The sequence below is a fragment of the Pleurodeles waltl genome, chromosome 11, assembly GCF_031143425.1.
Source record: "Pleurodeles waltl isolate 20211129_DDA chromosome 11, aPleWal1.hap1.20221129, whole genome shotgun sequence".
In the NCBI taxonomy this organism is placed as follows: domain Eukaryota; kingdom Metazoa; phylum Chordata; class Amphibia; order Caudata; family Salamandridae; genus Pleurodeles; species Pleurodeles waltl.
This window is the reverse complement of record NC_090450.1, coordinates 342,674,383-342,818,561: the sequence shown is the minus strand read 5'-3', so window position 1 is coordinate 342,818,561 and position 144,179 is coordinate 342,674,383. Positions and strand designations below refer to the sequence as shown.

General features: G+C 43.3%; 2 long non-coding RNA genes across 2 annotated transcripts; both read right to left on the bottom strand.

Moving 5' to 3' along the window:
• Positions 1 to 20,155: 20,155 nt before the first annotated feature.
• LOC138266616 (uncharacterized) lies at positions 20,156 to 41,359 on the bottom strand. The gene is made up of 4 exons (XR_011199578.1): positions 41,305 to 41,359; positions 22,317 to 22,347; positions 20,275 to 20,387; positions 20,156 to 20,193 (listed from the first exon to the last, which is right to left on the bottom strand). It is a non-coding gene; the product is annotated as an uncharacterized lncRNA (long non-coding RNA).
• Positions 41,360 to 71,528: 30,169 nt separating this feature from the next.
• LOC138266615 (uncharacterized) lies at positions 71,529 to 142,163 on the bottom strand. The gene is made up of 3 exons (XR_011199577.1): positions 141,769 to 142,163; positions 76,182 to 76,291; positions 71,529 to 71,606 (listed from the first exon to the last, which is right to left on the bottom strand). It is a non-coding gene; the product is annotated as an uncharacterized lncRNA (long non-coding RNA).
• Between the last annotated feature and the right edge of the window lie 2,016 nt (positions 142,164 to 144,179).

The following is a 144,179-nucleotide window of genomic DNA, read 5'->3' as shown; positions in this document are numbered from 1 at the left end:
GTGGATGGTAACCCACTCACAAATTGGAAGGGGACCCCAAACATTTTTTTCAGGGCAGGTAGTGGTCCAAGGGACCACTGCCTACCCTGAAAAAAAACCGAAACTAAAGGTTTCGTTTTTTTTTTAAGTGCAGCTCGTTTTCCTTTAAGGAAAACGGGCTACACTTAAAAAAAAAAAAAATGCTTTATTTAAAGCAGTCACGAACACGGAGGTCTGCTGACTACAGCAGGCCTCCATGTTTGCGAGTGCCTTGACTCGCTATGGGGCCGCAATTTGCGACCCACCTCATGAATATTCATGAGGTGGGTCATTGCGATCCCAAAGCGAGTCGCAGTCGGTGTCTGAGACACCGTACTGCATAACATTTTGCGAGTTGCAAATAGCGAGTCGCTATTACTCGCTATTTGGAAGTCGCAAAGGCCCATATTTATACTTTTTGACGCTAAACTGCGCTAACGCAGTTTAGCGTCAAAAAGTTTTGCGCCGGCTAACGCCATTCTGAAGCGCCATGCGGGCGCCGTATTTATTGAATGGCGTTAGCCGGCGCAAGCAGACCGGCGCTGCCTGGTGTGTGCGAGAAAAACCACGTACACCAGACAGCGCCGGCGTAGGGGGAAAATGGCGCATGGGCGTCTTAAAATGGGGCAAGTCAGGTTACGTCGAAAAAATCGTCGTAACCCGACTTGCGCCATTTATTTTCGACGCCCATCCCCCATCAACATGACTCCTATCATTGTAAAGATAGGAGTCATGCCCCCTTGCCCAATGGCCATGCCCAGGGGACTTCTGTCCCCTGGGCATGGTCATTGGGCATAGTGGCATGTAGGGGGGCACAAATCAGGCCCCCCTATGCCAAAAAAAATCATTAAAAAAAAATAAAAAAATACTTACCTGAATGTCCCTGGGGTGGGTCCCTCCAGCCTTGGGTGTCCTCCTGGGGTGGGCAAGGGTGGCAGGGGGGGTCCCTGGGGGCAGGGGAGGGCACTCTGGGCTCATTTTGAGCCCACTTGTCCCTTAACGCCATGCCTGACCCAGGCGTTAAAAAGCGGCGCAAAGGCGCCGTTTTTAGCAACGCCCACTCCCGGGCGTCTCTTTTGCCCGGGAGTATAAATACCACGTAAAGTCCTGGGAGTCATTTTTTAGACGGGAACGCCTCCCTTGCATATCATTAACGCAAGGAAGGGGTTCACGCTAAAAAATGACGCACATTCCGGGAACTTTGGCGCTATTCGCCTCTAACGCCATAGTATAAATATGGCGTTAGTTGGCGTTAGTTTTGCGTCGAAATTGCGTCAAAAAAACCGACGCAATTTCGGCGCAAACGGAGTATAAATATGCCCCAAAATGTTTCGTTCCTACATCTGGCCCAATATGTCAGACAATCGAACCTTTAAGGGATCAATTCTGTTCTCTCCACACCAACATACAAATTTAGCCCAACGACTTGCAGAGATCGATTTGGTGGAGCGTCGCCTGGCCGATAAAATAACATCCACCACATCCGGTGGGAGAGAAAAAGTACTCAGATTGCCCCGTTCAATCTCCAGGCATGAAGGTGCAAACTCTGGAGGTGGGGGTGTAGAATCTGCCCCTGCGACTGCGAGAGGAGGTCCACCCTGTAAGGGAGACGGAGCGGAGGGCACTGAGAGAGTTGGAGAAGGTCTGAATACCACACCCTTCTTGGCCAATCTGGAGCTATTAAGATGACCGGGGCTCGGTCTTGGCGGTTCTTCCTCAGAACTCGAGGAATCAGGAGTATGGGAGGAAACGCGTGAAGGAACTGACCCTTCCAGGACATCTGAAACGCGTCCCCCAAAGCTCCTTGCACCGGATACTGGAGGCTGCAAAATAACGGGCACTGCGCATTCCTTTGAGTTGCAAACAGATCTATCTGTGGATATCCCCACATCTGGAAGATGTACAGAACCAGATCTGGATGAAGACGCCACTCGTGGTCAACCGAGCTGCGTCGACTGAGAACGTCCGCACGCACGTTCAGAGCTCCGGCCAAATGATGTGCTACCAAGCAGATCTTGTGGCCCTTAAGCCAGGACCAGAGTCGAAGAGCTTCTCTGCAGAGAAGATACGATCCAACTCCTCCTTGCTTGTTTATGTACCACATTGCGGTAGTGTTGTCCGTCAGGATCTGGACTGACTGACCGCGAATGGAAGGGAGGAAGGCCTTGAGAGCCAGACGTACTGCCAGCAATTCCAACAGACTGATGTGAAATCTCTGTTCCACTGGAGACCAAAGGCCTTTGACCTCCAGGTCCCCCAGATGAGCTCCCCACCTTAGAGTGGAAGCATCCGTTACCACTGTGGCCACTGGTGGCGGTAGCGAGAACGGCCTTCCTTGTGACAGGTTGTCGACCGCTGCCCACCAATGAAGATCCACTGCAGTGTCTCTGGAGATCTTTATCGATTCCTCGAGATCCCCTTTGTGCTGAAACCATTGCCTGCGGACGCACCACTGAAGAGCCCTCATGTGCCAGCGTGCATGAGTGACCAGCAGTATGCAAGAAGCAAACAGACCGAGCAGACGAAGGACCTTGAGGACTGGAACTACTGCTCAATTTCGAAACATTGGAATCAGCGCCTGAATGTCTTGAACCTGCTGGGGCGGAGGAAAGGCCTGATTCAATGTTGTGTCCAATACTGCTCCTATGAACAGGAGGCGTTGAGAGGGCTCCAGGTGAGATTTGGGCACATTGATTGAAAAACCCAGGTCGTACAACAATTGAGTTGTCGACTGGAAATGACGCCGCACGAGCTCCGGAGTCTTGGCTTTGATCAACCAAGCGTCTAGATAGGGAAACACCACTATCCCCCTTCTTCTGAGCTCTGCCGCTACCACCGCCATCACCTTTGTGAAGACTCGAGGTGCTGAAGTAAGACCAAACGGGAGGACCGCAAACTGATAATGCTGCGATCCCACCACAAACCGGAGATACTTCCTATGCGATTTGAGGATCGGAATATGGAAATACGCGTCCTGCAAATCGACAGACACCATCCAATCTCATTCGTTCAATGCCAAAAGAACCTGGGAAAGAGTCAGCATTTTTAACTTTTCCTGCCTGAGGAACTAATTCAAAATCCTCAAGTCCAGAATTGGTCTTAACCGACAATCCTTTTTGGGGATCAGGAAGTATCTTGAATAACAGCCCTGACCCCTCTCCTGCTCGGGAACCAACTCTACTGCGCCTTTTGCCAATATCGATAACACCTCCTGTTGTAGTAACAGAAGATGGTCTTCCGAACAGAAGGATGGGCGGGGAGAGAAGGGAGGAGGGAACTTCCGAAAGGGAAGAGTATTCCACTTCTTCACAATGTCGATGACCCAAGAGTCTGTTATAAGCTCCCACATTGGAAGAAATTGGGCAAGTCTCCCCCCTACCGGAGACAAGTGAACAGGGAGTGGTGGAGGACTAAAGTTGCTTTCCCTGCTGCACCCCTCCCGAGGAAGAGGCAGAGTGATGCTGGGTGGCTCCTCTTGTACGGACTCTGCCCCTGTCCCTGAAGAATCTGTATGGCAGGGAGCTTGCAGTTTGTTGTGGTCCTTGGAATCTGCCACGAAAGGAGGAGCCACGTCCAAAACCCCTAAACCTCCTATAAGACCTAAAGGAGGAGGAGGAGGCCGACTGAAGACCTAACGACCTTGGCGTGGCCCTACTCTCTTTAAATCACTCAAGAGCAGAATCTGCCTTTGTCCCAAAGAGTTTTTCACCATCAAAAGGCAGATCCAGGAGAGTCGCCTGCACATCCGTTGAAAAGCCAGACGAACGCAGCCAAGATTGTCGTCTCGAAACTATGGATGTGCCCATAACTCTTGCCACTGAGTCCGAAGTGTCTAACCCAGACTGGATCACCTGGGTCGCCGCCGCTTGAGCGTCCGTCAGCAATTGTAACACTTCCTGTGACAAGTTCAGATGGCCTTTTGCTTCCTCCATAAGGGCATGAATATAACATCCCAAAATGCAGGTTGCGTTTCAAGGCCATACTACATGAAGAAAAGGCCTTTTTGGCAGAATGGTCCATTTTCTTCCATTCCCTGTCTGCAGGGGTTCCGAGGAATGAGCCAGGAGAGGCCCAGGAAGAACAGGAGGCCTGAACTACTAAGCTCTCTGGTGTCGGGTGCTTGGAGAGGAAGACAGGGTCAGCTGGTGCCGGTCGATAGCGTTGTTATACCGCCCTGTTGACAGCTGCAGAAGACACAGGCTTCTTCCAAATGTCTTTGATGGGGTCCAGAAGAGCCTCATTAAAAGGCAAGAGAGGCTCTGTCGTCACAGAAGTTGGATGTAGCACCTCTGTCAAAAGGTTCCTCTTCACCTCCGCAACCGGAAGAGGAAGATCTAAGAAGTCTGCAGCCTTCCGTATCACTGCATGAAAAGATGCAGCTTCCTCAGTATACTCCCCAGGGGAAGCCAGATCCCATTCAGGGGAAGTATCGATCCCACTCGCAGTATCCAGTCCTTGAAAGTCACCAGAAGGCTCCAAGATTTCACCCTCTTCCAGGTGTTGTCTGCTGTACTCTTCCTCCACCAGAAAGGCGCAAAGCCAGACATCTAGATCGAAGTCTAGATTCGAGACCCGGCATCGATAAGGCGTCGGCTGACGCCGGAGATCTTCACCGGCGCCGAACCTCGGATCCATCCGACGCCGGTCCCTCTGGCTCCACAGGAACCTTGACTGTGGAGTGGATCAGAGGCGAATCCATCGGCGCCGTAGCAGGTGTTGCAGGTCTCCTGGGCGACGTCCAGGGCATCAGCGCCGCTTCGGCTACAGCAGACAAAAATGGCATGAAGGGCGTCGACTTATAAGACACCGGAACACCCAAATTAAAGGCCAAAGGGCCCAACGGACCTGCTTGTCCTCCACCCGGCGCCATGGTGGAAAAAATGTTAAACATGGCATTCAAAAAAGCCGCAGGATCCGTAACTGGCGCCGGGAAAGCCGGATATTGTTGTTGCACTGGCGCAGGCATAGAAGCCGAAGATGGGCCAGGCAACTCCTGGTTAGGAGAACCCTCTGGCCTCTGAAGGGGCTCTACCGTGAAAACCAACCCAGGTGAAGTCGGAGTCGTAGGAGGTGGAGGAGTGACGGTCGGGCTAATCTCCCACGTCGGACGGCGCCGAGCTGACGGAGATGCTGATCTGGAACTGGACCGTCCTTTACTCGATCGGCGCTGGGAGTCGTGACAGCGTCGAGAGTCTCCATGGCGATGATGAGCCCTCGAAGATCTCGAAGAGGACTCTCTCCGATGATGCCTCTCCTTCTTTTTCTTAGAACGGGCCAAGAATAATTTAGCCTCTCTCTCCTTCAGCGCCTTAGTGTTCATGCGCTGGTAGGAGCCGCATGACTCGACCTCATGGTCGGAACTAAGGCACCAGAGGTAATTCTCATCGGGATCAGTAACCGACATTCGACCCCCACACTGGTTACAAGGCTTAAAACTGGATTTACTTGGTTGCAACATTGTAACCGTTGATGCGCCACTGTAGCTCCCTGTGAGCCTCGAAGAAAAAATGTTACTCTGAGGCGCGGAAAAAAGGGAACTGATGTCTGCACGTCGACGAGGGCTTCTTATTGCCTAGATGACGTCATACGCGTCGCGTGGAGTCGGGCAATTGTGACGTCATTGTCGACGTGCAGAGCTACAAATTTTTTTCATCGAGGCTGGCGCGAGGGGGAGAATTCTTTAGGTGAGGAATCCACAGGTAGGTGTATCCATCAGAAACTCGTCACTCAGCAGCAGGCTGGCACAGACCAGTCAGTCCTGCACTGAACAATTGGGTAAAATACAGGGGGCATCTCTAAGATGCCCTCTGTTTGCATTTTTTAAGAAATCCAACACTGGCATCAGTGTGGGTTTATTATTCTGAGAAGTTTGATACCAAACTTCCCAGTATTCAGTGTAGCCATTTTGGAGCAGTGGAGTTCGTTTTTGACAGACTCCCAGACCATATACTCTTATGGCTACCCTGCACTTACAATGTCTAAGGTTTTGCTTAGACACTGTAGGGGCATAGTGCTCATGCACCTATGCCCTCACCTGTGATATAGTGCACCCTGCCTTAGGGCTGTAAGGCCTGCTAGAGGGGTGACTTACCTATGCCACAGGCAGTGTGAGGTTGGCATGGCACCCTGAGGGGAGTGCCATGTCGACTTAGTCATTTTCTCCCCACCAGCACACACAAGCTGGCAAGAAGTGTGTCTGTGCTGAGTGAGGGGTCCCTAGGGTGGCATAAGACATGCTGCAACCCTTAGAGACCTTCCCTGGCCTCAGGGCCCTTGGTACCAGGGGTACCAGTTACAAGGGACTTACCTCGGTGCCAGTGTTGTACCAATTGTGGAGACAATGGTACATTTTAGGTGAAAGAACACTGGTGCTGGGGCCTGGTTAGCAGGGTCCCAGCACACTTCTCAGTCAAGTCAGCATCAGTATCAGGCAAAAAGTGGGGGGTAATTGCAACAGGGAGCCATTTCCTTACACCTACCATTCTTCCCCTAAGCGGGCTACTCAGAAAAAAGTGCAGACAACAACCTAGGACCAAAGGGCCCTGTTGGTGCTGTCGAGCGACGCAGTTCCAAGTCATTGGGGATTAGAATGGGACTGGAACCACCAGTGGGTGCTGCCAGCAGCATCAGCGCCAGGACCAGCACCCGAGAAGGTGGCATTGGCACGACGGGCACCTCTGTGGATCCATGATCGGATCCACAGGAGCCCATTGAACCGGAGGCCAAAGGGGCCAGAGCGGAACTCGGAAGGGCCCTCTCTAGCCCCACGGACCCAAAGACGCGCTGGTGGGCAGCCCACTCCAATAAATGGCACATGACCTCAACAAACTCCCTTACCTGAGCAGGAGCTGCTTCGGCTCCCCGAAATGGAAGCAGGCTTGAAGTCGAACCTGGCAATGGCTCAGCTGAACCCTTACTGGAACGCCGATGTTCTGAGTCATTGCATCAGCCGATGGATGAGAAGTCAAAGCATGTTTTGACTTCTTGTGCTTCTTATACCTCCTCCTGAGTGTCCTGATGACCCTGAATGGGACAAAGAGGACTTAAGGCTCCTAGAGCTGTTCTGCAACCTTCTCCTGAATTGGGACCGTTACTTCCACGGAGTCACGCTAAGTAGCGTTGACTGCCGGGCTGCAAGCAACTTTAGGGACCACTCCCTCAAAGCATACGGTGCCATGGCCCAGCAATCCGAACATGACTTAGAGTTATGGGTGCTCTCCAGGCACCACAAAAAGACCAAATGGGGGTCTGTTACCAACATGGAGCAGTGACAGGGGCCACACAGCTTAAAACCTACCTTCCTTGAACATATCCTTGAAACAGTTTGCAAAATATCAGAAAAATGTAAAAAAAAAACTGTCATAAAGAGACATAGAGACAGCTCTTCTCCGGATGGCACTAATTGGTGCATAAAGAAAAAAAATGACATCTATGCACCTGCTTAGCACCTCTATATGTGACTGTGACGTCACAGTGCCAACAACGCTGTCCCGCACCAAGATGATGACACCCAGGGGTACTGCTCATGCAACAATCTTCCAGATCCAGCCTGAGGCCTGTGAAATTCAAAGGTACGGAATCTGCACCTACATCTCTCTATCAGATGTTACATATCAAAAACAAACTTGTGGATGGCCAGTCAATTGTTCCCATGTGGATGGCCAGTCAATTGTTGAATGAAGAAAAGGGAACCTTTTTCTTTCTTTAGTAAGACTCTCACCCACTCTAGTAGTGGCATGCTTCATCATCGGGTCTCATCCTGACCCCTAAAAGCCAGGATGGGCTCAACCGTATTCCAGGGAGCACTTTTGATATTCTTGTGACCAGGGAGTCTGGAAAAATAATAATACCAATAATAATACCTCAGGCAGACCTAGGTATCCCTTTGTAGTGTGGTCAGTTTTGTGTATCCTTTGCGCATTAGCTTCAGGCTTTAGGCCTTTGTGCACTTTGCCCTGGATGTATTTTATTCCTTTGCTCGCAGCTTAGAGCCTCTGTGCACTTTGCTCTAAATGCTTTTTATTCAGCTTCGTACTGTTATTTTTCAAATAACCAGTTCTAAGGTCTTGTTTTATTTTTTCTATCACACTGTTTAGCCTACTTCAGCACTGGAGTTCTCAATAACACATTCCTGTTCACTCTGTGCTTCAGTCAAGGATACAGTCTGGTACATTGCCGATAGACGTGGTAGGAGTTTAGTCTTTGGCGTTCTTGCGTAGGCACATTTTGTGATCACGCTGACATGTTAGTTATAAAACACTTCCTTGTCCCAATACATGGAGGAGGGAGATTCCGACCAGGGAACCACAACTAGACGCTGACTGCCTCGTTGCAGATGCTGAACCAGATCACAGGCCTTTGCTCAGGTATGAGGGTTGATGTCTTCCCAGGGAATCTGAAAGGCAAGTTAGAAGCTTAACATGCTGTGCTCGAAATAGAACTAGCTGAGAGAGAGTAGAAATTGTTAACACCATGATAGCGTTGTATGGCTCTGGTTATTGCGTCTCACGCCTTAATATCTAAAATGCAGTCATTTTATTAAAACATTATATAAAACTTAAACTGCCTTTGTCATTTGTATATGAGATCATACTGTAAATGAGAGAGCTGGTTTGGATCTGAGTGACTACGACTTCCCTGAGAAGTTCCAAAGATGTCATGCGCTCGGCTGCCCAATCATCTCTTCCCCTTGGGAGAAATGAGGCACTGCTAGTTAGCTGGAGCAAAACCGGGTTTAGGGTGACAGAGGTCCTTCCAAGTGGGTCAGACTCAGTCCCCCACACCGTGAACGATCCTGCTGCCTAGAAATCCAGTAGTCTCATTTAGGATAATGAGAGCCCACGCAACACCTTTATTGGTGGTCTGTGTGGGTATAGATTGAAATGTATCTTAATGGGGGTTTGGGATATAATGGTTTTATAACCCTAACATAACTGTCAACACGCTTCAGTCCCGATTTTATGGCCTCTCTGGTCCAGGGCTTTCGTCTGGATATTTCACTATTAATTGACCTGGTAATGCATACACTCACATTTGTCTTTGTGTATCTAGGGTATTCAATGCTAAATTGCATGCAAGGAGAGCAATTTTACTCGCATTATTGTAGGATCATGGTTCCCGAACGAAGAAAGAAAGCAATGCATGCTTAATATCACTAATCAAAGTACACATTAAATGGTAATGTCAGGTTTTGTCTTTGGCTTACCGTCCAGGCCAGAGAGAGATGACGTGCGGCCTCGGTTCTTGTAGGTCCGGCTCCGGCCGAGGTAAGGGCGACCCCTTCCGGTAGCCACGGTGCTGTTGACAGTTATACGCCACTACAGTCCGTGCCCTCCAGAAGGAGTCCCAGAGGAAAAACCCCATAAGGGAAAAAACCTCCAGACAGGAACTCCCTGAAAGAAAAGGAAGACACAAGAAGAATCAGAATCTTGATGCCAGGAAAAACACAGGAAGAACAGGAAAAAACAGGAGCCAAAACTGGATTCCAAGAAGACCAGCTGGAGCGTGACCACCACAGGAGCAATGTTGTAATGCAAAGAGAGGAGAATTCAATCCCCTTATATACCTAGATACCCTATATAGGAAGTGACAAACAGGAAGATGAAAAACGTCATCTTGGATTGGGAAGGGGTAATAGGACTGGATAGGAAAACACCATAGTAAGAAGGGAAGCAGATGCATGCAGGGAACCAGAAAAGAGAAAGGTATGCTGGGAAAAACAGGAAAAAATGGCTACCCGAAGAAGAGAAGAAGGAGAAAGGCAGGTAGTGGGCACCAGGTGAGTGGAAGGCCGAGGGCGGAGGCCCGCAGGGCTTCAATATTAATATGCGTGCTGCACACAACGCGTAGCAAGAACCGAAGCCCAATTCTGGGCTCCCGTCCCGCCGCAGCAGAGAGGACGGCGCAAGGCCAGAAGAAAGGGGTGCGGTAGGCCCTGTGGCCCGTAAAATGGACCGCGGCCTCCGCCGCGGCCCGACCAGGCGGTGCTGCTGGGGGACCCGCGACGCAACAGGTAACCACTATGCAGAGAGGAATCAGAAGTAGTCCTTGTCTGCTTCCCAGGGTGTGTGTTTGATGGTATTGATGACCATCTTCTCAATAGTGCCACACAACCACCTAACTTAGTATCTGCACTCTTCCGGCTCCTTTTAGTTCTGTGTGCAGGCAAGCTGGCTACAGCAACAGTTTCTGGTGGTTTCGGGAGCTGGCAGTAGTGTATCTGTGATGATGCTGAGCTTTATTGCTACATCACAAGAGTGCAGGTGGACTCATGGGAAATGGAGCTCCACTACAGGGAAAAATGGCGTCATGTGAGGATGTGAATAACACAATGCTGTGCGGCAGCAGTATTGAGAATAGCTTTCCAGATGGAAAAAGTGAAATTTCACTATTAAAAAAAGGAAGACAGAAGATGGTGAGGCTAGTATACCCATGGGGCCAATGATAATACAGGACTGCTGAGTGACAGTCATGTAGAAAGTGACTATGAGTCAGAATGTTGTCCAGGTATTCTCTGGACATCATGCACGTGGCAATTTTTGTAGCCCATTTAGATAGTCTTGTCTTGTTAATGTATACATGAATAAATTAGAACATTTGTGGGTGTTCAAGGTGTAATAGGAATAGTTTGTATTCTTTCCAAAGAGCCAGGTGGGGAAAAAAGTCTGAGAGGGGATAAGTGGTGACAGGTACTCCACTACACTGTTTGCTATCCATACTAATGAAAGGAATTCAATTGGTTCCAAGGGATCTCCTTAATGAGGCCTGTCTTGTGTGTCTTCAATTTGTACACCCAGTGTTGGTGTTCTTCTGGAAGGGACTTTGTGATATCCATGTGTTGTGGCATTTTTTCTTAAGTTGTCCAGCACATCTCAATATCAACTACCACTATATCATCATGGTAAACATAAGCATAAATGTATCATTCTTTACTCCACATCAACGTACCTTGCAGATATGGCAGTATGGAATTAAGGATAGCTTTTCATCTGCCTTCTTCCTGTGATAACCTGCCTTCCTGGGAGCTGTTTTCCTGCAAGGGAACAACGTACTGACTTTCAATTTTGTTTGCTTCTTCCCCTCATAGGGAAGATAATGACCATAAAAGCAGAAATGAGACCCTAAAGGTCTGGAAAGAGGTTTATGGTCTGGGGAGTGAACTATCTGCTTAAAGGGCTTCATACAATTGCGCTTCTGAATCTATACTGATGTGAGATATATACCTTGTTCTCCCTTCAGTTGAGCAGAAAATACTGCCACGTGATTTGTTAACACCCATGATCGACAGCCAAGTAGCTCACCATTTATATACCTTGAAGATTAATATATTGTCAATGTACATGTATGTGGAGTTAGATACAGTAAGTTATTGATACAGCGCTCATTAATATGTTTGTAGCACAGTATATAGTACCCAATATTCTCTTACCATAAAGGTCTTACACCCAAGTCTTATGGGAATATGAGAGACAAACCTCAGGAATGTATGGAATACATTTCTGTTCCATATTTTATTGTGCCCTTCAATCTATCTGAATGATAGCATTTCATGTAAAATGTAAACTTCGCACTTATATAGCGCACTACTCACCCATTAGGGTCTCAAGGTGCTGTATGCATACCACTGTGGAACTCCTCCTGGCTTTTCCCTGTGAGGCACCCACCCCTGGGCAACCCCCAGGGTGAAGCCAGACATCCAAGTTCTGTCAGGCCCATTGTAGAGATTAAGCAAGCTATTGCCCAGAGTTACAGAGTGGGACCCATTAATTAAATTAGGCACCGTGGCAAGAATTATCTGGTCCAAGGGAATTGAGCTCAAGACCCACCGAGGCAGGAATTGAGCCCTGGTCCCGGGCCAGATCTCTGCATCGGGGTCTGCCGCTGTAACCACTGTGCCACACTTGGCCACAAGAAAGGTCAAGAGCAACTATCAAGAGTTTCTTTATCATTCTATATATTCTATCAGATGTATTTGTAAGCATATTCCCTAAACAGCCAGCTGTGGCTTCAAAAGCAAGTATTGTATTATTCTACCTTAAAATTGACAAAAGTGAAGATTATGTTACCTGCCATGGGGATGTTGACCTCCAAAACCTACTTACAATGTTCACAGCCTCGCTTTAGGATAACAAACCTTTGATAGTAACAGAGAAACACAGAGACAGAAATATTATAAATTTAATGTAAAGTTTATTTAAATCAAGGCCAACTTAGTGCACACTTTGAAGAGATACAATACAAATATTTGTCTACATTTAAGACAGTTATTTCATTTTGCTAGCAAGCTTTGCTTAAAACTGTAAAGACAATAAAGCATCAAAATCATGTTTTAATCTAATTGTAAATGCACTTAAGTTGTTCTGTTCCCTTTTGCCAATTACTAGATTTTATTTTATGAAACATTAAATCAAAGTTTTATATATTTTTATGTTGATGTTTTTTACAGTGTCTCCAAATTGCCTTTCACAAATGTTAGGTTGAATTATCGCTAAGCACTTACGTTAGCAAACATGCAAAGAATGTTTTTGTTATTTTCAAAATAGTTTGGTTAACAAACTTTGGGCCTGATTTACAACTGTATATATATGTATATTCACATGTGCAAGATCCATGAACTGAAAGAGTTGGAAACATGCATAATTAAGCATCTGTTTTGAAAAATCATCAAAATGATGCTTAAACACACAAAATGTTGCAGAGGATTAAGAATGCCACAAAACGTTGTGGGTGAGGGGAACTCTCAAATATATTTTGATAACCTTACCCTAGTTCTTCTTGAATGGGACAAACCTGGTATATTGTCTTTAAATTTGCGTTCTAGGATCTCGCACGGGTGAAGAGATATTCTACCGTTTATGACTATAAGAAGGAATCCGGTGAAGATAATTCTATGTTAAGCTGGTATTTTATGGACTTACAAAGATAATGTTTCCAAAATGTATGGCGATTCGGAGGAAATATTTATTTCTTATATAGCGAGATCACCCACCATAATCAGAATTATTGAGAAAGGTTAGGGTACAGCCTACATAATCATTACAGTTGATAGGCTATATGTTATTTTGGGGACTATAAGTCTCAATGACATCAGGTCCATTGTTTCATCTAATTACATGGTGAAACCCTAACATTTTGATCCCCCAGAGCTCTGTCCTCCCATCACCTAACCTAGACATACACAAATTTTTTCTTACTTTCAAAAGGTCTTCCTATTTATTTTAGTTAAATGTCAGTACATTAAACTTGCTTGAAAGTTCAAGTTTAGTGAAATTCGGATAAAGATAAGTAAATTAAGGTACCTATTTATGTTTATTTTAACATTCCTAAATAGAATTGCAAGTATTGACTTGCTTTGAAAACAGCAGAAATATATTTAGAAAAATTTCGTAGAATACTAAAATCACAATTTATTCACTATATTGTTTAGTTATTTGTTATGTTCTCAAGAATCATGAGGAAGCGCTCAGCAAACACCCCCTTCAAATATACATTTTTCATACTATCCCTGAATTTGATGGTGGATAGCATGTAGCGCTGCTTTTCCTGCTTCTTGGGTTTTTATATTCTCAAATGTTTATTCCTATTACTCTATTCTATTAGTGACCTAATGCATACAGAAGGAAATACTATTAAAAACTATTGTAAACTAAACATTAACTAAAAGCATAATACAGAAATGAAAATATATCTATTCGTATATGTTAAAAATCTGATTCCTCTGATCAGTGAGGCATTTAACAAATTCTCCACTGCTGATGACAACCATCTATAGCCTGTTGAAGAAAAAAAACACAAAAGGTACATATAATTAGATCGAGAGATAAAAACCACAAAATGACCTGAAAACACTTAAACACAAAGTAATGTTAAGTGACACACATTATATGAACAATTATAGACTGGTTACACAGTCTGGGTTTTAATGAGTCCACTATATTGATGTACCATGTCTATGACAGCATAGTCCACCCAATAAAATAATAAATGCATTTTCTCCAATGTATGAATTGGAGACAGAGCATAGATGAGAGATATAAAATGCAACTCTGTCTTTCACTGAAGATGAGCCCAGCTTGCCTTTTAGGATTGCAGTAAACATTTTCACTAGGGGCAGGGGACTGACACCAGTTTGCCTCCTCCAAAAAGGTGCTGTTGATCCTGACATCCTTAATGTGGTTTTACCCAAACTTTTTTGTTGTACAGCCTTCTGTTTTTGCTCACTTTTATAGTTGGCGTTAAAATTGTGCATACTTTACCACTGCTAACCTGTGCTATGGTGCTTGTTCTCTCTCCTTTAAATATTATAACATTGGCTTACATCCAATTGACATATTTAATTTACTTGGATGTCCCTAGTAAATTGGTAGTATATTCACCCAGGGCCAGTAAATTAAAAGGTACTAGTGGGTTTGCAGCACTGATTGTACCACCCACTTAAGTAGTTCTTAAAACAGGTCTCAGGCCTGCCATTGTAGCCTGTGCGTGCAATTTAAAACTTCCTTTTCAACTTGGCAAAATATAACTCTTGCCAGGCGCAACCCTCCCCTCTGTTTTATTACATAGAAGACACCGCTATGGTAGATCCTAAATAGCCCAGAGGGCAGGTTGCAATATACTTGAAAGTTTTGACATGTACTTTTAGATTTTACATGTTTTGATAGTCAAATAACGGCTTTGAGGCCTATCTCTCTTTAAGGATAACATTGGATCAACTTGTTACATTTAATAAGAGATAACTAACAATTGGCAGCAGGTAGGAATATCAAACTTGGCTTCTAAAGAATTGTAATTAAAAGTCCACTTTAATAGTAAAGTTTCATTTTTAGCCACAATACTTAAAATGTCACTTTTTCAAAATTTGGCATTTTCTTGGCCTATCCATTTGGTGGCAGAAGCCTGTCCCTGGGTCACAGCTAATGACTAGTTGCAACTGGCATTTGGTCCCTGCGTATTGCTCCCTGAGAGTGAGACGAAGAGAAGATATGTATTGGTAGGATAGGCCACTCTGGGTTGATGAAAGTGAAGAACTGTTACCTATCAGGCTTGCACATTAAAAAGGCTCTGCTGGAGCATTTTCAGAAAGGTTCTAACACTGGTCTTTTGTGAACCAAGGCAAGCTGGGGTCAGGGTAAGGAGGAAGGGAATGCCTTACCCTTGGGGTGGGGGGCGGGAGGGTGGAAACCTCCAAAACCTTCTCCTACTTCAAAGTGGGCACCAGGTAAAAATATTGGACCGTTAGACCCAGCTCTTCAGTACACATCTGGACCTATGGGGGAACTCAGAAGGAGGCCTGTTGTGTTGCTCTGCAAGAAGGACTTCCGATCTACTGCCCTGCTGCCTGCATGAAGGACTTGACCTGCTTCTTGAACCCATGACCACTAAGTTGGAAAGTTGGCTGTCCTCCTGACCACCGCCTCAGGGAGAGAAGGATCCAGCCACTTTGAACACAGCACCTGGACTTTGCCTGCTGTGAGTGATACCCTCCCAAGTGGTGCCTCCTGAGTTCTGGACCATTGGAAGTGAGCCTGAAGGTGCTCTGTCACCCCAGCTTTGCTCCCAATGGAACAGACACATTGCCTTTGGAAAAGTCTGCATCAGAGCCGGTGAGTGAAGCATCATTGGTGCTGGTCCTCAGATTGTAAGCCCCTCTTCGATGGCATCCTTGATGCCAATGCAGGATTCTGCATCAGAAGCCCCGCAGCGCAACAAATTCTCAACGCAGGCCCTCACATCACAAACCCCCTGGTCAATAGCCCCCTTGATGATGATGGAGGTCCTCGCCTTGAAGCTCCTTGGAAGAGACGAGGCTCGATGCGTCTACATACCAGGACCTCACATCGCTTCGGCTGCGCTATGCATCCTCGGCACAAGGCCTCGCAACGCTCTGCACCCAGTTTTTAAGCTACTTTGTTTTGCAGGCATAACTGGGTCCCTGTAGCTGGCCCACGCTCCATTTCAGTTGGCCTGAACATATGACTTTGTCCCAGCCAGGTACGATCAGATAACCACAGTTTGGTTCAGTGCTTTTTGGTGCTAAATTCACTAAAATCTTTAAAATTGCATACCTCCGGTTCTACTGATTGGATTTTTGTTATTTTGATCTTAAATTGTTTATTAAGTTTTACTCTATTTTTGTAATTTGTGTGGGATTTTTCTTGTGTTGTATTTGACTTTATTACTGTTTGACGTGCTGTATAAATACTTTACACGTTGCCTCTAAGTTAAGTCTGACTGCTCTTGTGCGAAGCTACCAGATGGTTGAGCACAGGTTAATTTGGGGTTTGTCTGTGACTTCACCCTGACAAAGATTGTGGTTACTGCTTGAGTAGGGTTTCACCCCCCTAAACCAGTAACCCAATTTGGTGCATTGAATATTCACCATTCTTGGTTGGTGTCTCAAAAAGCCACTATGCTTTTGTGTCCAGATATGTAAAATGGCAGCATCTTTGTCTAAGAGACCTGATCAGGCAGGTCTTCTAAGTTGTTGTGTAAATTGAAACCCTTGGTAATGCTTTTGATATTCAGTCTCCTCTGGCGGCATGACAGAACTAAGTCCACCGCTAGACTGCTAGTACAGGCGGGCTCGGCCAACCAAATCACTGGATGGGATTTGATACTGCTTACATCGGAGCCTGACCCGGACAGGCAGCCACCCTGAAGGACTGCTGGTCAGGGCTTGTGTCCTGGGGCTGCTCGGGCAGTTGGCACACAGAGCTTGGAGTCAATACACTGGTCATGGCCATCGGTCCGAACTCAGACTTCTTATGGCTGAGGGCCGCCCTCTCACACAGAGAAACGTTTTGCACATATCAGGCCAACGCACCCATACTTCACGTCAATGTACATGGATACCCGAGATCACAGTGCACTCCAAATGCTCACATATTTAATGACAAAAGGTTGCATTCTTTAGTGTTGTCAGATTACTAAATGTCTCAAAATATTGCCTTCCCATTGTATATTAACAAACTTCAATAAAGACCAATTGGAAAAGTACTCTTTTGTTAGTCAGTCTGTAATCCTAAACAAATTACTGTCGCTTCATCAGGCTCTCCGTCTATAGGAATGGCTGGAAATAGCTCTTTGATTGCATGTTACCCTGTTACCCAGTCTCACCCACAACCTTCTAGGTAGCTAGACATGACAGTCTTGCTTGCTGAGGAGGGAATATACCTTATAATGTACCTAGCAAGACTTAAAGCCCCCTACGCTTTAGGTGGATCAGTAGCAGTAAAGGCTAAGGCCCTCATTACAACCCTGGCGGTCAGTGGAGAAGTGGCGGTAATACCGCAAACAAGCCGGCGGTAAAACAATTGGGATTACAAGCATGGCGGTGACAGCCATGCAAAACCGCCACTTCTCCACTCCGACCGCCAGGGTGGTAATGACCGCTGGGCTGGAGCCTTTGGTCTCCAGCCCGGCGGCCGTTACTACACTGCCGGCAGCATCACGACCCCGCATACCGCCCTGGAGTTCTTGGGGTTCTGTGTCACCACAAAATCCATGGCGGTAGGCACTATCAGTGCCAGGGAATTCGTTCCCTGGCACTGACAGGGGCCTCCCCCACCCTTCTCCCCGTCCCCAGGGTCCTCCCCCCAAACCCACGACCCCCCATGCCACCCCCCAAAGGTCGTTGGACCCCCTCCCCACCCCCCAACATTGACACACACACCCCCTACACGCACACTTACACTACAACTACACATACACGCACACATACGCACAGACATACACACAGACAGAAACGCATACATTTTCCAAACACACCCCCTGCATGCATACACACACTCACACACACCCTCTACACACTCACACGCACACCCTCATGCACGCACACAACACACAACACCCCCCACCCCCCTCCCCTAATGGACGATCACCTTACCTGGTCCGGTGATCCTCCGGGAGGGAACGGGATCCATGGGGGCTGCTCCCCCACCAGCTCCCCGTCACCTGAACACCGCCACACCAAATCATGGGACGTGATTCGGTGGGCGGTGTTCTGATGACGTGGCGGTGGAGGTGGAGCAGCCTCCACTTCCCCGCTGACCGCCAGTATGGCTGCTGGCGGCTCTCTGTCCGAAAAAGGGTGGAGGGCTGCCAGCACTCATGATACGCTGTGCAGAAAACCACCTGCACTGGCGGTCTTCAGCACGGCGGTACCTCGGCGGTCTTGCTTAAAGACCGCTAAGGTTGAAATGAGGCCCTAAGTCATTAATCCTGTGTTTATGCACAAGACAGTACTTCAAAGTGTGGTTCTCTTGTTGCTCAGAAGTTTCCTTTTTAGTGGTTCACTGAAGCAGACTTTTCTGATGTTTAATTAGACAACAAGATATGACAATTTCTCAATAGCTTCTTCATCCACTGGGTCACAGGGTTCATGCTAACCAAGAGGAGTTAAAACCATGTGTATGACCCCTGTAGAAGGCTGTTCTCTGTTTGATCAAGATAAAGAAACCATAGACTAAAATACATGAAGGGAAGTCTGCAAAGTCAGGCTCAGTTGGGACCACTTCTGAGAAAATGCTTCTTGCTTTTTTGCTTACCTGTCAAAGTACACAAGCCCTAGGACATTAAGCACCACAAGGTTAACAAGTATCTGTGTGCCTTTTGACATAGCAATAGCAGGATCAGGGGGTCATGGTGCAGAGAAAGGAACCTCGGTAACAAAAGAGGACTAAAGTAGACACAGTTGCCTGTGGTGCCACAATTGGGCTATCACAAAGATGATGCTGCACACCTGCACAGGTTCCACACACAAACCAAGCAGTTATTGAAAAATAAGAGCTTGTGACACAACAGGTTTTTTCTAGCAGGTATGACATGGTGAGGCTAGTACCTGCAGAATTTATAATCTTCTTAGAGGAGTGGTACAGGAACAGCACTGATGCACGAAACCGCAAAATGGGAAATCCATCATTTTCACTTGATGGTTTGTGTGAAACGGTCAGAAACTGATTGGGTATCACTCACATCTACAGCTCATGGATAAATCATTCCAGGGTGGAAATCAAGAAAGGTACGCACCTGAAGGCACCACTACCAATTAACACCTATTTCTTCTTGTGGAAACAACAACAAAAGAATCTGTAAAGCGAAAAAGAAAAGTATGACTTAGATAAAACCCAGTGTGTCGCTGAACTGTACTCGTCATGGGTGACATGTATTAACTAGAGGTCTTAAAAAGTCTATAATACACAGCCCCTTTATAAAAATTAACCTATTTATTTTTAGCAGATGCTTCTTATGTGCACAGACCACAGCACAATGAGTGGTAGTATATTTGTGTTTGCAGGTGTGTGTATGAACTCCTAGTGGAGCTCAGTGGATAAATAAAAATACACCCCCTTTTCTTAAGGACTCAAGGTATCCAACATTCAATCAATGCTGTCCATCAGCAAAATGACCCACCTTCACTGCCATTCCGTATGTACATTTACATAGCATACATGACTGTTTGTCCTGCACAGCACAACTCAACCACCATATTCCATGTGTTGTCCTAAAGTAGCTACCCAGAAAGTAACTCCGTTATTTCCACTCTTGAGATGCTATGAACATCACTGCTATGAGAGGTCCTGCTAAAGCTCAATAAGTATACAAGAAAACATGGAGCCTGATTCACAAAGGTAAACAAACTTTTGTGTAAGTTACATGTTTTGGTAGTCACGAACTACAAGTTAATAGTAAATTTAGGACTGCGGAGGATCCGAAGTCAGAGCAGAGAACTCCACACATAAAAATATAGGCTGGCCTATTAGTAAGTTTACAACTGCAGAAACTCAACAGTTGGGGGGAGAGCTCTGCACATAAAAAGATAGGCCTATGCTCAATTTTTATATGTGAAGTTCTCTGCCCCAACTGCAGACTCTCCACAGCAGAAACTTAACATTGACTCGTAGTTTGTGAATACCAAAAAATATTTAAACTTACACAAAAGTAAGTTTACCTTTGTGACTGAGGCCCTATGTCTGTTTTTGTGTTCTTTGTGTGTATGTTTGTGTGCTTCATAATATCCTGGTGACTGGATCTCAGTCTGTGCTCACTTATATTCAAGGAATTAAGAAACTTCTAGTTTGTTACACCATTTTCTCTTTTCAGTTAAAATATATAATAATTAACACATTAGTTGTATACCTGTGCCACCATTTTTTTCTGGCCAGCGTCTCCCTGGATCTATAAAACAAAACATGTGAAAAGAAGCTGCAGTTTTCATTCAACTTTGGCTTTGCTTATACCAACAAACTATTTGCTCACCTTCGTAACGCTTCTTCTGGTGGCGCATTGGAGGTATTCAAAAGGTGAGCAATCCACAGGTAGATGTATACATCAGAAACAGACACACACACCTTTCTCAAAGAGTACAGTCCCTATAAAATGAAATCCAGTAGTTAAGGAAGTTCCTCCTGTCATACCTCTCTCACTGCTCAGGTGAGAACACTACTAACCACTGAGTACCAGGGTGCAGGGCGCCATCTCTCATATCGCAGAAATAATAAGATTCCACTTCCGACCAAGGGAGCATCTAGACTTTCTCTTTTTGTGCTTTTTATAATGTTTCTCAAGTCAGTGCTCATGAATGATGCTCAATTAACACAATGGGGGACTGAGGTCCTGCTATAATTTTATATACTAATGTCACTACCTTGTACCCCTTTGCACAGTGCTGAATACAATAGACAAACGCTCAAAAGTAACTATCTCACCTGCCTGATGGGACGCTTCTTTCGGAACCTTATCTCAGCTGGCCCTATCACCATTAAGTGGTACCCCTTCCAATTAATTGAACTGTTTTTACTTGACTCCATTGAGAACTAAATATTATACAAGCCCAAACTACTATATATTGCTCACCTGCAAAGCATTGTGGATGGAACAGTTTGCACAAGCCACAGAACCCCAAAATAAAGTAAGTAAAATAAATCATTTTGGTATTAATTAGAGTTTGGTGGACTGTTACTCTGTGAAACCGTGGAAGATATCCCTTCTGCTGAATTACAAGTGCCTCTAATACATTTGCAGTGGAGTGGAGGGACATACACCACTTTTGTGACAGAGTATCGTGTCTATCAAATTATAAACAAGGCCCTTAATCTCTAATATAACCTGCATTTTAATTGCATCTGATTTTCTATACTCTGAACACGACACATGTATCTCTCCCACTGTATTCACAACATATCACATCAACAGTTGCTATACATATTTTTAGAAAAAAATATTATTTTATTCAACATATACATACTTCATTATACAGTTTCCAAGCAGAAAAAAGCAAAAGTTCCCTAAGCTAACTAGAAATAAAAATAAAGCATATCAACATACATAAGACAAGACAATAATCTAGAAATACTCCAATTAAGGGCCAACAAAGCCACAATAGCCGAAATGCGCGTCGCCAATAGCAACGGCTAGGCAACGGCCAAGAGTTGGCGAAAGGTTACTGAGTGGCAGTAAGAAGTCTAAATTGCCTACCATGATCTTGGAGGATCACTAAGCGGCCTATGAAAGAGTTACAGTGTTCTCTATGGACAACTATTTCAATAATCACTAGTACGCGAATCTCGAGGATCACCAAGTGGCGCACGAAAGGGCTACAGCGCTCGAAATTAATAATCATCTGCTGGCACTGAATGTGCCCCTATTAGTAGCTGGACAAAAGACTGACAACTGTAGTTTTGGCATAGAACATGGATTTGCTATTATCTATGATAAATTATGAGTAATGAACTCTTTGCCTGATATATAGGTGTGGTTATCATTATGTGATATTTGTTGTTGTATGTTGGTCTGTTGCTATTGTGGGTTTGTGTTTGTCGGTCCCTAATTGGAGTTTTTCTTGATTATTGTCTTGTCATAAGTATGTTGATATGTTTTATTATTATTTCAGGTTAGCTTAGGGAATTTTTGCTTTTTTTCTGCTTGGAAATTGTATAATGAAGTAGTTATCTGTTGAATAAAATAACATTTTTTTCTAAAAATATGTAGAGCAACTATTGATGTGATATATTGTGAATACAGTAGGAGAGATGCATGTGTCGCCTTCAGAGTGTTGCTCCCTTGATTTCTCTCCTTATCTAGTCAGGGACCCCTTCTGTTTTCTACTCTGATTTTCTGTACTACAGCTCCAGCACTGCACGTGAGAGGTGTGACATGGGATATAGCTCAAAGAGAACTTGGTGGTGACACACAGGGTGTGAAAGCTAAAAAGAGTGAGTGCTGGTAAGTGGTGGCAGTCAGTTCACCCTCTTACACTTTCACCAGCATCAACAGTTCAGAAGGTTATCAGGCATACTTACGAAAGAGTTGCATAAGTCTGCTTCCCATTGCCTACACAAGAAAATAAATACAATAGAATTAGAGAGCATTTGGTTGGGTAGAGAAAGAGAGGGATATAAAAAGAGAGAAAGAGCGGGAGAGCTACAAAAGGGGGACAGAGAGGCAATAGGACAGAGTAAAATAGAGAGAGGAAGAGAAGAATGAGGAAAGAGAAAGAGAGACGACCGGCAACGACAGACAGAAAGAGAAAAAATATCACAGTAAACGGAGACTGACTCAATCTTTTAGACAAGCAAGACTAGTAGTTATGTCTCCTTGAAGGAGATTGGTAAAATGGCTTGACCCTCACTGATTTACACAGCTATCACCGCTAGTCCTACAAATACCAGTTAGGAGGAGAAATGTCTTTTCATTGTCACAGATGAATTTCCAATTTGACCTGATCCTTATTACAATATATTACAGGGCGAGCATGATTCTTCATACAGAGTAATTTTATACTGAAGCAGTCGGATCAGATACCCTTATCAAGGGAGATAAAGAAATTCAAGCTAGGCCCTCAAGATAGCTCTATTTGTATTCATAAGTGAGCCCTGAAGAAGCTATTTTTCACGAAACATGTGTTGGCTGTTAACAATTACTCTGTATGAGGAATCCAGGTTGTCATGTATTATTTTGTAAGAAGAACCATGCCAAATTGGAAACTGATCTGGGACAATGCATTTCTCAAACTGAACATTCATCTGTGACAATAAAGAGCACTTTCTATAACCTATTCACAGTTCAAGGACTTTATATTGTCTATTAGATAATCAATTGTATCCTGCCGTTGGTTATATAAATGTGAATGGTTATGCCCTGTTTGAGTTGATGGGTGGTAGGCAGACTTCACTTTTTTCTTCCAAGGGGGACCTTAGTATAGCAAGGATGGTCCTACGTGTCCCAAAGAATGCTTGTTTCAATAACAAATATAAAGAATTCTAGAAGATAAAGCCATTACCTTCTTCCAGAGCCTCAGGTGAAAGATGCTGTAAAGTAAACAATACAAATTATTGTTGTGATTTACAAACAAACCTACCCTTGCGTCTACCACTCAGACACGGAGGGCCTGATTCAACAAGGTACATTTAGACTTGAAATCCAACTTTAGACCTGAAGTCTATGTTAGACCTTAAGTTTAACTCTAGACCTAAAGTATAGGCTAGATCTGAAGTCTAAGTTTGGACTTCAGGTCTAAAGTTAGACTTCAGATTTCAATTACACTTCAGGACTAAGTCTACCTTTGTGAATCGGGCCCTGACTGATGTTAATGTCAGTCCCCACTACCTCTCCCCTGCCAGAGCAACCACTGACTCCCACAGAGTTCCACCATTGTGTCTTGCTCAACTCTTGGCACTGATCGGTGCACCCACATCCCAAGGTTCAAAACACAGCTGTGGATTTTACCTGAAGACTCGGCGTGAAACCACTACAGTGATAGATCTGAGGTACCCCACTTACAGCGAGATGAACAACAGAACGAGCTGTTATTTAGTAGATAAGGTGAGAGTTTTGCAATCCCGGTGACGCACTCCAACTCCTAACTCATCCTTGCTTGATCATTCTCTATGGTTGCTCTGGCAACCACGTGTGAAGTATCCCACGCTGGAGAAACGTCTGTAGCACAGCAAGCATCTATCTCAACCAGAAACTGATGGGGAGACTCGGATTATAAACACAAAGAGGGTTTTAGACACATGCTTATGACCTTGAAGAGGGTTCCCCAAGGTTAGATACTTTTGGTGGTACAAACAAGCTGAAATAAAAGAGCGACCCGCAGAAATCTAAGGCTATGCAGAGTCTCTGACAGAAACTCTGACAGGTATTAGTGGTATTACATGATGTTGAGAATTGCCAGCATTTACAAACATAAATGTGGATGGGATTGGCCAAAGTTTGGGTGTATCCTAGTTGGACATCCTCCCTACCTGTGGTGGACTGTCCAAAGCTTCCTGGGTGTCCTAGATGTTTGAAAGTATTTGTTGCTTCTCCATCCCTTCCGGAGGCACAGTCTTAGGGTTATAAAATGTGTACCTAGGTGTGATGATCCAAGTTTAGTACACAGACATGTAAATCACTTGTCCAAAACTAGGATACCCACTCATGATTAGAAACTGCATTCTATCCTGGCAATTCCATTTACAAATCACAGATCTTGTGGCCCTTGATTGTCATCCAGAAGATAGGCATTAGTTGGCCTGTCACATGTGGAGAACTTGCAGCATTTTTTACGTGACTAATGGCTGAACAATGATGCATAGGCCATTTAAGTTGTTACACATCTTTTAGAGCATTGCTGTGCTGTTAGATAGGACATGTGTAGGCAGCGTTGGCATGTACTTCCTCAGGGACAATCTGTGATCTGTATGGTGATATGGCCTGTTTCAGCTACATTAGATGTATTCACTGATTTTCTTCAGTAGCTTTATCACACAATGAAGTACCTAATGTTTGGCTTTATCTTTTTTTTAACAGCAGCCAATATGAATGCCATCCAGATTCAGGAGTTTTAGTGCCGGGCGATGCATTACCGCCACATTCTGGATGTGGAGTCTGGGTTCCGCCACATGGCACGGCGTCATCGCCATGAACCCATCAACTCAAACAGGGCATAACCATTCACATTTATATAACCAACGGCAGGATACAATTGATTATCTAATAGACAATATAAAGTCGCCATCGCCATGAAAGAGCCTCATGAGTGTGGAGGGCATTTGCCCAAGGGGGCCCTTTGGTGTCCACAACAGCCGCCACCACCAGCACCACCACTACCACACAGGTGGCACCAAGCATATCAGGCACCACTGCAGGACCATCGACCTCCACTGCGATCGGGGGCCAGGAAACACCACTAGACACCAGGGATTTCACTTTGGGGGGGCGGCCCCCCTCGGAAAACGGGACGCCCCCCCCCGGGCATATTTTTTTATTAAAAAAAAAAGGTAGGTGCCACCCCCCCCCAGGGGAATTTGTTTTTTTCCCCCAAAAAGTAAAATAAAAAAAAATAAAAAATAAAATGACAGGGGGTCGCCGTGGGCAGGGTGACCCCCTGTGGGGGCAATTTTATTTTTTTAAGATGTTGTAGGGTTTCCCTGGGGGCCTTTATGGCCCCCAAGGAAACCATACAACAACTAAAAAAAATAGATGTATATATAGATCTATATATATATATCTATGTAGATAGATATATCTATGTACATGGATATATCTATGTATATATATATATATATATATATATATATATATATATATATATATATATAGAGGTAGATCTATATATATCAATCAAAGAGATTTATAAAGCGCACTACTCACCCATGAGGGTCTCAAGGCACGGGGGGACGGGGGGAAGGAAAGGGGCTGGGAGGTTCACTGTTCGAAAAGCCAGGTTTTGAGGCCCTTGCTGAAAACAAATAGGTTTTGGGTCTTGCGAAGGTGGGTTGTGAGTGCGTTCCAGGTTTTGGGTGCAAGGTGCAAGGTAGGAGAAGGATCTGCCCCCGGTAGTGGTGTGTTTGATGCAGGGGACAGAGGCGAGAGAGAGGTCAGCTGAGCGGACGTTTCGTGTGGGGGTGTGGAAGGTGACTCTCGTTGAGGTAGGCAGGGCCTGTGTTGTGGAGTGATTTGTGTGCGAGGATGAGGATCTTGAAGGTGATCCTTTTGTCAATGGGGAGCCAGTGGAGGGATTTGAGGTGTGGAGAGATGTGTTCGTGTCGGGGGAGGTCGAGGATGAGTCGTGCTGCTGAGTTCTGGATGCGTGTAGTTTGCGCTTGAGTTTTAGGGTGGTGCTGGCGTAGAGGGCGTTTCCGTAATCAAGCCTGCTGCTGATGAGTGCGTGAGTGACAGTTTTTCTGGTCTCTGTGGGGATCCATTTGAATGTTTTTCAGTATACGGAGTGTGTTGAAGCATGAGGAGGTGAGAGCGTTGATTTGTTGGGTCATCGAGAGGGAGGAGTCTAGGATGATGCTGAGGTTGCGTGCGTGGTTGGCGGGGGTGGGTGCAGGGCCTAGCGTGGTGGGCCACCATGAGGGGTCCCAGGTGTTTTTGTGTGGGCCAAAGAGGATTATTTCGGTTTTGCTTGAGTTGAGTTTCAGGTGGTTGGCTGTCATATATATATCACTTTTGTCAATGTGTGTGTGGTTTCCCTGGGGGGAAAAGGGTCCGACTTGTCTAGTGGCAGTTTTAGTGCCATAAAGAAGCGCAGAAGGTTTATATGCCTACTGCAAAGAGCAAATCTGTATTTTATGTAAATAGCTGAGTACATTAGTAAAGTCAGCCATTACCTGCGCTAGAATACCAATGAAATGTATGTGCGGGGTGGAGGGCGGCTATGGAGAGATGAAGGGCACTTTTGCTGGGTGGTAATGAGGGAATCCGAGGAGGAGGGAGTGGGAGCACCAATAATGATTGTTGGACTGGGCTCAGGAGGTGCTAAAGACTGTGACGAATGGTATGTGACAAGGTGTTTTTTGAGTGTCTTGAAAGTACGTGCTGATTGAGGGAAGAAGCGCAGGTAAGGTGGCCTCTACTGTTGCATGTATCTCACACACACCATCGATTTTGTGACTGTCTACGTAGGCTAGTGTTTTAGAGCAACAGTTTAGCCGATAGCAGAGATGGCATCTTGATGGATGACTGCTGCCTGCACTCGGGTTATAGAGGACCGCTCTGACATAGGATCAGAGACTGAGACATCAGATACTGAGACAGCATCTGAGGGATAGGACAATGGCGCAGACTCTGGGAGTGATTTTTCAATCAGAGGAGTCCCATTCGATAACTCCTCTTCCAGTACATTATGAGGGAGGTGATGAGGACAGTCCTGCTGTCCCTTCGCAAGCTGTTCGTGCACCTGGGTAATAGTGGGTTAGGCCAACCCAGAGAGCAGGTGAATGCGGCGGAGAGCAGGTGAATGCGGCGGCAAGCAGAGAGAGAGAGTGCTTTCTTGGGAGCTCCCCAATTTAGTTCAGCCCCAAATTCCACCACCCAAATCATATTGTGGAGACATCAAAATTATCTATGGCAAAACAAACTGGTTTTGTAAGGCAGGCACCTGTGTTTTTGGTCCTGGATTTGGCGGCCATATAGAGAAACACACTAAACCCAAACATTTCTGGAAACTAGACATTCGGGGGAGTCCACAGAGGTGTGACTTGTGTGGATTCCCCAAAGTTTTCTTACCCATAATACCCTGCAAAGCTGAAATGTTGAAAAAAAACTAAATTTTTCTTGCATTTCTGTCACACAAACTACAGGAATATGCTGGGATCCACAACATTCCTACCACCCAGTGACTCCTCACCTGTCCTGATAAAAACACAACCCCACTTGAGTGCCTACACCTAGTGCCTGTGTCAGGAATGGATCACCCCAGGGTCAACAGCTGCCTCACGTAAGGACCAACATTGACCGTTGTGTGATCTATTCCTGTCGCGGGCACCAGGCCTAACCACACAAGTGAGGTATCATTTTTATCGGGAGACTTGGGGGAACGCTGGGTGGAAGGAAATTTGTGGCTCCTCTCAGATTCCAGAACTTTCTGTCACCGAAATGTGAGGTAAACTTGTTTTTTTAGCCACTTTTTGAGGTTTGCAAAGGATTCTGGGTAACAGAACCTGGTCAGAGTCCCACGAGTCACCCCATCTTGGATTCCCCTAGGTGTCTAGTTTTCAAAAATGCACAGGTTTGGTAGGTTTCCCTATGCGCCGGCTGAGCTAGAGGCCAAAATCTACAGGTAGGCACTTTGCAAAAAACAGCTCTGTATTTTGTCAAAAAATGGCATGTTTCCACATTGTGTTTTGGGGCATTTCCTGTCGCGGGCGCTAGGCCTACCCACACAAGTGAGGTATAATTTTTATATCGGGAGACTTGGGGGAACGCTGGGTGGAAGGAAATTTGTGGCTCCTCTCAGATTCCAGAACTTTCTGTCACCGAAATGTGAAGAAAACTTGTTTTTTTAGCCACTTTTTGAGGTTTGCAAAGGATTCTGGGTAACAGAACCTGGTCAGAGCCCCACGAGTCACCCCATCTTGGATTCCCCTAGGTGTCTAGTTTTTAAAAATGCACAGGTTTGGTAGATTTCCCTATGTGCCGGCTGAGCTAGAGGCCAAAATCTACAGGTAGGCACTTTGGAAAAAACAGCTGTGTTTTCTATCAAAAAATGGGATGTGTCCATGTTGTGTTTTGGGGCATTTCCTGTTGCGGGCACTAGGCCTACCCACACAAGTGAGGTATCATTTTTATCGGGAGACTTGGGGGAACATAGAATAGCAAAACAAGTGTTATTGCCCCTTATCTTTCTCTACATTTTTTCCTTCCAAATATAAGAGAGTGTGTAAAAAAGACGTCTATTTGAGAAATGCCCTGCAATTCACATGCTAGTATGGGCACCTCGGAATTCAGAGATGTGCAAATAACCACTGCTCCTCAAAACCTTATCCTGATCCCATTTTGGAAATGCAAAGGTTTTCTTGATACCTCTTTTTCACTCTTCATATTTCAGCAAATGAATTGCTGTATACCCAGTATAGAATGAAAACCAACTGCAGGGTGCAGCTCATTTATTGGCTCTGGGTACCTAGGGTTCTTGATGAACCTACAAGCCCTTTATATCCCCGCAACCAGAAGAGTCCAGCAGACAAAACAGTATATTGCTTTCAGAAATCTGACATCGCAGGAAAAAGTTACAGAGTAAAACATAAAGAAAAATCGCTGTTGTTTTCAGCTCAATTTCAATATTTTTTTATTTCAGCTGTTATTTTCTGTAGGAAAACCTTGTAGGATCTACACAAATGACCCCTTGCTGAATTCAGAATTTAGTCTAGTTTTCAGAAATGTTTAGCATTCTGGGATCCAGCATTGGTTTCACAACCATTCCTGTCACTAACTGGAAGGAAGCTGAAAGCACCAAAAATAGTAAAAATGGGGTATGTCCCAGTAAAATGCCAAATTTGTGTTGAAAAATGTGGTTTTCTGATTCAAGTCTGCCCGTTCCCGAAAGGTGGGAAGATAGTGATTTCAGCACCAGAAACCCTTTGTTGATGGCATTTTCAGGGAAAGAACCACAAGCCTTCTTCGGCAGCCCTTTTTCCCATTTTTTTGGAAAAAACGAAATTTTCACTGTATTTTGGCTATTTTCTTGGTCTCACACAAACTCTGGGTACCATTAGAATCCCTAGGATGTTGGAAAAAAAGGACGCAAATTTGGCGTGGTTAGCTTATGTGGACAAAGAGTTATGAAGGCCTAAGCACGAACTACCCCAAATAGCCAAAAAAGGGCTCAGCACTGGGGGCGGAAAAGGCCCAGCAGCTAAGGGGTTAAATGTGATGAGTAAGTTTAGCTTAGGTTAGTTAGGGCCTGTTCTGGGTAATGTGTAGTTAGGATAGGTTAGGTTAGTTGTGGTGTTTCCCCAGGTTTTATCTTCCTATTTTACTGTTAAATATGTAGGTACTACTTTACATTATGTGTCAAATGCTTGGGGATCAGGGCCTTGCCATGGCTGAACAGTGTCCCTTTAGTATTTGCATTTGTGTCCCATCCTGCAACCAATTCCCAATTGAGCTGTTACATTGGCAGCTACACCAGAGCTACTTTGCTAAGATTCACTCATACATTGCACGCACAACTCAAGGTTACTATTGGTCCCAATGTATTGTTAATTTTTGATGTATGTTTTCAATCTCACATACTTTGGGACCAAATTTGGTATTAAGGACACTGTGTTACGTCCGCCTGCAGCCTGATGTTCAAGTGAAGCCTTAGAAGGTGAGTGGTGGTATGATCTCATGTAGCATGGTATACATAACTCACACCTATCATTTGTTACATTGTTCAGCCAGGTTACTTATTTGTACGTACACTCATACACCTCCATTCCTCCTGTATGTTGTGTGTGAGGAAAAACTTGGGTCATACGTAAAGATTATACTGAAGAAAAATTTGAAGACAATTTTTGGCTTAGACATCGCTTGAGGAAGACTTATTCTGTCCAACAGATCATTATACTGTATAGTTTCTATTTGCCTCAGAATTAACCCTCAGGAAGGGCAGATGATGGTACAATCCAGACCCCAGTGCATAGTTATCAGCCCATATTCTTTCAGGGAAGTTGTATTGACATTCTATAATCATTGACATGAGGCAAACATCACTGATCTCCCTCACGGTTGATGTGTCACATTACACATAGACAAAGTGGTTGTGTAAGTGCTATTTATTATAAAGTGCTGTATTGCTTTATTTACATTGTCCATGATTGTGAGTCCATTAGTGTGACACCTTCCATTGTGATCCTCCACAAGTGCAAAAGGACATGTCATTGGACATGCTGGGGTGAAGTGTCAGACAGTGCAGAGGGACAGGATTTGCCAATGAGTTAGTGAGAAACAATCACAGGGCAGGGTGACAAGATAAACAGTGGGCTGAAGAACAGTGCTTGAGTGCAGTTGTTTCAAGACTGGCATGTTACAAAGCACAAGACCTTGGTAATAGGTGGCCATGTGGCAGGGACTAGTGCTACCAGGTACTCTTACGGGTGAAGGTGACCTGTTCCACGTTTTAATCTTCTGATGTGTGTGTTGTCTCCTCTGCCCTTGGTGGTGGTGGTTGTGAAGGGGCATCACACACCTCAGTGTTTGAAGACGTGGAGTCAGACATCCCGGTAGCTGCCAACTGTGGGTCTATTAAGGGCAGTACTGCAGCAAGGAGGAGCTACTGGTTCTTAAGAATAGCAGCCACATTACTGTTGTAGGCAGCCTGGTCGGCCCTGAGGGGGTCAATATTGCATTTGTGCAGGCGTTGACAGGATTGTTGTTGGAGGTGTTGTGTCAACTCTTACAGCTGTGCTGATTTCCTTCACACTTTTCTTCAGGTTCTTGCAGGATATATGTTCACCCTTGCATGGCTGCTGCCTGTTCTGCACTTGACATCATGCACGAACGCACCCCCTCTAGGCTGGCTGCCATATTTTGTATCCCCACCCGCACCTCCTTGGCCAGCTCCCGCTGTACTCCAACTACAGTTCTCTCAAAGCTGGTGCCAGTGTCGTCAGAGTCCTCAGCTGGGTTGGAGATGGCAGGTCGTACAATTGGGGTGGTGGGTGGGTCCTCTGTGATGGCTGCTGTATCTGCGCTCCTCCTTGCGACTGAAGGTGGGGTCTGGAGGGTTCCAAGAACATCTTGGAGGGTCTGCTGGCTGATGTTTGTCAGCTCGTCATCCATGTCATCAGGGAAGTCCAGGACAGGCATGTCCCCAGGAGAGCCTTCGTCCTCTGCAATGAGATATTGTACAATTAGTGTGTCTGTCTTGTTGGATTTGTAATGTGACGTGCCTGCCTTCTTATTTGTTGCACATTGTGATCTTGGTTCCTGTTCATTTTTCCTGTCTATAATATTAGCATCATCCCAGGCCTATGCCCCACCTGCATGTCATATGTAGTGTGTTCAGTTTGGGGACTTTTCAGCATCACATCCGCTAGGTGTTGGTTCTGGCCTATTTGTGAAGTGCCACCTTCTTGTCCTACTTAACCCTCCGTCCACTTCCATTCTCATGGTGAGGCCTTGCACTGGCTGTGGTTTTTCTGATGGCACTTGCACCACACTTCACAATCTGGAACTGAGCCAGTTTGATATTTCACATCCAGCTATATGTTGCTGAGACCTAGCATATACTATGTATAGCATTGGCATGGCACACTACAGATGTCAGCATTGGTAGTGTGTAATGTTGATGTTGGGGAATGCGTGCTACATTGGATTGCACTGATGGTCCTAGCAGTGTTCCATTTCCTCTTTTGACTGAGTGTGAATTTCACTAGCCAGTGACATATGTCCTCCCCCTCAATGCTGTTGTCTGAGCAGTATGACATTTGGGATGTTGCATGGTGTCATTGGAGCTATTGTGACCCAGGCACAGGGTGAACCCTGACATATGCAGCATAGGTATGACATTAGTGCTGTGTACCTCATAATGTTTATGACAATGGCTGATGTCTGTAGCAACTATGGACATTAACATTTGACAGGATTAGAACATTTATATTGATTACAGGGGATTAATAATGTTGTCATCCTGAACCCTCTAATTTGGATGTGTTTGATCCATGGGAACGTTACTGCCATTAGCTACTTGACCTGCACACACAGCAGAGGTGGTAGTGACAACTGTTGTCAATGTTAAATTCCACTTGCAGATATGGCCTGAGACTGTTAATTGAGCCCTTGTTCATGTAGGGAGAATACCAGCTGTCGTGTGACAGCAGGCCAGTTTTACGTTGTACCCTACCCTCCTGGACTGGCTTTACCTTTCCAACATCCTTGGCATGGCAGCACACCCCCATGCAAAGGTTGTTGGTGTAGCGTAGTACTGTGCCCCAGGTTTCCTCTGAACAGCCAATGCCCCCGTGCCGTGCCCCTTTACCCATGCCACTCCCTGAATATCATAACTTACATGCATTGTGTAGTGGGTATGTCCCCCCCGCTTGCAGTTAACATTTGTGCATTTTAATTCCCCTTGCGACTTACCCTGCATCTGTGTTGTCTTCTGGTAGTCTGCGCTGTCCCTGTGACGATCTCTTCAGGGAAGACGGCTGCCACCATCTCCTCAATGTGGTCCAGAGGCTCCTGCGGTGCTGGACTCCCACCTCCAGTCTGCAGTGCTGCCTTCCTGTTCCTGGCCATCTTTTCCTTGGTCCTGCACTTGCAGTCATGCCAGCGTTTCTTGCACTCGATGACTGTTCTCCGTACTTCTGCCACACTGTTTATCTTGTCAACAATTTGTTGCCATATTGCCTCTCTCCTACTGATAGGCAACTTTGAGGTGACAAAAAGTTGGTGCTGGTGTTCCGTCACCTCTTTCACCAGAATTTCCTGCTCCTCTGCACTGAAGCAACACTTTCTTTTCTTCTTCCCCCTCTCCTGGGTCTTGTGTGGGTCCTTCTGGCTGGTTCCTGGTCTGTTGTCATCTTCCTGGGGTCTGTCCAAGCATCTGGGATCCATTTTGGCTCTCCTTAGCACATTTTGCTGTGTTTGTGCTGCTTTTTGACCCTATTGCGTAAAAAAAAGGCATGTACATGGTTTGCGAGGTCGTAAACTGTCTCACAGTCATTTTCGCCACGTTAATGTATTTTTTCTTTACAACGTGACGCATTGGTTTGAGTAAAAAAAAAAAAAAAAAGAATCACACTTGTGGTTTGTGCCTCTGTGCGTCAAAGTATAAATTTGATGCCCGAGTGGCGCAAATAAATGGCATTAGCCGGCTGTAAAATATTTGACGCAAAACTGCGTCAGCGCAGTTTTGCCTCAAAAAGTATAAATATGGCCCTTTGTCACTATCTAGCTCAGTGTAGATAGCATTGTGCTGATCCTATGCTTAAAAACATTGCTAGATAAACAGACATTTGAGATGTGCAAATCTAGAGTATTGCAGGGTTCTCCTTACTGGAGCTGCTCTCCACCTAAACTCTTTGCGTCACTCTAACCCTGAAAGGGATTTGTTTTGACTTATACTGGGTGCTCCCTTATGTCTGACAAACCTAAAGCTCTCTGATGTGCTCTGAGAGCAAAACATGTGTCAGAGGTTGCTTTTATTCATTCCAGGTTGGCTTGGATGGTATTTTACCAGTCCAAAGCTGTAATGCTGTGCCTGGAGTGGTTAATGGCTTTTGTTATTTTATAGCTCGGCAAGGTTGACATTGTGTCAAACCTATGCTTAAAGACTTTCCTGTACAAATGGCAAAAGACTGATACTATCTAGCTCGGCGTGGATAGCACTGTGCTGATCCTATGCTTAAAAACTTTGGTAGATATACAGACATTTGATTTGAGCAAATCTAGAGCATCATTGGTGTTGCAGTGTGCTCCTTACTGGAGGCTGCTCTCCACCAAAACTTGGGAACTACCCAGATTTCTCACTTTTTTTTGGCATAATTTATGCGTCACTCTAACCCTGAAAGGGATTTGTTTTGACTTATGTTGGGTGCTCCCTTGTGTCTGGACAAACCTAAAGCTCTCTGATGAGCTCTAATGAGTGAAACATGTGTCAGGGTTTTTTTATTAATTCCAGGTTGGCTTGGATGGTATTTTACCAGTCCAAAGCTGTAATGCTGTGCCTGGAGTGGTCAATGGCTTTTGTCATTTTATAGCTCGGCAAGGTTGACATTGTGTCAAACCTATGGTTAAAGACTTTCCTGTACAAATGGCAAAACTCTTGGATACTATCTAGCTCGGCATGGATAGCACTGTGCTGATCCTATGCTTAAAAACGTTGGTAGATAGACATTTGATTTGAGCAAATGTAGAGTATCACTGGTGTTGCAGGGTGCTCCTTACTGGAGCTGCTCTCCACCTAAACTTGGCAACTACCCAGACTTCTCTCTCCTTTTTGCATAATTTATGTGTCACTCTAACCCTGAAAGGGATTTGTTTTGACTAATACTGGGTGCTCCCTTGTGTCTGGACAAAGCTAAATCTCTCTGATGAGCTCTAATGAGAGCAAAACATGTGTCAGAGGTTGCTTTTATTCATTCCAGGTTGGCTTTGATGGTATTTTACCAGTCCGAAGCTGTAATACTGTGCTTGGAGTGGTAAATGGCTTTTGTCGTTTTACAGCTCGGCAAGGTTGACATTGTGTCAAACCTATGGTTAAAGACTTTGTTGTACAAATGGCAAAAGACTGTCACTATTTAGCTTGGTGTGGATAGCACTGTGCTGATCCTATGCTTAAAAAGTTTGCTGGATAAACAGACATTTGAGATGAGCAAATTTAGAGTGTCGCTGGTGTTGCAGGATGTGCCTTACTGGAGCTGCTCTTAACCTAAACTTGGGAACTACCCATAATTTATGCGTCACTCTAAACCTGAAAGGGATTTGTTTTGATATATCTATATATAGATATATATAAATAAGCATAAACAATAAAGGGAATGTGGGGTGAAGCACTCAGGAGTTTCGCACGGTAAGACTGAAGTTCAGTAAGTTCCTCACCCACAATTGCTATTACAGGTTCTGACTGCTAATACCTATATATTGGATATGTATGCAATGGCAGGGTCTGTGGATCTGACCCTTATGCTGATGTTAAAAAGTAACTGAAAGACAATACTCACAGTAAACAAAAAAAGACCATCTAGATTGTCAGCTGAGCCCCCGGATCCTGGCGATCAAACAGGAACACAAGGTGGTAACAGCAAGGGATTAGAACTAAATACAACTACGATAGAGAAGGAGCTAGCAAGGAGGAGTGCTTAACAGGAAAGAAAGGAAAACAAAGGGGACACGTGGGAGAAAACAAGTAACAAACATACAAGGAAACTAGAAGCAAGACAGCAGGAAAAAAAGCAAACTATGAACTGGAACAAAGAAATGGAAAGAAAGGCAAGGACTGGGAAAAGGAAAATGCAGAAGGAGAGGCTTCAAGGGAGAACAAGGCGTGCTGGTGCAGGAACTAAGGAAACCAGGAAACACTGCAGGCAGAAACAGTATAAGGAATAACTGAGGCTCAGGAGTCAAGTAGCAGTGCAGGGAGTGCTAGTTCACTAGGAAGGATTTGCTACAGCACATGAACAAGGATAGCTACAGCTCAGGAACAAGGAAAAACTATGGCTCAGGAACTCAGCAACTAGGAATAACAAAATCTCAGGAAACAAGGGAGGAATAACTAAGGCACTGTAACAGGAAAATTGAATAATTATGGCTCAGAAACTTCAGGAAACAAGGGTTGGTCTCACTGGAAAACATATACAATGATCTACACTAGGCTGAAGTGAGCTGAGTCTTTAAAGGGCTCACAGTAGTCACGTCCATCAGGTGTAAAACAGCCTAGCAACAGTCAGCCACAGGTGTGCTGAATTCCTCCACCCATTCGTAGCTGCATGGGTGCAAATGAAGCAATGAGCAGGGGATTACAGTTATTGGAGTTCCAAACACGTGCAGACCAGCTTCCACAGACCCTGGCATGGATTGGGAATGGATGATAATTTCCGAAGAGGGTCCAAATGGCTGGAAGTCAGAATATGCATATAGGGAAATGTCTGGAAGCTTATTAGAGCATTGAAAAGTCCCAAATTTGGCTCCCTGGTGGTGGGCTTGGAAGTGCAGGGAGCGAATCGTGACAAAAACATTGTTTTGCACACTTCTGTCATTGGATTTTACTTGGGCTATGTTTGGGTGATATTTGTGCTACCTGTGGACTCTTTTTCTCTGGTGGCCACCTTGGGAGACTTATTTCTTATGAAGCTTCCTAATTTACTATAGTATCTTCAGTAGAAAATGATTTCAGTTTTCCACTTTTATTCCATCAAGATAGCTTTCAGACGTGCCACATTTCTGGCATAAATTCAGAAGGTTAGCACTCTAGTTGGACATTGGAACTCTGTAGAGAAGCTGCTGATCACTAGGGAGTTAACTGGCAGTCTACAGCTGTAGTTAAAAGTGCATTTTCAGTCGGCGTGTGTAAGGAAATGCCCCCTTGGCATGGTTACTCCCTGACTTTTTGCCTTTGCTTATGCCAAGTTATGATTTGAAAGTGTGCGGAGGCCTGCTAACCAGGCCCCAGCACCAGTGTTCTTTCCCTAAAACTGTACCTTTGTTTCCACAATTGGCTCACCCTGGCACCCAGGTAAGTCCCTTGTAACTGGTACCCCTGGTACCAAGGGCCCTGATGCCAGGGAAGGTCTCTAAGGGCTGCAGCATGTCTTATGCCACCCTGGGGACCCCTCACTCAGCACAGACACACTGCTTACCAGCTTGTGTGTGCTGGTGGGGAGAAAATGACTAAGTCGACATGGCACTCCCCTCAGGGTGCCATTCCAACCTCACACTGCCCATGGCATAGATAAGTCACCCCTCTAGCAGGCCTTACAGCTCTAAGGCAGGGTGCACTATACCATAGGTGAGGGCATAAGTACATGAGCACTATGCCCCTACAGTGTCTAAGAAAAACCTTAGACATTGTAAGTGCAGGGTAGCCATAAGAGTATATGGTCTGGGAGTCTCTCCTACACAAACTCCACAGCACCATAATGGCTACACTGAAAACTGGGAAGTTTTGTTTCAAACTTCTCAGCACAATAAATGCACACTGATGCCAGTGTACATTTTATTGTGAAATACACCCCAGAGGGCATCTTAGAGATGCCTCCTGAAAACCTACCAGACTTCCAGTGAGGGCTGACTAGTTTTGCCAGCCTGCCACACACCAGACATGTTGCTGACCACATGTGGAGAGTGCCTTTGTCACTCTGTGGCTAGTAACAAAGCCTGTACTGGGTGGAGGTGCTTCTCACCTCCCCCTGCAGGAACTGTAACATCTGGGGGCGAGCCTCAAAGGCTCACCCCCTTTGTTACAGTGCCACAGGGCATCCCAGCTAGTGGAGATGCCCGCCCCCTCCGGCCACGGCCCCACTTTTGGCAGCAAGGCCAGAGGAGATAATGAGAAAAACAAGGAGGAGTCACTGGCCTGTCAGGACAACCCCTAAGGTGTCCTGAGCTGAGGTGACTGACTTTTCGAAATCCTCCATCTTGCAGATGGAGGATTCTCCCAATAGGATTAGGGATGTGCCCCCCTCCCCTCAGGGAGAAGGCACAAAGAGGGTGTATCCACCCTCAGGGCTAGTAGCCATTGGCTACTAACCCCCCAGACCTAAACACACCCCTAAATTGAGTATTTAGGGGCCCCCAGAACCTAGGAAGACAGATTCCTGCACCCTAAGATGAAGAAGGACTGCTGACCTGAAAGCCCTGCAGAGAAGACGGAGACACCCACTGCTTTGGCCCCAGCCCTACCGGCCTGTCTCCCCACTTCGAGAAAAACTGCAACAGTGACGCGTCCCCGAGGGTCCAGCGACCTCTGAAGCCTCAGAACTCCCGAGGACAGCGGCCCTGTTCCAAAGAAACTACAACTTGCAACAAAGAAACAACTTTTAAAGGACTGCATGTTTCCCGCTGGAAGCGTGAGACTTTCCACTCTGCACCCGACGCCCCCGGCTCGACCTGCGGAGAAACAACACTACAGGGACGACTCCCCGGTGACTGCGACCCTGTGAGTAGCCAGACTTGATCCCTCTGAGCCCCCCCAGTGACGCCTGCAGAGGGAATCCAGAGGCTCCCCCTGACCGCGACTGCCTGCTTTAAAGAACCCGACGCCTGGGAAACCCACTGCACCCGCAGCCCCCAGGACCTGAAGGATCCGACCTCCAGTACAGGAGCGAGGCCCTCTCCCTAGCCCAGGTGGTGGCTACCCCGAGGAGCCCCCCCCTTGCCTGCATTGCTGAAGAGACCCCTGGGTCTCCCATTGAAACCTATTACAAACCAGATGCCTGTTTGCACTCTGCACCCGGCCGCCCCTGTGCCGCTGAGGGTGTACTTTTTGTGCTGACTTGGGTCCCCCCGGTGCCCTACAAAACCCCCCTGGTCTGCCATCCGAAATCGCCGATACCTACCTGCTGGCAGACTGGAACCGGGGACCCCCTTCTCCTTTGAAGCCTATGTGTTTTGGGCACCACATTGACCTCTGCACCTGACCGGCCCTGAGCTGCTGGTGTGGTAACTTTGGGGTTGCCCTGAACCCCCAACGGTGGCCTACCTTGGACCCAACTTTGAACCCTGTAGGTGTTTTACTTACCTGCAAAACTAACCAATACTTACCTCCCTCAGGAACTGTTGAAATTTGCACTGTGTCTAGTTTTAAAATAGCCTATTGCAATTTTTGCCAAAACTGTACATGCTATTTTGCTATTTCAAAGTTCTTATGATACCTGAGTGAAGTACCTTTCATTTAAAGTATTGTGTGTAAATCTTGAACCTGTGGTTCCTAAAATAAACTAAGAAAAGTTGTTTTTCTATATAAAAACCTATTGGCCTGGAATTGTCTTTGAGTGTGTGTTCCTCATTTATTGCCTGTGTGTGTACAACAAATGCTTAACACTACCCTCTGATAAGCCTACTGCTCGACCACACTACCACAAAATAGAGCATTAGAATTCTTTTTTTGCCACTATCTTACCTCTAAGGGGAACCCTTGGACTCTGTGCATGCGATTTCTTACTTTGAAATAATACATACAGAGCCATCTTCCTACAACGTGTCAATGTTTTAATGAAATAGAATAGGAAGATATTTGAGAACTCACTGAAAACATCCTCATTTTTCTTTCTACAGCACTAATCATAATTTTCTAGGACAAAATGAACCTCTTCATTTGGTTCCTTTCTAAATAAATGTTTTAATTTTTACCAGTTTGATTCAATCAAGATGGCTTCAGGTGTGTCACACTGTTATTATAAGTAAGTCTGTTAGCATTCTAGTTGTTCCTTAGAACAGTCTGGGAGGCTGCAGTATAAGACAAGGGAACTGATAGGCTTCTTCTGTTAGAAGTACATATTTTACTGCGAATGTCAGACTTCATTCTCATATGGCTGAGAAAGATATTGTGAAGTTACTGAAAATATGCTATCATTTTAGCTTCATGAGCACCTTCAATAGCCTTGATAGGAAAATAGTTTTCTATCAAACATGATGCATGAAATCCCAGCAGAAGGCTTTTTCACAGGGTAAAATTACCTGAGAACACACAAGAATTCCTACAATTAGTATGGTACCATCAATAAATGATTTATTTATATTGTAACGAAAACCTGTTATCACCCTTTACACGTTCTCCTTTTTGTGACCCTCAAAACCTGCCGTTCACTACAATGCATTTCAATGGGGTGCTATCATATATATTGGTCCCAAGAAGGCTGCCAGCACTTCCTGGTTGAAGCCAATCAGATCTCAGAGCTCAGGATGAGATCTGTGCTTAGGCTCTGCCCAGATATCTATATTTATTTTTCCTTTAGTGATTCCAAAACAGCTCAATGGATTTACACCAAATAACAAAAGGCATGATCTGCACAGCAAGATCTGGCTTCCAGCCAAATTTGGTGTAATTCCGTTCATCGGTTCGGGCTGTAGTCATGTTTAAAGACCCTATGGAAAAATGAATTGGAAAAATATGTTTTAGGACCTCCCCCTTTTTCTGAGCCCGAGCTTGACGAAATACCCCAAAACTTTCAACACAGCAGCTGAACTGACTGTCGAATTAGTTTTGAAAATTTTGTGAAGATTTGTCAAACTTCAAAGTTATTAACATAACATGATTTTCCTATGGAAATTAGGAAATTAGGTCCTAACTATAACTACCTACTGGTGACAGCCAGTAGGTAATATATATATATATATATTCTCCACAAATGGTCCACTTAAGGCTCGCTCTTCTCGTCGGTGCCCACGCCAGGGAAGGACCATTTCCCTATATTAATCATCGCACAACTTTGACACTAGGTCAATGACGCGGCACTCACAGGATTGTTGAATACTTCTTTTAATGTGCAACTGATACCTCCAACACCAACGCGTTTCAACCTACAAGGTCTTGATCACGGTCACATGTAAATATATCACAGAAAGTTCTGGAGTCTCAGGGCTCAAGACACAGCGGTCCATTTGGCGTCCCAGAAACCAGAGAATTCACCAATTTGCATCCATATATCAAAGGGGCCATGGACACCACCAAGATACAGTACGTGATTTAGTTACCCAAAATATCGATACCAATGTGTCTCAGCTGGAGCCTTGATCACGTTAGTTGACAAAAGGAACTGACGTGGTCATTACATACATACATTCATGAATAATAAAAAAGGACAAACAAAATGTGAAAGTGATAACATCTTTGATGGCAGCCGCCATGGTTGCGCAGTTAACAGTCCATATACTTAATATCACCTAAATAGCATGTACACCGCTCTGTTAAAACCTCAATAGCTGAAAAGAGAAAAAATATAATGTAAGAAACCCCATGTTACTCCAAAGCCTCCATCAGACAGTAATGCGGAAGCACCTCAAATGGAATAGTGTGCATATAATTAATGCGTAACCACTTATATTACTGCCCCCAAAGAGACAAAATAATCACTAATAGTGATTGCATACCTTATTGTGAAGTAACACCTGCCTAGATCGTAAAGGATCACAGGTAGTATAATTTGCATGAATGACCTGGAGGGCGAGTCAGAAGCATTCAATTCAAGGCCCATAGGTTCCAAAGCAGCATGGAACGTACAAGTGGCCCACAGAACATACTGCTGAGCACATTGTACTGAATTCTGGGAAATGTAGGAAACATGAATTAATCATAAGGCATGTTTATGGGTGCGTATATATGTCTCATACCAGTGCAACAGTGTAAGCACAAGGTCAGTATGTAATACCATAATCCTCAGTAACCGGCACATAACACAGTAAACTTGTGTAAAATTGCAAGAACAGTGTTGCCTGAAGTTGCTCATAATGTCACCAAATACTAAAATAAAGGAAATGACAAATACAAGAATTATGTATGTCCATATGTACCATAATGACATATACATTGCTGATGTTAACCATAATAAGTTCAGCAGCACCAATACTCTGGTCATAGTCAATACGAGTGGTACGGGTTATGCAGCGAATCAATAGAAGCCACATGCTGATGTTAGTAACCGGCTTACTAATACACCCACTCAATCATAATAATCCGTGCACTATATAACCCTATGGATAGTTCATGCAAACTATCATGCATCAGTGCAACTTAGCTGTTCCGTATTATTCACATATCGTGGCTTTAAAGTGAATCCTGCCCATGTGGACTTGTGATCATAGTGTTAGCGGTGGCAGAGTACAGTGCTGTGCAGTATTTGGCTGCTTTCCAATACATGTAGTGCAGAACACCCTTTGTGGAAACAAAACAAAATGAATAATAATTTAACATTAAAAACAGTTCATAGTACTGATCAAACCTTAGAAGACTGTATAACAAATGCACAACTACATATTTGTATTAAAGCAGATGTACTGACATTTCCTCACTAGAGTTGAGACCCAATGGTGCTAATGTTTCAAAGTCCTAGATATATTTTGTTTCCAATACTCTCAACTTGTATTCCTTGTTACCCCCTCTCAAATCCAGGGTGATAACATCAATCACAACATATTTCAAGAAATTCTCATTACCACAATGTGTCACAAAGAAATGCCTGGCCACCGGATACTGTCAATCATTATGTCTGATGACACATTTATGTTCCAGCACCCATTTTTTAGCCAGATGAATAATGCTGCCTATATAAATTTTATTGCAAGGACACATAAGACAGTACACACAGTATGTTGTATTACAGTTGTAACTCCCTCTGGTGGAATATGTTCTGTTAGTGTTAGGTTTTACAGTTTGCACTGTTGCTACAGGCTTTACACTGCATACAACAGAAAAAGGCATTAATCCTGTCTGCTCGTTTGTTGGAGCTGACATCTGTGACCAAATTATGACTTAATCTGTCCCTGAAGAAGCAACTCAGCCGATCCCGGGCCCAGGGTCCCCATCACCTGGGACATGACCTAATCATTTTTTTTGGGGGGGGTGGAGTGGGGCTGCTTGGCCCACCTTCCAAAGGCTGATCTCAGCCCTGAGGACCCCCATCCCCCAGGGCCAGGCCTAATTATTCATTATTTTTAGGGGGGCGCGGGGACCCATCCCCTGGGGTCCAACCATGTGACCTGAGAGGCACCCAGTCACAATATTGGGGGCCGCGAGGGGGAGCCTGAAGGCCCCAGTGGTCCCAGCTGGTTCACCACCTCCTGTGGGAGCCAGCATTACTGTCACAGAGAGGGAGCTGCAAAAGCAGCTCCCTCTCTGTGAGGGCAGTTTCCTCTGCTTCCCTGCCTGCATCTCATGGGCAGGGAAACAGAGAAAATCTCCGCTTGCATGAAGTGAGAGCTTTTTGACAGCTCTCACTTCATCCGAGTGGAACGTTTGCTCTTACTTGGCGGGAGCTCTTAGCCTTTGTAGGTGCGAAGCCTTCTGTCTCTGGAGGGCTTGATAATGCAAAGGTCCTGGAGAAATGGCTTTGATGGATGATGATAGAAGTCCCACTATTCTGGCCAGTTGGTGCAGAGATAGTCTGTCCCGTCGCGGATGGTTCTGAGTTTCTTCAGTTTCTTTGTGACCTTTAAAGAGGGAAGACTCAGTGAAGCCGCTACTGAATCAATGAGGAATTCTAGGAATGTCATCTGTTGGAATAAGTTCTGATTTCCATTCGTTGATGACAAACCCCAGGCCCTGGAGGAGAGCAATAGTCCTGTTCAGATTGAACAGGAGCTTTGTTTGAGATTGGTCCATCAGAAGGATGTCGTCCAAGTAGCTGATCATCCTTACTCCTCCTGTGCACAGGATCTCCACTACTGGTTTCAGGAGCTTTGTAAAACATCATGGGGCTGAGGATAGACCAAAGGGGAGCACTTGAAATTCATACACTTGTCCCCTCCAAGCAAACTGGAGAAATCTTCAATGAGGCGGGAAGATGGGAATCGTGGGGTGGGCATCTTTGAGATCCAACCTGACTATCCAGTCTCCCCTCCAAAGAATCTCTCTTAGGAGATGGACTCCTTCCATCTTGAAGTGGCGGTAAACCAATCACTCATTGAATCCACTCAGATTTACTACTGGTCTGAAGGCTTTGTCCTTCTTTTGCACCAGAAATAAGTTGTTTAAAAACCCCTGAGGGTGGAGTACTCACCTGTAAATAGCACCTTTGCAATAACTCCATCATCTCCGTGTAGATGAGAATAATCTTTGTTCGAAAAGAGCAGACGTCTCGTGGAGTGTTCTGAATTGGGGATCTGCAAAATTTGATTTGAAAACCTCAGACATTTTGAAGGACACAAAGGTCTGTTGTAATCCTTCCCCAATTGTGAGCATATTTTAGGATTCTCCTCCCCCTCTAGGTTTTGATGGGGAAAAGGGTACTGCTTACTGGTGTTTCCTCCTGGTGCATTAGCGCCTCCTCTGTCGCCTCAGTTGTTTCTTCCTCTGCCTAAGTCTCTGCTGTGGTAGAAGGTTCCATGTCTTACATTATTCCAGCCATTGTTCCCTTTGAACTGAGTTCTAGAGGGACCTTGGTGGAAGGAGCAGCCAGAGGAGCGGCCCCTACAAAAACCTTCCCCAGAAAGATCTTTTTAATTGAAGATTATGCCTTGTCAAGGGCAGAAAAGGTTGCCACAAACTTTCCCAACTCCTTGATGAAGGGCTCCCCAAAGAGGTTACTCTGCCTCAGAAGTTGCTAAATCCCTGCATTTGGGGGTTGATTTTAATAAGCAAGGATCTCCTGCGTTCTACCACAAGTGCACAGTTCGCGTTACCAGCAAACAGATAGCTCTCTGCACCCAACCAGCTACTATTTCATTGGACATGGGAATGCCTGATTGCTTTGCCTGTTCTGCCACCTGGATGACCTGTGTAAGAGGGCCAGCAATGTCCAGGAGTTTATCCTGGCAATTTCTCAAGGATTGGTCTATGCCCTTTTAAAGGTCCTTCATAGATTTATTGAAAAATGTGCATAATTTTGCATTAATATATCCGGAGCGGCTGCTACTTTCCCTTGCTTTGAGGGTCTGGGGCACTCTGCCTTCAGGGTTTCCCTGACCTCCTTTTCTAAAGGCTGGCGGATTTTACTAGCAACGTAATCCGCCACGTTTTCATCAGGTGTCCATTCAGAGGACCGTAGATGATAGATATCAGAGGGGGCGAACATGTCACACTGGTTTGTGTCCCCCTCGGGGGAATCAGAAGTATTAGACCCTAGACGCCATGGTCTACTAGATTCTTGATCTTCCTCAAATGAAATGTCACCATCTGAGTGTCCCATCAGGGTCTGAATTTAGGGTGACAGCATCCCAATTTTCTGTGGGCTTATCTCCCTCCCTGTAGGGTGTATGTTTAAGCATGCAAACACTCTTACTGAAGGTTTCTGTCAATTTATTGAAACCCTCCAGAAAAGACGACATTCCAAGAAAAGACACGACATTCCACATGACATTCCAAGAAAAGACATAACATTCCAAGACATGACATTCCAAGAAAAGACACGACATTCCAAAAAAAGACACAACATTCCAAGAAAAGACATGACATTCCACAAGACATTACATTCCAATACAAGACATGATATTCGAAGAAAAGACGACATTCCAAGACATGACATTCCAAGAAAAGACACAACATTCTAAGACATGACATGAACAAACACAACATTCCAAAAAATGACACGACATTCCAAGAAAAGACACGACATTCCAAGAAAAGACGCCATTCCACACGACATTCCAAGAAAAGACAACAGTCCAAAAAAAGACAAGACATTCCAAGAAAACCCAAGACATTCCAAGAAAAGACACGACATTCCACCTGACATTCCAAGAAAAGACAGGACATCCCAAGAAAAGACAACATTCCAAGAAAAAACATGACATTCCAAGAAAAGACATGACATTCCAAGAAAAGACAACATTCCAAGAAATGACATGACATTCCAAGAAAAGTCATGACATTCCAAGAAAAGTCATGACATTCCAAGAAACGACATGGCATTCCAAAAAAAGATATGACATTCCACACATTCCAAGAAAAGACACGACATTCCACACATTCCAAGCAAAGACGCGACATTCCACACATTCCAAGAAAAGACGCGGCATTCCACACATTCCAAGAAAAGACATGACAGTCCAAGAAAAGACGACATTCCACACATTCCAAGAAAAGACATGACATTCCACACATTCCAAAAAAAGACACGACATTCCACACATTCCAAGAAAAGGTACGGCATTCCCCACATTCGAAGAAAAGACACGACATTCCAAGAAAAGACACGACATTCCACACATTCCAAGAAAAGGAACGGCATTCCACACATTCCAAGAAAAGACACGACATTCCACACATTCCAAGAAAAGGAACGGCATTCCACACATTCCAAGAAAAGACATGACATTCCAAGAAAAGGCACGGCATTCCACACATTCCAAGAAAATACATGACATTCCAAGAAAAGACGTGACATTCCAGGAAAAGACATGACATTTCACACATTCCAGGAAAAGACATGACATTCCACACATTCCAAGAAAAGACATGACATTCCAGGAAAAGACATGACATTCCAAGAAAAGACATGACATTCCACACATTCCAGGAAAAGACGTGACATTTCACACATTCCAGGAAAAGACATGACATTCCACACATTCCAAGAAAAGACACGACATTCCACACATTCCAAGAAAAGACATGACATTCCAAGAAAAGACATGACATTCCAGGAAAAGACATGACATTCCAAGAAGACATGACATTCCACACATTCAAAGAAAAGACACGACATTCCACACATTCAAAGAAAAGACACGACATTCCACACGATTCCAAAAAAAGACATGACATTCCAGGAAAAGACATGACATTCCACACATTCCAAAAAAAGACATGACATTCCAAAAAAAGACACGACATTCCACACATTCCAAGAAAAGGAACGGCATTCAACACATTCCAAGAAAAGACATGACATTCCAAGAAAAGACGTGACATTCCAAGAAAAGACATGACATTCCACACATTCCAAGAAAAGACATGACATTCCAAGAAAAGGACACGACATTCCACACATTCCAAGAAAAGGAACGGCATTCCACACATTCCAAGAAAAGACATGACATTCCAAGAAGAGACAAGACATTCCACACATTCCAAGAAAAGGCACGGCATTCCACACATTCCAAGAAAAGACGTGACATTCCAGGAAAAGACATGACATTCCAAGAAAAGACATGACATTCCACACATTCAAAGAAAAGACACGACATTCCACACATTCCAAAAAAAGACACAACATTCCACACATTCCAGGAAAAGACATGACATTCCAGGAAAAGACATGACATTCCACACATTCCAAAAAAAGACATGACATTCCAAAAAAAGACACGACATTCCACACATTCCAAGAAAAGGAACGGCATTCAACACATTCCAAGAAAAGACATGACATTCCATGAAAAGACGTGACATTCCAGGAAAAGACGTGACATTCCACACATTCCAAGAAAAGACATGACATTCCACACATTCCAAGAAAAGACATGACATTCCAGGAAAAGACATGGACATTCCAAGAAAAGACATGACATTCCACACATTCCAGGAAAAGACGTGACATTTCACACATTCCAGGAAAAGACGTGACATTCCACACATTCCAGGAAAAGACACGACATTCCACACATTCCAAGAAAAGACATGACATTCCAAGAAAAGACATGACATTCCAGGAAAAGACATGACATTCCAGGAAAAGACATGACATTCCACACATTCAAAGAAAAGACGACATTCCACACATTCCAAAAAAAGACAAACCATTCCACACATTCCAGGAAAAGACATGACATTCCAGGAAAAGACATGACATTCCACACATTTCAAAAAAAGACATGACATTCCAAAAAAAGACACGACATTCCACACATTCCACAGACACGACATTCCAAGAAAAGAGATGACATTCCAAGAAAAGACATGACATTCCACACATTCCAAGAAAAGACGCGACATTCCACACATTCCAAGAAAAGACAACATTCCACACATTCCAAGAAAAGACATGACATTCCAAGAAAAGACAAGACATTCCAGGAAAAGACATGACATTCCACACATTCCAAGAAAAGACATGACATTCCACACATTCCAAGAAAAGACACGACATTCCACACATTCAAAGAAGACATGACATTCCAAAAAAAGACACGACATTCCACACATTCCACAGACACGACATTCCAAGAAAAGAGATGACATTCCAAGAAAAGACATGACATTCCACACATTCCAAGAAAAGACGCGACATTCCACACATTCCAAGAAAAGACAACATTCCACACATTCCAAGAAAAGACATGACATTCCAAGAAAAGACAAGACATTCCAGGAAAAGACATGACATTCCACACATTCCAAGAAGACGCGACATTCCACGCATTCCAAGAAAAGACATTCCACACATTCCAAGAAAAGACATTCCACACATTCCAAGAAAAGAGGCGACATTCCACACATTCCAAGAAAAGACGTGACATTCCACACATTCCAAGAAAAGACATGACATTCCAAGAAAAGACATGACATTCCAGGAAAAGACATGACATTCCAAGAAAAGACATGACATTCCACACATTCAAAGAAAAGACATGACATTCCACACATTCCAAGAAACGACATGACATTCTACACATTCCAAGAGATATGACATTCCACACATTCCAAGGAAAAACATGACATTCCAAGAAAAGACATGACATTCCAGGAAGACATGACATTCCAAGAAAAGACATGACATTCCACACATTCCAAGAAAAGACATGACATTGCACACATTCCAAGAAAAGACATGACATTCCACACATTCCAAGAAAAGACATGACATTCCACACATTCCAAGAAGAGATATGACATTCCACACATTCAAAGAAAAGACATGACATTCCACACATTCCAAGAAACGACATGACATTCTACACATTCCAAGAGATATGACATTCCACACATTCCAAGGAAAAACATGACATTCCAAGAAAAGACATGACATTCCAGGAAGACATGACATTCCAAGAAAAGACATGACATTCCACACATTCCAAGAAAAGACATGACATTGCACACATTCCAAGAAAAGACATGACATTCCACACATTCCAAGAAAAGACATGACATTCCACACATTCCAAGAAGAGATATGACATTCCACACATTCCAAGGAAAGACATGACATTCCACACATTCCAAGAAAAGACATGACATTCCAAGAAAAGACATGACATTCCACACATTCCAGGAAAAGACATGACATTCCTGTAAAAGACATGACATTCCACACATTCCAAGAAAAGACATGACATTCCACACATTCCAAGAAAAGACGTGACATTCCAGGAAAAGACATGACATTCCAAGAAAAGACATGACATTCCAATAAAAGACATGACATTCCTGGAAAAGACATGAGATTCCACACATTCCAAGAAAAGACATGACATTCCAAGAAAAGACATGACATTCCACACATTCCAGGAAAAGACATGACATTCCTGTAAAAGACATGACATTCCACACATTCCAAGAAAAGACACGACATTCCACACATTCCAAGAAAAGACATGACATTCCACACATTCCAGGAAAAGACATGACATTCCACGCATTCCAGGAAAAGACGCGACATTCCACGCATTCCAGGAAAAGACGCGACATTCCACGCATTCCAGAAAAAGACATGACATTCCACACATTCCAGAAAAAGACATGACATTCCACACATTCCAGGAAAAGACATGACATTCCACACATTCCAAGAAAAGACATGACATTCCACACATTCCAGGAAAAGACACGACATTCCACACATTCCAAGAAAAGACACGACATTCCACACATTCCAAAAAAAGACGTGACATTCCACACATTCCAAGAAAAGACATGACATTCCAAGAAAAGACATGACATTCCAAGAAAAGACATGACATTCCACACATTCCAAAAAAAGACACGACATTCCACACATTCCAGGAAAAGACATGACATTCCAGGAAAAGACATGACATTCCACACATTCCAAGAAAAGGAACGGCATTCCACACATTCCAAGAAAAGACATGACATTCCAAGAAGAGATACGACATTCCACACATTCCAAGAAAAGGCACGGCATTCCACACATTCCAGGAAAAGACATGACATTCCACACATTCCAAGAAAAGGAACGGCATTCCACACATTCCAAGAAAAGACATGACATTCCAAGAAGAGAAACGACATTCCACACATTCCAAGATAAGACGTGACATTCCAGGAAAAGACATGACATTTTAAGAAAAGACATGACATTCCACACATTCAAAGAAAAGACACGACATTCCACACATTCCAAAAAAAGACACAACATTCCACACATTCCAGGAAAAGATATGACATTCCACACATTCCAAAAAAAGACATGACATTCCACACATTCCAAAAAAAGACATGACATTCCAATAAAAGACATGACATTCCTGGAAAAGACATGAGATTCCACACATTCCAAGAAAAGACATGACATTCCAGGAAAAGACATGACATTCCACACATTCCAAGAAAAGACATGACATTCTAGGAAAAGACATGACATTCCACACATTCCAGGAAAAGACATGACATTCCACACATTCCAAAAAAAGACGTGACATTCCACACATTCCCAAAAAAGACGTGACATTCCACACATTCCAAAAAAAGACGTGACATTCCACACATTCCAGGAAAAGACATGACATTCCAGGAAAAGACATGACATTCCACACATTCCAAGAAAAGACATGACATTCTAGGAAAAGACATGACATTCCACACATTCCAGGAAAAGACATGACATTCCACACATTCCAAAAAAAGACGTGACATTCCACACATTCCAAAAAAAGACATGACATTCCACACATTCCAAAAAAAAGACGTGACATTCCACACATTCCAAGAAAAGACATGACATTCCAAGAAAAGACATGACATTCCATACATTCCAAGAAAAGACATGACATTCCAAGAAAAGACGACATTCCACACATTCCAAGAAAAGATATGACATTCCACACATTCCAAGAAAAGATATGACATTCCACACATTCCAAGAAAAAGACAACATTCCAGAAAAAGACATGACATTCCACACATTCCAGGAAAAGACATGACATTCCACACATTCCAAGAAAAGACACGACATTCCACACATTCCAAAAAAAGACATGACATTCCAATAAAAGACATGACATTCCTGGAAAAGAGATGACATTCCACACATTCCAAAAAAAGACACGACATTCCACACATTCCAAAAAAAGACACGACATTCCAATAAAAGACATGACATTCCATACATTCCAAGAAAAGACATGACATTCCAAGAAAAGACGACATTCCACACATTCCAAGAAAAGATATGACATTCCACATATTCCAAGAAAAAGACATAACATTCCAGAAAAAGACATGACATTCCACACATTCCAGGAAAAGACATGACATTCCACACATTCCAAGAAAAGACATGACATTCCACACATTCCAAAAAAAGACATGACATTCCAATAAAAGACATTCCAAAAAAAGACATGACATTCCACACATTCCAAGAAAAGACATGACATGCCACACATTCCAAGAAAAGACATGACATTCCAGGAAAAGACATGACATTCCACACATTCCAAGAAAAGACATGACATTCTAGGAAAAGACATGACATTCCACACATTCCAGGAAAAGACATGACATTCCACACATTCCCAAAAAAGAGGTGACATTCCACACATTCCAAAAAAAGACATGACATTCCACACATTCCAAAAAAAGACGTGACATTCCACACATTCCAAGAAAAGACATGACATTCCAATAAAAGACATGACATTCCTGGAAAAGACATGAGATTCCACACATTCCAAGAAAAGACGACATTCCAAAAAAAGACATGACATTCCACACATTCCAAGAAAAGACATGACATTCCACACATTCCAAGAAAAGACATGACATTCCACACATTCCAGGAAAAGACATGACATTCCACACATTCCAAAAAAAGACGTGACATTCCACACATTCCAAGAAAAGACATGACATTCCAAGAAAAGACATGACATTCCATACATTCCAAGAAAAGACATGACATTCCAATAAAAGACATGACATTCCTGGAAAAGACATGAGATTCCACACATTCCAAGAAAAGACGACATTCCAAAAAAAGACATGACATTCCACACATTCCAAGAAAAGACATGACATTCCACACATTCCAGGAAAAGACATGACATTCCACACATTCCAAAAAAAGAAGTGACATTCCACACATTCCAAGAAAAGACATGACATTCCAAGAAAAGACATGACATTCCATACATTCCAAGAAAAGACATGACATTCCAAGAAAAGACGACATTCCACACATTCCAGGAAAAGACATGACATTCCACACATTCCAAGAAAAGACACGACATTCCACACATTCCAAGAAAAGACACGACATTCCACACATTCCAAAAAAAGACACGACATTCCAATAAAAGACATGACATTCCTGGAAAAGAGATGACATTCCACACATTCCAAGAAAAGACATGACATTCCAAGAAAAGACGACATTCCAAAAAAAGACATGACATTCCACACATTCCAAGAAAAGACATGACATTCCACACATTCCAAGAAAAGACATGACATTCTAGGAAAAGACATGACATTCCACACATTCCAGGAAAAGACATGACATTCCACACATTCCAAAAAAAGACGTGACATTCCACACATTCCAAGAAAAGACATGACATTCCAAGAAAAGACATGACATTCCAAGAAAAGACATGACATTCCAGAAAAGACGACATTCCACACATTCCAATAAAAGACATGACATTCCTGGAAAAGAGATGACATTCCACACATTCCAAGAAAAGACATGACATTCCAAGAAAAGACGACATTCCAAAAAAAGACATGACATTCCACACATTCCAAGAAAAGACATGACATTCCACACATTCCAAGAAAAGACATGACATTCCAGGAAAAGACATGACATTCCACACATTCCAAGAAAAGACATGACATTCTAGGAAAAGACATGAGATTCCACACATTCCAAGAAAAGACATGACATTCCAAGAAAAGACATGACATTCCAGGAAAAGACATGACATTCCAAAAAAAGACGTGACATTCCACACATTCCCAAAAAAGACATGACATTCCACACATTCCAAAAAAAGACATGACATTCCACACATTCCAAAAAAAGACATGACATTCCAATAAAAGACATGACATTCCTGGAAAAGACATGAGATTCCACACATTCCAAGAAAAGACATGACATTCCAAGAAAAGACGACATTCCAAGAAAAGACATGACATTCCAAACATTCCAGGAAAAGATGACATTCCAGGAAAAGATTACATTCCACGCATTCCAAGAAAAGATGCGACATTCCACACATTCCAAGAAAAGACACGACATTCCACACATTCCAAGAAAAGACACGACATTCCACACATTCCAAAAAAAGACACGACATTCCACACATTCCAAAAAAAGACACGACATTCCAATAAAAGACATGACATTCCATACATTCCAAGAAAAGACATGACATTCCAAGAAAAGACGACATTCCAAGAAAAGATATGACATTCCACATATTCCAAGAAAAAGACATAACATTCCAGAAAAAGACATGACATTCCACACATTCCAGGAAAAGACGTGACATTCCACACATTCCAGAAAAAGACATGACATTCCACACATTCCAGGAAAAGACATGACATTCCACACATTCCAAGAAGACATGACATTCCACACATTCCAATAAAAGACGACATTCCTGGAAAAGAGATGACATTCCACACATTCCAAGAAAATACATGACATTCCAAGAAAAGACGACATTCCAAAAAGACATGACATTCCACACATTCCAAGAAAAGACATGACATTCCACACATTCCAGGAAAAGACATGACATTCCAGGAAAAGACGCGACATTCCACACATTCCAAGAAAAGACATGACATTCTAGGAAAAGACATGACATTCCACACATTCAAAAAAAAGACGTGACATTCCACACATTCCAAAAAAAGACGTGACATTCCACACATTCCAAAAAAAGACACGACATTCCACACATTCCAAAAAAAGACATGACATTCCAATAAAAGACATGACATTCCTGAAAAGACATGACATTCCACACATTCCAAGAAAAGACATGACATCCCACGAAAAGACGACATTCCAAGAAAAGACATGACATTCCACACATTCCAAGAAAAGACATGACATTCCACACATTCCAAAAAAAGACGTGACATTCCACACATTCCAAAAAAAGACGTGACATTCCACACATTCCAAAAAAGACGTGACATTCCACACATTCCAAAAAAAGACATGACATTCCACACATTCCAAAAAAAGACGTGACATTCACACATTCCAAGAAAAGACATGACATTCCAATAAAAGACATGACATTCCTGGAAAAGACATGAGATTCCACACATTCCAAGAAAAGACGACATTCCAAAAAAAGACATGACATTCCACACATTCCAAAAAAAGACGTGACATTCCACACATTCCAAGAAAAGACATGACATTCCAAGAAAAGACATGACATTCCATACATTCCAAGAAAAGACGACATTCCACACATTCCAAGAAAAGATAGGACATTCCACACATTCCAAGAAAAGATATGACATTCCACACATTCCAAGAAAAAGACAACATTCCAGAAAAAGACATGACATTCCACACATTCCAGGAAAAGACATGACATTCCACACATTCCAAGAAAAGACACGACATTCCACACATTCCAAAAAAAGACACGACATTCCACACATTCCAAAAAAAGACACGACATTCCACACATTCCAAAAAAAGACATGACATTCCAATAAAAGACATGACATTCCTGGAAAAGAGATGACATTCCACACATTCCAAAAAAAGATGACATTCCAGGAAAAGATTACATTCCACGCATTCCAAGAAAAGATGCGACATTCCACACATTCCAAGAAAAGACACGACATTCCACACATTCCAAGAAAAGACACGACATTCCACACATTCCAAAAAAAGACACGACATTCCACACATTCCAAAAAAAGACACGACATTCCAATAAAAGACATGACATTCCATACATTCCAAGAAAAGACATGACATTCCAAGAAAAGATATGACATTCCACATATTCCAAGAAAAAGACATAACATTCCAGAAAAAGACATGACATTCCACACATTCCAGGAAAAGACATGACATTCCACACATTCCAAGAAAAGACATGACATTCCACACATTCCAAAAAAAGACATGACATTCCAATAAAAGACATGACATTCCTGGAAAAGAGATGACATTCCACACATTCCAAGAAAAGAGATGACATTCCAAGAAAAGACGACATTCCAAAAAAAGACATGACATTCCACACATTCCAAGAAAAGACATGGCATTCCACACATTCCAGGAAAAGACATGACATTCCAGGAAAAGACGCGACATTCCACACATTCCAAGAAAAGACATGACATTCTAGGAAAAGACATGACATTCCACACATTCAAAAAAAAGACGTGACATTCCACACATTCCAAAAAAAGACGTGACATTCCACACATTCCAAAAAAAGACATGACATTCCACACATTCCAAAAAAAGACATGACATTCCAATAAAAGACATGACATTCCTGGAAAAGACATGACATTCCACACATTCCAAGAAAAGACATGACATTCCACGAAAAGACGACATTCCAAGAAAAGACATGACATTCCACACATTCCAGGAAAAGACATGATATTCCACACATTCCAAAAAAAGACGTGACATTCCACACATTCCAAGAAAAGACATGACATTCCAAGAAAAGACATGACATTCCATACATTCCAAGAAAAGACATGACATTCCAAGAAAAGACGACATTCCACACATTCCAAGAAAAGATATGACATTCCACACATTCCAAGAAAAGATGACATTCCACACATTCCAAGAAAAAGACAACATTCCAGAAAAAGACATGACATTCCACACATTCCAGGAAAAGACACGACATTCCACACATTCCAAAAAAAGACACGACATTCCACACATTCCAAAAAAAGACACGACATTCCACACATTCCAAAAAAAGACATGACATTCCTGGAAAAGAGATGACATTCCATACATTCCAAGAAAAGACATGACATTCCAAGAAAAGACGACATTCCAAAAAAGACATGACATTCCACACATTCCAAGAAAAGACATGACATTCCACACATTCCAAGAAAAGACATGACATTCCAGGAAAAGACATGACATTCCACACATTCCAAGAAAAGACATGACATTCTAGGAAAAGACATGACATTCCACACATTCCAGGAAAAGACATGACATTCCACACATTCCAGGAAAAGACATGACATTCCACACATTCCAAGAAAAGACATGACATTCCACACATTCCAAGAAAAGACATGACATTCCAGGAAAAGACATGACATTCCACACATTCCAAGAAAAGACATGACATTCTAGGAAAAGACATGACATTCCACACATTCCAGGAAAAGACATGACATTCCACACATTCCAGGAAAAGACATGACATTCCACACATTCCAAAAAAAGACGTGACATTCCACACATTCCAAGAAAAGACATGACATTCCAATAAAAGACATGACATTGCAATAAAAGACATGACATTCCACAGATTCCAAGAAAAGACATGACATTCCAATAAAAGATGACATTCCTGGAAAAGACATGAGATTCCACACATTCCAAGAAAAGACATGACATTCCAAGAAAAGACGACATCCCAAGAAAAGACGACATCCCAAGAAAAGACGACATCCCAAGAAAAGACGACATCCCAAGAAAAGACATGACATTCCAAGAAAAGACATGACATTCCACACATTCCAGGAAAATATGACATTCCAGGAAAAGATTACATTCCACGCATTCCAAGAAAAGATGCGACATTCCACACATTCCAAGAAAAGACGCGACATTCCACACATTCCAAGAAAAGACGCGACATTCCAGGAAAAGACATGACATTCCAAAAATTCCAAGAAAAGATGCGACATTCCAAACATTCCAAAAAAAGACACGACATTCCACACATTCCAAGAAAAGACGCGACATTCCACACATTCCAAGTGACATGACATTCCAAATAAAGACGACATTCCACACATTCCAAAAAAAGACACTACATTTCACACATTCCAAAAAAAAATATGACATTGCAATAAAAGACATGACATTGCAATAAAAGACATGACATTGCAATAAAAGACATGACATTGCAATAAAAGACATGACATTGCAATAAAAGACATGACATTCCACACATTCCAGGAAAAGACGCGACATTCCAGGAAAAGACGCGACATTCCAGGAGAAGACGCGACATTCCAGGAGAAGACGCGACATTCCAGGAGAAGACGCGACATTCCAGGAAAAGACGCGACATTCCACATATTCCAAGAAAAGACACGACATTCCACACATTCCAAGAAAAGACATTCCAAAAAAAGACATGACATTCCTGGAAAAGACATTACATTCCACACATTCCAAAAAAAGACATGACATTCCTAGAAAAGACAACCTTCCACACATTCCAAGAAAAGACATGACATTCCACACATTCCAAAAAAAGACACGACATTCCAGGAAAAGACAAGACAGTCCACACATTCCAAGAAAAGACATGACATTCCAAAAAAGACGTGACATTCCACACATTCCAAAAAAGACGTGACATTCCACACATTCCAAAAAAAACGCGACATTCTCCAAAAAAAGACATGACATTGCTTAGGCACGACATTCCAAGAAAAGACGACATTCCAAGAAAAGACACGACATTCCAAGAAAAGACACGACATTCCAAGAAAAGACACGACATTCCAATTAAAGACACGGCATTCCAATTAAAGACACGGCATTCCAATTAAAGACACGGCATTCCAAGAAAACACACGGCATTCCAATTAAAGACACGGCATTCCAATTAAAGACACGGCATTCCAAGAAAACACACGGCATTCCAAGAAAACACACGGCATTCCCAGAAACGACACGACATTCCCAGAAACGACACGACATTCCCAGAAACGACACGACATTCCAAGAAACGACACGACATTCCAAGAAAAGACACGACATTCCAAGAAAAGACACGACATTCCAAGAAAAGACACGACATTCCAAGAAAAGACACGACATTCCAAGAAAAGACACGACATTCCAAGAAAAGACACGAGATTGTCCAAGATTGTTGATTAAATAGACAATTTTTGCTCCATGTATCAAAAGAATCAAGCCCACATATAGGGAACACATGATCCATTACTTGCCTCTTAGTTTACTAATAGCATTGCCATCAGAGCAGGAGTGTTTCTCAGTTTTTGTTTAAACACTCACTATTAATAAATATATTGCTAAAGCATGACGTGAATGCACACTGTCATTTACAGCAGATCATTTCCAAGAAATGTCCAAAAACCTTCCCAATAACTTGCAGCTTTACATATATTACTATATAATGTAGTAACAACCTGTGAAAATTGGGTTTCAGAAAACATATAACCAAGTAAAGAGTTCTGATTTGTTTTCACCCTATTAAAATATTTTTTTCATCATACAGAAGTACAAACAATGGACTTTCACAGCTACTGAAATATATTTTGGAAATGTTTGTACAGTTTACTTAGTTATTTAAATGCTGTGTGTTAGGAAAACCCTGACAAAATCCCGGAACTCTGCAGTGAGAAGGAAAGTTAATTGTAAGACAAACTGACTTTTGACCTCGGTCTCTGAACACAGAGCAAATGTGACAAGAAGATTTAAAGGCTTCTTTATTGCTCCTCCACTTTCTGACTTAACAGAACACCTGTTCTTTGTTAACTCGCCAAAAGGGGCGCACCTGTTCTTTGTCAACTCGCCAAAAGGGGGCGAGTAGGTCATAGGATTAGCTCACTCTGATAAAGGGATAGTCAAGTTGATTTTTCGAGGCCCGATTATTCGCACAACCACGGGTCCAGCTCTGAGGGGACCGCAATAGAGAGCGCAATGTTTCATTCTCTATTTGTAAGGAATACAACATAGGATGCTTAGAAGTAGGTTTGTACAGGGATTTTAGATTACCCCTTAAATTCTGGGTTATCATTTTTCCAAAGAGTCTAAAATATTTTATTTTCTTGTTGCAATTCCAGAATCTTAGATTTAATTATATCCTGTGAAATCTGTATACCTTTCTCTGCAAGGACAGTGGTAGGTTTTACAACAAGCAACAGCACTAAAGCTTGGATTTGTTACCACTTGCTACTAGCTGCCTGGGTTCTAGTAGGTCTTTTCTGTCTTTTGCTAAACCGATCATGGTTTACCTTAAATGTAGTTTTAAACATTGCCTCTTTAGTATTAAGAACTGTGATCTTTACTAGATCACAAGACTGGGCTATATCATTCAAATGGTAAATAGAGGTTATGAAATGCATCAGCTCTTTCTTTGGTTGTAGGCTGGTTGAATATTGTATTTTACAACCACTTTCAGCAGACATGCGAGAATCAGAACTCCTGTTCAGCAAACTGAGTATTGCATCATTCTCCTTTTGCAATGCTGACAGTCATTAAATCTGTACCAGAACAGAAAATAAAGTCAGGATCTAGCAAAGTGGTGTTGGTGAGCCAACAAGCGAAATATTCAGACCGTAAATGTCCATTTCTCTTAAGAAAATTCTGTGTTTCAGGACTAGGGTTAACATCCTCAAACCTTAATGTAGACATTAAATGCCTTTCATTGTTGGGCACAGGTAAACTGCCCTGCACAAACTTAAATGAAGCACTGGTGGTTTTCTTTCTTTCCTAGACCTCTCATTGTGACAGTCCAAACAATTTCACCAACAGCAATTCAAACAGAACAAAAAATGGTAACTTACTGAATGCAAGAAACCTTGAGTGATCCCGGAAATGTGGGTTGATCATTCTGTCAGGAACTATCGGGGTGTTGGCTAGACTGGTGGCAGGGAAGACAAAGGGGGCAGAATACTGGAATAGAGCTTCTCAAGGTCACACAGAGTCAGAGGGGATCCAAAAGGGAAGCTATGTTCAAGAGAATAAGAGATGGCTCAGAAGGTACAGGCATTCAAGAGGCAATGTGGGCACCAGACTAACACCCCAGGACGAACGTGCAAGATATATATATATATATATAAATAAGCATAAACAATAACGGGAATGTGGGGTGAAGCACTCAGGAGCTCCACACTTTAAGACTGAAGCTCAGTAAGTTCCTCACCCACAATTGCTGTTACAGGTTCTGACTGAAAATACGGATATGTTGGTTATGTGTGCAAAGGCAGGGTCTGTGGATCTGAACCCTATGGTGATGTTAAAAAGTAACTGAAACACGTTGTATGTTATCAGCTGAGCCCACAGATCCTGGAGATCAAACAGGAACACACAAGGCGGTAACAGCAAGGGATTAGAACTAAATACAACCACTATAGAGAAGGAGCTAGCAAGGAGGAGTGCTTAACAGGAAAGAAAGGAAAACAAAGGGTACACCTGGGAGAAAACAAGCAACAAACATACAAGGAATCTAGAAGCAAGACAGCAGGAAAGAAGAAAACTACAAACTGGAACAAAGAAATGGAAAGAAAGGCAAAGACTGGGAAAAGGAAAATACAGAAGGAGAGGCTTCAAGGGAGCACAAGGAGTGCTGGTGCAGGAATTAAGGAAACCAGGAAATTCTGCAGGCAGAAACAGTACAAGGAATAGCTGAGGCTCAGGAGTCAAGTAGCAGTGCAGGGAGTGCTAGTTCAGTAACAAGGATAGCTACAGCATATGAACAAGGACAGCTACAGCTCAGGACCAAGGAAAAACTATGGCTCAGGAACTCAGCAACTAAGAATAACAAAAGGTCAGGAAACAAGGGAGAATTAACTAAGGCACTGTAACAGGAAAATTGAATAATTATGGCTCAGAAACTTCAGGAAACAAGGGTTGGTCTCACTAGAAAACATATACAATTACCTACACTGGACTAAAGGGAGCGGAGTCTTAAAAGGGCTCACAGTAGTCACGTGCATCAGGTGTAAGCAGGCTAGCAACATTCAGCCACAGGTGTGCTGAATTCCTCCACCCATTCGTAGCTGCATGGGTGGAAATGAAGCAATCAGCAGGGGATTACAGCTACTGAAGTTCCAAACACGTGCAGACCAGCTTCCACAAAACCTGGCATGGATTGGGAATGGATGATAATTTCCAAAGAGGGTCCAAATGGCTGGAAGTCAGACTATGTCTATAGGGGAATGTCTGGAAGCTTATTAGAGAATTGGAAAGTCCCAAAATTTGGCCCCCTGATGGTGGGCTTGAGAGTGCAGGGAGCGAATTGTGACAAACATTGTTTTGCACACTTCTGTCATTGGAGTATACTTGGGCTATGCTCGGGTGATATTTGTGCTACCTTTGTACTCTTTCTCTGGTGGCCATCTGGGGAGACTTATTTCTTATGAAGCTTCCTAACTTACTATAGTATCTTCAGTGGAAAATGCTTTCAGTTTTCCACTTTGATTCCATCAAGACAGCTTTCAGACGTGCCATAGTTTTGGCATAAAATCAGAAGGTTAGCACTCTAGTTGCACATTGGAACTCTGCAGAGAAGCTGCTGATCACTAGTGAGTTAACTGGCAGTCTACAGCTGGTGTTAAAAGTGCATTTTCAGTCTGCATGTCAAAATGTTTTAATGAAAGAGAAGAGGAAGATATGTGAGAACTCACTTAAAACATCCTCATTTTTCTTTCTACAGCACTAACCATAATTTCTATGACAAAATTAACCTAATTTTGTTCCTTTCTAAAATGTTTCAATTTGTACCAGTTTGATTCAATCAAGATGGCTTCAGGTGTGCCACACTTATTATAAGTAAGTCTGTTAGCATTCTAGTTGTTCCTTAGAACAGTCTGGAAGGCTGCAGAAGACGACAAGGGAACTGACAGGCTTCTCCTGTTGGAAGTACATATTTTACTGAGAATGTCAGACTTCATTCTCATATGGCTGAGAAAGATAGTGTGAAGTTACTGAAAATATGCTATCATTTTAGCTTCAGGAGCACCGTCAATAGCCTTGATAGGAAAATAGTTTTCTATCAAACATGATTCATGAAATCCCAGCAGAAGGCTTTTTCACTGGGTAAAAGAACACACCAAAATTGCTACAATTAGTATGGTACCATCAATAAATGAGTTATTTATATTGTAACAAAAACCTGTTATCTACCTCTACACGTTCTGCTTTTTGTGACCCTCAAAACCTGTCGTTCACTACAATGTATTTCAGTGTGGTGCTATCATGCATATTGGTCCCAAGAAGGCTCACAATGAGATCTGTGCTTAGGCTCTGCCCAGATATCTATATTTATTTTTGCTTTAGTAATTCCAAAACTACTCAATGGATTTACACCAAATAACAAAAGGCATGATCTGCACAGTAAGATCTGGCTTCCTGCCAAATTTGGTGTAATTCCATTCAGCGGTTCGGGCTGTAGTCATGGAAAAATGAATTGGAAAAATATGTTTTACTACGTCCCCCACCCCTTTTTCTCAGCCCGAGCTTGACGAAATACCCCACAACCTTCAACACAGCAGCTGAACTGACTTTCGTATTAGTTTTGAAAATTTTGTGAAGATTCGTCAAACGGAATCAAAGTTATTAACAAAACATGTTTTTCCTATGGAAATTAGGTCCTAACTATAACTACCTACTGGCGACAGCCAGTTGGTAATACATATATAGATATTTATATATCTATGTATATACACACATATACATATATATATATATATATATATATATATATCACAAAGTTCTGGAGTCTCGGGGCTCAAGACGCGGCAGTCCATTTCAGGTCCCAGAAACCCAGATAATGCACCAATTTGCATCCATAAATCAAAGGGGCAATGAACACCAAAAGATACAGTAAGTGATTTAGTTACCCAAAATGTCGATACCAATGTGTTTCAGCCGTAGCCTTGATCACAGTAGTTGACAAAAGGAACTGATATGGTCATTATATACATACATTCTTGAATATTAAAAATGGACATCAAACAAAATGTGAAAGTTATAATACCTCTGATGGCATCCGCCATGATTGCACAGTTAATAGTACATATACTTAATATCACCTAAATAGCCTGTATGCCTCTGTCAAAACCTCAATAGCTGAAAATCAGATTGAGAGAAAAAATATAATGAAAGAAACCATAAGTTACTTCAAAGCCTTCGTCAGACAGTAATGCGGAAGCACACAAACGGAATAGTGTACATATAGTTAATGTGTAACCACTTATATTACTGCCCCCCCAGAGACAAAATAATCACAAATAGTGATTGCATACCTTATTGTGAATTAACACCGGCGTAGATTGTAAAAGATCACAGGTAGTATAATTTGCATGAATGACCTGGAGGGTGAGTCAGAAGCATTTAAATCAAGGCCCATAGGTTCCAAAGTAGCATGGAACGTACAGGTGGCCACAGAACATACTGCTGAGCACATTGTACTGAATTCTGGGAAATGCAGGACACATGAATTAATCATCATAAGGCATGTTTACGAGTGCGTATATATGTCATATCAGTGCAGCAGTGTAAGCACAAGTTCATTATGTAATACCATAATCCTCAGTAACCGGCACATAACACAGTAAACTTGTGTAAAATTGCAATTACAGTGTTGCCCGAAGTTACTCATAATGTCACCAAATACTAAAATAAAGGAAATGACAAATACAAGAATTATGTATTATACGTATGTACTCTAATGACATACATTGCTGATGTTAATCATAATAAGTTCAGCAGCATCAATACTCCGAGCATAGCAAATACGAGTGGTACAGGCATGCAGTGACTTAATAGAAGCCGCATGCTGATGTTAATAACTGGCTTACTAATACACCCACTCAATCATAATAATCCATGCACTATATAACCCTATGGGTAGTTCATGCAAAGTCTCATGCATCAGTGCAACTTAGCTGTTCCGTATTATGCAAATATTGTGGCTTAAAAGTGAATCCTGCCCATGTGGACTTGTGATCATAGTTGTAGCGGTGGCAGAGTACAGTGCTGTGCAATTTTTGGCTGCTTTCCAATACATGTAGTGCAGAACACCCTTTGTGGAAACAAAAACAAAATGAATAATAATTTTAAATTAAAAACGGTTCATAGTACCGATCTAACCTTAGAAGACTGTATAACTACATATTTGTATTAAAGCATATGTACTGACATTTCCTCACTAGAGTTGAGACCCAATGGTGCTGATTTGTCAAAGTCCTGGACATATTTTGATTCCAATACTCTCAACTTGTATTCCTTGTTACCCCCTCTCAAATCCAGGGTTATAACATCCATCACAACATATTTCAAGAAATTCTTATTACCAGAATGTGTCACAAAGAAATGCCTGGCCACCGGATACTGTCGATCATTATGTCTGATGACACATTTATGTTCCAGCAACCATTTTTTAAGCCTGATGAATAGTGCTGCCTATATATATTTTATTTTAAGGACACAAGGCAGTACACACAGTATGTTGTATTAGAGTTGTAACTCACTCAGGTGGAATATGTTTTGTTAGTGTTAAGTATCACTTAGGTTTTACAATTTGTACTGTTGCTACAGGCTTTACACTGCATGCAACAGAAAAAGGCATTAATCCCGTCTGCTTATTTGTTGGAGCTGATACCTGTGACCAAATTATGATTTAATCTGTTCCTGAGGAAGCAACTCGTCCGATCTTGGGGCCCAGGGTCCCCATCACCTGGGACCTGGCCTAATTGTTATTTTTGGGGGGGGTGCGGGACCCCATCCACTGGTGTCAGACCATGTGACCTGAGAGGCACCCAGTCACAATATTGGGGCCCGCGAGGGGGGGGCCTGAAGGCCCCAGTGGTCCCAGCCAGCTTGCCACCTCCTGTGGGAGCCAGCATTGCTGTCAAAGAGAGGAAGCTGTTAAAGCAGCTCCCTCTCGGTGAGGGCAGTTTCCACTGCTTCCCTGCCTGCATTTCACGAGCAGGGAAACAGAGAAAATCTCCGCTCGCATGAAGTGAGAGCTTTTTGGCAGCTGTCAATTCATCCGAGTGGAGTGTTTGCTCTTACTTGGCGTAAGCTGTCAGCTCCCACCAAATCACAGCAAACAGCTATGTTGCGGGGTTGGGCACCCCGGGACATAGCAAGAGCGCAGTCCTGGGGGGGGTGGCGGTCCACAGTGCCATCAGTGGCTTTGTGAGGGGGGCCGCATGGCTCCCCTCCAACATAATAGCCCCCGGAAGGTGGTGGTGGTTCCCAGGGCCTGGGGGTCCGCAACAGACCCCCTATGTGTTTTGAAATTAGCCCCGGGAGGTTGATGTCACTGGGGCTGCTGCCCCCCCCCCACCTTTTTCTTAGCCCCCGCTTGACGGATCACCGCAAAACTTTCCAGACAGCAGCTCACATGAGCGTCAAATTCTTGGAATTTTCGTGAAGATTTGGGCAAGTAAAAAAATGCTTTTCTATGGAAACTAGGTTCTAACTATAACTGCCTAGTGGCAACTGGGTAATGTGTATGTGTGTGTGTATATACACACACACACACACACACACACACATATATATATACATATATATATATATATATATACATACACATATATATATATATATATATAGGCATACATACATCCCCAAAAAGCGTGCCCGTGTTTCTTGTTGTGCATGAAAAGTTTTGGGGTGATCCGTCAAGCGGGGGTAAAAAAAAAAGTGCATTTCCCATAGGACCTTTGAACAGGACTACAGCCTGAACCACTGGACGAAATTACACCAAATTTGGCATAAAGCTAGCTTTCGGGTACACAAATGGTTCTTTGGCTTATTTGGTATAAATTAATTCCGTAGTTTGAGATATGAAAGGGGAAATAAATTTGTATATCTAGGGCTGCGGATCCATGCCGTTTTCTTGATTATCGCAGTGAATTTGCAGATGCACGCAACAGCAGGAATGCTGTGATTGGCTACCCGCTATCTGATCAGAAAGTTGCAGCCACCATTTTGAGTAAAGGGACAGTCACCGGGGCTGAAAAATTAAATTAAAAGTGACATAAGGGGTCAGGGTGGCGGTACCCTGATCCCAGGAATGTGATGTAGAGGTGTTTGAGGGGCAAATTATGGGTTTAAATATTTTTTTTTCACCACATGCGATATTGGCGAATATTCTGTAATCTTCGCAAACATTCGAGAATACACCCTTTGAATAGCTGTAAATATTCGTGAATATGCAAAAAATAATTTTAAAAAACATTCACAGACTCATTCATACACTAATTCACACACTAATTCATTCACTCAGACTCATGCGTCCACTTACACACCCACTCACTCATGCACCCACTCATAGGCTCACACCCACTCAGACACTCACTCACCCACCCACTTTCAGACCCACTCAGACACTCATGCACCCACTCACAGATCCACTGACAAAGAGGCCCTGTGACCAACACCGCTGTGTACAGCCAAAGGCCATGAGCGTCATGGGGTTGGGTGGCAATAAGGGCTTGGTTGCAGGCCCTTTGGGTATGTGCAGCAGTGGTTGGATTACTATATAGTGATTAAAATTACTTTACGTTAAAAAAATTCATGTCTGAGTGGGTGCATCAGTGACTGAGTGGGTCTGACTGTGCATGATTGTCTCAGTAGGTCTGTGACTGTGTGCATGAATGTGGGTGTGAGTGGATCTGTGCATGCATGAGGGTCTGAGTGGATGTGTGAGTGTATGAGGGTATGAGGGTATGAGGGTATGAGGGGGGGTCTGAGTGTGAGAGAGTCTTAGGGGGTCTGTGAGTGAGTGTGATATTTTGAGTGGGGCTGGGAGTGGGTGGATGAGTGGGTCTGACTGGATCTGTGATTGGGTGCGTGAGTGTCTGAGCGCCTTTTTGAGTATGTGCACGACTGAGTTGATGGGTGAGTGTACCAATGTGTTTTTCTTTGTGTGTGTGTGTGTGTGTGTGTGTGTTTTATCTGATATTCACAAATTCAGCACAATGCTACACACAGGGGCCCGCACTGGGCATTGCAGTGGACTCTCCAATATCCACGTTGTGAAAGAAAAAAACACCTTCTAGTTTTTAAAACACACTATCACTTTCCCATTTCATTCATGGGGTCAGAGTATCTCCACACTGACCTCTAATCCCCCCTTTCCCATTTTTTTCCATCTCATTCCAGCCCCAGAGACCATCCCCCATTTTAGAAAATGGTGGGCGCAACTTTCAGATCAGCTTGCGCCCAGCCAATGAGAACATTCCTGTGGCTCGTGGGTCTGTGAATAGGTCACGAGTATATTTGCAAACTATTTGTGCTTCCAGATATCTATATTTAGTTTTCTATTATTACCTCAGAGACTACTGAACGGATTTACACCAAACCACAAGAAGGCTTCCTTCTGGACTGACAGCTACCTTTCTGCCAAATTTGGTATAATTCCGTTTAGGCTGTAGTCATGTTCAAAATCCCTATGGGAATTAGAATGGGAAACACTCCAGGTCCCCTTTATCAACCTCCACTTGACGAATCCCCCCGATACTTCCCATCCACAAGACCTTGCTGGGCACTTTTTGGGGAAAATTTGATGAAGATTCGTCAAACGGGACCAAAGATATAGGCAAGTCAAAAACGCTTATTCTAGGGAAGGTAGGTCCTAACTATAACTACCTACAGTGATATTATCAATGATGTCCAAGATGTCATGATTGATGTAATATCTCGGGTAATTAGCTGTGCATGTCGAGGGTGCGAGTTTTAGTTACCTTAGGACATGAGTTATAGTTACTTGAAATAACTAACTGCTGAATTTCTATGGTTTTGTATGTGAAAATCTGAAACCATCTATAACGTCCTTGCAACCTATGGTTTTTAGTGAGTTTCAAAGGTTTTTTAATTCCATTTCACCCTTCGTAGGTGAGAAGCCTTCAGTCTCTGGAGGGCTTGATAATGCAAAAGTCCTGGAAAATGGCTTTGATGGATGATAGAAGTCCCACTATTCTGGCCAGTTGGCACAGATATTCAGATATTCCGTCGCAGGATGGTTCGGAGTTTCTTCAGTTTCTTTGTGACCTTTAAAGAGGGAAGACTCAGTGAAGCCGCTACTGAATCAATGAGGAATTCTAGGAATGTCATCTGTTGGAATAAGTTCTGATTTCCGTTCGTTGATGACAAACCCCAAGTCCTGGAGGAGAGCAATAGTCATGTTCAGATTAAATCGGAGCGGTGTTTGAGATTGGTCCATCAGAAGGAAGTCGTCCAAGTAGCTGATCATCCTTACTCCTGGTTGAAGGATCTCCGCTACTGGTCTCAGGAGCTTTGTAAAACATCATTGGGTTGAGGATAGACTGAAGGGGAGGGCTCAAAATTTGTACACTTGTCCCCTCCAAGCACACTGGAGAAATCTTCAATGAGGTGGGAAGATGGGAATCGTGAGGTGGGCATCTTTGAGATCCAACCTGACCATCCAATCTCCCCTCCAAAAAATGTCTCTTAGGAGATGGATTCCCTCCATCTTGAAGTGGCGGTAAACCAATCACTCATTGAATCCTCTCAGATTTACTACTAGTCTGAAGCCTTTGTACTTCTTTTGCCCTAGAAACAAGTATGTAAAAATCCCCTGAGGGTGGAGTACTGACCTGTAAATAGGACCTTTGCATAATAACTCCATCACCTCTGTATAGATGAGAATCATCTCTTCGTTCAAAAAGACCAGAGGTCTCAGTGGAGTGTTCTGAATTAGGGATCCATAAAATTCGATGTGAAAACCTCAGATAGTTTGAAGGACGCAAAGGTCCGTTATAATACTCCCCAATTGTGAGCATATTTTAGGATTCTTCCCACCCCCTCCCCCCCAAGGCTTTGAGGGGGAAACAAGGGTACTGCTTACTGGTGTTTCCACCTGGTGGATTAGTGGCAGCCTTTTTAGGGCCCTTCAAAGATTTATTTTAAAATGTGCATTATTTTGCATTAAGATATGCGGAGCGGTGGACTTTCCCTTGCAGTGAGGGTCTGGGGCACTCTGCTTGCAGTCTTGCTCTGACCTTTTCTAAAGGTTGGTGGATTTTACTAGCAACGTACTCTACCACGTTTTGGTCGGGTGTCCATTCGGAGGACCGTAGATAGATATCAGAGGGGTCGAATACGTCACACTGGTTTGTGTCCCCCTCGGTGGAATCAGAAGTATTAGGCCCTCGGACGCCATGGTCTACTGGATTCTTGATGATCCTCAGATGAAATGTCACAATCGGACTCACCCTCCCCTCTAAAGGGAAACCCACCATCAGGGTCTGAATTTTGGGAGACAGCATCACAATTTTCTTTGGGACAATCTCCCTCCCGGTAGGGTGTATGTTTAAGCATGCAAACACTCTTACTGAAGGTTTCTGTCAATTTATTGAAACCCTCCATGTGCCCTGCATCATGCTTATAACCTCAGATAGTTTGAAGGACGCAAAGGTCCGTTATAATACTCCCCAATTGTGAGCATATTTTAGGATTCTTCCCACCCCCTCCCCCCCAAGGCTTTGAGGGGGAAACAAGGGTACTGCTTACTGGTGTTTCCACCTGGTGGATTAGTGCCTCCTCTGCCGGCTCAGTTGTTTCTTCCCCTGCCTGAGCCTCTGCTGTGGTAGAAGGTTCCGTGTGTTCCATCATTCCAGCCACTGTTCCTTTTGAACTGAGTTCTAGAGAGATCTTGGTGGAAGGAGCAGCCCCTGCCTTGTCCGGGCCCTGCAAAAACCTTTCCTAGGAAGATTTTGTTAATTGAAGATTATGCCTTGTCAAGGGCGGAAAAGGTTGCCACAAACTTTCCCAACTCCTTGATGAATGCCCCCCCCCCCCCAAAGAGGTTACCGTGGGCAGTCGCCCCGCCTCAGAAGTTGCTAAATCCCCGAGTTTGGGGTCGATTGTAATAAGCAAGGATCTCCTGCAATCTGCCTCAAGCGCGCAGTTCGCATTACCAGCAAACAGATAGCTCTCTGATCCCAACCAGCCACTATTTAAGTGGACATGGGAATGCCTGATCGCTTTGCTTGTTCTGCCACCTGGATGATCTGGGCAAGAGGGCCAGCAACGTCCAGGAGTTTATCCAGGCAATTTCTCAAGGATTGGTGTATGCCCTTTTTAGGGCCCTTCATAGATTTATTTTAAAATGTGCATTATTTTGCATTAAGATATGCGGAGCGGTGGACTTTCCCTTGCAGTGAGGGTCTGGGGCACTTTGCTTGCAGTCTTGCTCTGACCTTTTCTAAAGGTTGGTGGATTTTACTAGCAACGTACTCTACCACGTTTTGGTCGGGTGTCCATTTGGAGGACCGTAGATAGATATCAGAGGGGTCGAACACGTCACACTGGTTTGTGTCCCCCTCGGTGGAATCAGAAGTATTAGGCCCTCGGACGCCATGGTCTACTGGATTCTTGATGATCCTCATATGAAATGTCACAATCGGACTCACCCTCCCCTCTAAAGGGAAACCCACCATCAGGGTCTGAATTTTGGGAGACAGCATCACAATTTTCTTTCGGACAATCTCCCTCCCGGTAGGGTGTATGTTTAAGCATGCAAACACTCTTACTGAAGGTTTCTGTCAATTTATTGAAACCCTCCATGTGCCCTGCATCATGCTTATAGGCCTCCTTTCAACACTAGAACTAGGGCCTGGTTCTTGAGATTTAGGGTCACTAAAACCCCCTGCATACTCTCAGCCAATTTATCCACTTTCTCTTTAAGGGGGATTTGAGAGGGGGGGTGCAGGGATCAGGAAATTGCCAAACAAAGTGCTTGGTCCACCCCAAAAGGCAACTGTTGGGGAGGCCATTGTTCCTTAGCATCCTGGAAGGATGAGTATCCATGATCACCACAGTGATCCATTAATAGTCAGATGATTGCACCAGTGAAAAAATGTACGTCCAAAACTTACACGGGAGCCCGGTGCTTATAACCGTAAAAACAGTTGTAAATGAAATTGTGCTCACTAGGTTGCTCTGTAGTCGTAATGCATGACTCGAAATTACAGGGGATAACAACTGCCGTAGTGGTGTAAACACGAGGGTTGGCAGGGGAATAATATGAGGAAACCAAAGGAATTCCTCACAAAAATCCTCTAACGCACATGCAAGCTTTGTTAGAGTGCTGGATAGAAACAGCTCTTTACAAGGCCGCAACGGGCAGACAGGACCGTTGTCCACACACGAGAGCACCTACTCAGGATGCACGAGGTATAAAAAAATAAATATATAAAATCACACTGGGAGATAAACCTACCCTGCGTGATAAGAGTACACAGGTCTCAGTTACACAATTAAATCTTTAAACAAGCACAATATTCAGTGATAATCATTAAATGAGGAGAAATTAAGAAACAAAATGACAACTGATGAGCATTCAAGAAAGAGGAAAAGGAAGGGACGTCATTCACATATATGGCGGACCGAGTTATGATTGGACTGTGGTTACTATGGACACTTATTCCCTATGTCTCATGGGATAAGTAGTTCTATTTTTTCTTACCATAAGTCTTTGATAACTCCTATTTTATATCAAGTGAAGAAAGAAATGCATCATACTTGCCTCTTGACCTTATTAGAACTGAAACTTCCCTTCTCGTTATCTAGGAATGTTATCACCACCTGACAGGTTTGCTCCTGTTGGAAGTAGAACAGGAACATATTTTATAACTTAAAACATGTCTTAATTTTTCTTTCTGCAGTACTAACCATAATTTCTATGACAAATGAACCCCTCATTTTAGTAGAGTCCAGTGGCAGAGTAGATTGGCATAGACTGCATTGATTTTGAGTAATGGATTGTAGAGTGCATTGGTGTGGAGTGCAGTGGTTAGAGTAAAGTGGCACAGAGTAGAGTGGTGATGAGTAGAATTGAATGGTGCAGGGTAGAGTAGAATGGTGTGGAGTGGTGCAGAGTAGATTGTTTCATAGTAGAGTGAAGTGGCTTAGAATGGAGTGGTGAGCGGCAGAGTGCAATGGCATACATTGACATGTAGTGCAGTGGTGCAGAGTAGATTAGAGTGACGAAGAGTGGATTGGCATAGAGTGCACCAGTGTGGAGAGGAGTGATGCAGTGTTGCAGAATAGTGAAGCGTGGTATAGAGGGGAGTGGTGCAGAGGGGAGTGCAGCAGCCTAGACTGCATTGGCGTAGAGTGCTGTAGAGTAGAGAGGCATAGAGTTAAGTACAGTGGAGTGGTGCAAAATTGGACCATTGGCGTAGAGTGGTGTAGAGTAGAGAGGCATAGGGTGAACTGGTGTGGAGTGGTGAAGTGAGAAAGTGGAGTATGCATGTTGTGGTAGTGCACTACTATTACAGTCAACACATTTACAATTGAAATGACTATTACATTTGCACAGGCATAGATTTTACTGATAAAAGTATATACCGCACAAAAGATGAATGGAACTGTCATTATCTGTTATATTTTTTTATCATATTAAAATAGGTTTCCTCCACACTTCAGAATTACCAAAAAATGTGCTTCATTTGTGCTCTCTAATTCTGATGTATTCTGAAATATCTGCACAGTATATTTAAAGACATTTATATTTTGTTGTGTGTTAGAGAAAAAAAAACATTGTACATCCTTTGGTCCATTACATCCCCATTATCAGCATGAGTGTCACTTTGAAGTCAGAGCAAGAAAAGTAAACACCAAGTTCACTCATAAGTCAGAGATTTACATTTAACCTCTGTCTTTGAGTGCACAGCAAATATGACAAGATAAGAACAAGATTTAAAGGCTTTTTAAAAAATTGAGCACCCTTGGAAGGATACTGTAACAAAGGTAAGGGCCATGGAAGGGACGACCTCAAGATGGATAGCCTAAAACAAATAGAGCCAGCAAATAGAAAACAAGCAAATGTGAGTTACAAAACAAGCCAATGGTAAGCAATGAGCAGACTGAATTCACAGGGAAGCCTTCCAAATGTCCAAGGTTTCGTTTGCAAACCACTTTAACCAAAAACATTGAATTGTACTTCATGTATCAGAATCTGTGCCTGCTAATATGTATTATTGACGAAATATATTCACCTCTTTAAGATTTCCTTTCTTCTCCAACAGTGTGAGGCAGGTTGCATAATCTGCACAGACATGCTGTTTCTTTGGCAGCTGTGAATACAATCTGCAAAGCATAGGCAGGTATCACAGTGCATCGTTTCCCTGTCAATAGCGAGATATAGTACAATCTGTAAAGTTGATTCAACTCGCAGTCATGCCTCTCTCCTCCCAGTTGAGTCAGGATGTACTTCCGTCTCCTATAATATTTTCATAGCACAGACTAACAGGAATGAATCTGCACACCTTTCTCTGGCAATGAGAGACAAGTAAAATATCTTTAGGGTTGAAGCTGCCATCAGGATGCCCTTCCTGCTCTTTCAATTAGAGACAGTAAGCCAAATCTGCTATAGCAGAAACAGCCTTCTGATTGTACGTCTTTCTCTGTGAATGACAGATGTAGTGCAATATGTCATCATTGAATAACCCGTCAGGATGCACTTCCGTCTCTGTCAGTTTGAGACAATTCTCACAATCGGTCACAGCTGAACAAGCTGTCAGCTTATGTTCCCTTTCTCTGAATGGCATAACAGTGACAACTGTTGTGGCCATAGTAGTTGTCAAGACGTCTTCATTCTGTCAGGAGATCAGCAGAGCAATCTACAAAGCCACCTCAGCTGTCAGGAGGCATCCAGGTTTGCGGCGTGTTACATTTATAAACTATTGCTTCAATAGGTCTTGACCAACAGTTTGTTGAAAGTGGTAACATTACAATCAAAATTCAAATCAGATTAAAAGTTCTGTTCAACACAAGTATACAGAATCAATAGTTAGAATCATCCAAATTTTACAGATCTTATCAAAAGGCTAAGAAAATTGCTAATAATATTCCTGACATCTCATGTCACTAAGGAAGCCACACTAAGTTCTAGGAAAATTACCTCTGCGTTCAGGGACTATCGTCAGAAATTCTATAAGGAGAATGTGGTTAGGCTTCATCATATTTTCGATTATTGTACGGCACATATTTTGCCTGTTTAGAGTTGGCACATCATGTTTCATTTAGAACAAACAAAATTTTTAGAAATAGGTATTAGAAACCAGCAGCCAGTTGCGATGTCGCCCCAGAACAGTTTGATGATTAAAACCTAGCGGCTGTCTTCACTTAGGTGTCCCCAATCCAGTAGATGTTTATTATGAAAAATTACACGTGATATAGCAACTGGGGCTTTATCAAAGGGGAGCAAAGGCTGCCCTCTTATTTTCGGTTTCCAAACCGTGCAAACTGCAGCTCCTGCTCTGATTTTCCATTTTAATGTAAATGCTTTAAACTGTGTGCAGTATCTTAAACATATGCACAGTGTCAAGTCCATAGATGTAGTTCAAGGTTAAAACCTGCTATCTTATTTTTTGTCTCACAGATTGACGTAGGAATCCTGGTGTTTGTGTAGCAAAGATACCTCATACTTTTTTTTTCTTTTTATAAATAGATGTTCTGTCCTTATACTATGTATATATGTAACCGACAGGAGAATTAAATGAAGTTTATTTTTCAATATCTGACAACAGTATCAACCCCTCCAACAGGTTTAAAACAGATTAATGTGCTAGTACATATGTCAGACAGATAGAGTGAGAGATGGCTAAAAAGAAGCTGAACATTGGAAATATCCCTTTTTCAATTGGGTTAATGCCAATAATCTTGTAATAAGTAAGCATAAATAGTGTGTGGTGCATAGTGGGAACTGCGATAGTGCCTTGGCAATTTATTGATAAAATTACGTGATCACAAGTCAGTCAAATAAAGATTTGCAAAACCAGCTGGCTTATCAAGAGTGGGTGATCTTCAGATACATTTTTAGAAGATCTAATTAATTTCGTCTTAGAAAATGCCTTTAAGAGGGCAGGGTAAGCCTTAATGAAGAGGAAGATATGTCAGTAAATGATCTTCAAATAAGTTTATTTATATAAATGCATTTTTGGGGCAAAGTACACATTTAGGAAAAATGAATGCTTTACTGAGACGTCTAAGCAGACAAGCAAACACTACAGAGGTTACCTAGTCTTTAGGTTTCCCGGTGATTTGTGACAGTCGTTTGATCGACTCATTGGTCATTGACCGTAATAGAAGCAGGTAGATCATTCAGTCACAGGGTGTGCACTTAATTATTAATGTGTCTAGCCATATGATCATTGGTCCTAAATTTTTATACTCCAGTACCGAATGATTTTGTACGTAATGTCTTCTCCTGTATTGTGACATATTTAAACAGAGCGCCTTATTGATAGGCCCTCACAAGTGCTATGTAGAGTTAATAAACCGAGGTGATGAAATCTAAAATTAAATTAGAGGAATGGGAGGCTAGAGAAGACCTTACATAAACATGCTTATGGCAGTTTTAGCAGTTAGTATGAATAATTTCCAAGAAATAACCATTTCACAAAGATGACCCATGAAAAAACTAATTTGATAGCTCACCATCCATGCATTAGTGGCATCTCCCTTGTGTGTGCTTGTAGAATTCTGAATGATAATGCGACCTGCACAGGAGAGAGTTTGTGGAGGCATCACTAGCCTGCAAACACAAGTACTTCTTTGAATGGAACAACGGTGTAGCACAATTTACTATCGTAGCACTTCTATTTTTCACCAGGATAAATTGTGATTGTTTAACTGGCATGCCAGATGAAACGTTGCCTTATGTATTTTAACACTCTCCCAATTGTGTCACCCTCATATCGATTATTAAAAGCAGGTCTGTTTAACGTTTATTCCATCCCAATTTTGACAGTTCAGACTGCACCTGCTTGGGGAGGGCATCTGAAATTAATAGTTCATATGCAGCTTTGGCGTGTCATCTTTTAAATGTAAATTCCGAACATTCAGGAGGAGCTTCTCACTCTAGTAGGTTTGAAATTAGTCCTGCCGAATTTTATGAAACCAGCATACTGCTAATAAAGCAATTTAAGAAATTCACTATGTGCACTCTTGAAGAAAACTCAAATTATGATGTTACTGTTTCCCTCAAGAAGAATTTATGTAATCGTATTTATGATTTTCGAGCCACCGAGAGCATGGACTGTTTCCCAGAGATGTGGCTAATCTCTTACATCTAGCACAAATTTACTGACTTTGGAGGAAACCTGTAAGAGAGTTTTTGATGATTAGAGGCCCCAAGTTGAATAAGATACTGGAATTCACTTTGCCTACCCCAGTTCATAAGACTGTGCCCAATGAAAATGTCAGGATTGGCTTCTTTTCACACCAGGTCTCTAATGAACGGTAGTTACGAGTGTGATGATTTGGTCCTGGATTGTCCCCTGAAAAAAACAGAGGTTAGTTGTGACATTTTAGAAAAAACATAAAATCATTAAGTTTTCAGATTATTATTAATCAAGCTTTTGTACTATGATCCCAATTTGTGTACTTCAGAGCTTCATTAGCATTCATCACATTAAGAGAAATACATGATAAGCCAATGTTATACCTTCTCGGTTTTTCATATCAAACAACGTACATCAGAGGGAGTGAAGAGGGATAAAGGGAAATGGTTGCATTTTACTGGCCATCTAACAAGTGAATCAGGAACATGCGGCCAATGATGAAGTATAGCTGATGTGTTATACAGTTTATGATATGAGTAAAATAACTAGAAATTGAAGCCACCCCTTGGATAAAAAGCACCTTTGCAGCTCATTCTAAGGGAACGTCATTCTGGGCACCAGATTTTAACCATAGTATTAAAGCCCCCTGCAGTTATTTTACTAGAGTGTGGTTTACCAGAACGAATGGCCTATGATTCCATCATCTGTGATTTGAAAGAACTAAGCGCCAAATTTACAAAACTCTGCCTGTTTGCAAGCACAAAAAGCATTTTGGTATGTATGAATCCCAAATTGCGATCCGGTAACACATTTTGGTATTGAGAATACATACTGATTTGGTATTTAAGACGTGCCTTCCAAATATCAAAACTGAATGAATGACCTGTATTAATGATTTGCGACCAAATTCCGGTTGCATAACAGTAATATTTTACCAACATCTCAAGGAGGTGGCAAACGTTATGACCCCTTCCATTTGCGAATGTTTATTTTTTACGAGCAACATATGAAACATAAATGCATCATTTTCTTTTTTTTTTTTTTTTTATAAATGCAGCCTTTTTCCTTCAGGTAAACAGGCTGCATTTAAACTTAAAAAAAAAAAATGTTTTATTGAAAAGCAATCAGACATGGGGGTTCCCTGACTCCAGCATGCCACCACCCCTTTGATAACCACCATGCCTAATGGGACTCAAACAGCTGACAACCTCATTAATATCAGCTCAGTATGTGACCCACTAGGAATTGCTATTTAACCGTTGTAAGTTTGCTTACATTAGGAATTGGGATTTCCTAATTACGATTAAGAATTGCAATTAGGAAATCACAATTCCTATCTTTTGTACATTTGGCCCTAACTAGTTATCCTATCCACCTATACAGTTGTCCATACTTCACACCTTTCCCGACCACTGTGAAACATCAAAGTACCCTAGATGAAGAGTAGATGTAAAGTGAACCTGGATATGGCATTGGTAATTTGACAATACCATTAGCTTTCTTTCGTGCTGCTTCCAGTCTGGGTGTCGCCCCCCCCCCCCCCAGTGCATGTGTGACATTTCCAGTATCAGAGCGTGAGGTAGGTGCAGACTGGATTTGGTGGTTTTAACTCATATGCAACTTTTCAAAAGTAAGAACTTGTTTTGTATGTGATTTTAAATAGGTTACCTATGTAGGTGCCAGTCGAAACGAGGAGCAAAATGCAAGACCTGAACCCACCAAATCTATTCATAAGATTCCTTATTAAGAGCAAATCTCATTTTAAAGATCATTGTCACACTGATCCCTGGTGACCAGATCCAAGTAAGTATTGATCACCTTCATGTTTGACACCAGCACACAGGGCTTCAGAGCTTTGAAGATCATGAGCAAAGGTCTCCAATCATTTTGTTTTGTTTGATTGATAGATCAGGATGAAGAGGTAAAGGCTTATTTTACAGGTCTTCCAGGGAAGAGGAAAAGCAAGTTTTAGTAGTGTTTGATAACCAAATGCCTCCTTTCTAGGTCAGTGTTGTATTTGAAGTGATATGTAAGAAACTGCCCATTGGGTAGTAATGTATTTTGCGCATACCTTTTGGAGTTTATTCACAGCACATGCATAGATGAGTTCCTGGTTGGAGGTCATGATCATGGCCTTGTAGTTTGGGCCATCAGTGTCTGGGCAAACTTGTCCTGAGCATGTGGTTAGTGTACTCTGATGTTGGAGCAGATATGCTAATTAAGAAAATTAATGTTCTATATGTTTTTACTATTGAGAAATTGCGTAGAAAAATTATAGAAAAATATTGTGCACGTTTGAAAATGTGCCCTCGGGTATGATCAAGTGTACTAAAATGACAAATTGTATGAAATAATGAAAATATATGAGAAAAATGTAATAATATGTCACAATGAGATGTATAACCTATGTTTTATATTAATTTGTAGTGTTAAGTTAGCTGAATTAAAGGCCTAGTCTCCCTAGGCCTCGCATACTGAGAGCAGAAAATAACCGCGTTTGCTTCGAATCTGCTGTGAACTAGTCCTTGACCCGCTCAATGTTGAAGTTACTTAGCTAGAATTTTCTGCAATGTACCGGCGGACAGGAGATGAAGACAATTTGATACAAATCTATGTAAAGCAGGCTAAATGTACTTTCCCAGGATTTGAACAATGGAGCTACTGACTGAAGAGGAGCTTGCAACAATTTCGATACCTGAAGGGCCGGAAGATGAGAACATCGTATGAAAAACCAATCCGCTTCTAGTGAACGGGGACATATGAAAATTAGTAGATTTGGTAAACAAAAACTATAGGTTAAAGTTATATCTGCCGACTGACTGACCAATTAGCAATTAGGGGGATGGACTGGGAGACCCTAATAAAAAGTAATGACAAAGAGCAAGAAATCAGATTAGCAGGAGAAAAGTGGATGACGTCAGGAGACGCTGTCCGAGGTGCTGATATTGGGCTCATGGTCTGTGAGCCTGATCCTTAGCGGACTAATAGATAGATGACCTGAAGACGAAGACTGACTTGTTGCTGATCAATCCTGGATAGGTAGCTATGAAAATGTGACTATTTTTATGCCTTTTATTCTAGGTATCAACTGCGCTCTATTTTTAAGATTCTCACTTAGGTAGATTTTTTCTAAATTGTTTTCACATGAAGACCCCCATGCTAATGCTAATCTTGGTTAGGTCGGCTGTTAGGGTGACATTGACCGTGACAATGACTGACAAACCTAATTGCTGAATTTCACTATTAATGCTGGTATTCCTAGTTTGTGGTATTGCATTGTCATAGAAAGCTTCCTTTAAGAATTTATGTATTTTATGATGGATTAACAAAAAGGATTGATTTGAATAAAGATTGAACTAATGGATGATCTAGAATTGTAATCAATAGGGAATAAAAATTGTTAACTCCTTCCTGAGTAGTGGTTCTTCTGGAGTATTATGGCTTAAAGTTGTTTTCCATAGAATGTTTCTTGATTATTGATGTTAGCTATAGATTCAATAGTCACTGCATGACTAGGATACTCCATGCGACTCAAAAGGTTAATCGACCTATACGCGTCCCCTTGTAAGTTTACTTACTAAGGACAAGGCGCACTAACACTGCCAACTTTAGTTGTAAACGCAGCTCCATGCTGTGTTCTTTTGAAGAATGAGTATAAGTTTCCATCCCCAGGAAACTTCAAGGTTGTAGGGAATGTAGGTTGGGCCATGTTTCACAGAAGCCTGAAAGTAAAAGTAGCTAATGATGAGTTGTGGCTCCCTGCCTATTACTGTTCAAAGTGGGACAATATTAAGTGTGGGGATGCCAACTACCCAGTATTATCTAGTCTGCCCATCCCTATTTGCTCAGTTTTAACTGAGGAGTCAGGCGGTATGTGGGCATCTAAAGATTCTCCCGACCATGTGTTACTTTAAATTAACTGGAAGCAACGAGAAATGGGTACCAAAATAGCTTCATGGGTCAGCCATTTTGGAATGGTGGTCTGTGTAAGGGAGTCAGACAGTATAATGATCATAGGGAGGTGGAAGTGGTCATCCTTTCTTTCTATTATGTTTTTAGGTTGATCATATAGTGTTGCGTAGGTTCTCATTAGGGTAATGAGGCTACTGGATTTGGGCAGTAGGATTGCTTAAGTGGTGGTTAATGAGTACAATTCCACACTTGGTGACACTTGTTGGCCTAATCTGGGGTTTCCAGTTAACTAGCAGCACCCCATCTCTGACTGAGATGATTGTGGCAACCGAGCTCATGGTAAGATAGACTCCCCAGGGAATCTGGTACATCAGATCGCATCCAGTTATCTCAGTTGCTAAAATCTCACTCAGGCAAAGACAACAGAGGCAGAATATATTTAAATAAACCTTTATAAAAATATCTGCATCTTAGATAAAAGCAGGTGCTTAGCAATAACAAGGATAATGAAAGACAATAGGATCAGGCATGTGACTAAAAATGTAAAACACGAACAGTCCGACCATGCTGTCTAAACAGGGGAGTGGATCTATAGCCCCTCACCTACGCTATGTATGAGCGCAGCATACTAAGCCTAATCTGCCCTTTGGGTTTTCCCGTGGGAGAACATCATCCCTCATACCTGAAAAAGAGGCATGATGTCTTAAAAGACACCGTCCCCATCTGGATCAGGGCTCGGTCGTCTAAGTAGGTAGCTGTAGTGAAGCTTGCAACAATCAGTATACATTCGTGGTCATCTGGCTGGAATCTCACTAACGTGTTTGGCACTTAGGGGTGTTTTATAATAACACAGCTGACATTTTAAGAAATGGTCCCCACGTATGACTGTTTTTGTGTGAATGCTGGAGACAGCATACCACGTTTGTCGTCAACCCTATCTGACTGTAGCCTTTGAGAAACCACAAAGTGAACTATATGTCCTACTAAGAATGTGATGCTTTCCTAGGTGAAAGAACAACGAGATATAGGGAAATAAAAAAGCACCGCAAATAAAGCTATTGCTAGAAAAATAAAGCAATGCTGAATAAAACGTAGACAGGTGAAAGTGCACAGCTGCAGGCCTAGTTAACTAAAACAAGTTCTCAGAACATGGCTAAAATAGCTACACAATAGTATATTATCGAGCACTGGGGAACCAAACTGACATTACAGGGCATGTGGTGTTCGGCCATGCCAATTTAAGCAGCAACATGCAACACCCTGCAGAGCTATGTAATTTGATTGTTCATTTAAAAAAATAAAAGCAACGGAGGTAATCACAGCATCATCGGAATGTTGTGTCATGCCTTTAATTCGAGAAGGTGGTCAACCGCTGGCATGGGCTAATTGCGCTTCCCTCAAGCTGCACTGCATCCTTCCTTGACCACTTATCGTAAGGGTGTTGTTGCTATCTCATATTACTTTTAGGAATGGTGTAAAACTATGACACAATCATACATACATTTGCACATTCAACCAAAAGAGAATTTTTAAAGGGCAATTGAACTGTCAAAACACTGCATTTTTTTCCTCGCTAGTGGAAATTAAAATAAAGCCATTCTGAGGTTAGCTGTGGCAGTTGCCCATGATGCTAAAATATTTCTCTCAAAATTTCATTGGGTATTCTGTGCAAAACCAGCAAACTGGTTTAGCTTAACCCCTTGTACGCCACGGACGTAATGGTTATGTCCGTTGTGGTGCCTCTCAGGCACCACAGGCGTAATTTGTCTGTGTACAGACCCTCGGGGGAAGCGCTAGCACTCCCCCTGAGGGCCGCCACCCCTACCCCCCAGGACAGGGTTAGAAGGGGAATAGTTTCCCCTTCCACACCTGACCTCCCCCACCCCCCAAGACGTCAGCACTCGATTGTGCGCGGACATGAAAGGGTGCAAAGACGCGCTGGAAGCCATTTGCTTCCAGTGCGTCAAGAGGAAAGGTGGTGAGTTTTACCTCCGGGGGGGGGGGGGGGAATCCCTCTAAAAGAGGGGATGTGATCGGGCAGCAGGAATGCCCAATAGACACCTGGGAATTAGTGTGTGTGTTTATAGTGTGGGAGATCGACCCCTTGGGCAAGGGTCACTCTCCTTTGGGGGAGAATGTATTTTTTTGCCATTTCTGCCCCACTTGGGGGCAGATCATCCTTTTATTTTTAGGCCAATCTGCCCCCAAGACGGGCAGAAAGCCACTAGAAACCACAACATTTTTTTTGGGCTGTTTTTTTGTGTTGGGGGCACCCCCTTGGGCAAGGGTCGCCCCCAAGGGGCAAAAAGCAATATTGGGCAGTTCTGCCCTCCCTGGGGGCAGATCGGCCTATTTTGTTTTTAGGCCCATCTGCCACTTAGCGCCTGGGATCATGTGTGTGCTCTTTGGGGGGGGGGGGGGGGGGGGAGGGTGGCTCCTTGAGCAAGGGTTGCCCCCTCAAGGGGGCAATATATTCTATGGCATTTCTGCCCCCCCATGGGGGCAGATTGGCCTATTTTCTTTTTTTAGATAATGCTTTAGCCTTCCACGAGATCACCCTGATTCTGACCGTCTTTTTAAGATTAGACCTGTCCTTGATCATTTGGTAGATCGGTTTTCAGAGATCTATGTTCCAGGCAAAGAAATATCTGTAGATGAGTCTTTGGTCCTGTTCAAGGGTCGTTTGGTTTTTAGGCAGTACATTCCTAGCAAGAGGGACCGGTATGGAATTAAATTGTGTATGCTGTCTGAAAGTAGTACAGGATGTTTATAATTTCCGGGTCTACACTGGTAGGGATTCCAGTATTGACCCCCCTGATTGTCCACCCACTTTTGGAGTGAGAAAATTGTGTGGGAACTTGGTAGACTACTTTCACAAATGTCACCTTTTATATGTAGATAACTTCTACACTGGAGTTCAGTTGTTCAAGGAGTTGCTCAGAGTGGACACTTTCTTGTGGCACAATCCACTCTAATCGGAAAGGCTATCCAAGAGAGCTTGTCTGTAAAAAACTTGAGAAGGGACAATGCAGTGCCTTGCGGAATGATGAGCTGCTAGCTCTGAAATTTGTAGACAGGAGGGAAGTGTACATGCTAACTACCATCCATGATGAGTACTTCACCTGTGGCTGTTTGGCGTCAAGTTGCTGAATTGTGCAAACCTGTGTGCATTTTAGACTACAATAAGCACATGGGTGGTGTCGATGGAGTAGATCAGAGGTTGGAACCTTACACTGCTGCTTGTAAGTCTTATGTTTGGTATAAAAAGGTAGTGGTTCACCTGTTCCACTTGGCAACTCAATGCTTTTGCTGTGTTCAAAGATAGTTCTCCAGATTCAAGGATGACATTTGTGAAATTTCAAGAGTCTATCATAGCAAGCCTTGTTGTGCTTGAACAGGCAAGAGTTCCTAGAGAAGCAGTGGTGGAGGATGTGGCTAGATTGAAAGATCGTCACTTTGCTGAGCATGTTCCTCCCATGGCCCAAAACAACTTCAACTAAGATGTAGAGTCTGTACTCGAAGAGGTATCAGGAAGGAGACTAGGATGTACTGCCCTGATTGTCCTTCAAAACCTGGGTTGTGTGTGGGTGGCTGTTTCAAGAACTACCACAGAAAAATTATTGGGAAATACTGCGAGCATAGACAGCTGTTTTATATTTTCCTATGTTCAGTTTCACAGTTGGCATTACTGTCATGTATTCAGTTAGAGCTCTTGTGTTTGTAGTTTTGTATTTATTTATAATTAGTGGTTTCTGTGTTTAAAAACAAAAAAAAAGTGATGGCGGTGTGCATGAGGGACCGACCCGGGTGGGGTGGCGCTTGGCTGGCGGTGTGCGTGGGGTGGCGCTTGGCTGGCGGTGTGCGTGGGGTGGCGCTTGGCTGGCAGTGTGCGTGGGGTGGCGCTTGGCTGGCAGTGTGCGTGGGGTGGCGCTTGGCTGGCAGTGTGCGTGGGGTGGCGCTTGGCTGGCAGTGTGCGTGGGGTGGCGCTTGGCTGGCAGTGTGTGTGGGGTGGCGCTTGGCTGGCAGTGTGCGTGGGGTGGCGCTTGGCTGGCAGTGTGCGTGGGGTGGCGCTTGGCTGGCAGTGTGCGTGGGGTGGCGCTTGGCTGGCAGTGTAAATATTGACTTGCTGTTGGGTACTGCAACACTGCCAGACAAACGCCAGTTCACAAACTCCCATCGGCTGGTGTGATTGCTGTATCAGGCATGAGGGCGTATGTAAGTGATGAGCCCTTGAGTGGCGCTGTCTGTGGATGCAAATGTAATGTGTTGGGCCTGTGATTGCCTGCGTGAATGGTCTTGTGCATGTCATGTATGAAAGGTGTGTGAATGGACTGTAAAGAGATTGGTGCCTTGTCGCGGCTTTACAGCTCACGAGCTGTGAGTCATTGGTTCAGTTTTTTGTCCTCAGTTATTTCATTTTTGTGAAATCTCTTGTTAACAAAATTTGATCTACTGAATCACTCACCCTCGTGCCAAATCCAACCAGTATGTGTGGTAAAAATAAAATCGGCTCTGCTGTAATCAGGCGTCACACCACACCGTGACACGCTAGGTGTTTCGGGTGGGACCCGGATGATGAAGTGTTAGAAAATGGGTTGTTGGTAAGGGCAGGCAAGTACCTACACTTAGCAATAGGTCACTAACCTCCACTTAGGTCCGGTTAGGTCTCAGTAAATTAAACCTAGCTTAACCCTTGGTAGCTTGGCAATGAGCAACAAGGCTTAACTTAGGAGACAAAGCATAAAGCATTCAGAGATCACAAAACAGTAATTAAACAAAACACAGAACACAGTTTAAAAATCCAAAATCAATTTATAAAAATAGGAAATAATATTAGCTTTAAAATGACACCAAAATGAATAAAATCGGATAAGGGGAACCAGAGAAATGAATTTTAAAAGATTTAATGCTTTCTAGTGCATAGAAACAAAAAGTGCCAATCTGGTAATCTGGTCGCACCTCGACTGGGGCAAAGTCAAAGTTTAAGCCCGACCATGATGGAGCCTGGCTCGGCTACAGCCTGCGGGAGGCCTCGGTCAAAAGTTTACCTTAGGACTTGGTTTTTCTGGAGATTTTCTTCAGCAGGATGAACCTGCCAGTCCAATCTGACCTCCTGGAACTCTTCTTCGGATACACGTCGGAGCCCTCGGTGGGGATTTTTACCGTTGGACTTAGTCGTTTTTTCAGGTGAAAATCCTTCGACTGGGGCAAACCTGAATCTTGATCCAACGTCCTTGGATCCCTCTTCAGATAGGCTATCTGGAAGGTCCCGGTCAACTTCCTACGTTCGGTAGAAGTCTACTTTTTGGAGATTTTCTTCACGGGGACGAACCTGCAAGTCAGGCCGGGTCGCGGGTTGAGGCAAGGCAGGTTGAGGCAAGCCGGCTAGAGTTGCCGCAGACGGTCAGTCCCTCTATGGAGCTTTTTTCCAAACTTCTGGATCTTCTTCCAGATGTTCTTTTAAGATTCTTTTGAGGTCCACAGTTCACCCCAAGGTTCCAGAAGCTCTGAGATGCTCCTTCGGGGTGCGGACTACAACTCCCAGAAAGCACCAGGCACAAACTCCTTTTTGGCCACTGGACAGTAGTCAGCTGGTTGATTTCTTTAGGAGTTGGTGCAGGGGACTCTGGTTAGCAAGTTTTCACCTGTAGCAAACGGAGTCTCTCCTTGAACCAGTTGCAGCCAGGCAAAGTCCTTCATGTGGTGAAGCCCAAGTGTGCAGCTGGTGCAGTCCTCCAGAGTGCAGTGTCCAGGTGCAGGTCAGGGGTCCAGCAGGGCAGTCCTTCTGTAGTTCTTCCTGGTAGGGAACTGAGGTGTGGGTGTAGGTCTGCCAGTTTTATCCTTGCTCCTGGGTGGGCTCCAGGGGGCCCTGGTTCTCCAATCAGGGGCAGGGTCCTTCCCCTTGTGATGACCACTTTCAGGGAAGTGTGGCAAAAATCAATCCCAGGGAGCAACATTCCTCAAAAATTCATCATGGCTGAAAGTGATTTTTGGAGGTTACATCTGGCTGAGCCCACCCTCTCCTGCCCTCTCCTAATCTAATCAAGGGAGCACCTAATTGTCTGGGTTTGCAGGATGTGAGGGTATTGCTCCAAATGTCTTTCTCTGCCTTTGAAGACCAGTTTGGCAGCCCTCCCCCTTCCTCCTTACCCATCTGCTGAGGGAAGATCTCCTCCCCCAGGTACATCTTTGTGTTGAGCCACGCCACTTCACACCTCATCAACGCAGCCTGGCCAGGCTGCCAGAGGCTGGCCAATCAGAACAAAGCAGCAAAAACACTGCAGGGCTGAAGTTGGCAACTTTTTTGGTAAGGTTTAAAACTCTTTACCTGAACAAGTTATATTAAATCCAACACCCGGAAGTTGTGGGATTTTTATAACAATAAATTTGATACCAAACTTGTAGTATCTATTACTTAAGGGGATTTTTAAAATTAAAATAAAGTCTCCCCATTCTACCTATGGAGGCCATTCACTACAATGAGGGAAAAACGAATTTGGCTGTTTTTATCTCACCAGGGCTTCTAAAACTATTTTTATAAGGTCCCTGCTTATAGTTACATGGCACCCAGCCCTAGGGGCACATAGGGCACACCTTAGGGGTGACATATGTAAAAAAAAAAAAGGTAGTTTAAGACTTTGGAACCACTTTTAATTCCAAAGTTGAATTTGCATGTAACTAACTTAAAAGCAGCCAGCAAGACAGGTCTGCCTTTAAAATGACACTGGGCACCTCAGCAGTGCACCTATGGGTGCACTACCTATACTGGGGTCCCTAAACCTACATGCCCTACCATATAGTAGGGTCTTATAGGTAGGTTGACGTAGCCAAATATAATTAGCCTAATTTTCATACTGATTTTACACAGAGCACAGGCCCTGGGACTGGTTAGCAGTACCAAGGGCACCATCAGAGTCAGGAAAACACCAGCAAAAAGTGAAAATGGGGGCAAAAAGTTAGGGAGCCTCTGCAATCAGCCCTGTTTTCTCACATGAAGCATGCCACCAACTTGGTTGGTGGGTGAGGGGTCAATTTTAACATAACCAAAGTGTGTTTCTTTTCACAATTTTAGTGTTTGGAGCATCAAATAAGTACATGGACAAATCAAAATGATCTATTGCAAAACTACCTGTGTTTGGGGGGGGAAGGGACACCGTTGTTTTTGGTCCCGGGTGCAGCATTCATCTAGGGAAAACTACCAAAGCCAGACATGTTTTAAAATTAGACACCCCAAGGAGTCCATGGAGGTGTGGCTTGCCTGGATCCCCCAACATTCTTTTACTAAGACTCCTCTGCAAACCTCATAATTTGCTATAAAAGCATGTTTTCCTCCCTTCTCTTTGTAGGATGACCGCTCCGGCACAAATTTCCTACCGCCCTGCATTCCCCTCAGTCTCCCAAGTAAAATGATATGTCACTTTTGTGGGTCCCCAAAGCAGAGTCAGCCTAAAAGATGTATAAAAGAAAACCATGTGCTTATCAACTCGCTGTGCTAACCCCTCAATCTCTACAGGTTATTGGCATCTTTCTGTTGCAGGCACCTGGACCACCCACACAAGTGAGGTACCATTTTTATCGGGAGACTTGGGGGAACGCTGGGTGGAAGGACATTTGTGGCTCCTCTCAGGTTCCAGAACCTTCTGTCACCGAAATATGAGTGCAAAATTTGAAGGTTTGCAAGGGAGACTGGGTAACAGAACCTGGTGAGAGCCCCACAAGTCACCCGATCTTGGATTCCCCCACGTGCCTAGTTTTAAAAAATGTACAGGTTTGGTAGGTTTACCTAGGTGCCGGCTGAGCTAAAGGCCAAAATCTACAGCTAGGCACTTATCACATTTTTCACTGAAATCTGACGTGTTTTTTGCTACGTCCATGTCGCGTTTCCTGTAGCGAGCATTAGGCCTACCCACGCAAGTGAGGTACCATTTTTATCGGGGGAACACATAATAGCAAAACAAGTGTTATTGCCCCTTGTCTTTCTCTACATTTTTTCCTTCCAAATGTAACCGTGTGTAAAAAAGATGTCTAATTGAGAAATGCCCTGTAATTCACATGCTAGTATTGGCACCCCAGAATTCAGAGATGTGCAAATAACCACTGCTTCTCAACACCTTATCTTGTGCCCATTTTGGACATACAGTTTTTCTTGATACCTATTTTTCACTCTTTACATTTCAGCAAATGAAGTGCTGTATACCCAGCATAGAATGAAACCCCATTGCAAGGTGCAGCTCATTTATTGGCTCTGGATACCTAGGGTTCTTGATGCACCTACAAGCCCTATATATCCCCGCAACCAGAAGAGTCCAGCACATGTAACGGTATATTGCTTTAAAAAATCTGACATTCCAGGAAAAAGTAAAACGTTGAGAAAAATGGCTGTTTTTTTAGCTCAATTTAAATTTTTGGTTTTTAGCTGTTATTTTCTGTAGGAAAACCTTGTAGGATCTACACAAATGACCCCTTGATGAATTGAGAATTTTGTGTACTTTTCATAAACACTTAGCTTTCCAGCAAACATAACAGTATATTGCTTTCAAAAATCGCAGGAAAAAGTTAGAGTAAAACATGAGAAAAATGTCTGTTACTTTCACCTCAATTTCAATATTATTTTATTTCAGCTGTTATTTTCTGTAGGATCTACACAAATTACCCCTTGCTGAATTCAGAATTTTGTCTACTGTTCAGAAATGTTTAGCTTTCTGGGATCTAGCATTGGTTTCACACCCATTTGTGTCCCTAACTGGAAGGAGGCTGAAAGCACAAAAAATAGTAAACATTGGGTATGTCCCAGTAAAATGCCACAATTGTGTTGAAAACTTGGGTTTTCTGATTCAAGCTTGCCTGTTCCTGAAAGCTGGGAAGATGGTAATTTTAGCACCGCAAACCCTTTGTTGATGCCATTTTCAGGGGGAAAACCACAAGCCTTCTTCTGTGGCCCTTTGTTCCCCATTTTGTTGTTTTTAAGTAAACAAACTTTTCACTGTATTTTGGCTAATTTCTTGGTCTCCTTCAGGGGAACCCCCAAAGTATGGGTACCTCTGGAATCCCTAGGATGTTGGAAAAAAAGATGCAATTTTGGCATGGGTAGCTTATGTGGACAAAGTTATGAGCGCCTAAGTGCAAAGTGCCCCAAACAGCCAAAAAACAGGCTTGGCACCTGAGGAGGAAAAGGCCTGGCAGCGAAGGGGATAAAGGATAAATTCATAAGACATTATGGAGCTGTGTTGTGCTCCAAAGCATTATCTCTCTGTTGGTTTAGGTCAGAATAGCATTAGCAAAAGTATCGTCCTACAAACACAATTTTCAAAAAAAGGGCCCTTGGTTGGAAGAGGAAAGGCAGGGACAAGGACGTGGCTCAAATGAGAGTTGTCAGTGTGGATGAGGTATGGTGCCAAGAGGACGGATTATGACTGAGCTCATCCCTGCAGCCTAGGTGGTGAGTCGCGGATTTTGGGCAAAGTGAAGGCCTGAAGCTTTGAGGCTTTGGAGCCTTTCCAAAGCCATCACCACTCCACCTGTTCGCTGGCCAGCATACGCGCTCACCTACTCACTCCCTGAACTGTCCTAGGTCTGGCCTGCTCCTCAGGGCTCCAGGAGAGGCTAGAAGCTGGTGGCTACCGAGGCTGGTAGGATTTTAAAGTACACTGTAAAGATTGCTGGGTGTGTGTATTAAGCACAAAGTGAGTTTCTTATAGACTGCACAGATTTTGAACATCCAAAGTGCACTCAGAGGTGGCCAGTTTAGTGGCTGGTGCAGGAAAGTGTGATAGCTATTCCCCTCGGAAAGTAAAGGGTTAGTTTCCCTTGGTTTTTCCACTAACAATTGGGAAGAGCCGCAGCAGAGATACACTGAGTACCGAATGAGTGACCGCTGCTTTGAGTGGAGAGCAAGGTGGTGAGTAAAGTGCTCAAGATTGACTATACCCCGGCCCAAATTATGGACCCCAAGTAAAGGAGAAATCTGCCTGGTTGCCGGCACCTGGAAGTCCATATCTTCACCGGTAGTAGTCAGTGGCAGTCAGCAAGCAGAGTTGAAGCCTAATGCCTGAAGCTTGATTCTGAAGCGTCCAGTTAACTGTCCCCTTGGCGTATATCAAAAGGGTTGAGCCCCAGGTGTAGCATGCATTAATCATGCCTGGTGGAGGGTTGGGAAGTAGTGGTGCATGGAGGCAGCCGGCACAGGAGTCGATGCAGCTTGCACCTATGGTGTTCCCCTGTTTTTTCACTACTCCCGGAAGTGTGCTCATATTAACACTCAGGCGTAATTGATGGTTTGTAGGCGGTCCCTCCAATCTGACCCATCAGAGGACTAATTAAAAGGCTTAAAGGAACTCCTTTAGTTTTTGGAAGTCTAAGCTTTGGAGTCATCCATCGAGCTCTGCAAAGCCGAGGTAAGCTATCGGCCCTTGCTCATGGAGTCTCCTCTGGCTGAAAATGACTGCCAGAAAGCTTAGATCAGGTAAAGTAATTTCCACCAGAGTTGGTGAAAAAAACAAGATCAAATCCTATAAGGAATAAATTGAACCGCATTGGCTCTTTGAAGGGACTCTTTACTATGCCCACCTATTTTCTCAAACTGACGGGATGAGAAAATTATCAGGCAGGCAGGGACAGGTTCACCCTTCAAGAATCTCCTTACCCAGTAGATTATCCCTGTAATACAAGTTATGTCCCAAGGAAATCCCTATGTAATCAGGAATAGATCTTATTCTTCTAAGTCCCCTAAGATGGACTACACATTGTCAGATATCCCCTTAATCAAAACATCTTTCAACATCACCCGTAGAGCTAATGATCCTCAGTAAGCTCAGATACCTCCAATTTTCTACATTGTAGTACTCCAAGTAATCTTGCCACCTCTTAAGTATGGCAAGGTCCTCTGCATTTCACATGAAAACTTCATTCCATCTACCTGAGGAATATAATCAACTTTCTGAATCACTTCATTGCTGAGAGCGAATACTCTTCTCGATTTTGAATCTGCTTGAAAAAAATGAGACCTGATTCTGGACACATGCTTCCCATTCTGTCTGATATGTTAAAGTCAGAAGTGGCATTTAAAGAAAATAAGGGCAAAGCAGGCCTAAAAAATGGTGTGGAGGTTGCCACATAGGTTGGTTGCCCTTGGTCGAAAGTAGGCATTATTGCTTTGCAGGAGGATGTGAGAGAAACCATGGAAGACTTCCTTTTTCTAGAGGAGCTATTCAAGGTCCCAGAAGTCTTTTCCTCGAGTAATATGTATAGTGATCCCCTAATAGATGTACAGCGCAAACTGTTCCTAATTTTAAATAAAAAGAAAACATGCATGCAATCGAATTCCCCCAATTCACAATGAGGACCAAAAAAGAAGAACAGACAGACAAAGGAAGAAATATCAAAGGCTGAAAAAAGGGAGCAATGAAACAGAGGTTTGCCCCTACTCTGAGCCCACTAGAGAACGACATGGACAATTTATCAATACATGTAACCTTTGCTGGTGACCGACATTAACCAAATCAGGGGGACATAACTCCCAATAACGGTTTCTCAGATGAGAGGGAGTGTGAATCTGCAAATATATTTGTAATCTATGCAATGTAAATCCTCAACCCACATTTTGGATCCAAAGGCTCAAGACATCATCCCCAAGGAAACCTTTCAGCTTTCTGTTGAGAAATCGCCTCTAGGTTTAAAGCGTCCCAATTCAGAAATGAAAGATTTGCGTTTGACTCTTGAATTTATTATGTTTGATGACAATATTGTTTATTTAAATTAACTTTTACTTAATTGTCTCTCAGAAGTAGTGTCATTGAGATTGGTAAGGAGTAAAGACATTTAAGTGCAATCACTGTATATCTCTGCCAAAAAGAGATCAACATTGCTCTTTAATTCAAAGGTAATTGTTAATTTAATACTGGACAACTGTGATTTCCATTTTAATAGAGGAATTGACATTATCCCTCACTTTCCAGTAGAGTGCCCCTTTCCTTCAGAAACATAATTAGGTAAAGCTTTAAGCCCATGTCTCACAGACTGTAGTGTTTCTTCCGAAGAGCTGCCAAATTGTGTGGAATTGACAGTTAATTTGGTGGGGTCCAGAGGTAGGTCTGTCACTTATCTAGGTCAGAACAATACTTTTATGACCTGGTGAAGACGACCAAATAACTAAATGGAATTTGTTGGCTGGGGTACTTAATTTTAAACATCCAAGCTCCCACATGACTGTACAGTCTATTTAGTAATAGTCATAAAATCAAATCCTTTCCTGGAATTTGGCTGGCAGTTCCCAGAGTCTCAAAAACTGCACTCACTGAATTCCTTGAATACAGATATTTGTTTACAGTAGACATGTTCTAGATTTTACATTGTGGCACTTTTTATATAATCAGTTGCCCAGCAAATGAAAATCAGGAAAGCTCACACAAGTGAAGGGATTGCAATATTGCCATCTACAAATTATTCCTAGCCCTACAAACCATTTAGCAATACTTTGAATTTAGTACAGTGTCTAGTGTTCAATTCAAAAAGGAACTTGGAACGGGGCTTGAAACTCTTCCCCTTGCCAGTTTATACATTCTCCCTTGACTGAAAGTCAACTCATGCATTGAGTCACTGTTCCAGTATATTTTCAAGTAGCAGAAACATAAAATATCATTTAGTAATTATTGTAGGAGATCATAATGCTAATGTTTCAAATCATTGTTTAGCTCAGCTTTAAGATACAGAGGGACGAGGCACTAAATATACCTAGCCTTATCTTTCCGAGGTCACGTAGAGCTGACAAAAGGGGGAAGCTCCTCCTTGAACATCGGAGGAATAATAGGTCTATCATTATTATAGGCAAAACTTGATTAAGATATCCCCTGCTCATCCCACTTATTGTTGCTAAAAATCTAGCTCCATAATTTGTTATTGTTTCCTTGTCCATTTTTTAATTTGCTATCTGACCTAGAGATTTTAGATACCAAATTGAGCAATCACAAAATATAAATATTTTCAGGTAGTATCACCCCAGAGGAAAACTTGTCTTGGAATTTATTGGGAGAAAAAAAATGCACCTTAGTGCAACTCATGCGAAGGTGCACTGGACAGCCTCCAATAAAAGAAAATTAAGAGAGGAATTAAAATGCACTAAGAACTAACCAGCAGGGACCAATCTCAATAGTCAAATTTGATCAGGAAATAGCAAAGTTTGTTGAACAACCACCGTTGGCACAGCAAGTCAATCAGGTAAAAACAGGACATCCAATTGACAATTGCAATGGTTCTAATTTAAATAAACTAATTAATAATTTGCACAAGTGTCTATTTATATACTTCCTAATGGCGAGAAGGAAAGTAATTCATTTTTTTAAAAAGATGGGCTAGATGGAAAGCTTCTATTATTGGGCAACTGACCAGTAAGTTCTGGATAGACCTCATTGAGGCCATCACCCATAGTAATTCCAGAGGTTTCTGGAGACTAATTGCACTGGCCAGTGGAAGCTGGGTCATTGCCAAAATGTTCCAAATCTCAAGTGAGGCCTGGTTGAATTTCATCTCTAATCTTTATGCTGCTTACTCTTCAGAGATTGGAAATATTTCACTTATAGGTTCCCAGGTGATAAAAGAAGCAAACTCCTATTGACTAAAAACTCGCATATTAGGGACGTCACTCATTGTACCTGAATTTCCAGGGAAAGGGGACCGATCAATTAACTATTGCCATCACAAAGTTGGAGGAAGATATGCAGTCCAATTACTTGGCACTGCTCTTTAAATATTGTTAGTAGATATATATATTTAAATATTGTTATGCTACCGGGTAGGTCCTGAACACACAGAAAGGCAGTATTATTCTCCCTTTACATTAGAAAAAAATCAATGGTGAGGCTGGGCTAGATGGTCTTCACTTTGTATTTTTGGGCCTCAAATCTAGTTAATCTCAATGACTGGACTCTGGCAGACAGAGGCGACCCCACTCAGATTGCAGTTAGACTTGCTCCATCTGCACGGCATACTCACATTGTACATCAAGTCTCCCCATCCTTTGTTGCCCTGATCTACTGAGTCCCTGTAGAAAGCTGGTATGTGGCTCTCCACCACATGAAATGGTTTGGCATCATTATCAGGTCGAAAACCCTATGGCAGGGAACATGGCAGGGTTGGTGGGTTTCACGGTTGAGACTTTAAAGGTAGATCCACACTTGGAGATGCCCGAGGAGCAGGCCACCTGAAATTATTCCAGGAATTAGTGACTGAATTCCACCTTCATTCCTCACAGTTTTACTGGTATCTAAAACTCGCAGCAAAGAACAGGACCTACGGGGAACAGCTGCCCTCACCCTCCTCAACTTATTTGGAGCCTTCAACATCATCTCTCACACCACACGATCATCCCCAGGCTCCACTGCGTTGACATCCAAGTCAATGCAGTCAACTGGACCTCCTTCCTCTTTGACCGAACACAGAGGATCCACCTACCACCCTTCGTCTCTGCACTAAAAATACATAATCTGTGGTATTCCCCTGGTCTCCTCCCTCAGCCCCACCCTCTTCAACAACTACATGACACCTTTGGCACATATCTCACACACCCACAAAGTCAACATTGTCTCCTACACTGACAACAGCCAGCTTGTCCTATCCCTCACAGACTACACCGCCACTATCACCACACATACCAGTTTCCAAAACACCATAACCGACATCACCACCTGGATGAGGACCAACTGCCTCAAACTCAACTCAAACAGATCCTCATCTTGGTGAACAAGCCCCCTCCCCCCGGCCACTGTGGTTGCCCTCCAACCTTATCCCCCCACCCACACCAGCCATGCACACAACCTCAGAACTATCCTGGACACCCAACTGAGCATGAAGCAACAGATGAACATCGTCTCCTTCGCCTGCTTCCACATTCTCCACATGCTTTTCCAAAGGATCCCCATCTCTACCAGGAAGACAGTCACCCAGTCCCTCATCTCCAGCCAACATGACTACGGCATCACTATGCAGAACCATGAAATATCTCATGAACTGCCTACAGACCATCCAGAATGAGAAAGCAAGACTCATCCTCGAACTCCACAGAAGAACCAGCATCACACCCCACAGCTCTCCACTGGCTCTCAATCCAGCAAAGATGCCTCTTCAAGCATGCCTGCTAAGGCCTTCACAACTCCGGACCCGCCTACATCAACACCTGCCTTACCTTCCACCAATGGGCCAGAGAACTCCGCTCAACCACCCTTGCACAGGCCCACGTCCCCCGCATCCGTTGCAATCACTTCTGTAGTCTCTCCTTCTTTCACTTTGCTGCCAAGTCCTGGAATGACCTTCTCTTACACCTGCGCACCTCCTTTTCTCTGAAGAACTTCAGAAAGCAGCTCAAGACCTGGCTCTCCTACTGTCATCGCCATCCAGACGAGGCATGCAGCATCTCACCAGCACCTTGAGACCCCTGGGGTGACAAGCTGCGCTCTACAAGACCCCTTGATTGATTGGGGTTCCTGACCCACAGCTATACTACCTTCCTGTCCAATGCCAGTATGCCTACCATTGGTGTCATCCAGAGGTGCGGGTCCCCTATCAAGCCTGAGGTAGACCTGTTTAGGGAACCACATTATCCTCCATCCTACCCAAAAGTATCCCAATTGACCCTGTTGATATACAAACATTGTCTTCAAACTGCTGAGTGTGGCGAAAACTTAGATGTGTGCTGGAGGCAGCCTGCTTTTCTCACCTGTCTTACCACTGCTGGACAAACCCTGTCTCCCTCTCACAAGACAGAAGTTAGTGCAATATATACTTCATAGCCACGATTTACAAACAATGGGGGATCTGTTCCCGGGTGGCCAAGTTCTCTCACATGATGACCCCACGCTCTTCAATAATGCCTCATACATGGATCACTTTGTTCTTCAGCAACTTCACAATGCTTTGTGAGCTAATCTATATCCGGTGGGCCAACAACTTCTTGCCGTTGACAGTCACAGATGCAGACAGGGGACACCTTGTCCCCCGACTGTACCATGTTAGTCTGGCTATGAAACCAGGCCTGACTCAACATGTAAGGAAACCCAGGGGAAATGATCTTGGATGCCCCCTGACAAAGTCTAGGCATGTTGCTGCTCAAAAATGAAACTTGTTTCTTTCAATCATAAATACAAACTGCTCACTTCAAATTCCTGCACCGAGCCTACACTACCCCCAAGCTCCTAGTTCATCTAGACCCCATCCACTCATCGCAATGTCCCAAATGTCATAGTCCAGAGGCTGACATCATACATTTAACCTGGACCTATCCACACACAGGACAATACTGGACTGATCTTTACTTCACTCTCTATGATGGAGGTGACACTTGTCCACCCCATAATTGCATTATTGGGTTATACCAGTGACATCCCCCGGTCGGTCCAGAGAATTACCTCCATTGCTTTACTACATGTAAAGCGAGAACAGATACTGCATTGGGGCAGTGGTCACCGCCCATCCTAACAGGCGTGGTTAAGTAGCATGGTACAGTGTGAGAAGATCAGCATGGATTATACACAGCTACAGTCACTTACTTCCAGACCTAAAGATATTTGGAACCCCCTACGTGTTTATCTGCTGGCCCTAGAGGGAGAATACTCAGTGTTTTCCTCTCATTCCCCTCACCCACTCTATGCCTTTACCAATTTTCCTCAGTTCATTATTAAGTGACCATTTGAAGCACCCCTACCCCACCCCAATGCCCACTGTACCGCTCATCCTTTATATGGTCTACTGTTAGGCCAACACACCACGCTCTCCCACTGTCCAAAAACATATTGCTCTCTTAATTATGAGCGCATTGTCAGTTTTGATGTGCTTATCTTTGATGTAACTGAGAAATGTGTTTTTGTTGTGTGTTACTATTTTTTGAAAATTCAATAAAAAGTGCACTTTACTCTTTCACCTCGTGTCATCCGGCTTGGAGGTGACTGTGGGCTTTCCCTGAAAATAACTATAGTAAATGGTTTAAAACAAAATGGTTTGCTTGCTCCACTACTACTCTCCCTATACATTTATGATCCCCCTACTGTACTGAATGACTTCGGAGGTGATACACTGAAGTGAGGTCATCAAAATATTGCATTGTCACTTTACAGTGAAAATATGGTGCTCATGGACCAGGCCCCTAAAAGGTTACACAAACGATAGCTTGCAAAAATATGCCTCCAGTAATCACTTGAAAAGTATTATTAAAAAAGTAGAGTAATATTTCGAGGCAAGAGTAACAAAAAGATTGGGAAATGTAAGTGGGCTGTGGGGAGTGAGGAAGTGGAAATGTTTGATAAATACATCTTATTTATGGAATTCTTTTTACTAACCTCTCAGATAAAGACATCTCCCATCTCTCAAGCAAAGCAATGATTAATATAAATTCAGTTTTATCTTTATATAGAGTTACTTGTGGAACGCACTTTTAAAATTTATCAGTATACCATGCTAAAGCCCCCCCCCCCCTTTATTATACGTCATAAAGGTCATACCTCAAACAAAATGGAGGGAATTGTTTGGAAAAAATCCACACTTTAAATACAGTGGCCCCAATTAAAACTATTTGCCTGGAAATGGGCTTAAGTAGCCATAAAATAGGGTGGGCATCAGCTTTTACATAGCATGGAAAAAAAACCTAAGAGGTCTTTTATGTACGTAAGTTTTTGGCTGAGTATGAAGGCTTTTACTCTTATTAAACATTTTAACCACGAACATAGGCACTTTAAACTGTGTAAGCTTGATATAGAGGAAATGTCTTGTTTACAACTGAAAACCTATTTGAAACAGTTTCACATAGTTTCAGGAGTAGCTCGATGGTCAATGACATGCCTGTTTGTTCAGGGGAGAAAGAAGTTGGATATTATTGTACTTACCTGTACCAGACCACAACCACAATCTTACCAAACTTGGAATTTGGAACATGGGGTTTGTCATTTCTTATTATTGCAGTCACTCTCCATAACAAATGACAAAGTTCTAGTCGAGACATTGGACCTGAACACTTTTGACTTGTCAAATATTAAAGAACAGTACCTGAGCCCATCACAACTATCTGAGAAGGCTAATCAAAGTCTGTCCGTACTGCAACAAGAAAACGTTTCCAACTTGATCATTGAAGTCTCTAGTGATATGAGCTAATTACAACAAAATATAGGTGCAAGGGAACTTAGTAATTTCGATACCCCAGTCACCAACAACAGCCCTCCAGATGGCAGCTATAGAAACAGCAAAACTCCCCCTAGAAGCCATCTTCCAGCTGAATTCTCTAGCTGCAGGTTGGGGGATCTCGCCTGGCTACAAACCTCGCTTCTAAGCGCCCTCCACACTTCAACGTCAGTCCTCAACATGCAATTGGACAAACTAGATTTACAAATTGACCTAATTAATGTTATGGCCACTCACATTGCTGATATTAATCGAAAATTGGATATGTTGGCCATCTGGCCACCTGTTCCAAAGGCTAATGTGGATCAAGAGCAAGATCCCTGAAAATGTGGACTGATAATCGACAAATTGAGTACATTACCAAATATTCTAACAGACATGTTAGAAATATTAGAAACAAATAAGAGTAACATTTTTACTCGAAATAATCTGAATCAAGGACTTTCTCACCTAGCGCTTTTGCAAAAGAAACTAGGAGCAGGGCCAGCAAAAGAGTATCGCTCAAGCTGTCCAGTAAAAAATGGGGCAAATGCTCAGAGCACAACCTTCTATGAAAATGATGACTCAAAAGCACAAATTAAGTCACCTATAGCTTTGGGAACTCCAGATGTTGTTCATGCCAATGCGATGGGGACACAGATGGAAAAAAACAGTGTAGACTAATCCAAATTGTATAGACAAGCTTACAGCACCAATACCCAAATGTCCATCTAAAAGGCAAAAAATAAACGAGCCAGAAAGGCGAGGGAAAAACAAAGACAGAAGTGGCAATTTTTACCCCATATTTTTAGCACAATTAAAGCCACAAACATGGATCTCTGGTTCCTCATGCAATCACCAGGTCTCAAACTATGCAAAAATTACAAGGGAAGGGGCAGTCAATGGTTCAGTTCAGTTAATCTCCAATGATGCACAATCTGCTGCTTCTCCACTATCTGCAAAGCACAAAGTGCACCGGCCAATGGAACAACTTCAGATTAATTTACACCGTCCAGACCTGAGGGATGCAGAAATCATGGATCTGACTTCAGGTCAAGGGTGTACAATGTCAGCATCAGAAAACAAGTTAGCACACATAGGTAGCAAAACCCCTGAGGCTCAACTAGTCTCCCAACTATCCACGCAGGACCTTCTAGGCATGCCAGTGGCATTAGTACAGAAATTAAAGGATGCTTCGCAGACAGTGGCATTGGGGGCCAATCTGTCTCTGGAATCGGAGACAGACGGTGCTCCCAAGGCCACCCACACAAAGTGGCTTCTTGCAACTCAGAGCTATCTGCCCAGCTGCCATAACGGGCAGTTCGCTTAGAGCCAAGTCACAGTCATGGAACAACAATGCGGAACAAATACAGCCTATTAGTCAGTCCAGCAAACCATCCCCCTTGGCAAATCATCCACAGTCCAGCACTAAGAACGCTTGTTGGGAAAATATTTTGGAAACAAGCCTAAACTTGAGATACCCCTCTAGGGTGGTAACAATTAGTAATGAACAGGGGCTAATAACCACAAAAGTCATGATTTGGAATACACAAACCCTTATGACTGAAGTACAAAATAAGAATTCCTTAACCAGACAAGTAGACGTGCCTATGATGGACCCAAATAGCAATCAGTGAGAGGGCAATCATCCGAGAAAGCCAACGCCTTACTGAATCACAGATTACTCCCTCCAACCTCAGCACAGCCATTACTCAGATAAAGTCTGGGAATCAAGGCAGATCATTTTAACTCACAATATACATCACAGGGTCAACAAGACTGCTTGAACAGCTGTAACATCCTGGACCTGCTGGCTGAGTTGCCATCAACTCAGAAGATTGTATCTACAGACTTTAATGTCAGTGAAATTCCTCTCCAGCAGTGACCAGTACAGGCCAGAGCAAATAACAACTACATGGAGAACAAGGGAAATCGTTACATCAATCATGGACGAAATAACGCAATTTGAAGCATGGGGAATATTGCTGTCCGAACCGTCCAGATGACGCTACACTCTCCCCCTACTGTCCAGTTCTATGGAAAAATCAAATCATCAATCAGACTTAAAGGCCCACGTATACACAATGGAGATGAATAGAAGGGAGTCGGAGAAGAAGGAGTACAGCCGGGGGTTGGGGGGGGGGGCAAGAAGTCAACCAAAAAATACTTTGCATGGCCCCACAATTGCCTGAAGCCGCATGCCTATACCTCCACAACCACAGAATGATGCTCAGGACGAACGGAGGTGGATGGCTCACATCTTAAACTCAAGAAGGAGCAACTGACAATCACAAAGTAGAAAATATGGATCGGGGGTCTGCTGTTAACATCATGTCTTGGAATATCGCAAGAGCAAAAACCATTATTGCAGATGGATTTGCAATAGCAAACAGTTGCAACTACACTATAATCATATTGCAAGAAACATGGCTAAAAGACATGGTCCACTTGGGAGGTTACACATTACACCAACGTCAGTGCCGAAAAATTTAATAAATCGGGCAGGCCAAATGGAGGTCTAGCCCCGTATGTCTTCACGGTGCTACACATTACAACAGAGCAACTGGCATTCTCAAAATGATCTGCAGGCTGTCAAACTCCGCTTCAGTGACAATTAACAAACTCCTCTTGTAATTTTTAATGTTTACGCTCATCCACAGAAACATCGAGAAAACCCTGCTGTTTGAGAAATTATTGAATAAAGCATAAGAGAAGATGCACTCAACCAACATGGGACATTCTAGTCACAGGCGATTTCAATGCCCACTTAATTCACACTCCTGAACCGGATTAGCAATTGGCAGCTGAAAATACTCTGTAGTCAGTGCTCTCTCAACTTCCACCAATACAGAAGAGAACGGACGTAATGGGCAAGCAAATGGTCGAGGCAGAGCATTGGAGTATGAGTTTTAAATGGCAGGACCAAAGATGACATGCCGCCCAGTTACACTCACTATAGCACACAGGCTGCAACCATTAGACCATATGGCTGTGTCTCTTCCTCTGCTATCACGCTTGAGGAAATTTAAAATCAAAACTACTCTCGACAGTGATCACTCATACCAACATATAGAACTGGACTTGAAAGCCCCACACCACTTGCCTGTCATCGCTGATCTAGGAAGTATTGCATCTACCAACTTAAAACATCTGATTTTGTCAGAGTCTTCATTACCATGGCTGTGTGAAAAGATAAAAACCCTGTTTCAATTTGCAACACTCCAGGGCTCGCCTGCAGTGGAAGTGTGGGCCACCTTTTTAATTTCATTATCTTCACTCAGCTCTGCGTCAATCACCAACACAAAATCAGACGATGTCCTCAAGTCTATCTTAGAAAATTTTAAAATTAAGAAAGGAACTGAGGCACAAACTTAGAGAAATAAAATAAGGTCCTTTCACAGAATCTACATGTGTCCAAATAAAGGCCCTTCGAAAAAACTATAAAATTCAGGTATGGCGTGAGCGCATCAAGATGGAGGACAACTTCTGGCTCAAATTGCTCTATAGCTCAAAACAGGCAAATTCCAGGGCCTTTCGGGCAACAGTTAACAGCATTGACCGGCAGTCAAGAGTAATTCGTTGTTCATCAATTCCCGAAAATAAAATGGGCGGATTACCTGGCCAACACTTTTTTTTTATTAAAGATTTACCTGAAGCAAATTCACACCTGAAGGAGCCTGCAAGTCCTAAGAACCTTGGTCAGATCGACGATGGATACAGCGCTAAGGCAGTCTCCCAAGTAATTAGGAGGGGGCGTAGGGATGGTGCCCCAGCCCCAATGGCCTTCCACAGGCAATGTTTAAGGCCTATCCAGAGTACTGGTCAACTTCACTGGCAATCCTTACACAGAAGTAGAGCGCAACAATCATCCCTGACAGCTGGAGAGGATCTATTATCAATCTAATATTTAAAGGGGGTGACAGAACAAATCCAGCCAACTACAGACTGATTGCTTTAATTGACAGTGAGGCCAAATACTTCACCTCGTTGATATTGGATGATCTGCTCTACTGCTCCAATTCAAACAACCTCATCCCCCTGAACTGAACCAAACCAGCTTCCCGAAGGGGTACGGCACAATGATCAATATTTTAGCACAAAGTGACATTGCCGACAAAGCAAAATGCCTAAAGGAAAAGCTACATCTATGCTTTGTTTACTCTTAAAGTGGCTTTGATCGAGTGGACAGAGCATTTCTTTGGCACAAATTGCTAAGCTGGGGCCTGCAAGAACGGCTTCTCTGCAGCATTGAAATGCTATACGATAACACCTGGGTGCAGATCAAGGTAGCAGATGGTATGAAAGTTTTAAGGAGGATACACAACAAATATAGGCTTAAAACAAGGATGCGTTCTGGCCCAGCACATTTTTAACCTTTTTATACTGACCTCTCCCCAAAGCTAGACATGACCAACTCACTCTCCGGGGATGGGGAACTTGCTCATATCACACCTTTCATATGCTGATGACATTGTTTCATTGAGCCACATGAAATAGGGCTACAGCAGCTAGTTAGCACCCTGGGCGATTTTGCAACGTTAGATTAGAAATCAATACTACAAAGACAAAAAACATGTCTATAGGATACGTCCCCAACTCTGTAAATAAAATTAAGTTGGGCGTCATTAGCCTTGAAGAGACTCGCTGCTACAAATATTTGGGTTTTACTATAGACAACGAGGCTAGCCTTGCACCGCAAAAGCAGCACATCACTCAGAAATGCAAAGCGCTGACATTCGCTTTTTGTGCCCCAGCCAAAAGGTTTAAAGGGCCCTCATAGAAACCTTTACTGTCCGTCATGTCAGCCAAATTCCTTCCAGCCACTACGTATGGAAGCTAAGCACTACACGGGAAAGACACTTCGGTCCTCGATCAGCAACAAATACAAATCTACAAACAAGTTTTCAATCTTCCCTGTACTGCTTCCCCTGCCCAAGTTAGGCTTGAATTTTGCCTTAGACAACAGCTGGATAGGAAAGTACATACAATAAAGACCCGGTACAAAATAAGAGGAAACACCACCAGCCCTTTAATTGTGGCTTTATGGTATTCAGTTAGCAATACCTCAAATGACATACCTATGGGACCCTAATATGTCATATCCCCTTCTGTGCCAGGTGTTAAAAAGGAAATAGGTCTGCAATCTTTGCTAGATGATAAACGCAAATTTGCATGACGCTCGCATGCGTGGCTTCTCATACATACTTACACCACACTGGCACCATCGCAATATCTGATCTCAACATTTTCAGTATATGGCAAATGCCACTTGCTCGCGATACAGCTAGGATCTCTTCCATCAAGAGCGGATCAGCCACTGTGGAAGAACGGGGGAGAGACGTCATGCAGGCTATGCAATGCGGCCAGGGAGGACATGGTCCATCTGATCTGTATTGCCTGACCCTAAGAGAAGCACGTCGTCAACTGCTGAAACCAGTTTTTAGTTCAAATGGGATATGCTCTTGTCGGCAAGCAGTGGTGACAATTTTTGATTCAACTGATCTGCAGATAAATTATAGACTTATCAAATTTCTGTCTGTACAGACCAAGTGCCTAAATATGCGGCCTGTGGCTGTTAGTGCATCATAAAGATTTAGTTTATGCCCTGGAAAAATGCAGAACCACGCACATTGAAAAGTTTGCGCTTTTTAATAATTGTTTAGTTACTCTTATTGTTTTAGCATAAATTCAAGAATTTTATAGTGGATATTAAATCTTAATTGTGCTTTTTTTTGCAAATATTGTTATCCCCTATATGTTGTTAGGCTGGCAACATAAGGGTAGCTGCTTTTAAATGTCTAGTTGCAATTATGTAATTAGTTGACTATTTTGCTAAGATTTTAAATAAACATGCAAATAAAATAAATAAACTTGGGGTTTGTCATTTCTTATTATTGTTGGAGATTAATGTTTTGCCATTAAATTTAATTATAGTGCCTAGAAAGGATTAAATTACGAGGACAGCTTATGTATGTTCTCATCCCAAAACCTTAACCATGTGCTATTAGTTTGCCCTTCCCTTCAATCGCTGTTTATTGAAACAAGTCTTCCTGAAATATGGGCTCCCCTTAGTGAAAGTATTGCGCTTTGTCAACCTAATGAATGGAATGTTTTACATTTTTTCAAAATCTTTTTAAAGTTGTATTGATTATGTGATTTTGTATTATTTATCATTTGGATCTCATGGTAGAGCTAAATCTTAATAAATTGAAAAATATTGTTCAATGTTAATTATTAACTCAAAATGGGGCAGAATTTAGGTAAACAATTTGTCACAGTATTTTGGTTACAATATTCAGGTACCATGCTATCTTAAGACGTATTAAAAGGGTAACATTCATGTTTTTACAAAGTACAAGGCTGAAATTATCTGTGAATACTTCTTACATTCATAATGCCAGAGCTCTTCATAAAAGTATTTATAATGATGATTTGGGAGTGCCTAGTGCAAATCAGGTTGTAGTTCTATCAGCTGTATTTTATCAGCATCTGATTTACAAAGGCATTTTTGGACCTAAATGTACATTTACAGTTGTAAAAGTCTGTTTACACCAGTCAGGAATTGACCAAATGAAACCTGGCAGACGTAAAGGGTTTTACTACTGTGGATTCCTCCGACATGAGTGTAGAAAACCCTGTAGTAAGTCCTATGCAATAGATATGAATTGGGTATAACAAGGCCCAGTTAGCCATGTAAATTTGGGGACATAGAAAAAACGTGTGATTGTATAGGCACACTCAGAATCCTGAAATCCACTCTTACCCACCAAAGAAATGGAGTGGAAATTACTTGAGCCACAGCATTTAATAACACCCTCCAGGTGATAAGGAGGAACAGATTTAGTGTAAGTGTTGGGCAAGCTCTTTCTCCACAAGGAAAATATTTTCCCTGCAGAGACAAAAATGTGCGACGCTTGCCTCGATTCTCCGCTGCTCTGTCACAATAGCATTAGTACACATACACTCCGTGTTAGAGCAATTAGCTCAAGTGATTCAAATACAAATTTATGACTGAGGAAGATATTGACAATATTTGCCTTTGATTTTTTTTTACAGTCACTGAGGTAACAAGGTATCCGCTTTTGTTTTCTTTTCATGAGAGGTTGGCTTGACTGTTTCTTTGCTGCTGATCAGTATATTGATAAAAATGTCTGACTACAAGTAGTGTGCCACATGCTAGTATATTTGTAACAGTTATTGCACTAGCAATGGTCACAATTTTATAATTTGAGAGGCATATCTGTGTACCAAGTATTCTAGTACAAGGGCTTCTAAAAGACTGCAAACAAGCTGGTGAAGTATGATAATGATATGTTATTTGTTACAGTCTTTGACATCACAGTTCATGAGCTCTTTTTTTCTTTTTCTTCTAAATCTGAGTTCCCCCTTGTAGGGAAATGCCTCCCTTGGCATGGTTACCCCCTAACTTTTTGCCTTTTGTTGATGCTAGTTATGATTGAAAGTGTGCTGGGATCCTGCTAACCGTGCCCCAGCACCAGTGTTCTCTCCCTAAACTGTACTTCTGTTCCCACAATTGGCAAAACCCTGGCACACAGTTAAGTCCCTTGTAACTGGTACCCCTGGTACCAGGGGCCCTGGGGGTAGGAAAGGGCTGCAGCATGTATTATGCGATCCTGGGGACCCCTCACTCAGCACATGCACACTGCCTCACAGCTTGTGTGTGCTGGTGGTGAGAAAATGACAGTCGACATGACACTCCCCTCAGGGAGGGGCATATTTAAGTCACCCCTCTAGCAGGCCTTACAGCCCTAAGGCAGGGTGCACTATACCACAGGTGAGGGAATAGTTGCATGAGCACTATGCTCCTACAGTGCCTAAGCCAAACCTTAGATTATTTTAAGTGCAGGGTAGCCATAAAGAGTACATGGTCTGGGAGTTTGTGAAATACGAACTCCACAGTTCCATAATGGCTACACTGAAATCTGGGAGGTTTGGTGTCAAACTTCTCAGCACAATAAATCCACACTGATACCAGTGTGGGATTTATTGAAAAGTGCACCCAGAGGGCATCTTAGAGATGACCCCTATATACCAGTCCAAACGCCAGTGTTAGGCTGACCAGTTCCTGCCTGCCTGCCACAACCAGACAAGTTTCTGGTTACATGGGGTGAGTGCCTTTGTCACTCTGTGGCCAGGAACAAAGCCTGTACTGGGTGGAGGTGCTTCTCACCTCCCCCTGCAGGCACTGTAACACCTGGCGGTGAGCCTCAAATGCTCATGCCTGTTACAGCACCCCAGGGCATCCCAGCTAGTGGAGATGCCCACCCCTCCGGACACAGCCCCCACTTTTGGCAGCAAGTCCAGAGGAGATTATGAGAAAAACAAGGAGTCACCACCCACCAGTCAGGACAGCCCCTAAGGTGTCCTCCTGAGGTGACCCCTGCCTTAAGAAACCCTCCATCTTGGTTTTGGAGAATACCCCCAATAGGAATATGGATGTGCCCACCTCCACTCAGGGAGGAGGCACAAGAAGGGTGTTGCCACCCTCAAGGGGAGTAGCCATTGACCACTGCCCCCAGACCTAAACACACCCCTAAATTTAGTCTTTAAGGGCAACCCTGAACCCAGGAAATCAGATTCCTGCAACCTACAACAAGGACTGCTGACCTGAAAGCCCCACAGAGACGACAACTGACTTGGCCCCAGCCCTACCGGCCTGTCTCCACACTCAAAGAACCTGCATATCGACGCATCCAGCAGGACCAGCGATCTCTGAGTACTCAGAGGACTGACCTGTACCTAAAGGACCAAGAACCTCCCAAGGACAGTGGCTCTGTCCAGAAACAGCAACAAAATTGAAACAAAGAAGAAACTTTAAAGAGACTCACTTCCCACCAGAAGCGTGAATCTTCACACTGCACCCAATGCACCCGGCTCAAGTCCAGGATAACAAACACCACAGAGAGGACTCCCAGGCGACTCCAACAACATGGACACACTGAGCCGACCTCCCTGCACCCCCACAGCGACACCTGCATAGAGGATCCAGAGGCTCCCCCTGACCGCGACTGCCTGGTAACAAAGGAACCAGACACCTGGACAAAGCACTGCACCCACAGCCTCCAGGACCGAGAGGAACCTCCTACCAGTGCAGGAGTGACCTGCAGGCGGCCCTCATCCTACCCCAGTCGGTGGCTGGCCCGAGAAGCCCCCCATGCCCTGCCTGCATCAGCAGAGTGACCCCCAGGTCCCTCCATTGATTTCTAAAGAAAACTGGACACCTACCTTGCACACTACACCCGGCCGCCCCTGTGCCACTCAGGGTGTGTTTTGTATGCTTGTGTGTGTGTGTCCCAGTGCTCTACAAAACCCCCCTGGTCTTCCCCCTCCCCCAGGACACAGGTACTTACCAGCTAGCAGACTGGAACCGGAGCACCCCTGTTCTCCATAGCCGCCTATGTGTTTTGGGCCCTCCTTTGACCTCTGCACCTGACCGGCCTCGTGTTGCTGGTGCTGTAGCTTTGGGGTTGCCTTGACCCCCCAACGGTAGTCTGCCTATGCCCAGGAGACTGACTAAGTGCTTTACTTGTGAGGTACAATGGTTGACTCTGGAAAAAACAGGCTGTTGACTCTGAAAAGAGTTGCCATGTATACATATGTCATCTTATTTGTTCCAACCATTGCTATCACATTACCTGAGCTTGATGTTTTTCCTAAAACGGGGTTGCCGATTTATTTCCAAGGCTGTTTATGACTGGAATAATAACAATGGGTATGAGTAAACAATGGCTTCTGTGGTATCCCATCAGCAACATTTCCACTTTTTCAAGGTGTGAATGAGGTGAACTGTACTGCTTTTTTTAATAGTATCTAATATGTTACATGTGAATTTTTAAAGCGCACACATCAGCTGTAGGGTCGCACAGTTCTGAAAGGGAAGACCGGCGTGCAGAAAAAATCCATAGGCGGTAGATTTTTTGAGCTTCTGTGTAAATACTGACTGCAATGGGATGGTTCAGAAGCCGAAGGTCAGGACATTCCATGCTTTAGTAGTGAGAAAAGTGAAAGAGCTACCACCCAACATAGCTTTGAAGTCCCTTCCAACCTGTAGAAGATGCAGACTGAAGATCAAAGAATTCTATTGGGAACAGATTTCTGTATTCAAGATGAGAAGGTATGGAGTGTTGGAATGAATGACCATATGTACTAGGCAGATCAGAAAGATTGGTAGCCAGTGAAGTGCAAAACGGATTTACTAGTGTGGATTCCTCCATTATGAGTGAAGAGAAACCTGTGGTACTAAATGCTATAAGCTGAAAAAGAAGGGGAGAAACCCTGAAGAAGGAAGGGCCCTGGAAACCAATCTGACAGCCTGCTTCTAGATGACTGCCACTTTCCATGGTATTATCAAAGCCATTAGTTTGTTTGCTCCAGCTGTGAACTCAGTTGATTGTAATATAACTGTTGGCTGAGTGGATATGTTATATGGATTCTTAAGGATTGTTATAGCCCTTAGTTCGTCAATGGCTTGTATGTTTGCCCATTGTACTGCATTAGCTATGTACTCATTTTTACAAGATGAAATCAGAGGTGTGTTTGCCTTCTGATCATTTCCTCAAGGCATCAGAGGCTTGTTTGATGTGGCAGCCAATCCCGATGGCAGTACAATTGCAAGATATGCCACTTTGATTTGTGCTGTGTGGCCCCCATCTTCTGAACATCTGCCACAGTCTCTATAGTGATCAGCGTGAGGACAAAAACTCAGTAAAGAGGTCAAATGAAGTTTGTGTATTAACTAAGGAAGCATAAACAGAGCTGCCACAAAGACCCGTAGGGTTCCCTCACTGCTTCCCTTCTTCAACTGTTAGCAACTATCTTGTATATATCAACTACCAATATTCTTCACTGACATCATTCTATTCCAGAGTGATGAATGCAGGTGGCATAGGACAGACCATTACATCACTCTTTCCTTTACAACACAAACCAAGAAAACAGTAATACAGCACCCTTTAACAATATTAAAATACAAGAAAAACAGTCAAGAACCAATAAACAATAGAAACTACACATTAAATAACAGAACAGATGAATAGAGCATAAAACCCAAGACCTAAATGCCTATCTAACGGAAGGGTGGGCGCCTTGTGTGGCAACTACTGTATATCCATCCTGGTGCTTCAATGCTTGGTTGGTGACAGGATTTCCTCCAGCAGGTCTGGTTGGACTCGTGCACAAGGTACTTCCAGCTAGGCTCCTTTGATTGGGACGCATGACATCTTTGCATTTCACCACCCTTTCTGCATTCCACCTTTGACTATCATTTACTTTGTCAAATCCCATTTATTTACTTTGTCAATGACCACAGGTTTATAATAATTTCACCAATGATAAGGACCCAATGGAAAATTAAGAACCATAATTTTAATCACTAACATGAGAATTAATTGCTAGGCCTAAAATCTGTTGCTTCAATATTTAAAAGTATGCTCTGAACTCTGTCTAATCCATGCAGCAATACACGCAAAACTTGCTAGACTGGCACTTGAAAGAATTTTTTTATTCCATAACCTCTTTCTGAACTATGAACTATGAAATGACATCTTTCTTTAAAACAATAGAACCATTATATGCACTCATACCCACCCACAAACCTGCCTAATGCGCTGACATGTATTTAGAAAAAGTGAACCAACCCAGAATTGAGAGTTGATATTTAATAGTTCTTGAATAATGGCTTTATTGAAAGTGACTTCTTCAATTTGTTCTTCAGCATTAAAAGATCTGTATAGCTCTATTAATCCAAATATTCTTTATTATGCAGATTTAGAAAAACATCCAACACATGTTTTGCCCCCTACACTCTCCTTCAGTGAACAGATGTCCTGTGTATCCCTTCGGGATTAAGCCCAGGAATTAAAAATGAAAACAATACTTGATGCAAAACAATGTATTCATTTGACAATGCAGCTTGAAAATGTATTTGACAATGTATGAGTTACTCCTGTCTATTGTAATCAGAACCTTGAGAAAGCCCCAGGCCTTCAGCGTCTGTTTTTCCAAAACCTCATAATAAAGAATATTTGGATTAATAGAACTATACTGATCCTTTCTTTCTGAAGAACAAATTGTCACTTTACATAAAGCAGTTATTCAAGGACTATTACATTTCAACTCTGAATTCTGGGTGGGCCCAAAAACTGTTGGATTTGAAGAACAAGTGGTCCAAACCTCAATTAGTGTCCCACCCCTTTAACAAACATGGGAGCCATGTGACAGAAGGGACGTGTTGGCCCTTTGAAGTACATTTTTTAACATGTATTTAGAAAAGTAACATTGATTTAAGATTGGAAACATTAACATTACATGAATGGTGTGAATTATGCAGGCGTTATACTCATGTAAGCAAAATTTGTTCTTACAGAATTTGAGGCGTATGAGAAAGGAAGCAATTCTATTGATCCTTAGAGAAAATTTATAAATTGTTCCAGAATATTATGATAGCTGTAAGCACGAGACAGATAATGGCGAGAATCTTTGTTAATGTAAACTTTCACGGGTGAAAGCGACATAACTATTCAGACATTACATTTGTGGGATGAGGACGAATAGAGTAGGGACAGATTCAGGACACAATGTAGGATTCTGTAACTTGAGAATTTTGATCAATAAAGATTATATTAATTCTTCAATAAATTATTTTAAACTATTAAGAATTCTCTTTATTGACTCTAAAAAGGACTCAGTTGTAAATTAATTAACTGTCAGTCCAGCTTGAGGATTCTACATCCACTTTTAGATAAACAACCACATTGAGGACTAAGTGAAAGTAATGGGGACCTGCACACATCAACATTGATTAAAAGCTAGACTGTCACTGAATCAAGGGTTATCATGCACTGTATTTCCCATGATGCAATGGGGTGAACGAAGTACTGGGATGTTAGGCAGTGTGTTCCCACCCTCTTTTAGTTTAAAAAGGCTCCCTCGAACTAATGAGCTGATGAGCTCCTGCTGATGCACCTGCACCCCGTGAGTGGTACAGAGACCTGAGAAGTCTTTCGGCAGCTTTCCCAACACCCCAAAAAGATTGTTTTGCTCTCTACTGAAGGACAACTATCCTGAAACACAGGTTCAGAGATGCACAGCACTGACTGCATCCATATTGGTGAAAAACTAAAGACTGTCACTGGAGCGTTATGATGCCCTGTATTTACCATGATGCATTGGGGTGCTAAGAGGTGAGGCAGTGTGCTCCCAGCCGCTTTTTTTTTTTTAATTAAAAGACTCCCTTGAGCGAATGAGCTGACGAGCTCTGGCTGATGCACTAGCGTCCAGTGAGTTGTACAGAGCCCTGAAAAGACTTTGGGCAGCATTTCCAGTCCCTCAAAAAAAATGCATAGCTCTCTACTGAAGGAGGAAAACTATCCTGAAACACGTCAGAGATACACACACTGGCTGCACCAACAGTGGCGAAAAACTAAAGACTGTCACTGAAGCAAGTTATCATGCACTGCATTTACCCCTGATGCATTAGGGCAGCGGTTCCCAACCTTTTGACTTCTGTGGACCTCCACTTCATCATTACTGGAAGCCAATTTTCTAAGCAGACGGGGACCGTCTGAGGAGGCTTCGCAGACACCCCGGAGTCCTTGGACCACAGGTTGGGAACCACTGCATTAGGGTAAGCTGAGTACTAGGAAGCAAGGCAGTGTGCACCCCCACATTGTTTTTGTTTGAATAGATGTAAACAATGGAGGCTCACATGATAAAAGATATGTCAACATGAAATTGAGTTTCCTCAGCTCTTGGGCTTTCTCCTGATAAGCAGGATTTTTTTTTTAGTTATTTATACAGAATAAACAGAGGCGGGCCCCTTAAAGTTCAAGGATTTGCACCTCATATTTGTGTGGACAAGGAAAGGCAATACATTTCGTACATTAAGCAATATGTCTATATGTAATCAGAATGGAAACTAAGCTGCTGTGGTCAAGATAATTAAAAATAAGTTTATCTAGAGGGCAGTGTGAAAACTGCAGTCACCCAAGTAAAGCTTAATGTCAATTGCTAGGGTGCTGATCTTGATGATCAGTAGAGATTGCAAAGTTGTTTGCTTGCCACTAACAAAATAGCAATTGAAGGTAAATCGGTCAGCTCAATTGCAGATGCTCAAGCTTAGAGCTAGGTGTGTAATACAGCATGTTTTCCTAACATACGGATGATCCCTGAGTCACAGCACAATAACAAGGTCAACAGATCCACCAATGAGCACAAGACAGACTATTCTTTGGCTTGCTCTGCGTCTCAGCATTTGCAAAAAGGTCTTTGCCCAGAGACCTGGCACTTTCGTCAAGCTACTTGGATAAAGCCAATCTCATCACTACTATGCCATAGTACTAATAACTCAATGTAGTAGTCTAACTTTTTTTTCGTGTGTATTGGAACCCCTCTCTGCCAGTGTTCTCCTGTAATGCTGAGTATGATGTAGTAGGTTGGAAAGAAACAGCTCCTTGTCCAGTATTCAGATGGACATTCAAGCAAGAGTCTTAAAATGTTGAGCATTTGGGGCCACACGCATCACCATCTATTAACCAATATCAATATTCCCATGCACTGTGATTTTGAATCTTTTATTGATTGTATATGCAGTCTTGTTGCCATATTTTACTGTTTAACAGGGATATATTTGCACTGCAGGAAACCTGGTCACAACAGGGTCTTCCGCTGTCGGGTTTCACATCCTTTGAAATAAATACAGTCATGCATAAGCAGCACGGAAGGCCAAGTGGGGGTCTAGCAGTTTACTTTTCATTAATCCTGAAAATGGACATAGAAGAGCTGCCACAAGAAGACCAAGACTGCCATGTGCTCAAACTTTGCAACTTGATTTCTAACAATAGCCCACCGATGTTGGTTAACGCCTACATACACCCCTGCTTTTCCCACACACGTACTGCAATAAAAAGGTTAATAGCAATCATTTCGTACTACCATCAGACCCACCCCGAGTGGGACATCATTCTGACAGGAGACTGACTTGAATTTAATTATGGCACAAGTGGAAGACAAAATACTAAGTGCCGACAACTCTTACTGGAACATCCCGACACAGGTTTCATCAAACTTCACTCATTGTGATCATCAGGGTGTACAGTTGGTGAAGTCACTAGAATACCTCAAATTATGGGTCCTAAACATAAGGTTCCCAGGTGGCCCCCCACCAAGCCACACCTTCCACGGCCCCAATTCACGGTCCATTTTAGATTACACCCTAGTCACACTGCCTCGGATCTCTTTGGTACGGCAATTTAAAATAAAATACACCACATCTTGTGACCATTCCTACCAAATACTCACCCTAAGGTCTTCCTTGCCTGTGCACAAACCTGCTCCAGTACAAGTGGGTTCAACAGAGTCAACGAGCTTGAACAGACTACGTTGGTCCTCTGACACAATAGGAGCCTTATCTTTATCAGCAAAGTTGCAGATGTTGGAGAGCCATAAAAACCACAGACTTGTAATGGATGGCTGTGACGACTTCCAAGTGAAAATACTGGACCAGCATTCTCCTCGCAACCTACCACAGCCAATTCGGTGAATCACCCCAGCCCGCGCTTCAAAACAAGCCCAACTGCTTAAAAAAGTTTAAAGGAAGCTGGCGAGACACCTGAAGGCTCACCCAGGCAATCAGACTGTGGGAACAACTGAAGAATTCAAAGAAAGAGTATAAAAGACAAATATGCACATAAAAGGCCAAAGGCAAGAGCTCTCAAAATTAATACATACCGCAAAAGGGAAAAAGCGCAGGAAATTCTGGGGCCTCATCAATCTAAACACCCAAGGGAACTCTAACAACTGAAATATCCCTGAAAATAACTGGGTGAGGTATCTCAAGATAATCTTCACAGCAAAGTGCCACCCACGTGCAACTTCCCCACCCCCCTCCATTGCCATCATTGACACCCATAAGGGGAAACATCCTCCCGCTGGACAACGGGGAGACAATCAAACTCACTCTGTCCACTGACAGGACATACCGAGCACTCCTTAAGGCCCATTGTGAAGAAGCCCCTGGGCCAAATGGCCATCCACAAGCCATTTCTGTTGAAGAAGCTGTCTTCTGGTCAGAAGTGCTAACCTTATACAGGAAGTAAGTCTAGGACACGCCATCCCTGAGTGCTGTCAAGGCTCTTTAATCAATCGAATCTTCAAGGGAGGCAACAGAGACAACCTGGGTGATTACAGGTTAATCACCCTTATCGACGTTGAGGCAAAAAAAACTTTGCCTCCCTGCTCCTTCGGGCATTAACATCGTCAGAAAAACATAAAATCGTTCCAATTAACCAAACAGGCTTTTGGAAAAGGGGGGGTACCGCGACTAGCATCTTAACTTCCTTTCCGGTAGAGCAGAGCAGAAGGCAGCACAGGAAACTAGATCCTGGCTTTTTAGATTTCAAGGTCAATCAATCAGTAATTTGTTAAGCGCGCTACTCACCCGGTAGGGTCTCAAGGTGCTGAGGGGGTGCTATTGTTTGACGAGCCAGGTCTTGAGGCGCTTCCTGAAGGGCAGGAGGTCCTGGGTCAGATGTAGGTTGATGGGGAGGGAGTTCCAGGTTTTGGCGGCAAGGTGGGAGAAGGATCTGCCGCCTGTTGTGGTCCGTGGATGCAAGGGACGGTGGCAAGGGCGATGTTGGCGGAGCGGAGCTGGCATGACGGGATGTGGAAGTTGAGACTCTTCGAGGTAGGCAGGTCTGGCATTGTGGCAAGCCTTGTGAACGTGGATCAGGAGTTTGAAGATGATCCTTTTGTTGACGGGGAGCCAGTGGAGGTCTGAAGTGGGCTGAGATGTGTTCGTGGCAAGGGAGGTTGAGGATGAGTCGTGCTGAGGCGCTCTGGGTGCGCTGAAGTTTTCTCTGGAGCTTGGCCGTTGTTTCTGCGTAGAGAGTGTTCTGCTGACGAGGGAGTGGGTGACCATTCTGGTTTCAACAGGAATCCATCTGAAGGTCTTGCGAAGCATGCAAAGGGTGTTAAAACATGAGGATGAGACGGCGTTGACTTGCTGGGTCATAGTGAGCGATGAGTCCAGTATGAAGCCGAGGTTGCATGGGTGGTGGGCATTGGGGCAGCTCCCAGAGTGGCAGGGCAGCTCCCAGAGTGGCAGGGCAGCTCCCAGAGTGGCAGGGCACCAGGAGTCGTCCCATGCTGCTTTGCTGGAGCCGAAGAGGATCTTGGTCTTCTCAGAGTTCAGTTTGAGGCAGCTTGCCTCCATCCAGTTGGCGATGGCGTGAAGTCCGGTTTGGAGGTTGGTCTTGGCGGTTGTGGGGTCCTTCGTGAGAGAGAGGATCAGCTGAGCGTCGTCCGCATAGGAGACAATGTTGAGGCCGTGGGATCAGACGATGTTGGCGAGCGGTGCCATGTAGACATTGAAGAGGGTGGGGCTGAGTGAGGATCCCTGGGGGACTCCGCAGATGGTCTTGGTGGCTTTTGATAGGAACAGGGGGGAGGCGGACTCTTTTTGGCTTTATCTTCTGGGTTCTGCCAGAGAGGAAAGATGTGAGCCAATCCAGGGCTCTGTGGCTGATTCCAGCATCGTGGAGGCATGTGCGAAGGGTGTGGTGACAGACTGTCGAAAGCAACAGTCATATTTGTCGAGCCTGCTCCTGATGGCGTCAGTGGCAGCGATAAGGGTGGTCTCGGTGCTGTGATTCTTGCGGAAGCAGGACTGGGAGATGTTGAGTAGGCTGTTGTCCTCCAGGAAGCGAGATAGTTGGCTGTTGACTATCTTTTTGATGACCTTCACAGGGAAGGGGAGTAGGGAGATGGGCTGGTAGTTTTTGAGGTCTTATGGGTCTGCATTGGGCTTTTTGAGCAGGGTGTTGACTTCGCAGTGTTTCCAGCTCTCCGGGAAGATGGCGGTCTCGAAGGAGCTGTTGTTGATGGTCCGGAGCTGGGGAGCGATGATTTGGCTAGCTTTATTGAAGACGTGGTGAGGGCAGGGATCGGTGGGTGAACCGGAGTGGATGGTGCTCATGGTCTTGGTTTCCTCGTCGTCGGTGTGGGTCCAGGCACTCAGGATGTTTGTGTGGATGGGTTGGTTTGAGTCAGCCTTGGCAGTGGTGGGGAACGGCGGTGAGAAGCTGCCATGGATGTCTGTGATCTTGTGGTGAATAAATGTGGCGAGGGAGTCGCAGAGGTCTTGCGAGTGAGGGGGGGTCGGCAGAGCAGGACTTGGGGTTGGTGAGATGCTTGATGAAGCTGAAGAGCTCCTTGCTGTTGTGTGCGTTGTGGTCAATTTGTTCTTTGTCGAAAGATCTTTTGGTGGTCCGGATGAGCTGGTGAGGTTTGCGGATGGTGGATTTGAGGGCGGCGTGGTTGCTTTCTGTTTGTTCTTGGCGCCGGATCTTCTCGGCTTTTCGGCATTCCCGCTTGGAGGCCTGAAGGTCTGCGGTGAACCAGCGGGCTTTCTTGCTGGTTCCGGTGGTTTTCCTAAGTGGAGCAAGGGTGTCAGCGCTGTCGGCCTCGCCTTCAACCGATTCAATTGACACCTGTTATGGAGCAAGCTGAAGCTATGGGGTCTTCCGCCCGCCCCCTCATGCAATAATTGCTTTATTCTCAGATACATGGGTACGCATAAAGATCAGAGATGGTACTAGGCTCTCAAGGAAAATCCCCACAACCCTCAGTCTGGAACAAGGCTGTGTGCTCGCCCCGCACCTGTTTAACTTATTTATGGCTGACCTGACCCCAGCTTTGGACGCAGGAAACGTCTGGGAGGGATCTCACTGACATCTACTACATGCAGATGACCTGGTACTGCTCAGCTGCACCAAGGTTGGGCTACAAAGATCCCTAAACATTCTGACTAATTTTGTTCATTCCAACCAGCAGGAAATCAATGTGGCTAAATCCAAAATAATGTGTTTAGGCTGATCACAGATGGCCTTAAGTAATGTCTCAGAGGTGGTGCCATACTATAAATATCTTGGAGTAATTTTAGATGCCCAGGGCTCCTTATGACAGCAGAAGAGATACATCGCGCAAAGAACCCCAGCACTAATGTATGCTTTCTCTCTCCTGGACAAACAGCCATATGGCCCATCACTCTGTCCTCTGCTAACAGTTCTCATCCAAATTGCTTCCCACACTAACCTATGCCAGAGTGGCAATGCATGGTCAGGACGAGCTCCTGATAAACAAAACACAGCTTAAAGTATTTAGACGAGTCTTCAAATTACCAGACTCTACCTCACTGGCACAGGTATGCCTTGAATTCGGACTTGAACGGCAGGACTTGGCCGCAAGAGCAGTGGTGTCAAAACTTGGTACAAAATCAGTCAGTCGGCAGACCAATTGAACGAGTCACTCTGGCGGGCTCTAGAATATGACCAGCACTCAGCCTACAACAAATACCTTCGATCATCAATCATGCAACTACGACTTAAGGATCTGTGGGAGGTAGCACCAACATCCAATTCATTTTCAAGAGGGGTTAATAAGGCCACTAAACTGCTTTCGTTTATTGAAGATAAATCAAATTTAGTGCCCGGTCTCATGCGTGGATGACCATAAAATACTATACCAAACTGGAACCGGCTGCCTATTTCTTCACCACCTATGCACCTCACATGAAACTTGAACTTATGACAATGCGACTAGGCAACTTGACAACCTCGACCAATGCTCTGTTATGGAGGAACATTAATGCGCAGTTCATGTCAAAAGGAAGATCTACTACACAATCGGCATCTGTCCGGGTCTGTTAGACCTTCTGAAGAGGATGTTCACTGACAGCTATAATGACCTGTAGGGGAGCCATAGTAGCCTGCTTCAACCCGCATGATCCCCAGCTAAACTGTACGTTTGTCAAGTTCCTGAAACATGCTATGCAAAAAAAAGGGATGTTCGGGTTTGTAGCGCCAGTAGGCCACGACCAAAATAGCATGTCTAATCAACTCCCCCAGGTCACACAGAGACCACTTCAACTGTACATAGACCAATTGGTTCATGGTACTGGCCCGCACATAGGGCACTATCAGCCTTTTTTTTATTTGTTATCGCCAAGTCTGAAAAGGTTTCAAGATGAATCGTGTTAGCTCCAGTGGGTCGGGTAGTCGCAGTATTTATCATATATCTTAAGTCCAGGACAGTAATGAAGTGATGTGCTTCCATCTAAAACATTTTGAACCCCCGGCCTGTATATCTTTTACTACAAGCAAGACATTTTACAAGATTTACTTATCTCAGGAAAACTAAATCGTAAAATTGTTTCCTTTTTAACTTTTTAATTTACATTTAATCACTTGTAGTAAAAATCTTAATTTATTTTAGAATGTTTTTTTTATCATGTAAAATGGCAAAATTGTTAAGGTTTTAATTAACTGAAAAACTACATTATGAATTACACGGCGACTAGAGGTGATACTCAACCCTTCGGTCAATTTTTTTACACTGAATGGAAAAACTATCACGTTGTAGACTAGGCATTCTAGAATTAACACTTTAAAGCATAATGTGTATATTAGCAATTCTAACTGACATGCAGCTGAAGTATGTACAAATGAACATGCATGGTTAAAACTAAACACTCATTATGCTAACATTGCATTCTACAAATGCTACATTCCCATATTGCACACTGGAATAAAAGCCTGGGATAGATGCAGTTATTTCGACTGTGATATAGAATACAAGAACATTATCAAAATGGCTGCATGATTCCCACAACACACATACTCACTGATAAGTCAGATCAATGTGTGTCGACTCAAAACCCCCTGTATTTTTTCATACTGGCAGCAGTTCCAGTGGTGCCCAATTTTTAAAGACACCCCAAACTGTAGATTAGGGGCCTTGGGTGGTGCTTGAAAGGGGAAACCCACATGGGTCTTCCCACCCTTTGACATCAGTGATAGTCAACTCTTAATCTCCCATGCAACTAAGCTATTGCTAGTACTGTTGATGTGTATCTTTAATGTGAACTAGCGGATCCAAAGGGCTGTCTACCAAGCTCATGTATATTGAAGGAAAGTGTGATAATTCAAACTTGTTGGGGCGCAGATGTTCACAAACATTCACTGATCCCTTGCACCCTACTGCAGTGACAGAGATGAGCCGCACACAAGATCAACCACTCCATCTGAATTTGAATGATGGTGAATTATCCCAGCAGGTGTAGTTTTACACATTTCTTCCTAAATTCTTTGATATTGCCAAGCCTTGCAGTCCATATCTGGCTGGTAGTCAGATAGCCATTTACAGGAACCTCCGTGGTCTGCTAAAAGCAGAGTGAGCTCTTGGGCAGTTACCCCTTTGTTTCCATTCATACCCACAATGTTCAGCGTGCCTCCACTTTAATCTTTGCACTTTGTTGCCAAACCAACGCTGTTCACACTAGATTTCAAATAGCTTTCTTGTTACTTAAGAAATACAACATAGTATGTTTGGAGGGAAGGTTACAGAATCCACTATTTTGTGGAACAGAGCTTTTTGATAGCTCAATAATCTGTTTATATGACATAGTGCTCCCTTGTCTTTCCTGCTTGCAGGTTCTTTGCATGAACCGACGTTTGCACTTCTTACACAATCACCATTAACGGAATTGGTTAATAAGCTAGTGGCATTATTTTTTCCACTGCTGTGCGAGTATAGGGATATTCGCCTGAGCATGTCAGTAGTATTATTAATCCCTGAACTGCTTTCCATCTCAACTCAGATTTAAGAATTCTTGAACTGCCTACACTCTCTTGCAGACTAAATACAATGAGCACTGATTGCTAGTGATTCTCATCTTTCACTCATTTAGGGAGCTCAGTGGTCCCGGTTAGTGCTCACTTCAGGAAAACAATCTGACCACATTGTGGTATCTACTTCTGCCTCCCACTTACCATATGATCTACTATCCTGTTCCTCGTGAACTAGCAAGCTCTACCAACACACAATAGCAGCACAGAAAATTTTGCTACAAGGCCCAATGGAAATATCTGCTGCAACTGATTACCAGGATCATGCAGTACCAAAAAAGTGTTGACTGAGCTTACAGGCCATAAAATACAAGCAGTACTCCATTGAACACAAGTTAACCATTTTGAATCTGAAAGTCTAATTGTCAATCATTTAGAATGACCTAGGCAGTGTGTCCATGGGCAAGGCAAATATGGGAAAGCTCTTCCTACTGTACATTACAAGGATATTGAAAATCTGAGGACTTCAGTTACAATGTAGAGGAACAAGGCTGAAGGCAGTGTTCCTGTATAAGGTCACAATATAGTTATAACAGTGGTTCCCAACCTGTGGTCCGGGGACCCCTGGGGGTCTGCAAAGCCTCCTCCGGGGGTCTGCGACTGCTTAGAAAATTAATTTATCTTCACAGATTAGGTCTGCAGCTTTTAGTAATGACTCAGTGAGGGGGGTCCCCGGATTCCAATAATGTGTGCGAGGCAGTCTCTTAAAAATAATGCGCTTTTCCACAGGTAGCCAGTGCAGCTGCCTCAAGTTGCTACTGGCAGACGCTTAGTGTGGGAGATCAAAGTCAAGGCGAGCCATGGCATTCTGAATCAGTTGTAACCTATAAAGGGACCCTTTGCTAATGCTTAACATAAGGGCATAGCAGTAATCCAGTTTAGAGGTGAATAAGTCCACAATCACCAAAATTCTGAGTTCCTTCTGAAGAAAAGGGAGGATTTTGAGAATTTTGAAAGTCCAATAACAGGTTTTAATGGTGTGATTCACCTGTTGCTCAAAAGATGGAGTATTAGCAAATAAGATTCCGAGGTTTCTGGCCGTAAGACTAGGACCTGGCCGCTCACTGCAGGATGTGGCATGAAATATCAGGGAGGGACGAGATGTGAGCAGACAGGTGTGTAATGTTTAGAAAAGTTGTACTGTACAGCATCAACTACTGTTCTGGATCATCATTCTGTTGCACTTGCTGTGTACACAGATTATTACTTTTATTTCTGTGCTGTTTTTGTCAGTTATATGATGTATCTATATTTCAAACAATACAAAACAACATTTAAAAAGAAATAAGAAAATTAGATGTGGGTTTCTATACATGTATACAATGGAGGGATTCTCTTTGAAGGAATAAAGAAAAGGAGGGTCCCCCGAAGCACTGGCCATGCAAATCTCCACATGTGCAGAATCATATATCCGACAGCCTTATCGAATGTCCTTACTTTAGGACTCTACTTACACTAGGGCATCCTAGACTGGGTGCACATCATTCATTGTTTTCCCTACAGGGGTTGCAGAGTTAAAGGCAAATCTGGCCAAAGGATTTTGGAGAAGGGATCCATTTGCCTTCCATGACATTCCCTAACAAAAACCCAAAATGCTGAATTAGAAATTTTTGCAAGGAACATACACAGCATGATGAGTGATAACCCTGAATTCTGGATTCAACCAAATAAGAACCATACTCAAATCCGTCAGGGATGTAGAATAGATCTAGAGTGCGATTTTAATGCGCCATGGGATGGCACATTAGATAGAATCCCAAAATGGCAATTCAAAGCAAAAATAAAAAAAAATAAAAAAGCTATACTTTAAACTAAAAGAATTATGGAGATAGGGCAACCATGCAGGTAAAGACTATATTTTCTTCAAGCCAACATCAATTTTTTTCCAGTAGTGATTGTATACTTCTTGATGAAGCACATTTGCAACCGTAGACCTCACTTAAGTCCTGACCACCAGTACATATATTTACAGAAAGTGCCAAAAACCTATGGTTACAGAAATTGCTTTGAAAGTATTGGTGGTTTTGTTTTGCTTCTGTGATTCAAATATTTATGTATACCTGTGCCGTCAAAACAACTAATACATTAGTATGCTATAAAATTTAGTCTGTAGGTTTACAGTTAACTGAATGGTTTTAACTTTGATGTTTATTTCACAGTTTAATGCCTACCAAATTAATCCATATGCATTGGAAACATTTTGCAGGGGACTTCAGAAAAGAACTGAAAGCATGGTTGTTGTTATAACAACATATCATGACTCACTATTTCTGTTTCTATTGAAAAGACTCTTAGCAGGACATTGCCCACTAGCCACACATTCTATGTTTTAAGCTTGAAGGAGTACTTGTATCCTTTGCATGCTAGAACACCATTTGTTGCAAAGTTATTTCAAGGCAAATACCTTGTTGTGAGTCCTTTAGGCCTGGTGGCTTCCTGCATGGATGTAGGACAGTCATTCCATATGAGAACCTCTCAATGTGTGGTGTCAACAGCTATTTTATATTTATGTAGAAAAGCACAGATTCCTGGAACGTAATTAACAGATGGCAATATTGCCAACTGGTTGGCATTCACTTATTCAATTTCTGGAGAAAGGGAAGATGCATTAGAAATTACATTCAAAATGTACCCGTCACACATCCCGAATTCATAACGTGTTAACCTACTAAGCTCAATATTCTGAGACATTCAGATATCTGCGTCCTCAAACAAGCATATGCCTCAACACCCTCAGAAGCAGACTGAAAGCGTACCTTTGATCAACAGACAGACAAGAGTGTATCACTAATCTACTTGTAAATACATAATTGTTAAAATATTTCCTTTTTCTTTTGGGATATCACATTTTTGGTTACTTTTCTCACAACAACCCTGAGGGAGTGACATTCAGTGTCAAAAGATGTTCAGTGCCCAGGTTTTTATTTGCAGGGTTCAATTGAATTTATCAATGAAATAGCTTAAATAATATTTTCAGTAAAATTAACAGTTTAATCAGGTCTTTATAACACAGACATTATCGCAGCAGCCCAGTGTCCTCGCTGGCCTCTTGCTGAACCGGAACCACTGCCGCGATCCTCTGGACCCCAGCACCTCCTACTCCATCCACCTGCCAAAATCATCGCGGCCCTCCTCTGGCACCTTGCCGCCCAACGAGCCTCCGCTCCTCCGAGCACAGCAGAAGGGAGGCAGGCGGTCCAGCAGAGCAGCGGTCCGGGAGAGGTGAACAACCCAGAGTTCGGAAGTCACGCTGGAGCTGGACTGAGTTGCATCCAGAGCATTTGAGGGCTGCAGGCAGCGAGCGGTGAGTTGATGCTGCCGTAGTGGCAGTAGTAGTTTCTGCCCTCTGCTTTCTCCCGCTCTGCAGCTACCTGTATCTGCCATACTGGTGTCCTTATTCTACCGCTCCTTGACATCCAATTTAAATTGTCTTGCTGCCTTTGCTGTCCTCACTTCCATCTGTTGCCTTCACCTCACCACCTACCCGCACTACAGAGACTGCCACAACTGCCATTTTCCACCCTTGTTTCTGCTCCGGAGGTTGGCGGTTAGCGGTCATTTCAACTACATGGTCGGCTGGACAACCAGCACTAATAACAAATATATCAACACTGCCTGGCCGCCTGGCTGCCGTTTCAAGATCCAGCCTCAAAGAACTAGCCATTTCGAGGAAATACCGGGCCATGAGAATTTAAAGGCCATACTACCAAAAAGGCACTAGGATAACGCCTGGAAGGCCAATCTACAGCAAGTGTAGTGGACATAGTGGCCCACTGCTGAGAGTGAGCCCAGGCTCACTGCAGAAGCGGCCCGACCAGGTTCTGGTGCGGCTTGCTGTGAGGTCTGTGAGCCCCACTTGCGCCAGTAGCTTAGGACTATCAGAGGCTCACAGAGGCAACACTTGGCCCTGTGTGTTGAGCGTGGAAGTGGTGGGACTTCTTTAGTAGAACTTCAGGTGGAAATTAGGGGAATTATGGAGGCAGTGGATTGCGGGAGCAGTTCCAGATTAGGGGTGCAGTTTGCAACCAGGAAGTGGTGACAGGCCACAACAAACCACAATACACCATAATCCCCTTCTCTCTTCCCTCCGTCTCCCCCAATTAAAGGTCTCCTGCGTGCTCATGCCCCTTGTGGTGTGGCGGCGCGTCCTAGTCCTTTCTAGTACTCCTTACCAATTGAGTATTGCTCCAAGTCTGTAAAGTAGCAAAGCCAACATAGGCGGATATCCCAGTCCAAAGGAAGTATTTATTCTTCGCAAGGGAGAATGCGTTCAGGGAAAGAGGGCATCTCTCTCCCAAGCAAAAAGAAACAAGAGGAAACAGAAATTGCCTACTATGCCATCCGTGAACTCAAAGCGACTAAAAAACTCACTGGAAGAGAATTTGACCCCGATATCCCACATCGCGCGTATGTTTCAGAAGGGAGCAAAACTGCCTCAAATTTGACTTTTTGGCTACCCCTTGGAAGCAATATTTTCCTCTACCTAAGACCAAACAGCTCTTTCGTCTCACATTTCTCCAACAAAAAGTGAAAGCAGCACTGTAATTGGAAAGGGGGATAATGGTGGGCCAGATGCTGGTAAAATTGTTTCAACAAATGCCCAGGTTGATTTTGCCTCTCTTCAAGCACCTGCAGCTTGAGGGTCAACCCATATTTTGACCTCACTGACACTGAGCGAATCTACAGGGAGGAATTTGATAAACTCTTATAGGAATCAACGCGAAATAGAATCAGATGGGTAAGAGGTAAAGAATTCCCCAGAAAATATTAGCAACTCATTGACTAATAAAGGAAATGACTGGGGCTCGATTACTGACTTGTAACTACTGACAATGAGATCTCCCTCTCCTCCACCATCACCATCTCTTAATAGAGCCACTCATTTTTTGCAGACTAAAAGTTCTACCCCTCTAGAAGTAAATGTCATTATTAAGAAGTCAATAGCTACGGAATATCCCAAAATGTTGGTCGGTAAAGAGTCCATGGGGGGTTTTAAAAGCTATTCCGGCAGTCAGTAGCAAACTGCCCCGCACTCTACAGAAACAGTAGCCATAAGTCCTAGCGCGGGCAGCGGGAATCTATATAATGAATGGCAGATATGTTCCCAAAAGTGCCAAGGTAACTGCATATTCAGCGACTCAAAAAACTACTTAATTAGAATCTGTGGTTGTGCCACATATAGCGCAGATTACTGCAACCAATTATTAGCCCATTTCATCATAAGACAAACTGAGCCTAAAGGAGAAGGACCCAATGCTAGCACAATATGATTGCCCCGTTCTTGAATAGACTCAGGAGGGTCCTTTAGACCAAAGCAAAGTTTTGGACATCTTTAAAACTTCACAACTAACTTTGGACGCTTTATCCTATCAATCCTCAAAGATGGATGTGCAGGTTGACCTATTGAACATAATGGTGCATTCAGTTGCTGGGATTGACCTAAAATTGGCAGACTTAAATGCTTTGATCCCACGAGTCCAGACCTATGCCGAAACAGAGCAGTATCTCATCTGCACATGTTAGCCTCAATTCCTGAGGTTATAAACTCCCTGATGACCGATTTTAAAGCTAACCTGACCACCCCAAAAAGTTAAGATATTGACTTAAAGTTAAATAAGGGTGAACAGGTCGGTGTTGGAAACAGTGAAGGGGAAGAAGGGGGTGAAATAAGGGTTGGTAAACAAAAGGTTTGTCATTGTCCTGATAATAAAGGTCTTACAGAGTTACTTAGTATAACAGGGGAGAGTGAAAATAAGGTTATCATAGCCCTGCTAATGAATGTATCACAGTGTCACCAGTAAATGATTTAATAGGAGCACAGGGTGGGCTATCCAACCAACGTCTTCTTCCCCAGTCTTCTTCCTTAACACTGCCTATAAAAACTCAACTTTGACAGCTATCTAAACCACCAGAAACTAAAAGGCAAAGAAAAAAGAAGAGAAAGACTAGGAAAAGGTTGAAAGGTCCACTTATGACTAATGAGGCAGATACACGAAATATACCAATTCCAGAAAATACTAATTAAAAAAAGGGGGAAAATACTAAGAACTAAAAAATTGGAAGTAGTCTTGTAACGACCAAGTTGTACCCTTTATTCAACATTCAAAAAGGGGGTCTTCCAATTTAGGCTCAAGTGTGTCTATCCCTTGTTTAAAGGTGACTGAGGATGATGCTAAATCAGATATGGGGAATCTATGTTGTGGGGAAGTAGAAACCCAAGCGCAACAAGAGGCAGGGTGAAATTATCAAAAACCAGGTCCCGAATTGGAAATCAAGAAAAAGAAGGTAAAAGAGGGAATTGTAGAAGGAAGGCAGATGAAAAAGCTTTAAAAAAATAATGCTGGTCAAGGAGGCGGGATTATCAAGACCTCTACATAGCCGATTACGAATGTTAGCATAAGAATAGATCTTGATCATGACAAATTACCATTGAATGCTAGAGAGTGCCCCTCACATACCTCTGAGTGCTCAGCACGGACTGTCCTGTGAAGTAGGTCAGGACCCTGTAGCAGAGGCTTACCAGCAGGAATCAGCCTGGGGTGGAAATAAGTTGATCTTCTTTCAGAGATATCGGACTAGGGGTTCACAAGACATTAAATCGTGGGAATATACTTAAACTCCTGCAAGCCATACCCCATCTGGAGAATATACGATCCGTAAACATAGAATCCACAGAATTAACTGGGGAACGGACGCTTAACAGCCCCCACCAAGAATCCACCTTGGTGACCTGGTCTTCGGCAACTGTCACCAACAGGGTTCTTAAGGAAAAAAAATGTTTTTATAAATGGAGAATTGAGCTTACAACTCCCCAGCTGATCGGCTATCCGGAACCCTTGGTTTCAGTTAGCCACAAGGTAGATCTCACAGGGAAGAGTAAACCCTATTCAATTTTGAGGACAGCAACTGGAAACCTTACACCGGCTATTTATCATCCAATAAATTACACGCTAGATAACAGACATGATCCAGGGCAATTAAATATAGGATGGCTTTCAGCGGCTCTCCACCATGATGTGAACCCCTGACAAAATTCCCCTCTATTTAGATCTCCTAAAGTAAACTGTCATCATAATTTATTAAAAATCTGCTCCTGGAACATAAACGGGATAAGTGTCAATGACCAGCAAAAAAATCTATCCCTGCTAAAAGACTTACAAACTGTGCTTCTTCAGGAGATCTGGGCAATAAATCCTTTCACAACTGATGGCTCTTTGGGTTTTTTCTCCCCAGCCTATAAGGTGAAGAAATTTGGGCGGCCAAAGGGGGTGTCTGGCGACCTTTATAGCAGTTGGGCTGAGGGTAACCTGTAAAGAATACCATGCTGATATTTTGGTAATAAAACTGCTAGATTGGCATAAGACGTTAGGTAGACCGCTGTGGGTAATAAATGTTTATATACACCCAGAAGCCCGCTCCAAGAAGCTATGGTCTTCTAAACTTGTGCAATTAGTATTGATGGGGATGCAAGAATCTGATGCCCCAGAGCTACTAACAGCAGGAGATTTTAACATGGTTATTGCAACTATATGATAGAGAGGACCAGATAGTAAATCAGGATTTTATATGGTCTGTTCGCCGACAAACAATGGGGAGTCAAGTTAGGGGCAGGGGAAAGGATAAAGTTGTTGCTTTCGTTAAAGATCTGGAGGCGTCAAGCCTCAGAATCATGAATTGCAGATACCAACTGGACACCCCTCCTTCTCCTACCTGCTATGCTTTGGGATTTCAGTCAGTAATTGAGTGTGCAATGGTTACTCTGCCACTTTTGGCGTTTATCGGATCCTATTGTATTATAAGGACAGATTTAAGTGACCACGGCTTGCAAAGTATAGAGATAAATTATAGTGTTCCTACGTATAAACCAGCTATTACATCTCCTAGGAACCTCATCTCAATCAATTACAATAAGCTTCAGTGGCGTGGGGATTCAATCGAAAATATTGGGAAAAGTTCAGAGGAGCTTTTTAACCAAATTAGGTGCAATTTAACCGATGAACCAATAAGTCTATGGTCATTATTCCTGGAGAAATTTGCAGCTAGATTTCTCTCTGACCCCCTCCCCCTTATATCTCATTTGCACTATGAGTTAGAGAAGGAAAGAAATAGAGATAAAATGAAAATAACAGTGGTCACTGCACTGTTGAGGAAAAAGAGAAACCGGTTAGCAAGATTAGCTAAAAAGCACTTTAATGATCCTGGTATACAAAAAGACTTTAAAGTCATAAATAGCCAATATCGTAAACAGATATTGGAAGAAAAAATAAAGAAAAGGCAAGATTTTGGGGCAAAGGCCCATTTCCTAAGCAAACAAAAGAACTCTCAGGCCTTCCGGAAAATGATTAAGAACCTAAACAGGGCATCTACAATTATAACAAGTTCAGATATCTGTGAGCTATCTTGGTACGATTTTCTTACTCAGTATTTTAATAATGATAAACTAAAGAAGAGGCGCTTTGCACAGGGAGTCTATTAGTGACTCATGGGCTGCAATCGGATGAAAATGGTCAGTTATAGATCTACGGATGATAATGATCAAATGTTCTCCGTTCCTCAGATAATAAAACTTATTGATAAAAACAGGCAGAACGGGGCCCCAGGCCCGAATCGGATCCCAAATGCTTTAAATAAAACCAACCCAGTCTTCTGGGCAGAGGGGTTGGCCATGATCTATAATAGTGCATCGGAGCATGAAACTATCCCATGCTCCTGGAAAGGTGCCATTATGCACCTGATTTTTTAAACTAGGTGATCGTTCCAACCCTGAGAATTATCCGATAATCACTTTAACTGACACTGAGGCTAAATACTATGCGGGCGCCCTCTTGGGAGTTTTACAGACGTGGGCTGCTCAAAAAAATATTATTCCAATCAATCTATCAGTCAGGATTTATAAAGAGGCCTGGAACAGCAGTAAACATCCTATCCCGCACTATTATAAATGTAAACAAAGAAAACAGCCTCTGTATGTATGTTTTGTGGATTTTAAATCCACCTTTGACTCGGCACAGTGTAGCCTGCTGTGGGCAAAATGAAACTCCTGGGGTATCCCTCCAAAATTACTAAAAGCAGTGCAGATGCTGTATTCTGACACATGGATTAGAGTGAAAATTGGGGATGGTACCTTTCTATCAAGGAAGGTGGGGACTGAACGTGGTCTTAAACAAGGCTGCATCCCCACGCCCTATTTTTTCAATCTTTATCAGATCTATCCTATATATTAAATGGGGTAAATGCGCACCCCCCCAAAGATTGGGCATCTCTTCATCTCAAATCTGCTTTACACTGACGATGTTGTCCTTTTCAATTACACGAACACTGGATTACAGCGTTTGGTAATGAAATTGGCAGATTTTCCAGCATAAAATGGGTTAGCTATAAATGAGAAGAAAACAGACAATAGAAATAATCGGCAAAAGACAGAAAAAATATAATTGGTACTTTCAAGGCTCAAAACTTGGACAAGTCAAATTATATAGATACTTGGAAGTACTCTTAGATGAGAGGGGGTCATTTTTCCCCCAGATAACGGATTTAGTACGAAAAGGAAATACCTGGTTGCTTGCTTTTAGTTCCTTATTAAGAGTGTTAGATGGCCCCAGTTACAAACTTCTGTTACAAGTGATAGCCGCCAAGTTAATTTCAAGTGTTACTTACGGTAGCAAAGCCTTGAGGGGTAGGGATGCAATCACCCTGAATGGGATTATTGGGAAAGTTTTTAGATCGCTTTTCCATCTTCCCAAGCAAGCATCTCTGGCCCAAATTAGGCTGGCGTTTCGGTGTGTGAATCAAGTGATTGCAAGACAGGGGGCCTATATTAAACTTTGGAAAAGAGGTCAACTTGCAAACGAAAATGGAAGTAAAGCTCTTTGGAAAGAGCTAAATATGGAACCAAGACACTCCTCACAGTTATATTTTGACCAGTCCTTGGATGATCTGGGTGCCCGTTCATTATAGGATCAGAGTTTGCCAGTGGCTGCTTTTAAAAAAATTATGTATGGTAAAGAAAAAGTTCCTGGTTGTGGATCAGAGTCTCCTTGCAGGTAGATCTCCTTCTTGGTTTATAATTAGGGAATATAAAATGCTAGAAATGCCAGGTGTATCAGGACCGGGGTTGGTCAAAAAAAGAAAAATATATTTATTAAATATATATATGGTCAACTTCCAGGAGGTCAAGATTTTGCACAAAGGGCAAGCGCAGGATAAACATCTTGCTCTCTATGTGGGAGTGGAGTAGGGAGTCTGTTACACCTGATTTGTATATGCCAAAGCTTAGGGCAAGAACGAAGAAGGTACCTCAAAGTTTTGTTCAATCAGAAACTCATACATACTTGTAGGCAGGCTGTGATTGCCTGCTTTAATTCCTCAGATTCTTCATTGAATGTTAGGTTAGTAAAGTTTCTAAGTCAGGCCTCGAAAAAAACTGGAAGTTCGGAGTACGCTAAAATCAGTAGTGGGTGCGGAACTAGTTTGAGTTCTGGTCATTAGATTTATAACTGAGAAGATGCCAGCCGAAAAAGAGTTTGCTAGTCAATAAGGTCTTAGCCAATGAGAGAATGATATGGTAGGACTTTTATTTAACTTTCTTTTTTAATCCAATTCACAGTGGACTGTTTTAAGGAGAATAAGTAATATGTTTTATATGTATTAACAAAATGTAATGGAATTTTATTTAAGGTCTTATAATTTCTATAAGTAAGACTATTTTTAAATTGTACTAATTAATATCATGGTCTGTGTAAAGATTTTAAATAACTAAGGATGTGTTTTGCACAAGCACCTTAGGTCCTTGCTTCAAAAGGTTTTAGTTGGATAGTTATGACATAATTTATACTTTAATAATGTATTGGTTTATCACTGATTCACACCTTTGTCTTTCAAAGTATAGGTACTTACTAAGAATTTATTTTAGACAATTGCTTACTGCTGATTTTTACATTGTTATGGTTTTAATTAACTAAACAATAATGGTTGACTTGAGGTCTTAATAGAAGTGATGGCTTATTCCATTCAAAATGCCTATGGATTTGTCAATATTGAGTAACAAAACATTGCCCAGTCAAAGAATAGCTTCCAGAATATGAGCTATTACAATAGCGAGGAAGTGAGCATACAGAGACTATATTTACTATATTTTTTGTTAATTTCCATATTTTTCCACATTGTAACGAAACAAACACATTCAACAGCATGAATCACTCCCCAGGTCATGATTTACTATTCTTAACTCCACATCTACATATCTTTAAAGTAGACGAATCTTAAAGATCTTCAGCTTTGGCAACAAAACTGAAGCCCCAGTAACAGCCCTTGATTGGCAGACTAAGACTTGGCAGAGATGTACAGTTCCTTTTAGTACTGTGAGATGCTTGTTTTCACAATTAAATCAGACACTGCTTTTATTATAGGATGCTCCTTACAATGTGACTGAGCTGTACTTTAATGGCTGTCTTTATTGAATCTCATACATTTCAAGTGCAGCACGATTTCAGAGTGGTTGGGTGAACAGGTCGCAACTGCCCTTTTTGAGGATATAAGGTAGTCCAGTGAGCCACACCTCAATCATGTTTCTCTGTTTTTTCCAGCTCCCAGGAAGTGATTCCACTCCAATACATGGAGTCCTTTATCTGAAAAGTACACTCATTAATAACACCTTCAATTCCACATCATACATACATTGTAAAAAGGAAGCAATGCCTTCTTGTATTTGTAGTGCAGTAAGCTTTTTTGTAAAGGCCTTTGTGATGACTTGGTGCAAGTCTTTGCTTTTTTAGGGTTTACATCACAAGACTGCCTCAACCAAAATTGGTCTGATGTGTCTTGCAAGATCTCAACTTCTCCTTATATTTTACATGCATTAGATACAGAAAACAATGTGTTGTGTTTTACACTGCTGCAGCTTTTTTTAGCGACTTGATCTTGAGTTGACAGGTGTTGCTTCTTTGTTTTGTTCTAGTTGTCACTGTTTCACTCTCCTAGCACCCACCCTCCTTGCTGCAGTTCAGGCAGGCACCTTATAGGCACCCTGTTATTTTTTTCGAGTTAGGAGCCAGCATTTTATAAACATCCTGTGTCTCTGGTAAGGGGACCAGTATTTCTACTGCAAAGCCCTCACTCCTGCGTATTCCACTATCACCATCATTACTTTTGGAACCTTTGCCCACAAGATTAGCATCACTATCATTACCGCTGAGCACCACTGTTAGAATAACGACCACTGTTACCACCAACATACTACCACCAGCGTCACCAACCATAGTGACCATTCTATCCACCACTCAGCCCCTGTTTGAGTGGTGCATTTTACAGTGTTTAGGTGTAAGAGAATGATTGCTACCAGTTCAAGCACCAACACTTCCTGTCTAGCCCTCAATGCCCTGCATATTGCATTACCACCATTAACATCAATGTAACTACCACTGTTATTGATGCCTCCTCTACAAGCGCCAGGAGCACCATCACCACCAATTTCACTATCTTCATAACTGCAACCATGCCATGTTTGGGCGTGTTTGTGTTTAAGAGTACAGTGTGTTTGGCAGTGTTGTGAATACATGTGTAACAGAAAGTGCAATCTGGGCATGTGTTTGAAAGACTGAATTTATATAACATATAGCTGCTGGCTTTTTAGGACTGGTCTAGAGTCAGCTTTAGCTTTGTCTTAAGCAGATTACTGTATCAAATACATTATATTGTCACCCCACCAGACACTAGACAGTGTGGGGGGCAGATCATCCCACTCCAGCCATTGCCTGTTATTCAATGCCAGATGCATTTTGTATCAGCTCACTGGAGATCCTTTCTGTAGTTGGCTGGCCAGGCAGTATAAATTACATTTTGGCTTTTTGTTACAATGCTTACTCTGTTTCCACATCGGGAAGAGGGTGGCACTCTCAAAGGAGCTTGCATTTGTCTGTCAACATCTGTTCTACTGTGTCATTCTTTTTCAGTTTATCCTTGATAGCTCCTTTAAGATTATTATTGTAGAGGGGGGCGTGACCAACAAGATAGCCAACCGGCTCCTCTGAGCAAGAGCTCCCAGAGCCAGCCACAGAATCCTGCAGTATGCTGTGGTTCTGGACCTTCATAGACACCGCGATCCACATGTGTGAAGGGGAGAGATCAGGACAAGCAGCACTGGAGAGGGATCGGCCGGGGGACTCTCCCCCCCCCCCCCCACCAGCTTGGTGCAGGCCAGCAAATTGGGCCTTAGACCCAAGATGGCAGGTGCAGCATATCGCACCCTTTGTGCCTGAAGCTGCTGCAGGCCCTGGATGGCATCCCTGGAGACCGGAGAGAGGTGCAACTGGAGAAGAGAGGTGAGCCTGTGACTGATGAGAGGGGGCTGTGCAGAGGGCTGCTGGAGGTGCTGGATGTTGGCCGGGGGCTGCCTAATGCCGATTGCCTGTGACTGTATTTCAGATACACAGCAGGCCCGGTTGGAGTACTGCTGATCCTGGCCTGTCGCTTTTCTTGTGCTGGATGCACCTGGCCCCACACAGGAAGAGGGGATAACTGGCACGGCTCAGTCCTTATCTGGACTCTGCTGCATGGATGGATGTGATTGAGGGGCCTACTAAGGGCTGGTGGTGACAAGAGGCTTGAGGGTCGGGAGTCCCACCTCACTCCCTCCAAAAAGAGCTGAGGGCGCAGTGGTAGAAGACAGACTGGTCCCCCCACTGTTGCTGGGGGACTGACCTGGGGGGCACCAGATGCAGTGACGAGGCAAGGCCTACATTGTGGCTGGATAAGAGTGCGCTGACTGGGCCTGGACCCATACGGAGGGCCAAGAGAGTTAGGCCACATCACTATGGGGAACGACTGAGGTGGCCTAGACTGCTGCGGAGTTGACTTGCCCGCTTTCCCCTACCTGTTCGCCACTAACGGAGCAGCCGCTACAGAGGCCTATGTGAGCTACTGGGGAGGGGTGGGGGACCCAGAAACAGATTGATGTTAGGTCTGACACTGGGGCACCCAAGTGTACCTGGCTGCTGCCTGGTTACAACCCATCATGCCCTTGACATGCTTGTTGACGGGTGTGCTCCGTGAAGTGGCACTGAAGGTGGCCTGTGGGCGCAAGACAGTGGTGGGTGCCCATTCTCCCTGTTGAGGATCTGAAAGGCATACTCCGTCGGAAGAGTGCTGGTGGGGGGGTAGTGCCAGTAGAACATAGAGGAATACCTGAGGAAGGCGGATTACCACTGTGGACAGGGTTTTGCTCTCCCATCTGCATTTTCAGTGGGGCACTGTCAAGTGAGGTGGCAGCCTGCACTGGCAGCATCTGCAGGATAAGTGATTTAACGGGGCTCCACCTACAAATGGTCCTGAGCTGGGTGCATTGCTGTGTTGGAGAGGTCCCCTGGGCACCATGCTGAGGTGTGCTGGTGGACTGCACCTACTGTGCGGGTCCCTCTACATGTGGAACAGCTGGATTCGCAGAGAAGGGAGCTTCCTACTATCTTCCTGACCCATGTCCATGAGTGGGTGCTGGGAGAGTCCCACTGACATTGATCTGCTGCACTCCTGGGCGCCATGGGTAAGGACAGGATGGCTAAAGGCACCCAGCAGATTAGAATGAAACAGTTCACTGCACCAAGCGTGAGTGAGGGCTCGCAGCCTGGGCAGGGCATCAGGAGTTGCCCGCAAGCCCTCTGGGGCCTAGATCCTGGTGGCAATTGAGGCCCTGGACAGGCGGTACAGGAGAAGATTGCAGCCATGGCAGTGGATGTAAATTGAGAATTCATCTGTGTGCGGTGGCAGAAAGATCTATAGCCACTGAACAACAGGTGACTACAATGCAGACAGACCTAGACGCCCTGAAAGCTACCGTGGCCACCCTGGAGCTTAGGTTGCGCAGGCTGGAACTGAGGATGGAATATGCAAAGGGGGGGGTCCTGTAGGTGCAATTTTAGATTTGTGGGGTTCCCTGAGGGAGTAGAGGGAACCACCCCAGAATCATTCCTTGAAGACTAGATTAAGAGGTCCCTCCCTGCAGTACAATTGTCGCTGGTGTTTGTGGTGGTGAGGACGCACAGGGACCTGGTCCCTACGTGCCACTCAGCGCCCCCTCGTGGACGATCATCGCTATGATTCTCAAATACAGAGATCAAGATACTATACTGCAGAAAACACGTAAGCACAGGGACCCGGCCAACAAGAATCACACCATACATATTTTCCCCAGACTACATCAGGTCGGTCAAACTCCAAAGACAGTCCTTTACTGAGTTCAGCAGAAGCTGAAAGTGATGGATCTTACATATGTGCTGCTGTACCCTGCTAAACTGAAGGTGCTCCATGCCGCCCGCTCACATTTTTTCCAAACGTCAAAGGCTGGATGGGACTGGCTGGAGCCCAGAGGAGGCGAGCGTGTCCCGGCAACCCCCTCTGGGAGGACAAGCAGAGAGGCCCAGAGGCAAGTTTGGAACAGTTGTGGCAAGAGACAGAGGAAGCCAGGCTGCTGGTGAAGACTGCGACGTCTGTGGTGCCCTTGCAGTCTGGGTCACTTCGGAGAGATGATGGCCCAGCTTTGGAGCAGGAGGATGCCCGGATGTAATGTATGAAGCCCTTATTGTGCCCTGCCAAGGTGTTGGAGGCTGGCCACCAGTGTGCCTAGGTGATTCCCCAAGACAAATGAGTAACATTTAAAATGAAGGACTAATATGCTGTTTATTGGGCCTTTCCCCTCCCCCTCTCAGTGTGAGATGTCGTGATTGCCTCTGATCCTTTGTGGGTTCAGGGGTAATTTGGACTTTCCTAACTCCCCTTCTTCCTCCTGGCCTTTTTGTTCTGCCTGGGGTTGCTGGGGCTACGGGACTGCTTTACAGTTGGGGCCATGGCTGCATGAGGTGACTACGCCCTTCCTGTTTCTTTTATACTGTTCTTCTCTTGCTTGCTCCATTACTACTCCTCTATTTTCTCTTCCCTTAACTACAGTTATTGTTGTGCTAGCAGTGGGAGGGTGTGAGTGTGAACTAGGTGCACATAGGGGTGTTCTGGAGAGATTGGTCTGTACACGTCCATATGACACCTCAACTTCTGATAGGAGGTCAAGGACAATCTGGTATGCTGCCTTTCCTTAGGCTAACAACAGAGTGGGTCAGATGGTTCCATATACTAGTTGGGTCAATGGTGTTTAACCTGTTTGGGATGTGGTTGGTTGGGCTTTGCTGTTTGTTGTATGAAATTGGCTGATCATACACTTTGTGCACATGGATGTTGTGTTGAAGCTTACAGGGCGGAGCTGTATCCTTTCTTGCCTCTTGGTCGGGTGGCGGGTGCTGGGGCGGGCCTGGTCGGCTGGGGTATGGGACGGGGGGAGGAGTCTGCGGATCAAAATATACAGGGATGTGTGATCTAATATGCTTTTTCATGTGGAATGAGAGGAGACTGAATTCCTTTGTCAAGCGCTATAGAGTACATACATATCTCAGGTGAGTCAGAGTGCACATTGATTTCTTGCAGGAGCCTCACCTCTTAGATGCTGAAGCCCAAAAGCTATTTTTTTTAAAAAAGTGGAGGAGACAGCTCTACTCCTTCACATATTACTCTTATGCTAGTGGGAGTCCCGATCTGGGTTGCCCCCAGGGTACCACTGCAATTAAGAGGACAGGTGGCAGGCAGATATGTGCTGCTATATGGGATACGCAATGGATGAGCGATATGTCTATTAAACATTTATGCCCCTAACACGAACGATGATGGGTTCTTCAGGAACCTAGAACAAGAGCTTCTGCCCTACATTGCGATCACCATCATTTGGGCTGGGTACTTCAACTGCGTCCTTGATGGCAATTGGGATAGAAGCCTGCCCAGGCAGGGCACCAAGCCCTGAATGTCAGCTAGACTTTGAGAGACCATGGACAGACTGCTCGTTGTGCATGTTTGGAGAGAGCTTCACCCTATATCTAGGGTGTACTCGTGTTACACACCTACTCATCAGGCAGACAGCAGACTGGACCATTGTCTATTGGCAAACAACAGTAATTTAAATGTTAGGAGGGCAGTCTATCGGGTGCGGTTCCCGTTGGATCAAGCCCATCACTGATTGGACTTGAGATACCTGATCTCCCGCAAGTGGGCCTGGCATGAGAGACCACTTCTTTCCAACATCTGGGGATGTGGGTGACCCATTTTCCTCAGCTGCAATATGAGCTGAATATGAGCAATGTACTGGATGGCCTCAAAGTTTGTATTCAATTATGGAATACCCACTGCTCTCTAATGAGCAGAGTCACACTAAGCAAAATGATCCTGCTCCCCTGTCTATGTGTAATGCGGGACTCGTTCTGCGAGTTGCCAATATCCATGTTTCGCCAAATTGATAAGCTATAATATCTTTGATATAGGCTGGAAGGAGATGTAAAGTCTGCCTTGTGGTCTTGAAATTAGATTTAGTGGAGGGGGACTGGGGCGCCCACATCTCCATCTGTATTACATGGCAGGCCTGCTCCGAAGTGCAGCATTGTGGTGCGACACACCACTAATGGGAGAAGAAGCTGCTGGAGCTCTCCGTGCACTTACCAGAGCTCCCTGCACAGCTGATGTGAGGGCTCCAGACTCCCAGCGGATGTCCCCTTTGGGGTATTGCAGCTCACCCGGACATGGGAGCGGGCAGTTACATGAGTGCTGCAGTGGGCACCCTATGCATGCCTCCTTCATATTTGGTTGCTTCACCCCTTTGCGCAATAGATGTTTCAAGGTGGAGGGCAGGAGGCTGCAACAGGGCAGGAGATTTATATCAAAATGGCACCTTTGTAACTCTGGAAGAGGCCGGACCCTTTTTGGTATTGGCCAGGCACAATTCCTACAGTACGCCAGCATATCACAGATAGTTCGGAGATTTAGGTATCCTTCCCGGAGGAATTGGTTGAGTCTCATCTGTTGCAGACAATACTAGACCTAGGCTCTGATTGGGGGGGGGGGGTCTTATCCCATCTATATGCTGCCCTTAAAAGAGATAGACAGCTGTGTCAATGACACGCAGTGTGGGACGCAGACCTGGAAATGCCGCTCACGGACATGAAGTGGACTAAGGCCCGGGCACTGGTACGGGAAGGGTCTATCAATGCCAGATTTAAGCTGGTGCAATTTTATTATCTACATAGAACGTACTTGACACAGTGACTTCACCGAAAAACCCGGCACATATGGACAGTTGTGCACGCTGTGGCACATTTTCCAGCTGGATTCGGACATGTTGCGTGGAGCTGCAGGTCACTGCAGCCATTTTGGCATGAGATAGCGCAGGTACAGAAAAAACAGCAGTTAGACTGGAATTGAATATGAGACATTGCTTGTTGGGACTGCTGCCCCTTCCCAAAAAGGGTTGCAAAATGGCATTCCGGTTTGCGCAGTTGGGGTTGGTTCTTGGGAGGCAACATCGCTATTCACTGGGCCAGTCCAACCTCCTCAACGTGGGACAAATGGCTAACTGATCTGTTGGAATGAGCAACAGCTGAGGAGTGCAGGCTTTGTGTGGTCTGCATGGACTACTATGCAGAGCGTGATCTGGAGGTCTGGGGTTGCATGATGGAACAACTGAGGGGGGGGACTGAAGAATAAGAGACAGATGGGTTGCTGATCGAGTATCCACACAACTCGAATGCTGATCGCTCCTCTGAGGACTCAGATTAATGGGAGTGCATAGGAGGAGGGTAGCAGTCATGACAGTGTGTGACAGTTGACCTTGGCTGCGGAGTGAATGGATAAGATGGGGTGTTGGCAGCTGCTGTTTGCCCGCCGGACCATGGGTGTGCGCCCTCCTTCGCCTCTCCCCCTTTGAGCGCCTTGATTTCTAAGTTTGACAGTTCCTCACACTCCTCTGTCCCCCACCTCCTTTGCCCCCCTTGCTGTTTCGACTGCTGGAGGTTCAACTGTTCTCTCTATCTCCCCTGCTAATGGAACTGTAAGATAGTATATTGCAAGCAACTGCCATACTATTGTTGTTGACTACTGTTCAGCGCTGGTGGGGTCTTCTGCATTGCCTATATTGCTTATACAAAATTTGAACCACAAAATTTGAAACAAAACAAAAAAATAAAAAATGTCCAAGCATGTTCACAACAACACTCCCAGCCTCTTCCATTCCTCATTGCTGGATGACTTCTCACCAGAGCAGCCGTGGTGGGTAACTGTGGGCACACGCTATGCAGCCCCCCGGTACTACTAAAGCGCACCACTGCCACTACTTACACCACCATTTATATTATTATGATTCCTTACCACCACGACAATTAGTAATATCATTGCTACGCCTTCAATTACCGGCCCCTCCAATATCACTTCCATTAACACCACCAGTTAAAGGCAAAACCTGTTTGTTTTGCCAGTGCTTGATTTTACCATAAACATTTAACCAGTCTATTTTTTCCACAAGAATAGAATGACATGGCTAAAATAATGGGAACACATTAAACAGATTATATGCTAAAATTGATATGAACCATTTAAGAGCTAAGAAACAAACCGGAAAGAAAGTTCTTATACATAGGTTATGTTGGACATCCAGCTGAAAGAGGTCCTATCACAACAACTAGTGATATTCAGGACACATTCTCCCTTTTACCAGTGTCAGAAATAATTGCCAGATATAATTATACCTGTAGCAGTTAAAGAAACGTTTTCTAGAAACTAGTGTGGGGTTTTCAGAATTGCGCAATCTAAGAAAAAATCCAATTTAAAAAGCCAGGATTTTAATGAAAATTGGTCTGCCCACAAAAAGTGTTTGCGAATGCAATTTTGTTAGCTTTATGATGCTGTGTGTAAATGCTTCATTTGTTTCCCCTTAGCGCTCCACAGTCTTTTGTTAATGAGCGCTGTCACTTTGTCATTCATTGTGCCACCTGGTTGATGCAAAACTGTAGTCCTACTTCTGTCTTTGTGTAGTGTCCCAGTTTTTGGTTTTCACAATCTGGTCACCACATGAACCCACTATTATCTTCCGGTTCAATTGATGAGAAACGAACAATATGTCCAGAGGTGAAATATAAGCTCTTGCTATTCATGACACATCAAAATTGTGAGAAGTCTTCTATTTCACTTAGACCCCAATGTACTCTGGCCATCAAAGGGGGGGGGGGGACAATTTTATCACCCCTTATATTGTCCAACATTGAAAAGTGTAAAGAATAGCACCAAAATACGATTATTGCTTGTACATGGGGCATAAAATTCATATTTTTCTGACTGTAAATGGGGCCTTAGCCAGCACCCCTCACTGAACTGCAAGGTTACGTGAGACCTCTAGACAGTGTTGGGGGCATGGCTTGGTCAGTGAGACTGCGGCATTCAGATTTTCCAACAATCATGAAGGTATTTAATGTTAAAAGGTGCGAGAGGGGCTTAAGGGGCGGTGAAAAGGGACAATAATGCAGAGTGGTATGGTAAGTAAAAGGAACAAGCTTTGTAAAAATGAAAAACACCCTTTTGGACAATTTTGAAAGAGAGAGAGCGTGTGTGTTTTTTGAGCATGCGTATATGTAAAAATATCAGGTGAAATCCGATGTACACCTCACCATACCAAACAAAGCACGTGTACCCAACTATCAGAAAATCTATGTATGGGGGTGTAGCGCCCCAAACCCACCGAGGGAGGCTAGGCCCCCAAGTACTGTACTTAATCCAGGTGGTTTCCAGCGTCTATTGCTGGAAATCAATGGGGAAGGTTTGTGTATTTCTTTCTGGGGCCCTGCTGCAGTCTGTCCTTTAGAAAGGGAATAAACTTGGTGGCGAATTGCCATTAAGGACCATTAAAGACCGGTCTCGCTGCTCGTGCGTCTGTACGGTCGGAACGGCCTACAGAGGAATAAGGCAATGCCACATGGGCGCCGCTAGTCCGATAGGGCAGCGTGTGGGTCTTCTTTACGGTTCACTGATCAACGTTCACAGTTTACTTCCCTGATATGACCACAAAGATTTCCTGTAACAAGCTCACACCCATGCTCCCACCCAAACCCTGCAAAACACTTACACAGCATGTTCTTGCAAACTCAAAACTGCCCCACTTTGATAACATGGGCCACATTTTAGTTATCTAATTCACGAATGTGTTCCACGTGTTTTGTGCCAAGGGCCATTTTCTGTTCCAATCCGACTCTGGTGTCTGAATCTTAGGTTTATATAACTGCGCATTTGTCAGCTCAGGAGCACTATTATGTAGCTTAGCTTTGCTAACAGCTAAAAACAAGAATTAGGTCAGGTTTTACTGTTTTGACGGAGGACATACAGTCTTGGCACACGAGCGCGAGAGACAGTCAGCAAGAGTAGACAAAAAGTACTAAAGTTAAAACGTAGCCTCTCGTGCAGTTTAATGTAACCACTCCGGGGGAAGGCAAGAATACTTGCAGGTAGTAGCATTCGGCCAGGGACGATTTCCCAGCTGAGCTTCATAACCCAATCCTAAAAAGAGAGTAAATGGCACGTCAGCTGATGGTACTAATGTAATTGTAAAAATAAAATAAACGTACAATATCGTCGAATAAAAGAAAAATATCAAGGATTCAATCCTGTTTTTTCCAAAGAGAGCCACATAGGTCTGCTGTAGACAACATGAAATAAAAGAAAGTAAACACAGGCCGAGTCAAACATCGTGATGATGAAGTAAATGGGTGAAGTAAAAGTGCAATTCAATACAGTTAATATTAACCAGGAGGGCGCATGCAAGGGTTTAGAAAACGAATGTCAGGGAGTTTCTATGTTAAATAGGTTCCACATAGGTCAAACCCAGGCTGGTCAGGTATGCTCCGAGGCACCCAAAGTAGCATTTCCAATGAGAAAGAGCATGATGTTCATGAAAGCAAATCGGTTATAATAAATTATTCTTACATAGCGACTCTAGCGGTGCAAATGGCAAACACCAATTTAATGAATCGAAATAACCGACCTTAGTAAGATTCGGACTCCTGACATACAGAACATGTTGGTCAGCAGCAAACATTACATTACCTCAACACTCAATGTAGAACAGGTGGTAAATTGTCTTTCCGACTTCTAAATGCGCCGCTCCGCTCTATTGGCGATAAACCGTCAGCACCCACACGCGTGAAGCAAAACGTAGCCTTTTCCAGCTCCCCAACGGAGTACAAAGCGATCAACGTTTCACTCAGACCGCACCCCGCGCAGAAACAATTTACGAGCCTCTCCTAGACCAGAGCGAAGTTCAATTAACAGGTTCCAAACCTCTACAACTGGAAACCAAAGAAAAGAGTTGGTCAATGTTTTGATTTTGTTTTCCTCGGCGCCTCCTATAGAAAAACGAATTAAGCTCTATCAGTGATTTCTGGATGTTCTGTTAACTGAAAAGGTGAACAAGACATTCACAGAGAAGAGCTTCTAACTAATGAAACTTACAAAAGAAAAAAAAAAAAGCGTCTTCAAGACGCCGACGAGATAAAGATTTGCCTAATTTGAATAATTAATGGGAGTTAGCTTTGTAAGAGGCCGACAGTTTGATTTTTTTTTAAGGCTCTTCTTCTTTACTATTGGCTGTGCAGGCATTAACGTCATTATCTGCAAGCAAGGATTGTGGGATTTTTGTGGCTATAAAAGCAGCAGGCGCAGTACAGTCGCTGTCTTTGTTGTTTGTCAGAGGCGGTGGTTGTGGGGCTGGTTGTTGTTGGGGTGATCGAATTTATTATTATTTTTTTTTAGTTAAAAAAAAAAAGAAAAAAGTTTATCTAATTTTATTTTGTAGTTCCCAAGCTATTTGTGCGGGCTACATGTTTTTTTTTTAATATGTGTTTTTTTTTTGCAAAGTTGGTGATATGGGAAAAACAAGGTGATAATCTATTGAGTCGTTTTTGTGAAAAAAATATATTTAAGTACCATGGTTGAGTTTTCTTGAACGAATTACATATTGTGATAGTATATGTATATATATCTGTAACTAAAACAAATGAAGTTTTAACGGGTGGTTTGTAGTGTTCACTAAATTAACGAAACAACCCATTTTATTGTACATTTTTAACTGTTTGTTCCATAGAAGCTGAAGTAGTAATAAGTTTGCAAGTATACTGAGTGTGAAACTAACGGAAAGTAGTGTGTAGTTAAGATGTAAGTTTTAAAACTGTACTCTCGGGTTATAATAGTTCTACTTTTTACTCTATCATGAAGCGCACTATACGGAATATCGTTGCCAATGTAAAGATAAGATTTAATGCAATTTGTAAATATGTCCAAGATGTCACTTAATATTTTTTAAACTATTTTTTTATGAAATTGCAGTTGGTTTCATTAAGGCTTGGGTGACCAAATACTATGACTATGTAGTCTTCGGCACTCTCTCACCGACTCTTGTAGGTTAGTTATTCATTCTGGCTTTCATACTTTGTCACTAGTTTTCTACATTTCTCTTCCGCGGGTCTCACTTTTGTGCTTTTCTTCTCTGCAACAAAGTTGGGAAAGACAAATGCCAGTCCCCAAAAAAGAGGGCAAGTGGGCCCCCGCCTGCTACCATGGCTCAAATTGAGCATTGGTCATTACAAAATATAGATATGTATCTCTTGTATGACTAAAGCAGGTTTCTTAATGTAAATGCTGGTTGAGGTGTAGTTCTCATTAAATGAAACAATGAAAACGTGTTGGAAATTAAACTTAAGCTCACTCAAGTGAGCACCAGAAATGGTTTCATCCAAAGCACGTGTCTTTGTCCAAGAGCTAGCATAAAAATGTCCATGACAAAAAAAAATACATATATAAACAAAGTGGCTTAGGGTCAGCAGTTATCCTTCAATGTCTTAAACTCAAGTCATTAATTATGCTTATGTCCACTAAAGGATACATCATGTGGAAATGGGCCCTACTCAAAGGGCCTTGCCTCTTTCCTACTGTGAGTGACTGTCTTCTGCCGGATTACCTGAGGCAGCTGCTTAAGTCCACATAAGTGACATAGATTGTTCAATTGTTTACATCACCAGTGTTTTTTGTTTTTTTCCATTATTTACTAATTATTTTTCTTAAATAGGTTTTATTGGGTCTAAACTGCCTTCAGGTTACAGTAATTGATACCCTATGCAACTTTACTCAAATAGGAATCGTATATCTCTGGGAAGTGCATTAAATCTACCTTGGCTTCCTTTGATGTAATGTGTAATATGTAATCATGTCTAATAGGGAAATGCAGTTATAGTCTATTGAAATAATATATATTTCACTTTAACTATTGTGTTGAAAGCATACAGTCTCCACGTTTAGTCAGACTCTTATTTATTTGTGCCTTTGCTTCCGATGGGGAGACAAAATGTAGCAGATTGCGAAGGCTAGATCAGATGGGTTTGCCAATGCTTGTTTAACGCTAGTTGTATGTAAATAGATGGATTTGTTTCAGTATACAGGAACACGTAAGGAAGGCAAAAGTT